General features: G+C 48.1%; 2 protein-coding genes and 1 long non-coding RNA gene across 3 annotated transcripts; 2 read left to right on the forward strand and 1 right to left on the reverse strand.

Annotated features, from left to right (window-relative positions):
• Nucleotides 1-9267: 9267 nt before the first annotated feature.
• On the forward strand, nt 9268-14216 carry LOC132832984 (uncharacterized). The gene is made up of 3 exons (XR_009647004.1): nt 9268-9396; nt 10712-10818; nt 14139-14216. It is a non-coding gene; the product is annotated as an uncharacterized LOC132832984 (long non-coding RNA).
• Nucleotides 14217-26543: 12327 nt separating this feature from the next.
• Nucleotides 26544-35793, forward strand: LOC132832566 (interferon-induced very large GTPase 1-like). Its single transcript, XM_060850657.1, has 2 exons — nt 26544-26816; nt 28446-35793. The coding sequence occupies exons 1-2, from the start codon at nt 26544-26546 to the stop codon at nt 33507-33509; spliced, it is 5337 nt and encodes a 1778-aa protein (XP_060706640.1). The 3' UTR covers nt 33510-35793.
• A 6080-nt stretch (nt 35794-41873) lies between these two features.
• gnl1 (guanine nucleotide binding protein-like 1) lies at nt 41874-100326 on the reverse strand. The gene is made up of 12 exons (XM_060850368.1): nt 99967-100326; nt 75226-75394; nt 73598-73734; nt 64553-64704; nt 63586-63657; nt 60296-60503; nt 58213-58308; nt 51507-51692; nt 50624-50802; nt 46259-46439; nt 45961-46101; nt 41874-42324 (listed from the first exon to the last, which is right to left on the reverse strand). The coding sequence occupies exons 1-12, from the start codon at nt 100040-100042 to the stop codon at nt 42062-42064; spliced, it is 1860 nt and encodes a 619-aa protein (XP_060706351.1). The 5' UTR covers nt 100043-100326; the 3' UTR covers nt 41874-42061.
• Between the last annotated feature and the right edge of the window lie 3368 nt (nt 100327-103694).

A 103694-nucleotide genomic window follows, 5' to 3' on the forward strand; every position in this document is an offset into this window, starting at 1 on the left:
TGCTCTTTAAATTTTATTTTTGATAAAACCTGTTGTGTCCCCCAGTTGAAAAAAAAGTCTCAACAAATTCAACAGCTGTCTGTTGACACGTGCCTGAGGGCTAGAGTTATAGTCTTAACATGACTGTTCCACCTACCTATCATTATCACAGTGGGGGCTCTGCATTCAGTCTGATTGACAGCTCAAAAGTGCCAAGCTGTCTTTGGTATGGTGTTTGAATATAAACGTTTGCTTTTATAAAGAATTAAGCAATTGAAAGAGTTTAAATGTATTAATTGGGCCTTTATCAATGAGCGCTTTTTGTTCCAACATGGTGGCACGGTGGCTCAGTGGGTTAGCACTGCTGCCTGACAGCTCCAGGGACCCGGGTTCGATTCCAGCCTCAGGCAACTCTCTGTGTGGGGTTTGCACGTTCTCCCCGTGTCTGCGTGGGTTTTCTCCGGGTGCTCCAGTTTCCTCCCACAGTCCAAAGATGTGCAGGTCAGGGTGAATTGGCCATATTATAAGCAGCGTTACAGTGATGGTGGGTCTGGGTGGAATGCCCTGCAGAGGGTGGGTATGGACTCAAAGAGTCAAATGGCCTGCTTCCACATTGTAGGGATTCTATGGCATGGCTCCTGACATCTGGGTATGGCAGACATTAGGTTCGCTAGCATGAAGGCCAAAGGATGGTGGATGGGAAGGGGGCATGGATTTGCATAACACTAAGTGTCAAGAGTGTGGTGCTGGAAAAGCACAGCAGATCAGGCAGCACCTGAGGAGCAGGAAAATCGACGTTTTGGGCAAAAGCCCTTCATCGGGAATGAGGCTGGGACCCTTGGGGGGTGGAGAGATAAATGGGAGGGGAGTGAGGGGGTAAGGTAATTGAGAGTGCAATAGGTGGGTGGAGGTGGGGATAAAGGTTATCATGAGGACCGTGTTGAGCTCCAAGGTTGGAACTGGGGTAAGGTGGGGAGAGGGGGAATGAGGAAACTGGTGAAATCTACACTGATGCATTGGGGTTGGAGGCATTCTTCCTCCAGGCATCGGGTGGTGAGGGAGCGGCGATGCAGGAGTCCCAGGACCTGCATGTCCTCGGCCGAGTGGGAGGGAGAGTTGAAGTGTTTGGCCATGGGGGCAGTGGGGTTGGTTGGTGTGAGTGTCATGGAGATGTTCCCTGAAGTGGTCTGTCTTTATTATTAACGTGTATGTGCGTTCATAATGCAGGCCGCTTTCCCGAACATGTACTCCAGGTTAATGTATCCCGTTATCCAAAATGCTCGGGATCAGCTGCTTTGTGGAAATCGGAATTTTGCGGTTTTCAGAACTAATGCAGTGTCTCCTGTAGGGTGCAGTGACCCATAATCCAACATAGATACTGTACTGCAGCAAAAACACACGAATGCTGACAACTAAGGGGGATAAATAAAGACTAGAAATACTACCACACTTTATTTATATAGTGTACTGATAAATGAAACACATCGACCATAAATATTCAACAACGTTTTATTTCCATAAAAAACATTACAAGAAAAACATTCTGGAAAACTTAAACGTACAAAGCTTATTTATCGAGTAAATTCATCGACTATAAATATTATGCAAACAAGAAAGCATGGGTAACCAGAGAAATGTTTTCCGACTGGTTCAGGAAACACTTGGTACCAGCGGCACCAGCTCATTGCTGGACTGGAAGAAAATTGTAAAATTTTATTGTTCCTGGACAACTGCTCTGCACACCCCCCTGCCGAACAGCTTGTGAAAAGCAATGTTTTTGGCATTTACTTGCCCCTGACTGTGACATCGGTATTACAGCCCCGTGACTAAGGAATTTTACACTCCATGAAGAGCAAGTATAAAGACTATTTTTTAAATAGTATGCTTATTGCAGTCAGAGGGATGGGAATTCAAGACTTCCTGAAAGAGTTTAGTCTTAAGGCTGCCATTTACGCAGTTGCGAATGCTTGGAATGATGTTGATAAATCAACATTAACAAATGCTTGGCTCAGGCTCTGGCCTACAATGATGTTTCTTGTAAATGAACCTGCAGGTGAAGACTTTGAGGGATTTCATGTCACTGAAGAGAAAAAGATGAGAGCAAGCCTTGTTACTTGCGCACCAGATTTATCGGACGGAAGTGTAAATAAATTACATGAAGCTGACATCGAAGAAATGCTGAACATTGTCAATGACGTGCCTCATTCCCTGAGCGATGGGAACATTGCTGAACTAGTTTTAAATACGGCACAGGCAAATTGCGTACACCTTCAAGACATCTCAGCTGTTTGTTTTTCCCAATCACTGCCAATTTCACCTTGTGTGTGCCTGCAGCATTGACATACCCAAGAGTAGTTCATCTGTCCTTAGTTTGCTTAAAACCTGTTGGTGCTCTCTCATTAGCTGTTGCTAATGTTTTTTTTTCTCGGGACATAGCGCCAGTAGAGAGCTGCTTCATCAGCATTGTACATTTGTTCAGGACTAAGGCTTTCGTCAGATATCAGCTTGGCAAATTCACCAATTTATCATTTTCAGCTGCTTCATGGTCAGCAGAAGCCTTTTCGCCACAGGTTTTCAATAACTTGTATTTCTGATTCTTCAAATCATAGACAGTGGTAGTTCTGACACCATATTCTTCAGTAAGATGCCACACAGCCACACCACGATCCAGCTTCTGCAATAACTCTCCTCTCTGCAGTATTGATAATGACAGATGCTTCCTTTTCTCTATATTATTGTTAGCCATAGATTAGATTAGATTACTTACAGTGTGGAAACAGGCCCTTCGGCCCAACAAGTCCACACCGACCCGCTGAAGCGCAACCCACCCATACCCCTACATTTACCCCTTACCTAACACTACGGGCAATTTAGCATGGCCAATTCACCTGACCCGCACATCATCGGACTGTGGGAGGAAACCAGAGCACCCGGAGGAAACCCACGCAGACACGGGAGAACGTGCAAACTCCACACAGATGTACCTGCACCTCTTTTTGACATTTTCACTCTTAGCACAGTAAATATAATACAAAACTGATGCCTCTGAGTGTTGGGCCACACCGCCTCACCAAGAAAACCCCGTGATGATACACAATCCATGAAAACCTTTGGTTTTCCGAGCTTTCCGGTTCTTGGATGCTCGGGTAAAGGGATACGTACCTGTAGCCTTGCTTCAACCTGAGGTTTTTCTCCAAGTGTTTGTTCTTCGCAACCACCCACTTTGGAAATTTCATTTGACTGGAACAGTTTGTCTTGACAAGGACCAGCTAACAATCCAGAACAGGAGACACCCCGAACATTCCTCAGTTGAAAAATTGTACTTTATTTCATAGGCCATCTGCAAATGCATTACAAAGCAGTTCGTTTCGATCATCACAGAAAATACTGTAGAAATGTGACCAAACCTATCCGTGGGCAGCTCCACGGCTCTGAACGTGAACGGGCAATTGGCAAAGGGCCAGTTCATGTCTGCAGCATCTGACAAGGGGTGGGGGTGGACATTGCAAGGGCCGTGGGAGCGACGAGCATTTCCGTCATTCGTCCTGCACCGCGGTACGAGAAGGGCTTCTGGGGGAAGCCAGTGGGCGGCACGGTGGCACAGTGGTTAGCACTGCTGCCTCACAGCGCCTGAGACCCCGGGTTCAATTCCCGACTCAGGCGACTGACTGTGTGGAGTTTGCACGTTCTCCCCGTGTCTGTGTGGGTTTCCTCCGGGTGCTCCGGTTTCCTCCCACAGTCCAAAGATGTGCAGGTCAGGTGAATTGGCCATACTAAATTGCCCATAGTGTTAGGTAAGAGGTAAATGTAGGGGTATGGGTGGGTTGCGCTTCGGCGGGTCGGTGTGGACTTGTTGGGCCGAAGGGCCTGTTTCCACACTGTAAGTAATCTAATCTAATCTAATCTAGATTAATCAGCTGCAGTGTGGACAATCACTCGAGAAACACTGACCCTGCTGGGGCAGACGGCACACCATGCATCTTGTCTGAATTCAACAAACATAGTGCCAAAGACTGGGAAAATTCACCCTAATGTTTGCATGCTGTTCATGGAGGAATTATTATTGGCCAGGTCACTGGAGAAAGCACCCCTATACTTTGTCAAATTAGTGCCATGACAACAGCTTGAGTCTCAATATCACATCTCAATATCACTCAATTCATCCGCTCTGGGTCACAGGGACAGGACAGGGATGGGACACCCAGGACTGCTCGACAGAGGGCTGACATGGTCTTCACTCCTTCCGCACCAGCATCACTTTGTGACAAACAAACAATTCAGAAGATAGGTTTCACTTTCATTTCTTTGCAGTGAACTTTATTTCAGGAACCAAAGTTTTGCTTTGAATCTACCCTTTGAATCAGTCTGTCACTGCCTCCCTGTAAAGAATATACTCAACGTGGACCAAGGAAGCTCATTTGGAAAAGGACAGTAGGTGCATTTACTTTCATTCACAGAGACAATTTGCATGTTTTTAGTTTACAAATCTATCATTGTTGATCATACTGGTCCGATTATCTGTACAACTACAGCATTTGTTAAGAGGCTCATAGTGACTGATTGTAATCAGGAGGTACTAACTTGGATTGAAAAATAGGAAACAGGGGGTAGTGATAAACGGCTCCATTTCGGGATGGCAGGCAGTGACCAGTGGGGTACCGCAGGGATCAGTGCTGGGACTGCAGCTTTTTACAATATATGTTAATGATATAGAAGATGGTATTAGTAATAACATTAGCAAATTTGCTGATGATACTAAGCTGGGTAACAGGGTGAAATGTGATGAGGATGTTAGGATATTACAGGGTGACCTGGACAGGTTAGGTGAGTGGGCAGGTGCACGGCAGATGCAGTTTAATGTGGATAAATGTATGGTAATCCACTTTGGTGGGCAGATTACTCAGGAAGACAGATTACTACCTAAATGGAATCAATTTAGGTAAAGGAGCAGTACAGAGAGATCTGGGTGTTCTTGTACACCAGTCAATGAAGGTAAGCATGCAGGTACAGCAGGTAGTGAAGAAGGCTAATAGCATGCTGGCCTTAATAACAAGAGGGATTGAGTATAGAAGCAAAGAGGTTCTTCTGCAGCTGTACAGGGCCCTGGTGAGACCACACCTGGAGTACTGTGTGCAGTTCTGGTCTCCAAATGTGAGGAAAGACATTCTGGCTATTGAGGGAGTACAGCGTAGGTTCACGAGGTCAATTCCTGGAATTGCGGGACTACCTTACGCTGAAAGACTGGAGCGACTGGGCTTGTATACCCTTGAGTTTAGAAGACTGAGAGGGGATCTGATTGAGACAAATAAGATTATGAAAGGATTGGACACTCTGGAGGCAGGAAACATGTTTCCGCTGATGGGTGAGTGCCGAACCAGAGGACGCAGCTTAAAAATACGGGGTAGACCATTTAGGACAGAGATGAGGAGAATCTTCTTCACCCAGAGAGTGGTGGCTGTGTGGAACGCTCTGGATTCATTTAAGAAAAAGTTGGATAGAGCTCTCAAGGATAGTGGAATCAAGGGTTATGGAGATAAGGCAGGAACAGGATACTGATTAAGGATGATCAGCCATGATCATATTGAATGGTGGTGCAGGCTCGAAGGGCAGAATGGCCAACTCCTGCACCTATTGTCTATTGTCTATCTCTACAGAAATGTGTGCCAGGTGGGTCTCAGTGCAGGGAAATGGGAGGCGACTGGCTTTGGACTTGAACAGGGTTAGAGCAGGTCATTTTCTTCCCAGTTCAAAAAGACAGAGTCACAGAACTGTTACAGCCCAGTCGGAAGCCATTCGGTCCATCATGCATGTACTGGTTCCATTCTGTAGTGCCAATCTCCTGCCTTTTCCCACCATTTCAACCCAAACTCTAATCCAATGTCCCTCTTGATTGCATCAATTGAACCTTGAAACGTCTCCACCACATTTCAATGCAGTGTACTCCACACCCTGGACTGGTCACTGTGCTGAAATTTTATTTTGTTATCTCACGTCACCCTTTTGCTCGTGACTTTAAATCCATCCCCTCGCACTCTTTGTTTCTTTGACGAGTGGGGACAGCTTCACCCTATCTGCTCTGCCTGGCCCGCTCAGGAGTTTGAAACCCTCGATCGTGATTTCCCCGCTCAGCATTCTTCTCTCCAAGAGAACACTCCACTTCCTTCAGTCTATCCTCAGAACTGAAGTTTCTAATTCCCGGAACCACTCTCGTGAATTACTTCTGCTCTACTTTCAAGGAGCTATGTGGGCGGCACGGTGGCACAGTGGCTAGCACTGCTGCCTCACAGCGCAGGGTTCATTTCCTGCCTCAGGCGACTGTCTGTGTGGAGTTTGCACGTTCTCCCCGTGTCTGCGTGGGTTTCCTCCGGGTGCTCCGGTTTCCAAAGATGTGCGGGTCAGGTGAATTGGCCATGCTAAATTGCCCGTAGTGTTAGGTAAGGGGTAAATGTAGGGGTATGGGTGGGTTGCGCTTCAGTGGGTCGGTGTGGACTTGTTGGGCCGAAGGGCCTGTTTCCACACTGTAAGTAATCTAATCTAAACCTGCACTCCAAGGTCTCTTTGTTCAGCAACACTCCCCAGGACCTTACCATTAAGTCCTGCTATGACTTGTTTTCCCAAGGACATGCCGTAAGGATTTGGTTGGTTCCAATCAATATGGAGTTAATTGCCATGCACAAATTGTGTGCGAATCTTTGTTGTGACTTAGAAATTGTCGATGATAATTTTTTTTTCATTTGAAAGGTCCAGAGATTGTAATTCGAAAGCTACAAAGCCGGTGGCAATGAACTCAGCTCTAACTAACTTCCCATTTTATCGATCTCAGGGAGAACACAATGGTCTGTGTTACAGCACTAACACAGCCCAGCAGGAGGGCACATGGCTCTTTCTGAACCTGTCAATTCGCTGGTGGAGCTCCCTCATTACAGCCATTGTCGGAATCTTCACCTGTGGAAAGGGTGAACGCCATTGGGCGGGAGCTAACGTTCAGATTCCGGACATCGGGTTAAAGTTTCAGCATTTGGATCTCAGAGCCCTACAGGTGGATGAGCCTTCCCGATCTCAACGGCCAGGAATCCCTTTTCCATTCATCAGTGTCCCTCAAATCCTCATTAACACCCCATCCCTCCCCAGGCACGTTCACAAACCTGACCCTATACATGAGGCAGGAGCATAACAGTGAATGGGGAAGAACGTAAAAGGGGGGGGTGGGGGAGATAACAGTAAACGGGCAGCACGGCGGCTCAGTGGTTAGCACGGCTGCCTCACAGATGCAGGGACCCGGGTTCGATCCCACCCTCGGGCCGCCGTCAGTGTGGGGTTTGCACATTCTCCCCGTGGCAGCGTGGGTTTGCACCGAGTGCTGTGGGCTCCCTCCCACAGTCCCACAAAGATGTGCAGGCTGGGGTGAATTGGCCATGGGAAATGCAGGGGTAGGGCAGTGTGGCGTGGGTAGGTCTTGGGTGGGATGCTCTTCAGGAGGATGGTGTGAGCTCGATGGGCTGAATGGCCTGCAGTCCACACTGTAGGGAGTCCATCACGGGGTACAATAGTGAAGGAGCACCATAGAAAAGTTCCAGATAAAGTTGGAAAGGCGTGGTTGTTAGAGGGTGGGGGAGAACGAGAGAGGTTCCAGGAAGGTGGGGAGCAGAGTGGGGTCAGGAGGTGTGTGCGGTGGAGGAGTAGGTGAATTGGATAAAGGGGGTGTCGAAAGGTCAGCATGGGTGTGGGCACAGGAAATCACAAATGGGGGGGGGAGGGCCACAGTATAATAGGAGATTGAAGCCTAACAGGGGAAAGAAGGACCACTTCTGGTGATGGGAAGAAGGGGTCAGGATTGAGGGTGAAGGAGTGCTCAGTTATAGAGCTTTCCACTCCCCCCACCCCGAACCAAACCTCCAGTAGGAATGGGAGGGTGTGTACGAGTTCTTGCTAAGTTCAAACATCTGTGTGAGAGAGACGCAAACAGAAACCAAAGGCTATAAGTTTGCACTGGACCTTGCACTGGAGTGAGGGGAGAGTGAGGACTGCTGGTGCTGGAGAGTCAGAGGCAAAAAAGGTGTGATGCTGGAAAAGCACAGCAGGTCAGGCAGCATCCGAGGAGCAGGGGGACTCGGCGTTTCGGGTGTAATCTCTTCATCGGGCATGAAGAAGGGCTTGCGCCTGAAACGTCGAGTCCCCTGCTCCTCGGATGCTGCCTGACCTGCTGCGCTTTTCCAGCAACACACCGTTTTTGCCTTTGTAATTGGTTCACTCCAGGGCAAAGTAAAGGTTATGGAGCTCTCCAGCCCCAGTGCCTCCTGACCTTTAGGACACTGTGACCTCATTCCGAGGCTGGAAGGTTGTCCGAATCCTCAGTGAGAGTGAGGGGCAGTGGGGCAGGGGGAGGCGTCTGCTGGGTCAAGCTTCTGTTATCACATGCCCAGCCGACAGAACCCCTTCCAACCCCAAAATCTCAACGGGGTGGGGGTCCCAGCCACCACGTTGAGAAGCTCCGCACAGCCCACTTCCGAGACTCACGCAGACCAGGTAACAGACCCAACGCTGGGCTGGAGGACAGCACACACTCTGTTAAACTGGCACCGGGGGATTAGTTTCTGTGAAACTGTGCAAAGACCCTTTGGGGGGCGGGGGGTATCTGAGTCTTTGGGTCACGAGGACATAGCTGCTCTTGCTTCCAAGATGCGTCGTCGAGGGCAACGAGGGAGCACTGCAATCCTCCTTGCATGGGGCTGATGAGGTAGCGGGCTAGCAGTCGTGACTAAGTTGGATGGGCCCCCCAGGGTAGGCTATGTTCCTCTTGGTAGACCCAAGAGACTGGGGCAAGTTCTCCAAGGGAAACCGAACATCCCTTCCCTGCTGGTTGTTCACAGGTCCTTACTATAAAGTTAGCTCAAAATATAATTAGACTCCCTCGCCATTGGCTGCTTTTAAAACTCATCTCCCACAAGCTGAATGGATACCAGCAAGTGCATTTGCAATAATTTCCTCTTCAGAATCTGTTGTACACCATGGCACCCCCTTAGAAACTAAACTGCTCCAGCCATTGGATTGACTCCATCACTGGGTGCCCGCTGTTGCTTTCGGAAGTGCATTCTGTCCTGGTTTCTTTTACAGTGAGACTGGGGACAGGTGACGGCAGTCTTCACAAAACTGAGGGAGTTGGGACCCTGAATGTTATGCCAAAGGCCTAGAGTGGGTGAAACAGAACTAGTTGGTGTGCCGTGACTTAGCAGCAGGAGATACCTTCTGATGGGGGGGTGGGTGTCAGTCTCGCAAAGTAGTGTTGTCAGTTCATCGCACCGGCAGAACGACAAATCCAATCTCCGATCAAAGACACCTTTTGTGATTGTGCAGTCGTCCCATGCGAGGTTACAATGAAAATCCAGCAAATGTGTCGTGCCCTCGTTGAGATGAAAGGTCAGCGAGCCGATGTTGTCCAAGCTGCCGGGTGCTGTAGCTCCTTTACGTTGTAACGGTGAGCCCTGGCAGGCGTGAAGGAGCCAGTACAGCAATGGTGCAAGTGCTGTGGTATTGGCAGCATCAGCTACCGTACACAGGGTGGCAATGGTTAGCACTGCTACCTCACAACGCCAGGGACCCGGGTTCAATTCCCGCCTCGGGCGACTGACTGTGTGGAGTTTGCACATTCTCCCCGTGCCTACATGGGTTTCCTCCGGGTGCTCCGGTTTCCTCCCACAGTCCAAAGGCCTGCAGGTCAGGTTAACTAGCCCATGCTAAATTACCCGTAGTGTTAGGTGTAGGGGAATGAGTCTGGGTGGGTTGCTCTTTGGACGGTCGGTGTGGACTTGTCGGGCCGAAGGGCCTGTTTCCACACTGTCGGGAATCTAATCTAAAAACTCCGGTGCACGTGAACCATCTCAGGGGAGGTCTGGCTCCCAAACTTGCGCCTGACGGCTCCTCTGCAGCAACCAACATACAATGCTGACTCTCACTCTCAGAGACGGAGTAAACTGTAGAATAGAAAAGCAACTTATGGTCACAAGTACCTTTACCAAAAACGTACAGTGAAAAGCGCCCATAACATGGGCCCCTGTGTCAACGACAGAAATCAGACATAAGAATAAAAAAGGTGAAAATTAAGGCAGATCATCCCAGATCAGTTTCAGTTCGGGAAAAGTCAATTCGGTCGGAAAAACTTAGAAGCTGCTGCTGATGGAGACCTCCGTGTCGCGGGACAAGGCAACCAAACCTGGAGGTGGCTACACACCCAGCCTTGGCCCAGGCTACCTTTGTTATTGGGTCGCCGTTCAGTGTAAACGGTGCTTCCCTTTTCTCTCGGGGGTCGGACGATGTCTCGGGGAAACGGCGCGGAAGTGTGTGCTCACTACCCTCTTGGTCTCCACGGGGAGTTGACAGTGGACGGCAGAAGTCGGTTTGTGCAGAGGATGGGGTTGGTCTCCAGCTCCCTCTGAAATACAGTGGGGAGCTGCAGACTCTGGCTATCCTCAGAATTTGGTGCCCGTTGGATTTGTCGTTCTAATCATTCGATGGACTGAGAACATTACTTGGCGAGACATCCCCGTCCACCTCCAAATATCAGAAAATATCTACTGCTGTTGAGCCCAAAGACCCAAGGTTTCACTCCAATATTCTAACCTGTCCTTATAGTCCCACAAAAGCAAAAGTCCTTGAGGATTGAATTTGAGAACTGATCCTTATCAATAATTGTCAAGCAACTAAAATGCTTAATTACCTTTAAATATTAACACAGAAATCCAGCCGAAGTAAAAGCAACAATGAATGAAGACGGTGAAGGTGAACCAATCAAAAACCGGGGGGCTGCAGGTGAAAATGCCGACGATGCAAAACCAGAGAATGGTAAGAATAAGTTAAGACAGAATGACAATAACAGATGGCATCCTCCTCATTCCTGATGAAGGGCTTTTGCCCGAAATGTTGGTTTTTCCCTGCTCCTCGGATGCTGCCTGACCTGCTGTGCTTTTCCAGCACCGCTCTAATCTTGACTCTGATCTCCAGCGTCTGCGGCCCCCACTTCTGCCATTCCATCCACCTGTCAACTTACACCATTTGACCCCGGGGTATCATGCCCATTTGATGTGTCCATGCCAATGAGCTTTGAATACCGGTTGTTGTCACAAGTTCCACCTTCCCACTGTGCTCTGGTTAAGTGATATCTTCAGAATTCCTTTCTTTTGTGCCTAACACAGGTGGAAAATCTCCTCGCTGCTTCCTCCATCTAATGTCTTGATCACTTTAAGGACTGCCCTTAGATCACCCTTCTCTGTCACTATTAGAATCATGGAGTTGTACTCGGAATCATAGAGATTTCCGAAATTAATCTCGTCCCATTTGCCAGCACCCGGCCCATATCCCTCCAAACCCTTCCTATTTATATACCCAGCCAGACGCCTTTTAAATGCTGTCATTGTACCAGCCACCACCACTTCCTCATACACGCACCACCCTTTGTGTGAAAACGTTGCCCCTTAAGTCCCTTCTAAATCTTTCCCCTCTCACCCTAAACCTATGCCTTCCCGTTTTGTACTCCTTTACCCTTGGAAAAGACCTTGCTTGTTCATCCTATCCACGTCCTGAGAGCAGAACCCAAGCCATTCCATTTTCCATGATTGTTAACGTCTTCAGTTCGAGATTCATCCATTCAAAACTTTCTAGTGTCTTCTCCTGTACATATTCAGTGTATTAGACTATTACACTGTGGCCTGACCCCGGTGCTTATCGGTTCTGTTCCTTGCGAAATTAACTGTGCTTACATTTTTAAGGTCTTGCAATCTGTGTTAAGTAGAAGATAGGAGCGGGAGTTGGGCATTCAACATGATCGTGGCTGCTCACTGAGCTCAATACTCTAATCCTACCCACACCCTCAACATCGCTTGACCCCGTCAGCAACAAAGGCTGTATAGAATCAGAGAATCATCAGTCTCTCCAGTGTGGAAGCAGGCCATTCGGCCCATCACATCCACACTGCCCCTCCAAAGAGCATCCCACCCAGCCCCCAGCCTCACCTTCCTCCCCTATTCCCCTAATCCTGTATTTCCCATTGCTAACCCAATTAGCTGCACACAATGGGCCTACCGACCTCCTGCTGGCAACCACACAATACTTTGGCCTCAACCACTTTCTGTGCCAGTGGTTCACCACTCACTGGGAGAAGAAGTTTCTCTGCATCTCAGTGCTAAAAGGTTAACCCCTTTTCCTTAGACTAGGACTTCTCCCACCATCAGGAATGACACCTGCATCTAACCTATTGGTTGGAGGGTTTGAGCTACAGGGAGAGGCTGGGGCTGTTTTCCCTGGAGCGTCGGAGGCTGAGGGGTGACCTGATAGAGGTTTATAAAATCATGAGGGGCATGGACAGGATAAATAGACAAAGTATTTTCCCAAGGATGGGGGAGCCCAGAACTAGAGGGAATAGGTTTAAGGTGAGAGGGGAAAGTTATAAAAGAGACCAAAGGGGCAACTTTTTCACACAGAGGGTGGTACGTGTATGGAATGAGCTGCCAGAGGATGTGGTGGAGGCTGGTACAATTGCAACATTTAAAAGGCACATGGATGGGTATATGAAAAGGAAGGGTTTGGAGGGATATGGGCCGGGTGCTGGCAGGTGGGACTAGATTGGGGTGGGATATCTAGTCGGCATGGACGGGTTGGACCGAAGGGTCTGTTTCCGTGCTGTCCATCTCTGTGACTCTACGACTTAATCTCTATACGTTTTACATCCCTTCATGTCCTTACTCAGTTTAGACTCTTAATTTCCATTGAATGTTGTTCCAATTGCTCAATTTAAGATGCACCAACTCACACTTTTCTACACTGGCAGCAACCATTTATAATCATGTTCTATAATGTTTTCTTATGTTTCGTCGATGTTCCTCAGTATTAATCACCGTAACCCCAAAACTAGTGTCAGACACAAGCTTTGAAATTTGACTTCAGTTTCCTGAGTCAAAATTGTAGCTCTACAGATGATTGACTTTTGAAATATGTCAGAAAAAGCAGAGTTACCCTATGGGTCAGACAGCACAGAACCAGACCCGTTCGTCCAACCAGTCCACACCCAAAATAAACTAGTCCCACCTGCCTGCGCTTGGCTCATATCCCTCCAAACCTTTCCTGTTCATGTAGACTCATGGAGTCATAAAGACGTACAGCACGGAAACATACTCTTCGGTCCAACTCGACCATGATGAGGGAGTAGAGGGTTAGACCAGATTTCCCAACCCAATTTGCACTCAGCCCAGACTTATCTGGGGCAGCACGGTGGCACAGTGGTTAGCACTGCTGCCTCACAGCGCCAGAGACTCGGGTTCAATTCCCGCTTCAGGCAATTGTCTGTGTGGAGTTTGCATGTTCTCCCAGTGTCTGTGTGGGTTTCCTCTGGGTGCTCCGGTTTCCTCCCACAGTCCAAAGATGTGCAGGTTAGGGTGGGTTGGCCATGCTAAATTGCCCGTAGTGTTAGGTGAAGGGGTAAATGTAGGAAAATAGGTCTGGGTGGGTTGCTCTTCGGAAGGTCGGTGTGGACTTGTTGGGCCGAAGGGCCTGTGTCCACACTGTAAGTAATCTAGTCTAAATGTCTTTTAAATGTACCCACATCCACCACCCCCTCAGGAAGTTCATTCCACATGCGAACCACCCTCTGTGTAGAACAATTGCCCCTCATGTCTCTTCCAAATGCCTCTCCTCTCACCTTACAACTATTCCCCCTCATTTTGAAACCCCCATCCTAGGGGAAGGGTAGCTACCATTAACTGGATCTGCACCCCTCATTATTTTGTGAACTTCTATAAGGTCAATTCTCAATGTCCATGTTCCAGTCAAAAGAAATCCCAGCTGCTCCTTATAAGTCAAGTTCAGTCTCGGTCCATCCTGGTAAATCCTTTCTGCACCTTCTCCAAGTTAATAATATCTCTCTGTACCAGGGCAAACAGAACTGTATGTATACTCCAAAAGTGGGCTCACAATGTCCTGTAGAGCCAGAACATGACAACTGGTGTACTGTGGTTCTGAATATGCAAATTGCAGGTGCTATTGTGCATCAGTCCCGGTTAACTTCCATGTTAGCTGCCTTTGTTCATCACAGGTATCAGGGAGAGTACACAATCACAGATCTTAACTTGCAGGATGTGACACGCTAATAATGCAATGCATCTCTCCTGCAGCAATGTCACCTAGCAGACAAACAGCCTCAGTGACCTCTGACAACGCAGAGGTGGAGGGAAACAATCAAAACATCGTGGGACATGGAGATAATCAGCCAGAAATGGAAGGTAGAGATAAAATCATAAAGCATAAGAAATAGGAGCAGGAATGGAGAGGATCATTCAGCCCATTAGGGCTGGTCCACCTTTTAACAGGATTGTACCTGATCTGATTTTGGTCTTAATTGTACATTCCTACCTGTCCTCTCTAATCCTCTATTCCCTTATCAATCAAAATTCTAACGTTCTGTTCTAACGTAGACTCAAATATAGTCAATGACCTTTCCTTCACTGCTCTCTGTGGAAGAGAATTAGAGACTAATGACCCTCTAGGAGAAGGAATACATCCTCATCTTCACTTCAATGCTGGGGAGGAGGGGGAGGCGAAGAGAGTCACTATTTTAAAACGGTTGGTCCCTTCTTCTAGTTTGTGCTCCTCATGAGGGAAAACCATTTACTCTGTAAAGCCCACTCAGGAGCTCCATCCTTAAGTTAGCATGTTCTCCCCGTGTCTGCATGGGTTTCCTCCGGGTGCTCCGGTTTCCTCCCACAGTCCAAAGATGTGCGGGTCAGGTGAATTGGCCATGCTAAGTTGCCCGTAGTGTTAGGTATGAGGTAAATGTAGGGGTATGGGTGGGTTGCGCTTCAGCGGGTCGGTGTGGATTTGTTGGGCCGAAGGGCCTGTTTCCGCACTGTAAGTAATCTAATCTTAAGGGTCTGGTCTATCTGGGCCCACTTCCAGCAGCCTTGCCTCCCCTCGCTATCTCCAATCCCCAGGACGAACAGCTCCTCATCCATTCTGTCTGATCTGCTTACAGGGGCAGACTTTTCTCTGACGGAATTTTATGAGCATTTTGGAGTCTTTCAGGGAGAGTTTACCCACCTCCTCCGTGTATTTTGAGCAGTGGTTAAAAAACGTGCCCAGATCCAACTGTATCTCAGAGTTCTGCAGTCTCTCTCCATTGAAATGACATTCTGCTGTCGTTTCGTTCCTGCCAAAGGGGATGATTCTACGTTTTGTCAAATCGTCATCCTACATAATCAAATTATTTGCCATTCACTTAACCTGTCCATCTCCCTCCTGAGATTCTTTACCTCCTCCTCACAACCTCCTGCCCATGGATGCATCAGCTTGAAATTTCTCTACAAGACAGATGACCTCTTTGTTCATGTATTTGATCACCTGATTGTTTCATTTATACTTATGAGGTAAAGCAAACGCTTCACAGCTAATGCACTACCCGTGAATTCTCCTCACGGATGCAACGTGGTTCTAGCTATACAATTTGCAGATGTTATTGCACACCACTCCCACAGGTCAACTTTCTTCTCTTGCTATGGATAGTAAGGAGAGTTTGTAAACTCAAACCTTGATTTCCAGGATGTAACATGCTAATAATGCCATACATGCTCCCTGCAGCAATGTCACCTAGCAGACAAACAGCCTCAGTGACCTCTGACAACGCAGAGGTGGAGGGAAACAATCAAAACATCGTGGGACATGGAGATAATCAGCCAGAAATGGAAGGTAGAGATAAAATTATAAAATCAAAGGAAATAGGAGCAGGAGCAGAGAGGATCATTCAGCCCATTAGGGCTGGTCCACCTTTTAATAGGATTGTACCTGATCTGATTTTGGTCTTAACTGTACATTGCTGCCTGTTCCCTACAACTACCAATTCCCTCACCAATATAACTCAGCCTCGAAAGACACTGCCTCCACTTTGGATGAGAATTCCAAAGTCTAACTACACACAGAGAAGGAATTCATTTTCATCCTCACTTAAATGTTGTGGGGGGTCACTATTTTAAACCAATGGTCCCTTGTCCTAATTCTTTCTCGCCATGAGGGAGAACATCCCACCATTTAACCATGCAAAACCCACCCAGGTCTTTCTATGTTTCAATAAGATCACTTATCACTCCCCCTCGGCAGCTCCTCACTCCCCCTCGGCAGCTCCACTCTCCTCTTGATATCCCCAATGCTTGGAAGCCTCACTGTCCAACTGGATCCCCAGCCTGGGACACCCGAGATGACAGCCATAGTCCCCAGGCCCCAGTCTTCCCAGCCTTACTTCTCATCCCGAACCCAGTCTACTGCCCCCTCCGGCCTTACAGGTCTAATTGTCTTCATTGGTGCCTCCCCACAGCCTCCGAAGCCCTGGAGGAACAGCCCCTCATCAATTCTGTCCCATCTGTTTCCTGGGCAACATTTCTCTGGTTGTTCATGTGCCATGATAAAATGTTATGGGTATTTTGAGACCATCCAGAGAGAATTCTACCCAACTGCACCATGTACTTTGAGCATTCGTAAGAGCACACCGAGGGCCATCGTTAGCACAGAGTTCTGCAGTCTGGAATAACAAATATCCTGTTGCTATGTTCTTCCCACCATAGTGGACCACCTGATGCTTTCTCCAACTGCAAAATGTTTGCCGCTCACTTAACCTGTCCATCTCCCTCCTGAGACGTTTTGCACCCTCTTCGCAAATTGTTATCCCGTCCATTATTGGGTCAGCTTGCAATTTTTCTACAATACAGTTGGTCCCTTCCTCAAAGACAGTGTTCACCTGATCATTCGATAACTTTTAAGTAATTCTCATTTATTTTTATCAAGGAAAGGAAGTGGCTCACAGCTAATTGCATTACTCTTGAACTATACTCACTGATGCAATGCAGTTTTAACTGTGCAATTTACAGATGGTATTGCACATCATTCCTACGTGTCAACTTTCTTCACTTGCTATGGATATTAGGAGGAACACACAATCCTAAATCTTAAATTCCAGGATGTGACACGCTAATAGTGCCATATATTTTTCCTGCAGTGATGTCACCGAATAAAATCACAGCCTCAGTGACCTCTGACAACACAGAGATGGAGGGAAACAATGAAAACGTCGAGAAACATGGAGATAATCAGCCAGAAATGGAAGGTATAAATAAAGTAATAAAATCATTAGATATAAGATCAGGAGCAGAGAAAACCATTGGCCCATTAGGACTGGTCCACCTCTTAACAGGATTGTACCTGATCTGATTTTGGTCTTAACTGTACATTTCTGCCTGTTCCCTACAACTACCAATTCCCTCACCAGTCTAACTCAGCCTCGAAAGACACTGCCTCCACTTTGGATGAGAATTCCAAAGTTGAAATACACACAGAGAAGGAATTCATTTTCATCCTCACTTAAATTTGGGAGGGGCAGGGGTCACTATTTTAAACCAATGGTCCATGTCCTAATTCTTTCTCGCCATGAGGGAGAACATCCCACCATCTAACCATGCAAAACCCACCCAAGTCTTTCTTTGTTTCAACAAGATCACTTATCATTCTGATCTCCTGCTCAACCGTTCCTCATAGGACAACCACTTCATTTGAGGAATTAACTTTAGTAAACGTCCTCTGAAAACGATTTCAATGTAAATACACGGGCCTTAGGTTAGCAAAGTCACAACAGTGTACGGCTGCCTGGATCCGGTTTCACCAATGTCCTGTACAAGATTTCACTCCTTTTATTTCCCCTAATGTGGAGATGTCGGAATTGGACTGGGGTGGACAAAGGTCAAAAATCAAACAACACCAGGTTAGAGTCCAACAGGTTGATTTGAAACTGCAAGGTTCCAAATTGCAGGCTTGATGAAGGAGCAGCTCTGGGAATGCTTGCAATTTCAAATAAACCTGTTGGACTATAACCTGACGTCACTCCACTTTTTGACCTTATTTACTCTAAGTTGGAACAAGATTTCACTTCCTCAATATTACTTGCAATGAAGGCAAATATTTTAGATCCTTTCCTCACTGCTTGGCTGTACCTGCTTGCTAAGGCACTGTGATTCATCTCCAAGTATAGGTTTAAATACTTTTCACGGGTTTCACTTGAGACTTGCATGACAGCTGCTTTTTCTGATTTTTGGGGGTCTTTTTTTTTGTTTTCAGGTGAGTTTTTTTCATCAGTCCCAATCTTTATTAGGCAGTGCAACAATGTGGTAACATTATCATCAATATTGATGTTAACGTGCAGGGTATTTACATGCAGACTGACGCAGAATCAGAGTTAGAAGAATTCAGCAACATCGGTAATAATCATCACCGTTCTATTAGCCTAAGCCACAACACACACAAGGAAAGCATCAATTTTGCAGACACTATAGTATTCAAACAGGCAATAGTATTTCATAGGTACAAGAAAGACATTGTTGCCAACAATGTGGTACTAATTAGGAACCCAATGTGTACTTCAGTGCACAAAAAGCAACACCATAAACACACATTTTCCACAGACGAGAGAGGTCACAGATAAACAGTTATATGGGGTTTTTTGTCCCAATCACACCACATTCAAGTAACTTATGGTTTGTGAGACACTTTGACATGTCATAATACAGAATTCAATCTTTATGGAATCAAACCTTTCAATGTTATATTATCCAATTCACACAATGGGCTCAATGCAATCACCTCTCAGGAGACAACAGGCTGCGTTGTTGAAATTGCTCTCTCGTAGACCCGCCCTCCCCTCCAGCTCGTCAATCCACTTTGCTGAGGTTTGTAAACCTTTCCCCTCTTTGCAGCCTCTCGTCACACGTTAGAGCTCCTCACTCCCCCTCTGCAGCTCCTCACTCCCCCTCTGCAGCTCCTCTCTCCTCTTGATATCCCCAATGCTTGGAAGCCTCACTGCCCAACTGGATCCCCAGCCTGGGACACCCGAGATGACAGCCATAGTCCCCAGGCCCCAGTCTTCCCAGCCTTACTTCTCATCCCGAACCCAGTCTACTGCCCCCTCCGGCCTTACAGGTCTAATTGTCTTCATTGGTGCCTCCCCACAGCCTCCGAAGCCCTGAAGGAACAGCCCCTCATCAATTCTGCCCCATCTGTTTCCTGGGCAACTTTTCTCTGCTTGTTCATGTGCCATGATAAAATGTTATGGGTATTTTGAGACCATCCAGAGAGAATTCTACCCGACTGCACCATGTACTTTGAGCATTCGTAAGAGCACACCGAGGGCCATCGTTAGCACAGAGCTCTGCAGTCTGGAATAACAAATATCCTGTTGCTATGTTCTTCCCACCATAGTGGACCACCTGATGCCTTCTCCAACTGCAAAATGTTTGCCGCTCACTTAACCTGTCCATCTCCCTCCTGAGACGTTTTGCACCCTCTTCGCAAATTGTTATCCCACCCATTATTGTGTCAGCTTGCAATTGTTCTACAATACAGTTGGTCCCTTCCTCAAAGACAGTGTTCACCTGATCATTCGATAACTTTTAAGTAATTCTCAATTATTTTTATCAAGGAAAGGAAGTGGCTCACAGCTAATGCATTACTCTTGAACTATACTCACTGATGCAATGCAGTTTTAACTATGCAATTTACAGATGTTATTGCACATCATTCCTACGTGTCAACTTTCTTCACTTGCTATGGATATTAGGAGGAACACACAATCCTAAATCTTAAATTCCAGGATGTGACACGCTAACAGTGCCATATATTTTTCCTGCAGTGATGTCACCGAATAAAATCACAGCCTCAGTGACCTCTGACAACACAGAGACGGAGGGAAACAATGAAAACATCGAGGAACATGGAGATAATCAGCCAGAAATGGAAGGTATAAATAAAGTAATAAAATCATTAGAAATAAGATCAGGAGCAGAGAAAACCATTGGCCCATTAGGGCTGGTCCACCTTTTCATAGGATTGTACCTGATCTGATTTTGGTCTTAACTGTACATTTCTGCCTGTTCCCTACAACTACCAATTCCCTCACCAGTCTAACTCAGCCTCGAAAGACACTGCCTCCACTTTGGATGAGAATTCCAAAGTTGAAATACACACAGAGAAGGAATTCATTTTCATCCTCACTTAAATGTTGGGGGGTGAGCAGGGGTCACTATTTTAAACCAATGGTCCCTTGTCCTAATTCTTTCTCGCCATGAGTGAGAACATCCCACCATCTAACCATGCAAAACCCACCCAAGTCTTTCTACGTTTCAATAAGATCACTTATCATTCTGATCTCCTGCTCAACCGTTCCTCAAAGGACAACCACTTCATTTGAGGAATTAACTTTAGTAAACGTCGTTTGAAAACTATTTCAATGTAAGGACACGGGCCTTAGGTTAGCAATGTCACAACAGTGTACGGCTGCCTGGATACGGTTTCACCAATGTCCTGTACAAGATTTCACTCCTTTTATTTCCCCTAATGTGGAGATGTCGGAATTGGACTGGGGTGGACAAAGGCCAAAAATCAAACAACACCAGGTTAGAGTCCAACAAGTTGATTTGAAACTGCAAGATTCCAAATTGCAGGCTTGATGAAGGAGCAGCTCTGGGAATGCTTGCAATTTCAAATAAACCTGTTGGACTATAACCTGACGTCACTCCACTTTTTGACTTTTTTTGCTCTAAGTTGGAACAAGATTTCACTACCTCAATGCTACTTGCAATGAAGGCAAATATTTTAGATCCTTTCCTCACTGCTTGGCTGTATCTGCTTGCTAAGGCACTGTGATTCATCTCCAAACATACGTTTAAATACTTTTCACGGGTTTCACTTGAGACTGGCTTGACAGCTGCTTTTTCTGATTTTTGGAGGTTTCTTTGTTTTCAGGTGAGTTTTTTTTTATCAGTCCCAATCTTTATTCGGCAGTGCAACAATGTGGTAACATTATCATCAATATTGGCGTTAACGTGCAGGGTATTTACATGCAGACTGACGCAGAATCAGAGTTAGAAGAATTCAGCAACATCGGTAATAATCATCACCGTTCTATTAGCCTAAGCCACAACACACACAAGGAAAGCATCAATTTTGCAGACACTATAGTATTCAAACAGGCAATAGTATTTCATAGGTACAAGAAAGACATCGTTGCCAACAATGTGGTACTAATTAGGAAACCAATGTGTACTTCAGTGCACAAAAAACCAACACCATAAACACACATTTTCCACAGACGAGAGAGGTCACAGATAAACAGTTATATGGGTTTTTTTGTCCCAATCACACCACATTCAAGTAACTTATGGTTTGTGAGACACTTTGACATGTCATAATACAGAATTCAATCTTTATGAAATCAAACCTTTCAATGTTATATTATCCAATTCACACAATGGACTCAATGCAATCAGCTCTCAGGAGACAACAGGCTGCGTTGTTGAAATTGCTCTCTCGCAGACCCGCCCACCCCTCCAGCTCGTCAATCCACTTTGCTGAGGTTTGTAAACCTTTCCCCTCTTTGCAGCGTCTCGTCACACGTTAGAGCTGCTCACTCCCCCTCTGCAGCTCCTCACTCCCCCTCTGCAGCTCCGCGCTCCCCCGCTGCAGCTCCGCGCTCCCCCGCTGCAGCTCCTCGCTCCTCTTGATATCCCCAACGCTTGGAAGCCTCACTGCCCAACTGGAGCCCCACCCTGGGACACCCGAGATGACAGCCATAGTCCCCAGGCCCCAGTCTTCCCAGCCTTACTTCTCATCCCGAACCCAGTCTACTGCCCCCTCCGGCCTTACAGGTCTAATTGACTTCATTGGTGCCTCCCCACAGCCTCCGAAGCCCTGAAGGAACAGCCCCTCATCAATTCTGCCCCATCTGTTTCCTGGGCAACTTTTCTCTGCTTGTTCATGTGCCATGATAACATGTGATGGGTATTTTGAGACCATCCAGAGAGAAATTTACCCGACTGCACCATGTGTACTCGTAAGAGCACACCGAGGGCCATCGTTAGCACAGAGTTCTGCAGTCTGGAATAACAAATATCCTGTTGCTATGTTCTTCCCACCATAGTGGACCACCTGATGCCTTCTCCAACTGCAAAATGTTTGCCGCTCACTTAACCTGTCCATCTCCCTCCTGAGACGTTTTGCACCCTCTTCGCAAATTCTTATCCCACCCATTATTGGGTCAGCTTGCAGTTTTTCTACAATACAGTTGGTCCCTTCCTCAAAGACAGTGTTCCCCTGATCATTCGATAACTTTTAAGTAATTCTCATTTATTTTTATCAAGGAAAGGAAGTGGCTCACAGCTAATTGCATTACTCTTGAACTATACTCACTGATGCAATGCAGTTTCAACTGTGCAATTTACAGATGTTATTGCACATCATTCCTACGTGTCAACTTTCTTCACTTGCTATGGATATTAGGAGGAACACACAATCCTAAATCTTAAATTCCAGGATGTGACACGCTAACAGTGCCATATATTTTTCCTGCAGTGATGTCACCGAATAAAATCACAGCCTCAGTGACCTCTGACAACACAGAGATGGAGGGAAACAATGAAAACGTCGAGGAACATGGAGATAATCAGCCAGAAATGGAAGGTATAAATAAAGTAATAAAATCATTAGAAATAAGATCAGGAGCAGAGAAAACCATTGGCCCATTAGGGCTGGTCCACCTTTTCATAGGATTGTACCTGATCTGATTTTGGCGTTAACTGTACATTTCTGCCTGTTCCCTACAACTACCAATTCCCTCACCAGTCTAACTCAGCCTCGAAAGACACTGCCTCCACTTTGGATGAGAATTCCAAAGTCTAAATACACACAGAGAAGGAATTCATTTTCATCCTCACTTAAATGTTGGGGGGTGAGCAGGGGTCACTATTTTAAACCAATGGTCCCTTGTCCTAATTCTTTCTCGCCATGAGGGAGAACATCCCACCATCTAACCATGCAAAACCCACCCAAGTCTTTCTACGTTTCAATAAGATCACTTATCATTCTGATCTCCTGGTCAACTGTTCCTCATAGGAGAACCACTTCATTTGAGGAATTAACTTTAGTAAACATCCTCTGAAAACGATTTCAATGTAAGTACACGGGCCTTAGGTTAGCAATGTCACAAGTGTACGGCTGCCTGGATCCGGTTTCACCAATGTCCTGTACAAGATTTCACTCCTTTTATTTCCCCTAATGTGGAGATGTCGGAATTGGACTGGGGTGGACAAAGGTCAAAAATCAAACAACACCAGGTTAGAGTCCAACAGGTTGATTTGAAACTGCAAGATTCCAAATTGCAGGCTTGATGAAGGAGCAGCTCTGGGAATGCTTGCAATTTCAAATAGACCTGTTGGACTATAACCTGACGTCACTCCACTTTTTGACTTTTTTTGCTCTAAGTTGGAACAAGATTTCACTTCCTCAATATTGCTTGCAATGAAGGCCAACATTTTAGATCCTTTCCTCACTGCTTGGCTGTATCTGCTTGCTAAGGCACTGTGATTCATCTCCAAGCATAGGTTTAAATAATTTTCACGGGTTTCCCTTGAGACTTGCTTGACAGCTGCTTTTTCTGATTTTTGGGGGTCTTTTTTTTTGTTTTCAGGCGAGTTTTTTTCATCAGTCCCAATCTTTATTAGGCAGTGCAACAACGAGGTCACATTATCATCAATATTGGCGTTAACGTGCAGGGTATTTACATGCAGACTGACGCAGAATCAGAGTTAGAAGAATTCAGCAACATTGGTAATAATCATCACCGTTCTATTAGCCTAAGCCACAACACACACAAGGAAAGCATCAATTTTGCAGACACTATAGTCTTCAAATAGGCAATAGTATTTCATAAGTACAAGAAAGACATTGTAGTTAACAATGTGGTACTAATTAGGAACCCAATGTGTACTTCAGTGCACAAAAAGCCAACACCATAAACACACGTTTTCCACAGACGAGAGAGGTCACAGATAAACAGTTATATGGTTTTGTTTTGTTTTGCCATGTCATAATACAGAATTCAATCTTTATGAAATCAAACCTTTCAATGTTATATTATCCAATTCACACAATGGGCTCAATGCAATCACCTCTCAGGAGACAACAGGCTGCGTTGTTGAAATTGCTCTCTCGCAGACCCGCCCTCCCCTCCAGCTCGTCAATCCACTTTGCTGAGGTTTGCAAACCTTTCCCCTCTTTGCAGCGTCTCGTCACACGTTAAGAGTTCCTCACTCCCCCTCTGCAGCACCGCACGCTCCCGCTGCAGCTCGTCGCTCCACCTCTGCAGCTCCTCACTCCCCCGCTGCAGCTCCTCTCTCCCCCTCGGCAGCTCCTCTCTCCCCCGCTGCAGCTCCTCTCTCCCCCGCTGCAGCTCCTCACTCCCCCGCTGCAGCTCCTCTCCCCCCCTCGGCAGCTCCTCACTCCCCCGCTGCAGCTCCTCTCTCCCCCTCGGCAGCTCCTCTCTCCCCCTCGGCAGCTCCTCTCTCCCCCGCTGCAGCTCCTCACTCCCCCTCGGCAGCTCCTCACTCCCCCTCTGCAGCTCCTCACTCCCCCGCTGCAGCTCCTCACTCCCCCGCTGCAGCTCCTCACTCCCCCGCTGCAGCTCCTCACTCCCCCGCTGCAGCTCCTCTCTCCCCCTCGGCAGCTCCTCACTCCCCCGCTGCAGCTCCTCACTGCCCCTCTGCAGCTCCTCACTCCCCCGCTGCAGCTCCTCTCTCCCCCTCGGCAGCTCCTCACTCCCCCTCGGCAGCTCCTCACTCCCCCGCTGCAGCTCCTCACTCCCCCGCTGCAGCTCCTCACTCCCCCGCTGCAGCTCCTCTCTCCCCCTCTGCAGCTCCTCTCTCCTCTTGATATCCCCAATGTTTGGAAGCCTCACTGCCCAACTGGATCCCCAGCCTGGGACACCCGAGATGACAGTCATAGTCCCCAGGCCCCAGTCTTCCCAGCCTTACTTCTCATCCCGAACCCAGTCTACTGCCCCCTCTGGCCTTACAGGTCTAATTGTCTTCATTGGTGCCTCCCCACAGCCTCCGAAGCCCTGGAGGAACAGCCCCTCATCAATTCTGTCCCATCTGTTTCCTGGGCATCTTTTCTCTGCTTGTTCATGTGCCATGATAAAATGTTATGGGTATTTTGATACCATCCAGAGAGAGTTTTACCCGACTGCACCATGTACTTTGAGCATTCGTAAGAGCACACCGAGGGCCATCGTTAGCACAGAGCTCTGCAGCCTGGAATAACAAATATCCTGTTGCTATGTTCTTCCCACCATAGTGGACCACCTGATGCCTTCTCCAACTGCAAAATGTTTGCCGCTCACTTAACCTGTCCATCTCCCTCCTGAGACGTTTTGCACCCTCTTCGCAAATTGTTATCCTGCCCATTATTGGGTCAGCTTGCAATTGTTCTACAATACAGTTGGTCCCTTCCTCAAAGACAGTGTTCACCTGATCATTCGACAACTTTTAAGTAATTCTCAATTATTTTTATCAAGGAAAGGAAGTGGCTCACAGCTAATGCATTACTCTTGAACTATACTCACTGATGCAATGCAGTTTTAACTATGCAATTTACAGATGTTATTGCACATCATTCCTACGTGTCAACTTTCTTCACTTGCTATGGATATTAGGAGAAACGCACAATCCTAAATCTTAAATTCCAGGATGTGACACGCTAACAGTGCTATACATTTTTCCTGCAGTGATGTCACCGAATAAAATCACAGCCTCAGTGACCTCTGACAACACAGAGATGGAGGGAAACAATGAAAACATCGAGGAACATGGAGATATTCAGCCAGAAATGGAAGGTATAAATAAAGTAATAAAACCATTAGAAATAAGATCAGGAGCAGAGAAAACATTGGCCCATTAGGGCTGGTCCACCTCTTAACAGGATTGTACCTGATCTGATTTTGGTCTTAACTGTACAGTCCTACCTGTCCTCTCTAACCCCTCAACAATCAAACATCTGTCCAACTCAGCCACGAATATATTCAATGACCCTTCCTCCACTGCTCTCTGTGGAGGGGAATTCCCAAGACTAACGACCCTCTGGGAGAAGGAATACATCCTCATCTTCACTTAAACATGGGGTGAGTGGGTGCCGCCATTTTAAAACGATGTTCCCTTGTCCTAGTTTGTGCTTCCCATGAGGGAAGACACCCTACAAAGCCCACTCAGGAACTGCAGCCTCAGGGGTCTGGCTCTATCTGGGTCCATGTCCATCAGCCCTGGCCCCCCGCCCCAGCCTCTGACCTCGCTCCCTCCGATACCCTGGAGCAACAGCTCCTCGTCGATTCTGTCCAATCTGCTTCCAGCTGCCATGACACACTTTTACGGGTATTTTGGAGTCTTTCAGAGAGATTAGTCTCCCTCTCTCTCCATGTATTTTCGGTGTTGGAGAAAACACAGCCCAAATCCATCTCTTCCAGAGATCTGCAGTATCCCTCCACCACAAAAATATCCTGCTGCTGTTCTCTCTTGCCAAAGGGGAAGACCTTATACTTCCTCACATTATCCTCCATCTGCAAAATGTCTGCCACTCACTTGACCTGCCCATGTTCCTTCTGAGATTCTTGATATCCTCCACAGCCTCCTGCTCTTTGACGCATCACCTTGAGATTGGTCACGCACATGACCATCGCCCTTCAGAGACTCTTTGTACCCTCCTCACAACTCGCTTTCCTGCCCGCTTTTTGTTTCACGTTGAAGTTGGGCGGTGATCCCTTCGCCCAAGCCACCAAGGCAGACTGTGAATGTGGTGACCTCCCTAGAATCTGGAGAAAGCTGCGGTCGGTGGGTGCACGAGTCCATCAGTTCCATGCGGACTACTGGTGGGTGGCTGGGAGACCCTGCCTGGCGAACATGTATTTTAACAACGAGAGGCCATGGCTGTTCATCAATACCGTAAGCAAGGTTTGAATTAAAATCAGAGAGAGGCGACCAATTGATCAGTTCTCAGCGCATCCCACTAAGTCAGTCACTCTGCCTTTATTCATATCTTCAGGAGATTATACATTTACTTTATTCTTTATTCATTCATGGATGAGGGCGTCGTTGGCTGTGCCAACATTTATTGAGCATTCTTACTTCGCCCGGCGGGGGGTGTGGGAAAGTGTTAAGAGTCAATCACATTGCTATGGGTCTGAAGTCACATGTAGGCCAGACCAGGTAAGGATGGCAGTCTCCTTTCCTGAAGGGCACGAGTCAACCAGATGGGCTTTTCCCAACAATTGACAATGGATTCATGGTTATCACTAGACTCTTAATTCAGATTTCCTTCTCAGGTGAAATCAAATACAACCATCTGCCGTGGCGGGGTTTGAACCCGGGTCCCTGGAGCATGATCTGGGTCCCTGGACTAACAGTCCAGCGATAAAACCACTCGGCCATTGCCTCCCCATTTTGAACATTGGGCCGTTGCATTGTGGGAGAACTACCAGGTGCAGTGGGTGCCTTCCTGATTACCGTTCGCCTGAGAATTCCGGACCGTTCAGCACCAGAAAACAGGGCCTTTCCTAGAACCTTACCACACTCGCTCCTTTTTTGCCAAACTGAAACCGGTTGTAACTCTGTTTCCTATTAGTTACCCAATCCTCTAAATGTTCTGATAAATCACCCCACCCGAGATTTTTTCAGCCCCGTCACCTCTTCACTGAGGCCCCTAACTGAACGCCTTTGAGAATTCCCCAATATCCGCTCTGCTTGTCAATCACTGTCCTGTTCTTTTCACAAAACCATGCCGAATCTGCCTTGGGGTGTTCAAGTTTCAGCTCGAAACTCACGGTCCAGAAGTAGTCTTTATCCGTTATCACTTACCTCTGGCACCAATATCCTAACACCAGGTTATGTTGCATGTGCCATCCCGTGGAAACACGTTGAACGGAAAGGGGACAGTAATCCTGATTTTCCTGTGAAAGTGCTCGAGGTTACGAGCTAACTGCAGGGAAAATGTGGAAATTAGTTGATCCAATCAGCCCAAGATGTCATTTTAACTTTGAAAGATAATCTTAAAAGAAAACAGCACTGTCAAATTAACTTTATGCCTTGTTTCTGGTGAAAGAAAGTCAGATGTGACACAAATTGGCTCACTCATGAATAGACTCACAGATGTCTACAGCACAGATGAAGGCCATTTGGCCCATCATGCCCACAAACATCTGACTGCACTTCCTAGCTTTTGGCCCACAGCCCTGGAGGCTCCGGCAATGCAATCTAAATGTCTTTGCAATGCCCCATGAGTTTCTGACTGAACAGCCTTCCAGGCAGTGAGTTCCAGACTCCCAAAGACCCTTCTGGGTGAAAACATTCCTTCTCAACTCCCCTCCTAGACTTCTACTGCTTGCTTAATGTTGTCCAAAGATAAAATCCACCCGGTTTTACCAACAAAGAGAATACCTTCTGCACCTTTCCACTGTGGAACGGTGGGGAGAACACTTACCCGCATGACTGGTTTAACTTTGGGACTTAGGGGTTTCTCTCAGTGATCAGCAGAACTTAATAGTGTTAACGCTTCCTATAGGTTCACTTCCAAAGGAGCCCACTGTGAGGGCGCCTGACGTCTTCAGGGCTGAAGGGGAGGTTAATCTGCCAGAGCTCCAAAAACACGAGCAATCGGACATTTCTCTCACAGACTCTGAGCTTGGGTCAGGCTCACATGAAGCTCGGCCAGACGAGCATCCCAAATGCCAGTCCAGTTTTCCAGAGGCGGACACCTCAGCACAATCCGACCCACCTGCAAGTAACGCCCCTCCCGAAGCGGGTGCCAAGCAGTCCCGCGTTGAAGACTTCCTGACGGAGCTGGGGCTGAAAACACTGGGGAGCAAGAAGCTGTCCCTGAGCAACGTGCTCAACCTCAGCACAGAGGTGCTTCAGAATAAGGTGCCGAGATCGCCTTGGGATATCCCAAACTTCTTCCTCTGGAACCTGATGATAGTCAATTCAAAATCGAGAAATTTCAAGTACTCCTTGGCTGAGGAAGGACAAGTGGGGAAACGGAAGAGGGGGGACTTGGAGTTCCTCCAACCGGAGGAGATCCCTGCTAATTCGTACCACCCCTTGGACATCATGATGGCTATTTTCCTGTGTGCTGACACATTTCTCCAGCAGGAACTGATGCTGAAGATGTCCCTGTGTCAGTTCGCTTTGCCGCTATTGCTTCCTGACGGTAAAGAGGGCTGCACCTTCCTGCTGTGGGCCCTGCGCTCCGTTGTGAAGAAGTGGCGCCCGCTCTCTCTCCAAGCGAGCGCAGGCTTCAGAGAAGCCAACATGGTGACCGAGAGGGTGCCGACCTTTTCCTTCCTGCGCCTTGGCACCTGCTCTATCTCCAAGTCCAAGATCCTGAACGATGCCCTCAGCACCGTGGAGCAACACCACAACTTCTTCGTCCACTCCGGCATGGAGTGCGGGAATTTACCGCGGAGGATCTCCGACGGCCTGGCTGAGCTGTGCTGGTACCTGCCCAGCGGGAGCGCGGATCTGGACCTCTTCCCAGAACCGATGGCCATATTCAACCTCCGAGGCGACGGCAGAGCATTCCACGGGCAGGCCCAATTCCTAGCGAAGGCTTCGTCGGCCCTCTTCGTCTTCGTCGACAATGTAGATGGAGGGGTCAGCAGCTACCTCAGCTCCTTGGTGGAGTCTGTGAAGAACCTCTTTCTAATTCTGTCCCACAAGGACGTGACCGACGAAACAAGAAGTCAGGTGAGGGAGTTGATCTCTTCGTCGGTTGTGAGGAAGGAGTGCGTTTTAGTTCTGGGCAAGAAGAACGATGCGGAGTTTGCGCAATTGCTTCGGACCGTGCTGAAGGAATTAGCTCTAAGTGGGAATCACCAGGATGAAGAAATCCCAACTCCTCCATCCCAGACCACCGGCAAGAGTCTCGAGGACATGGCAGCGATCGCCAGGAGAGTTGGGGTCAAAGTGGACGAGGACGAAGAGCAATGTTCGCTCGGCCAGAGAAAGTCGGAAGAGATTCTCCGCTCCATCAAAACCGAGGGAATTGCAAGCTTCAAGAAGGCGAGGATGACTTTCCAAGGGGATACCTGGCAGAAGATCTCCCAACTGGAAAAGGAGGCATGTCGCCTGAAGAAACGAGGGCAAATGCCCACCAATCAGTACATCAACCAGCTCAGAGAGAGGCACAAGGCTTTGTGCAATGCACAAAGGAGGGAAGGCCTGTCGCCTGACGTGAAGGTGTTCATCGAAGCCCTGACCGGCTGGAAGGGAGGTGAGAGGAAGCATTTCCTGCAGTGGATGAAATTCGGGCTGGATTCCAGCTCAAGAGAAACCCTCTCTGTCTTGCGAGAAAGGTACAAAGCCCTGTACGAGAGCTCTCAGGAGGGCCCGACGGAAACCCTGGCAGAAGTGTGGAGGCAGCTGCAAAGGCTGGACCGGCAGATAACCGCCAGCTCCCTGGGCCTGGAGCATTTCATGCGGGAAATTGGACTGATCTACGAACGTTTCACCGAGAACAGCAATGTGGGTAAGGAAGAGAAGAGTGCGGTGTACCGGTTACCCACTGCCGCCGCCAACCTGATGTTGGATGGCTTCCCTCTGGAGCTCATCGACGGAGACGTTTCCAACATCCCTCTGCGGTGGGTGACCGCCGTACTGAAGGCGGTTGAAGACAAGATTGGCAGAGAGACCCGGGTGTTTGTGCTGACGGTGCTGGGCGTGCAAAGCACCGGCAAGTCCACCCTCCTCAACACCATGTTCGGCCTGCAGTTTGCCGTGAGCAGCGGGCGGTGCACCCGAGGCGCCTTCATGCAGCTCATCCGGGTCACCGGGCGGCTGCGGGCGGAGCTGGGCTGCGGATATGTCATGGTGATCGACACAGAGGGGCTGAAGGCCCCGGAGCTCTCTGGCGTCGACGAGAGCCACGAGCACGACAACGAGCTCGCCACCCTCACCATCGGTCTGAGCGACGTCACCCTGGTCAACCTGGCCATGGAGAACTCCGCCGAGATGAAGGACGTGCTGCAGATCGCCGTGCACGCCTTCATCCGCATGAAGGAGGTGGGCAAGAGGCCGGCCTGCTACTTCGTTCACCAGAACGTCAGCGACGTGTCCGCCCACGACCAGAACATGAGGGGCCGCAAGCGCCTGCTGGAGCAGCTCGACACCATGACGCGGGCGGCGGCGAAAATGGAGAAGCAGGAGCGTCGCTTCACCAAGTTCACCGACGTGCTGGAGTACGACGCAAAATCGAACAACTGGTACATCCCGGGCCTGTGGCACGGCAATCCACCCATGGCCGCCGTCAACACCGGCTACAGTCAGAAGGTGTTCGAGCTGAGAAAGATGCTTTTCAAATGCTTCTCGAGCCAGCCGCCAAGGAAACACAAGCTCTCCACCGTCTCAGAGTTTGTCATCTGGACTCAGGCCCTGTGGAAAGCCGTGAAGTACGAGAATTTCATTTTCAGCTTCAGGAACAGCCTGGTGGCCGAGGCCTACAAAGAGCTCTCTGTCAAGTACACCGACCTGGAGTGGCAACTGAGGAAAGACATACACACCTTCGTCGAGATGGTGGAGAACAAAATCGCCAACGCCAAAGACGATCCAGAAGGGGTCGCCAGTCGCTTGAAAGGGGACCAGGAGCAGCTGCTGTTGGAGGGCAAACAGAGGGCCCTCCAGGAGCTGGAAGATTATTTCTCCAATAGCAATAATGCGCACCTTATCGAAAAATACAGGGCCGAATTTGTCTCCAGCATCGACTCGGTCATCATTGAGCGCATGACTTACGCAGATGTCAAAAGCAAGCAGGCCGTCCAGAGGTGGAGAAACTTACAGAAGATGAATGAAATTAAGGCCAGTTATCAAAGCCAGATTGAAGGGCAGGTCAACAAGCTTCTGCAGAAGTGCAGACAGGAGAAAAGGAGCCTGGACGATGCCGAGCTTCGGGAAGAGTTTGAGGTTATGTGGGAGAAAACACTTTCAACGTTAGAACGTGGACCGAGTGTAAGGAGCGACGTTGTGAGTGACATGGAGACTAAACTGATTCAGAACATGCCAGGGCACAGCCATTTAATTAACGAGACGCTTGCTGGCAAAGACTGGTTCCAAACAGAGTTTGGAGCATTCCGAGTTGACAAAGATCACATCGACAGAAAAACGGTGGACGACAGTCCTCGGGCTTTTGTGGTCAGGCTTTTGCACAGGATTTTTCCCAAAAAATGCAACATCTCACACCGAGCGGAGGAGTGGGCGATGTGGTGCTTGGAAGAATGCAGTGTGTTTGTGGGGAATATGGTGCAGAGACGTCAGGACTACGATTCCACCTACTTCCAAGAGCTTTTGAGAACAGTGGATGAGAAGATCCAGGCGCACAATGACGAGGAATTCAGCTTCACCGAGAGGTTCAAAGTGGATTTCAGCATCCACGTGTGCGGTGTGGCCTCTGGGGAATTCGAATCAATGCAGAACAAGTTCAGGAAGAGGAACGACGTCTTAGAGCTGTTGAATAAAGAGAAAATGAATTACTACAACAGCTTCAGGAATATCTACCAGGAAAAGGACCAGACCAAACAGAGGGCAGAGTTATTCTGCAAATCTTGCTTGGAACCAGCTTTGATGAATGCTGTCATCAAGAAACTAGGGCCAGAGATTGTGGACCATATGAGATACTACGGGAAAGGGGGGAAATTCAAATTTCGGAAAAACTTCCAAGTGGCTCTTATGCTGCATTTGAAAGAAGAGGACAATTTTGACAATTACCACTGGTACATCCAACGCACGGTGTCATATGAGAAGACGTGGTTGAGAAAGCAAGTCACAGAGTTCTGTGCAGCTGCAAGTGGGGAACAGCCCCTGCTGTGCTCTCTTGCACTGGACATTCTGAAAACATTCATCAACCTAGTCAAAGCAGCCATCAAGAATGTAACATCCCAGACTAAAGAGGTTGCAGTGTCCTGTGTTATCCAGATGCTTAAGGAAAAACTTGGATCAGAGATTCAGATACCAGACATCCAGTTGGCAGCCATTACCTTCGGAGCTGAAAAGATTAACGTTGAGAATTTCACCCACGAAGTCACCAGCTTCATCTATGAAGTAGAAAACTGTCTGGTATGTCAGATTAACAGTTGGGCAAATGATGCTGATGCAATCATGAAAACATTGCCCGTAGACCCGACCGAGGAGCTGTACGCAATGTTATCCGGCTGCGGCACAAGGTGCCCCTTTTGTGGCGTTCTGTGTGACTGCACAAATGCTATACACGCTCAGCACAGTGCTGAATATCACCGCCCTCAGGGTCTCACTGGATACCACTTTATTAAAAGTAGGAAACTCATAACAGAGAATTGTACCACACTAGTCGCGAGTGATACCGAGTTCAGAAACCAAGACACGAAAGGAGAATTTTGGCCCTACAAAAACTACAGGAATCTCGGCACAAGGTACAGTTGCTGGAACATCATTGCCGATACGACCATCAAAACGTCTGCCTTCTGGAAGTGGGTCTTCCACACCTATAACCAACAACTCGCTCAGAAATACACGGTGCTCCCGGCAGACCCTATCAGTGGCTGGAATATATCCTGGGGTGAGATTAGAGAAGACATCGAAAACAGTTACAATGTCAGGATCGATGAATTTTGTTAGCTCAAGTCGCTGCTGGTCACTGACATGCTATTGTGACACACGGCCAAAATTTGCTGTGAACTGCGGCATTGAATGGGAGGTATTGCATTAATCCCCGATCAGATACCTGGCCTGACATTCGCTCCCGGTGAAATTAGACTAGACTAGACTTACAGTGTGGAAACAGGCCCTTCGGCCCAACAAGTCCACACCGACCCGCCGAAGCGCAACCCACCCATACCCCTACATTTACCCCTTACCTAACACTACGGGCAATTTAGCATGGCCAATTCACCTGACCCGCACATCTTTGTGACTGTGGGAGGAAACCGGAGCACCCGGAGGAAACCCACGCAGACACGGGGAGAACGTGCAAACTCCACACAGTCAGTCGCCTGAGGCGGGAATTGAACCCGGGTCTACAGGCGCTGTGAGGCAGCAGTGCTAACCACTGTGCCACCGTGCCGCCCACTTAGTGGAACTGAGTATCAGCTGGGGGATGTAACTGGCAAGAGTCCTGACACTCCCTCCCCTGTTCAACCCGCACTACTGAGGTTTAATAAGAGGACTACGACTAGAGAACACCAGATGGGATATTTGAACGTGGCAACACATCATTTCAAATTAAAGCAGACAACCAATCAAAAGGATGTATCTTATTTTAATCTATTGAAATATGACAGTAACAGAATTCACAATACCACAGCACCCTGGTCGACAGGAACGCACAATCAAATCCATCATCACTGCTCAAAACCTCTTCCACTATGACCTTGTATCTCTGGCTGATCACCATAACCTCGCAAACACTGGAAACCACCTGCTCCTGTCAACTCCATTCAAGCCTTCGGGCCTCTAATACACTCGAGTCCTAACATGAAGGGTGAAAAGTCAAAATGGGACTGAGACCGAACGACCTACTGTTCCGGTCAGGAATACACCTTTATAATTGCCAATGTTCCTGCTTCTAGTTCCATTCTACTGAGCGCAAGGAAAGGTTACAGTGCGGAAATTCCACATATAGAATGCAAAGTTGACCCTATTGACTTCAAATTGTGAAAACCTTTCAGATCTCAATGACAGCCCCATGTATCAGTATGTTGTTTAAATGTATAGTCGGCTGATCTCATACTTCATTTATTTTCCTACTTGGCCATGGTTGGTAGATTTAGTTCAGCAGGAGATCTCAAACGATGTGCGAGCCGTTAACTGGAAGAGATGCATCTGCATTCTGTTGGTAGCTTCATTGGAATCCATGGGGAGTTGCTGCAAATGTTCCTCAGGGTGGTGACCTAGACCCTGTCCATCAATGCCTGCTTCCCCTTCCTCAGGCACAACGGCGAAAGCGCAAAATTGTTCGCCTACGACTGCTCAGTGTTCAGCGGTGTTTGTGACTCCACAGATACCGAAGAAGTCTAAGTCTAGCTGTAGCAAGCCTTTAGCCTTGGGCTGTTAAACGGCAAGTAGCATTCATGCCCAACAAGTTCCAGGCAAAGGCTGTCTCCCAACAAGAGACCTTTGATATTCAACGGCGTCACCATCACCGAATCAGCCAACGTCAATATTTTTGGGGGCTACATTGATCAGAAGCTGAGCTGGACGAGCCACATAATTACCATGGCTGGGAATTATCAGCAAGTAACTCAACTCCTGATTCTCCAAAGCCGATGAAGTCAGAGAGTGCGGTGGAATACTCAACAATTGCCTGGAAGAGTGCAGCTCCAACAACCTCAAGAAGCGCAACACCATCCAGGGCAAAGCACACCCCTTCCACCTAGTTAAATGTTCACTCTAATCATCAGAGCAATGATTGTCAAATACAGCAGGCATTGTGGAACTATTGCTAATCCTCCTCTGACAGCATTCTTCCAAACTTACAACCTCTAGCACCTGGAAGGACAAGGGCAGCAGATGCTGGAGACCACTGGCTACCGCAGGCTCCTATCCAACTCGCACAGCGTCCTGACTTGGGGCTGCGCTGCCGTTCCTTCACTGATACCAGGTTGAAAGCACTGTTGGGTGGACCTATGACAGACAGGTGACACCAACCCAAGGGCTCAGCACCGCCCTCTCAATTCTGGAGGGACAACCCACGTTACAATACTCACACCCCATGGAAAGAAATGATGGTTTAAAAAAAACCCTTCAGTTTCTACAGAAATTCAGCCCATTCCACATTGAAGTTCTGGCTTGTGATATCATAGCCTTATGGAGTGTCAGAACACTGAGGTCTATATTTGGACAGTATCCCCTAGAGTCGAGCAATACTCCCACTGATTTCACTCAGGTATAGCTTATCACAATATTCTGGAAGCTTAGCTCAGCAATGCTGCTGAATATTATTGAGATTGCATTTCATTTCATGCAATCTGTTTCTGTCCTTTATTAGCTCCGTGATTTTCAACTGTACGCTTCATGCATTTGGCCAAATGTTTATCAATAAAACAAATCGTTGTGTGCAAATCTACCTGTCTGCTTTATATCAAGTATTAAGATCGATATAGCAGCTGGTTGTTGAAGGATGTAGCAAAATCTGCATACAGAAGGTAAGAATAAATTATTCTGGCTAACCCCCAGTGGGAGATATTTATCATGAGAAGCAGTAGAAAACAGGGGACAATAAATTAGTGGTCTTCTGCTCTCAATCTCAGTTTTAATTGAAAACTCAATTCTTTCCACACTGCAACCTTGAGGCGCCTGGAAAATAAATGCTTACCAGAGTTTAATGCAGCTTTCACATCATCCAGAAATTGTCTGACTATGTCGCTGACATCAGCCAAGGGTGGGAGCAGGCTTCTACGACCCTGGCGTCTTTTCTGGTTCTGAATACACAATCGCGAACAAAACCAAGACATGCTAGATAAGGAAAAGATTGACTAGATGCTCCACATCTGACCATCAGTCAGATTATTCACAACTTGCACTGAAATGCTGACCTCAGAACAGTTCAGACGTACTGAATAATAATCGTCAGTCGTCCCAACTTTCCACAATGTATCAGGTAGCTTTAGAAATTGTTTCCATGTGATTTACAAACTTTTGCCATCAACTAAACCAAATCTTCCGCCTTGGTACCCTCCAACCCCACAGCATCAATGTGGATTTCTCCAGTTTCCTCATCTCCCCTTCCCCCACCTTATCCCAGCTCCAACCTTCCAACTCCCTCATGACCTGTCCTACCTGTCCACCTTCCTTCCCACCAATCCGCTCCACCCTCCTCTCCGACCTATCAACATTATCCCCACCTCCATCCACCTATCGCCTTCTCCGCTACCTTCCCCCCAGCCCCAGCCCCAGCCCCATCCCCTCCCATTTATCTCTCTGCCCCCTCGGATCACAGCCCCATTCCTGATGAAGAGCTTATGCCTGAAACGTCAATTCTCCTGCTCCTCGGATGCTGCCTGACCTGCTGCGCTTTTCCAGCACCACAGTCTCAACTCTGATCTCCGGCATCTGCAGTCCTCACTTTCGCCTGCTTAAACCAAACTAAGCCAACCTTCCATTCACTGACTCCATCTACACTTCCCACTATCTCGGAAAGGCAGCCAACATCATCAAAGACCCCTCCCACCCCGGTTATCAGCTCTTACAACCTCTTCTGTCAAGCAGAAAATTCAAAAGCTTAAACACACGTGCCGACAGGTTCAAGGACAGTTTCCTCCCCCCCCCCCTCCATTATTTGACTACTGAATGAACCTCTCAAATTCAAAATCTAACCTTGATCTTGCTTTCTGTACACCTTCTTTGCAGCCATAACTTTGCATTCCTTGCTCTGTTCAACCACCCTACAGTCTTTGTACGTTATGATCCGCCTGTAGTGCACGCGAAACAAAACTTTTCACTGTACTTAGGTACATTTGACAATAATAAATCAACTCCAATCAAGAGAGCAGTCTTTGTTAGTTACTGGTACATTGTACCATTGCTGTACGCCCCACGATCAACATCCTGTGTGGGGGGAGGGTGGAAACTTAACTGGAACAGCCACATAAATACTGTGGCATGGTGGCTCAGTGGTTAGCACTGCTGCCTCTCAGCGCCAGGGACCTGGGTTCGAGTCCCACCTCAGGCGACTGTCTGTGTGGAGTTTGCACGTTCTCCCCGTGTCTGCGTGGGTTTCCTCCCACAGTCCAAAGATGTGTAGGTTAGGGTGGATTGGCCGTGCTCAATTGCCCGTAGTGTTAGGTGCATTAGTCAGAGGTAAATATGGGATGGGTTGCTCTTTGGGGGGGGGGGGGGGGGGGGGGGGTTGGTGTGGGGCTGAAGGGCCTGTTTCCATAGCATGGGGAATCTAATCTAATCTAAGAACACCTATGAATCCTGTGGCAATTAACCCCAAAACTCCTCTGTCTTCCGCGAAGCACAAGGCAGGAGTGCGATGGAATATTTCCAACTCACCAGGCCAAGTGCAGCTCAAACAACACCCAGGAAACTCAAAGCACCCAGGACAAAGCTGCTCACCCTCGACCGCCTAAATTCACCTCCCTTCACTTACTAAACAACATATCTGGTCTGGAATATGAAGATTGTTACAATGGAACATGCTGAATTTTCTTAAAGGTTCTGGAATAGCCAAGTCAAAATGTTTCTGGCTTACACAGCAAATATTTGTGACTCAGAACCTGAGGTGGCTTAATTGAAGTGGAATTAGGACAAGATTTTAGGCAGTTTCACAACCAGGATTTTTTTTAAAACAATCTTTCTCTTGTGGGGTTTCCTGTTTCTCCCACACCAGGGTGAACAGACTTGTGACCCAAAAACAGTAACCCTTGCTTTCTCTCTACGGATGCTGCCAGACTGGCTGAGTTTCTCCAGAAATTTGTTCTTGTTTCAGATTTCCAGCATCCGCAGTTGCAAATTTTAGGTTATTATGAAAGCATTTGTGTTGGATTTCGAAACCAGACGACTTGAACTGTTCAAAGAGTTCTCCAGCCAAACCCGACCTCTTGTTTTGTAGTTTTCAGGCCGACAATTCACTGGAAGGTGGGAGTGGAGAATACATTTGATCTAAGAGGGCTCACTTTCCCCGCCCCTCCCCCCACCTCCATCTCAGGCGACTCTGGGGAGTTTGCACATTCTCCAAGTGTCTTTGATTCTTCCGGGTGCACCGGTTTCCTTCCACAGTCCAGGGATGTGTAGGTTAGGGCGGATTGGCCGTGCTAAATTGTCCCATAGTGTCCAGGGATGTGCAGGTTAGGGTGGATTAGTCATGGGAAATATAGGATTACAGGGATAGGGTGGGAGGGGCTCTGGGAGGGATGCTCAGAGCGTTGGTGGGCTTACTTCTGGACTGTTGGGATTCTAGGATTCTAAAAGACAAAGCAAGAACATGTACAAACATAGATGTCAGAATTCACTCTCAGTTACACAATCACTCAGAAACGTGCAAACACAACAGATCAATGCAGAGGCAACAAAAATGGAGGCTGAGGCACTCAAACCTCGCTCAGAGGTAGGGACACCAGCTCTGCTCCGCAACAGCCCTTATCCAACCCAATCACTATCCTGAGAGGAGTTTGCTGGCTGTACCTTACTTTCCATTCACGTGTTTCTCAATCATCTCCCTAGAAAGCCCGCTCATTTGAAATGTTCTGCCCAGTGACAATTTGAAATCACAGGTCACAACTCAGTCGGTTTTGGTTAATTTCTAACTTCATTTCCCCCCCCCAACTGCGACAATAACAAAGAAAAAAAATCAGGAATATCGCCAGAGTTTGAAAATATTAAACATTAAACCCCTAAACACAAGACAGAGCATCGTCACTGACTTTCCAGCCCATGAATTTGCGTAGTACTGACCACACCCGAATCTTCCTGCGTATCCCTGGCCCTGTAATGCAACGGGAGAAAGTGAGGACTGCAGACGCTGGAGATGAGAATTGAAAAGTGTGGCACTGGAAAAGCACAGCAGGTCAGGCAGCATCCATGGAGCAGGAGAATCGATGTTTCGGACAAATCCCTGATGAAAGATCGATTCTCCTGCTCCTCAGCTGCTGCCTGACCTGCTGTGCTTTTTCAGCGCCACACTTTTCAGTCCATGATATAACGCAAGGGATTCTTCTAAGTCTCTCTGCATGCCCCTGCTTCTAAATCTCTGGTGTCCTGACACTTCGCAACATCCCAAAAGGTTACATTCACTTAATTACCCGCTGAGAATGATAGTAACCCTACGACTTGGAAGCAGGTCATTCAGCCCATCAAGTCCACACCTCCGAACAGCATCCCACCCCTTATCCCATACTGTAACCCTGAATTTCCCATGGCTGATCCACCTGGCCTACATACCCTTGGACATTATGGGGCAATTTATTGTGGCCAATCCATCTAACATGCGCATCTTTGGATCGTGGGAGGAAACCCGTGCAGACACACGACAGAACCTGCACACTGCGCACAGCCAGCTGCCCAAACGTGGAATTGAACCCGGGTCTCTATTCCATCCCCACCAATCACCTCACCTCCTAATTCCAGGGTCTAGCTGCTTGCTAAACCACTGTAAGTTGATGGACGCAGACACTAAAATCACTCTATACTTGCAGTCTCTCTCCACAAACAATATTCTGTCCTTTCTGTTGAAGTAAACAATCTCTCACTTGCAATACCCCTATCCCCAGATACTCCACCCACCAACTTTCTGACTATTCACAGACTTTTTATATCCTCCTCCAAATTAATCTGGTCTTGAATAAAAAATAGAATTTGCTGGGAAGCTCATCAGACTTGGCAGCATCTATGGGGAGAACGTATTTGAAATATTAACTCTTTCTCCCCACAAATGGTGGCAGGTCTGCTGAATTTCGTTAGCAATTTGTGCTTTTAGATTTAGAGTGTGGAAACAGGCCCTTCGGCCCAACAAGTCCACACCGACCCTCTGAAAAGCAACCCACCCAGACCCATTCCCCTACATTTACCTAACACTACGGGCAATTTTTTTAACATGGCCAATTCACCGAAACTGCACATTTTTGGACTGTGGGAGGAAACCCACGCAGACACGGGGAGTGTGCAAACTCCACACAGACAGTTGTCTGAGTCGGGAATTGAACCCAGGTCCCTGGCGCCGTGAGGCAGCAGTGATAACCACGGAGCCACCGTGCCGCCCATTTTGCATGTTCTCCTATAGTGGTGTTGTCAGGAAATCTGGCTACAATGCAACCGTCACATCATCCAGTTTACAGAGTCGGAGTCATACAGCACGGAAACCAACCCCAGTCCATAATCCCAAATTCAACTAGACCCACCTGCCTGCTTATGGCCCGTATCCCTCCAAACCCTTCCTGTTCATGTCTTTATCCAAGTGTCTTTTAAATGTTGTAGCTGTGCCCGCATCCACCACTTCCTCAGGAAGTTCATTCCACACATTCCTCTGTAAAACAAAAATTGTCCCTCAAGACTTTTTAAAAATCTCTCTCCTCTCCCCTCAAAAATATGCCCCCTCATCTTGAGATTCCATCAGCCTCGGGAAAAAGACACCCAACCATTCACCTTATACATACCCCTAACGATTTTGTAAACCTCTACAAGGTCACCACTCAACCTCCTGCACTCCAGTGAAGAAAGCCCCAGCCTGTCCAACTTTTCTTTATAACTCAAACCTTTCATACCCAGCAACATCCTGCAAATCAATTCTGAACCCGCTCCAGCTTAATAACAGACTCCCTATAACTCCGTGACCAGAACAGCACACACTATTCCAGAAGAGACCTCACCAACGTCCTCAACACAATGTCCCAACTCCTACAATCAAAGGTCTGAGCAACGAAGGCTAGCATGCTAAATGCTTTCTTCACCACCCTGCTGATGTTTGATGTCATTAAAATCAATCAAAAATAACTGAGGCTCTTTTGCTGATCCCTGTGGTTCTTCGCCAGTTTCCAACTTTATAATGGACCATCTATCCAGTTTCCAATTAATTAGCCAACTCTCTTTCCACCTCACACCCTGACTCAATGAGCTCCACTCTTCTGCTATAACCTTTCACATGGCACCTTATCAAAACGCCTTTTGGAAATTGAAATACACCTCAACTGCTGCCCCATCTGCAGTTTTCCAATCCGCTGGGGCCTTCCCAGATTCTGGAACATTCTTTAGAAGAGCATCCCTCGATCGCTGCAGTCCTTCTTTGATGGACCTTAGGCAGCAGCCATCAGGAGAACAACGCTAGCTGTGAAGTGCCTCTTCAGAACTGCAAATCCCACACCTCATCCCTGGAAACATGAGTAATTCGTATCTATCTTTTCCAAAAGACTTCTTGAAGCACAATTCTGGTCGAGTCCAGGAACTAACAAAGGATGATGATAAGGTTATTTGCTCACACTCAGCCCCCCCTACCCCATATCTGTGTGAACACAAGATGCTAAACAGCAAACCGCTCGCTCCAACTGCTACGGTAAATAAAGCTTTATTGAAATAGAGCAATACATTAATGGTAAAGGATTGGAATGGGTCTCCGCGATGCACTCCGGAATGAAGTAATACACAGCTGGGTGTTGCTGCTTTTGGAGGATGCACATGCATCGTTTCTCTGTAAAGGTCCCCAGTCCTAGCACCGGGTGATCCGGTGCAACAAGACGTTAACACTCATCGTCTCGGAGAAGGGCGAACTTGTTCTTGCTAAGGAAGGATCCCCTGTGCCTCTGACCAGCGTCCCCACCCTCACCCCTCTCCTCCTCTTCCTCCTCCTCCTCCTCTTCGTCTGCATCATGGTCTTTCTCGTCGTCCTCCTGGTCCGAGCTGGAGATCTCGTCCTCGTCTTCGGAGCTCTGCTTGGTCTGCTGCCTGTGTGCCTCCTGAAGGGCTGCAATCTCGAGTGTCTCGACGTGCTGCTGCCAGTCCACTGAAAACACAGAGGGAGAGACAACTGAAGTTACTCCTGCCCCTTTTACTTGCTTCCTGGCACCTGCTTCTCACTTGCCCCTGGCCAGGCTGTCCACTCGGAATATAAATACAGCCACTGGTGGTCATCGTGACTGCACTTGGTTCCTTCAGCCTCCATAGCTACTCTCAGAATCCTATCACATGGAAAGTCATTTATTGCAAGGGCTGCTACAGTCATAAAGGGCATTTGTCAGACCACGTGGACAAGAGTGTACAGTTCTGCTCCATTTTTACGAAAGGACATAATTGCATTTCAAGCAATTCGGAGATGGTTCAACTGACTGACCCCTGGGCTTCCTGAGCAGAGCGAGGGAGAGAAATCATTTATCCCATTTCTGAGCTCTTTATTTAGGCTTTTTTATTGTTCTCACCAACTCATTTATTATCTCTGTATTGTTACGTAGAATACCTTCTGTATTTCAGTTGATGTGTGGGGTACTTGGACTCGTACAGAAGTAGAAGAATGAAGATATCCATTATCAACCCTCTACTAAACAAACCCACAACACGAGGAAAGCATTAATTTTGGAGACACTGCGGTACTCAAACTGACACAAGACAAAAGGCTTAAGTTAGCGAAAAGATTCTTTCCAAAGCAATTGAAAAATACTAACACACACAAAAAAGCCATCACCTTAAACAGACATCTTCTACAAACTGATGAGCTCTCGGCTACTGCACGCGCGCGTGCACACACACACACACACACACGCACAAGCAACAAAGTTAGAACATTTAGTCAGGCGGTTTACGGCTCTATATGCTGCAGCTCAGATTTAAATTGTAACAACTGACAGTGTTGACATCAACAGCATTCACTACACGTCACACCAGATCGTAGATATCTGTTGTATAAAGCCAGCAATTGTATATTCATTGAAGGAATTCATTGCCTCTGTCATATCAACTGTCCCTGGCTCTCAGATATTTGAGTAATGTTGTGTTGGCAGGTTTAAAATTACTCTCCCTCTCCTTTGCAATCTCCCTTCTTATCCAGCACCCCACAGCTTCCACCTTTCCTCCTGTAAAAGCCCTGGCAACCTCTTCCATTCCCCCAATCCCTCGCAGCCTCTTTTTTTTCATTCCTCACCTGGAGCCCTCCCTCATTCCGATTCCTCTTCACCCCACCTCTGCCCCCCTCCTCCCAAACCCTTTGCACCCCACTCCATTTTTACCGCAGCCTCAGTCATCCCATCACTCTGATCCCTTGCAGCTTCTCGCAATTCCTTCCTCCCAACCAACAACCCCATGAGCAGGCAGTCACCTCCAGACTGTAACTCACTCACTCAGTTGTCGACCTCACAAGATGCTCCACCAATCACAGATGGGCTCTCTCTCTCCAGCGTTTGATGCTGATAGGCCCACGAGTGAACCAATCAGTAACAAATGCAGGAGGGAAAGAGCCTGTGACTGGAGCGGCTCTTCTTGCTCTGAGTGACTGAAGAAGAGGCAGGGCTGGCTGAACCCTCTCAGGCACAGGCCGTGGCAGCCTAACCCCAGCTTTCCGGAACTTTCCTTCAGAGGAGACGATGGACAGTCTGAGCGTGTATTTGTTGGGAGTTACGAAGAATGAGGAATGATCTTATTGCGTCGGAGAGGACTCTGAGGGACCTCGACAAGAGAGGAAGCCAAAAACAGAGGAGGTGGTGGCTTAGTGGCACTACTGCTGTACTGTTAATCCAGAGGCCCAGGTCATGTCCTGGGGACACGGGTTCGAATCCCGCAACGGAAGACAGTGGAATTTGGATTCAATCAAAATCTGGAATTAAGGGTCTAACAATGGCCATGAAACCATTGGCAGATTAATTCTGCAATCTGCACCCTTCAAGGGCCATTCTCTACATATTCTCACTCAGTTCTCTGGGCACAGCTTTCTAACTAAAGTCCATTTTAACCAGCTGAGTGTGAACTCTCACGAGACATCCTTTGTTTTGGATTGCTATGTCCATGACCTTCCTTCAAAAGTGCATTACTGAAATTAAAATATACTGTGGTCTTGGAAGGTACTAATGCCAATTCCTCCACCCGCACCCCCCTGACTTGCCTTCAAAGTCATTCTCTACTGGTTCTGAACCAACCTACTGCCTCCCGTAGAATTAACTGAAGCATTTTAAAAAAGAGAGGCATTCACCCACTTGCAAAGTCATGGTTTTGAGCAACGCGGTTACTGGAATTTAACAGATAAACCTCTCTCCAGGAAGGCCTTCCAAACCTTTGTTCCTCACTTGTTAGGCCACAGCCCATGTCTGGCACCACACTTTAGAGAGGATCCTAAACAAGGCCGTAGATGGGGAGGGGGGGGTTTGGTGGTGTGGAGAGATTTTACTAGAATTGAATCGGGGATGAGGGTTTTCAGTTTTGCAAGAAAAAGGTTTCGGAGAGATTTGACAGGGTCATTTAAGACCACCAAGGGGTGGACAAGACCATTAGCACAAAGGTCTGTATTCAGGGGGTGCAAGGTTAAGACAATTGAAAGAAATAAGCAAAGTGTGGAGTTGGGAGTTGGGGGGGGGGTTGGATTTTACTTTATGTAACAGGCGGAGGGGACTACGCTGTCTGAAAGAGCAGAGAACATAGAACAATACAACTCAGAACAGACCCTTCAGCCCTCAACGTTGCGCTGACCTGTGAACTATTCTCAGCTCCTCCCCGTACACTATCCCATCATCATCCATGTGCTTATCCAAGGATTGTTTAAATCTCCCTAACGTTACTGAGTTAACTACATTGGCAGGTAGGGTATTCCACACCCTTACCACGCTCTGAGTAGAGAACCTGCCTCTGATATCTGTCTTAAATCTATCACCCCTATGTGCCCTTGACATCATCATCCTAAGAAAAAGACTTTCACCGTCTACCCTATCTCATCCTCTGATCATCTTGCATGTAAACAGTGGGAACAGATTCAAGGCTAACGTTAAAAGGGGGATTGGATATAGACATGAGAAGAAAAAAGACTGTGAGGTGACGTGGAAAGAGAGGGAGTTGCGACTAATTAGTGCAAACAGCACACTGTGCCAAGTTACCTCCTTCTGTGCTGTACAATACCTACGACTAAAACAAATCACAGCAACTCTGATGGTGAGAGATGCAAGTGTTCCCTCAATTTGTTTTCTCTCTCTCCCTCTCCACGATTTCAAATAATCAAATCAACCACTGCGCAGAGTTACTTGCCAACAAAGAGACAATGACCATCTTACTGCAGTGACTACAAACTCTCACTGTGCAGGGATCTGGTCGTACCACCTGGAGAACCGCGTCTGGGTCTGGTCACTGAAGCACAAGGAAAGCATTGCAGGCCAGTGTGAGAAAGAGGCAATGAGGCCAATCCCTCAAACAAACAGGTAGCAAGCGAGACAGGAGGTTATCCCCTCCCCGATCAGTATCAAGGTGTGCCTGACACGCTGTTAAGGCCCTGGCAGACATGTGAAAAACAGGGAAGGGACCCCCCCCTCCCCCTCCCACAAATTCACAAGAACCCTCATTCCATGCTCAACTCAACGATCACTGCCACTCGCCCCAAAAGCTGCTCTTGATGATGCTAGGTGTTGAAGCTGACCGAACGCGCACGCGCGCGCGGACGCACACCCCCTACCTTTCTGCACCGTGTATCCTGGAGGTCGCATGCAAAGACACAGGCGCCCGTCCACGGTCAGCCGAAGGATGCTGTTTGCTGCCCGGTACACGTCGTTCCGTGCTGCTTTGGCCGTCTTGTACCCTCTCTTCTCGGCCCAGGCTGCAAAGAGACAAACAGCTCATGGGTGTGAGGCTGACAGTAACTCTGGCTCGGTCATTAACACGAGACGCCAAAAAAAGGAAGCTTTCCGCTTGGCGGATGGCTTTGAGAAGTAACCGGCCGGCAGCCTTCCCTCCCAGCTCACGCCTCCAGTTACCTTCACAGATGTCCCAGGCGGTGAACCTGGCCTGGGCCTGCTCCTGCTCCTCGGGCCTGCCCTCCTCCACCTGCGGGTGCTTGAGTTTCAGCAGCTTTGCGACAGGAATCCTCGCGGCCAGGTAACCGACGGAGGTGTAAGGCTCCTGAATCTGTGCTATCGGATAAATCCCGGACAGAATCTGGAGGCAGTGGGAAGGAGGGAGAGAATCAGGGCATCTTGTGCAGACCGTTGAACAGCATGGAAACAGGCCTTTCAGCCCAACAAGTCCACTTCGGCCCTCCGAAGAACCTCCCATTCCTCTCCCCTTTTATCCCATATTTACCCCTGTCTAATGCACCTAGTCTACACATCCCTAAACACTATGCGACACCTTAGCACGGCCAATTCACCCAACCTGCACATCTTTGGATTGTGGGAGGAAGCCCACGCAGTCGCGGGGAGAATGTGCAAACTCCACACAGACAGTCACCCAAGGCTGGGAATCGAACCCATGTCCCTGGCGCTGTGAGGCAGCAGTGCTAACCACTGGGCCACCACGCCACTCCCAACACAGAGGGATACATAACTGCATTCTTTAGAAAAAGGGACAAGCGACTCAGGTTAGTTTTGCTTCAGACGCTAATCCCCATCCAGCCCAAGGCAGGAGGTTCAAGTCAAACCCAAGAGACTCCAGAACTATATCTAGGCTGACATTACAGGGCAATAGATTAGATTAGATTAGATTAGATTAGACTTACAGTGTGGAAACAGGCCCTTCGGCCCAACAAGTCCACACCGACCCGCCGAAGCGCAACCCACCCATACCCCTACATTTACCCCTTACCTAACACTATGGGCAATTTAGCATGGCCAATTCACCTGACCCGCACATCTTTGTGACTGTGGGAGGAAACCGGAGCACCCGGAGGAAACCCACGCAGACACGGGGAGAACGTGCAAACTCCACACAGTCAGTCGCCTGAGTCGGGAATTGAACCCGGGTCTACAGGCGCTGTGAGGCAGCAGTGCTAACCACTGTGCCACCGTGCCGCCCACAAATACTGAGGGAACAACCCTCTTGAGGCTGAGTGAAATGTCCCTGCCTCTGAGCCAGAGGCACCGCAGTTGGGTGCCACTCCGGATCTTGATGGCAAAGGAAAATGCATTGATAAATGTGGCTTTCCAATGGCGAGCAGTCAAAGTGGGAGATTCTCCTGGTTAACTACAAGACGGTACACAAGCTTCTAAGGGTTTGCTATGTTAGACTGTACCAAAATTAACTCAATGCACTCCTGCCTTAGATTAGTGATAAATCACACAGGAGGGTTAGACGGCCATCGAAATGTGGTTCTGAGAGTTGGAGTATGGGAGAGTGACAGGACCTCAATGTTAGACAGAGCTGCTCTCAACTGTGCTGCTGAGCTCTTCAGCAGGTTCACAAAAACAGAAATGGCCACAGAAACTCAGCAGGTCTGGCATTATCTATAGAGAGGGAGAGCAGAGTTAACGCTTCCGGTCCAGTGACCCTCCTGCAGAACCTGATGCTGCTGGCTTGCTGAGTTTTACCAACAATTTTGTTTTGGTTTGGATTTCCAGCATCCTCAGTTCTTTCGGGTTTTTTTTTGAACAACGTGTGTTTTGCGTAGCAAGGACTCTGGGGAGTGCTATACCAGTTGCAAAGCTTTGTGTCAATGAGGGGCTGGGGTGAAGCACTTGAAAAAAAGTGTGTGCACAATTAATAGTTCAGTACAGCAAGAAGTCTCAGTGAAAGGACGACAAGCAGAGTTTGCTTGATGCATTTTAGCAAGAGTGGAGCCCAGGGAAGAGCTGGGGCGTATGCAGCTTGGTGAAGTGAGCGGTCAGGGAGAAACTGGATGGAGCGGTGCCTGCCAGTAGAGTATTTAGAGTCCTGGGGAATGTGGACTCAGGAATGGAAGGTGATTGACTTGAACATGAGCAGTCATCCACAGTCAAAGACAGATTTGTCTTGAGAAGTTTCATGGTTAGATGTGCAAAAGTGAAGAATTGTAATCCTTTATGAAGTTTGTTCAGTTTTGATGGTCCATTGTATTATTAACATCTCAAAGGAGGGGACAGTTACTGAGAGACTCTTTGGAATTGTCTTAACCCCACTGGCTATTTGCTTTGCACAGCGGAGTGTTCGGTTACAGTCTGTTATAGTTTAGTACAGTCTATTACCCATGTTTACTACATTAATTCTGGGTATATTGCAGATATTACCGTTGTGTCTTGTACAATAAAGTCACAGACTCAGATGTACAGCACAGAAACAGACCCTTCGGTCCAAATTGTCCATCCAGACCATTTGCCAGCATTTGGCACATATCTCTCTAAAACCTTCTTATCCTTATACCCACCCAGATGCCTTTTAAATGTTGTAGTTGTACCAGCCGTGTTCTTCTCCACAATAAACACTGATGCAAAATCCTTGTTTAGTATCGCCTCCATCTCCTGTGGTTCCACACATACCCTGCCTTCTGCCTTGCTGATCTTTGAGGGGCCCTATTCTCTCCCTAGTTACACTTTTGTCCTTAATGTTTTTATAAATTCCCCTTGGATTCTCCTTAACCCTATTTGCTAACAGTATTTCATGTCCCCTTTTTGCCCTCCTGATTTCCCTCTTAAGTATACTCCTACTGCATTTATACTCTTCCAAGGATTCACTCAATCTCTCCTGTTAACACCTGACATATGATTCCTTCTTTTTCTTAGCCAAAACCTCAATTTCTCTAGTCATCCAGTATTCCCTACACCTACCCCTAATATTGCTTGTTCAAAAGAGTGAAATCTCAGGCTTTGCTCTCTTAGAAATTCCTTCTGTCTAATTTGAAAATAAAAGCTACTTGTCCCTAACCAGATCATAACATAATTCATTGGTCTCACTCTAGTCCTACTCATGTTGCAGAGTTCAAAATGGAGGTCTGGTATCACTAGCATGTACATTTCTAAGTATGATTGAATTTTATTTTTTTTAAAATAAAGAGAGAACCACAAATGCTGGAAATCAGAAACAAAAACAGAAATTGCTGGCGAAAGTCAACAAATGTGGCAGCATCTGCGGTGATGAAGCAAGTTAATTTTTTGGATCAAGTGATTTTAATAATTGGTTTGTTCCCTGTCCGTTCACTCTGGTCTGAGATCACGCTCTGTAAGCCAGCGTATAGCCTGAAGTGGTACAACACAGCACTGACCAAGTCTCTGGTTTGTGACGTGCTATTTGACCACAGCACCTGTTGCTCGGGATTGCTCCAGTTACTCAGTACTCCTGGGCCGGACACCGAAAGGAGGGATTTACCACCATCTAGTGACACCCATTAGAAACCACAGGCAGCTGACAAAAGGCTCAGATCAGAGCAATGACCAAACAGCTTACTCACCAGATTCTCTCATGGAGAATAGATCAGAAAACACATCCCCCTTTCCCCAGCAAAATTACAACGGGGCAAGAATCAGGAGAAAAGACCATGCCAGGAAAAATATATATATACTTTTTTAAAAAGAGTCAAAATATCAATTAATAAAATTTGGGAAAGAAAACTTCTCAAAATGTTGCTGAAACATTTAACTAACCCCACAGTTGTGTGTTCAAATCCCTCCATGGCCTCATCCCTCCCCATCTCTGGGAACTGCACCAGCTCAACAATTTTTGAGAGCTCAGTTTGTTCAATCTAGCCCTCCACACCATCCCAAACTACATTACATTGGCGGGGTGTGAGAGTCTGTCTGTGTCTTCAATTGTACTGAATTCCTTCCACCTCTGGACTTTGCTATCTTCCTTTTAAACACCTCCTTTAAAGCCTAGCTGTTTGACAACTGTCCAAACACCCCTTACGTGTGGTTCGGTTTCAAGTCTCTGGTCCACAGCGTTCCTGTGTGAATCACCTCACATAATTTCTTTAAAAGATGCCAAAATACAAGCTGCTGCTACTGCATCATAGAAACCTTACAGCATTGAAACAGGCCCTTCGGCCCAGCAAGTGCACACCGACCCTCCAACGAATATCCCATTCCCCTATTACTCTACATTTACCCCTGACTATTGCACCTCACCCACACATCCCTGAACACTACGGGGCAACTCAGTATGGCCAATTCACCTAATCAGCACATCTTTGGACTGTGGGAGGAAACCGGAGCATCCGGAGGAAACGCAGTCACGGGGAGAATGTGCAAACTCCACACAGACAGTTGCCTGAGGCTGGAATTGAACCCGGGTCCCTAGTGCTGTGAGGCAGCAGTGCTGACCACTGAGCCACTGTACCGCCCCCAGAGAGAGGAAGACTGCATCTTCCTCAAATGCACTAGTTGGGCCCGTGCCCTCTTCTCTCACCCACATCCAAGCACAGAGCAGTGAAAGCTGACCTGCTGTTGACGGTCGACCAGCGAGGGAAAGATAAGGCCGGGGCAGTCACACAGCTTGACGGTGGGAGTCAAGAAGTACGTCTGGAAGTATTTGGTGTGACCTGGAGTGCGAGACACACTCACCACCTTCTTCCCCACCAGGCCGTTAATGAGAGATGACTTGCCCACATTTGGAAAACCTGAGGGAGGTAAGAGGAAAGAACAGGGTGGAATTTAGACCCTGTGTATATACACAACAGGTGAAAGACAACAAACTCTCTGCTTCCGAAAAAAACGCAAAACAATAGCTTGACAAATTTCACTGTTTGAGTCCTTTTTCACATTTCTCTTCAGGTTATGAACATCGTTCCACATCTGATCACTGCAAAGTCTTACCAGATCTTAGGGCTGCTTTTTTTTTAGTTAAATCAATTTTTCAAATCAACCAGTTCAGAGATTAGTTAAACACCTCTGGAGAAAGCGGGACTTGAACCTGGGCCTCCCAGGGATAGGGACTTTACCTGTGCACCACATGTGGACTCTCGGTCCCCAGGTGAGGGACGTATTTGATATTAAACCAATAAGCAATAGGTTTCCAGCGGCACTGCCACCTGCTGGCAGTTCTGGTTTCCGCCAAATTCGTTCAGAAAAACGCAGCACTTGTCCAGACAAATTTGTCATTTTCAGCTGCTGTCACCCACCACATAGAGTCAAAAGAGATGTGCAGCATGGAAACAGACCCTTCAGTCCAACCCGTCCATGCCGACCAGATATCCCAACCTAATCTAGTCCCATCTGCCAGCGCCCGGCTCATATCCCTCCAAACCCTTCCTATTCATATACCCATCCAAATGTCTCTTAAATGTTGCAATTGTACCAGCCTCCACCACTCAAGCCAGCTCACCCACACAGCCCACAGTGAGGATGCCGTCCCTGTACAGCTCATCCACCGGCGCGCACATTTCCATGGCAGTGTCTGTCTGATGCTCCACCAGGACAGCGTCATCTTCGTCCTCCTCGTCAGTCAGGTCTTCGTGTTGGGTGTTCGCTGCATCCCGCTCCATCTTCTCCTTCCAGCTGGCCAGGTCGACTGGCGAGAGACAGGGAAATAATTACAGAACTGTCGAGGGAGATGGGGAGGAGTATGGGACTGGAATATGAAGCGGGGGGAAGGTACAGGTCGAGCTAGGGCTGGACTGCATCTGGTATGGTTACATTCTGGGGTCACTCCAACCCTGTAGGACATAATGGTCTCACAGTGGGTACAGCAGAATGTGGCCAGCACAATATTAGGGCAGTTTAAGTTACAAGAACACGCTGCACAGAGCAGAGAGACCTAATTGAGGTGTTCAAGATGATTAAGGGATTTGCTAGGGCAGACAGAAGGGTGATAAGAATGCCAGAAATAAGAGGCCATTTGGCCCTTCGAGTATACCATTCAACGAGATCGAGTTCCGTAACCCTGCGATGTTATAAGGAGAGGTTTATAAAATCATGAGGGGTATAGGTAAGGTGAATGGCAGCATCTTTCTCTGGGGTGGGGGATTTTAAGACTAGGGGGCAAGTTTTTAAGCTGAGAGGAGAAAGATTTCAAAAAACACACGAGGGGCAATATTTAAAAGACATTTAGCTAAGTACATGAGTAAGAAAGGTTTGGAGGGATATGGGCCAAGTGCAGGCTGGTTGGGACAAACTATCTGACTCTATGACGCTACTTCTAGAACTCTGCTGAGGTTGGGATTCAGTTGAAAGCTTCACAACTGAAATTGCTAGGACAATTGTTGGATCATGAGGCATGGGAACGGAGGAGGTAGATGACTCGAACATGCAGATCGGTTACATTTCAGGTGAATGGTGTGGGGAGCTTTTGATGGAGTAAATAGGGAGAAATGGCTTCCTGCAGGAGTAGTGGTCCGGAGGGGGACACATTTATAGGAACTGACAGAAAGCCAAGAGTGCAAAGAATCTCTCTCTTTTCAATGACACAGTGAGTTGTTATAAAACTCTCTGCCCGAAAGAGAGTGTGAGGCGGAAGTGAGGTCGGAGCGCAGAGCTGGTCGGGAAGGTGAGTGAGTAGTATTTGATTGGGTGTGTTCAAGGTAAGCGACTGTGTTATTGACTCAGTGTTCTTGTTTTGGAGACAAAGTGTAGAGTTATGGCAGCGCAGGCAGTGGAATGTTCTTCATGCAGGATGTTTGAGGTAGGGGTGACCACCGATACTCCTGCCGACTTCGTCTGCAGGAAATGCAGTCAGATCCTGCTCCTCACTGACCGCGTTAGGGAACTGGAACTGGAGTTGGACGAACTGAGGATTATTCGAGAGGCTGAGAGGGTGATTGATAGAAGCTACAGGGACATAGTTACACCAGAGAACAGAGGTAGCTGGGTAACAGTTAGAGGTGGGAAGGGGAAGAAGCAGGCAGTGCAGGGTTCCCCTGTGGTCGTTCCCCTAAAATATAGGTATACAGCTTTGGAAACTGTTGGGGGGGACAGCCTTGCAGGTGTAAGCTGCAGAGAAGGGGTCAGTGGCGTGAGGTCTGGCTCTGAGACTAAGAAGGGAAAGGGGGAGAGCAGGAGAGCGCTAGTTATAGGAGACTCTCTAGTTAGAGGGACGGACAGGCGGTTCTGTGGACATGGGCGAGATTCTCGAATGGTTTGTTGCCTCCCGGGTGCCAGGGACGAGACGTCTCGGACCGTGCCTTCAGAATCCTTAAGGGGGAGGGTGTGCAGCCAGAAGTCGTGGTGCACATTGGCACCAACGACATAGGTAGGAAGAGGGGTGGGGAGGTCATTCAAGAACTCGGAGTTAGGCTGGAAGCTAAAAGCTAGGACAGACAGAGTCGTCATCTCTGGGTTGTTGCCGGTGCCACGTGACAGTGAGGCAAGGAATAGGGAGAGAGTGCAGTTGAACACGTGGCTGCAAGGATGGTGTAGGAGGGAGGACTTCAGGTATTTGGACAAGTGGACTGCATTCTGGGGAAGGTGGGACCTGTATAAACAAGACGGGTTGCACCTGAACCAGAACGGCACCAATATCCTGGGGGGTAGGTTTGCTAGCACTCTTCGAGGGGGTTTAAACTAATTTGGCAGGGGGATGGGATCCGGACTTGTAGTCCAGCAAGTAAGCTAGCCGTGTTTCAGGATGTCCAAGAATGTAGGGAGGCTGTGGAGAACGTAGTACTGCCAGGGAATACTTGCGGACACAGAGATGGGCTAAAGTGCGTATACTTCAACGCAAGAAGTATCAGAAATAAGGTGGGTGAACTTAAGGCCTGGATCGGTACCTGGGACTACGATGTTGTGGCCATCACGGAAACGTGGATAGATGAGGGACAGGAATGGTTGTTGGAGGAACCTGGTTACAGATGTTTCAGTAAGATTAGGGAGGGTGGTAAAAAAGGAGGGGGGGTGGCATTGCTAATTAGAAATGGTATAACGGCTGTAGAAAGGTAGTTTGAGGGGGATCTGCCTTTGGAGGTAGTATGGGCTGAAGTCAGAAATAGGAAAGGTGCAGTCACCTTGTTGGGTGTTTACTATAGGCCCCCCAATAGCAGCAGAGATGTGGAGGAACAGATTGGGAAACAGATTTTGGAAAGGTGCAGAAGCCACAGGGTAGTAGTCACGGGTGACTTCAACTTCCCAAATATTGATTGGAAGCTCTTTAGATCAAGTAGATTGGATGGGGCGGTGTTTGTGCAGTGTGTCCAGGAAGCTTTTCTAACTCAGTATGTAGATTGTCCAACCAGAGGGGAGGCCATATTGGATTTGGTACTCGGTAATGAGCCGGGACAAGTGATGGGCTTGTTAGTGGGTGAACATTTTGGTGATGGTGACCACAATTCTGTGACTTTCACCTTGGTCATGGAGAGAGATAGGTGCGCACAACAGGGTAGATTTTACAATTGGGGGAAGGGAAATTATGATGCTGTAAGACAGGATTTGAGGAGCATAAGTTGGGAGCATAGGCTGTCAGGGAAGGATGTGGTGGAAATGTGGAACTTTTTCAAGGAGCAGATACGACGCGTCCTTGATATGTATGTACCTATCAGGCAGGAAAGAAATGGTCGTGTGAGGGAGCGTTGGTTGACAAGGGAGGTTGAATGTCTAGTAAAGAGGAAGAAGGAGGTTTACATAAGGTTGAGGAAACAGGGTTCAGACAGAGCAGTGGAGGGATACAGGATAGCCAGAAGGGACCTGAAGAAAGGGATTAGGAGAGTTAAGAGAGGGCATGAAAAATCCTTGGCAGATAGGATCAAGGATAACCCCAAGGCATTTTCTGCGTATGTGAGAAACATGAGAATGACGAGAACGAGGGTAGGTCCGATCAAGGGCAGTAGTGGGAGATTGTGTATTGAGTCGGAAGAGATAGGAGAGGTCTTGAACGAGTACTTTTCTTCAGTATTTACGAATGAGAGGGACCGTATTGTTGAAGAGGAGAGTGTGAAACGGACTGGTAAGCTAGAAGAGATACTTGTTAGGAAGGAAGATGTGTTGGACATTTTGAACAACTTGAGGATAGACAAGTCCCCCGGGCCTGACGGGATATATCCTAGGATTATGTGGGAAGCAAGAGAGGAAATTGCAGTACCGTTGGCAATGATCTTTTCGTCTTCACTGTCAACGGGGGTGGTTCCAGGGGACTGGAGAGTAGCGAATGTTTTGCCCCTGTTCAAAAAAGGGAATAGGGATAACCCCGGGAATTACAGGCCAGTTAGCCTTACTTCTGTGGTAGGCAAAGTAATGGAAAGGGTACTGAGGGATAGGATTTATGAGTATCTGGAAAGACACTGCTTGATTAGGGACAGCCAGCACGGATTTGTGAAGGGTAGGTCTTGCCTTACAAGTCTTATTGAATTCTTTGAGGTGACGACCAAGCATGTGGATGAGGGTACAGCAGTGGATGTAGTGTACATGGATTTTAGTAAGGCATTTGATAAGGTTCCTCATGGTAGGCTTATGCGGAAAGTCAGGAGGCATGGGATTCAGGGAAACTTGGCCAATTGGATTGAAAACTGGTTAACCGGTCGAAGTCAGAGAGTGGTGGTAGATGGTAAATATTCAGCCTGGAGCCCAGTTACAAGTGGAGTTCCGCAGGGATCAGTTCTGGGTCCTCTGCTGTTTGTAATTTTTATTAATGACTTGGATGAGGGAGTCGAAGGGTGGGTCAGTAAATTTGCAGATGATACGAAGATTGGTGGAGTTGTGGACAGTGAGGAGGGCTGTTGTCGGCTGCAAAGGGACTTGGATATGATGCAGAGCTGGGCTGAGGAGTGGCAGATGGAGTTCAACCCTGCAAAGTGTGAGGTTGTCCATTTTGGAAGAACAAATAAGAATGCGGAATACAGGGTTAACGGTAGAGTTCTTAGTCAGGTGGAGGAACAGAGGGATCTTGGGGTCTATGTACATAGATCTTTGAAAGTTGCCACTCAGGTGGATAGAGCTTGTAAGAAGGCCTATGGTGTATTAGCGTTCATTAGCAGAGGGATTGAATTCAAGAGTCGTGAAGTGATGTTGCAGCTGTACAGGACTTTGGTTAGGCCACATTTGGAGTACTGTGTGCAGTTCTGGTCGCCTCACTTTAGGAAAGATGTGGAAGCTTTGGAGAGGGTGAAGAGAAGATTTACCAGGATGTTGCCTGGAATGGAGAATAGGTCGTACGAGGACAGGTTGAGAGTTCTCGGCCTTTTCTCGTTGGAACGGCGAAGGATGAGGGGTGACTTGATAGAGGTTTATAAGATGATCAGAGGAATAGATAGAGTAGACAGTCAGAAACTTTTTCCCCGGGTACAACAGAGTATTACAAGGGGACATAAATTTAAGGTGAAGGGTGGAAGGTATAGGGGAGATGTCAGGGGTGGGTTCTTTACCCAGAGAGTGGTGGGGGCATGGAATGCGCTGCCCGTGGCAGTGGTAGAGTCAGAATCATTGACGACCTTTAAGCGGCAATTGGATAGGTACATGGATGGGTGCTTAATCTAGGATAGATGTTCGGCACAACATCGTGGGCCGAAGGGCCTGTTCTGTGCTGTATTGTTCTATGTTCTAGAGTGAAAGCAGATCCATTAGGAACTTTGAGAAGGGAGTAGGATAAACAGTTATGAAGGAAAGGCGGCTGTAGTGCGACAGGAAGTGCAGGGATTGAGAGACAAATTGGAGAGGGGCGGCCATAGAGGGAGAGTACAGCAAGGGAGAAAAACAAGAGTGCTGTCAAACAGCAAGACTTTAAGAGAGGTTTTTGAAGGGCCTGTTTTCAAAACAAGAAGTGCATTTTGAATGCTCCATTACTGTTCTTTCCAAGTTTTCCCAACCTCTCAGAAGTGGCACGTGGCCTAGAGAGAATTGCAACGGTAATGACCAGTTCCAGATAGCTGAATCCCAAAGATCAAATCAAGTCGAGCACGGAAATACTTGATCCTCAGCCAAGGACAGTACTTAGGAACATTCAATCGTCTGAAACAGAAGCAGAAAACGCTGGGGAAACTCAGCGATCCAAGGGCATCTTTGGTCAAAGAGACAGAGCTAACATCGGGTCTCCGGGATGTGGACAAATGATGGGTTTTATGTTGATGGAAAAGATCAGGAGGAGCAACCGGAACAGCAGTGAAGGTGCAGGAAGGCTCGAGGATGAGGAATATGATGGGTGAATGTCACCACAGAACAAAGTATAAAGGGAGTGGTGATGTCTGCAGATAAACAGGAAAAGCTTAAAGCCAGAGTTGTTGCTACTAACAAACAATCAGGTTATTGAAAGCAAGTTATCAAAATACTATGGTGCAAACGGACACAATCAGGAGTGGTTTAATACGCTCCTGCTGTGCAGTACCATGTTTGAACAAGGTGCCCAGCAATAGTGCTCACCTGAGCAAGTCTGCAGCTTCAGTCTCACCTGAACTGCACAGATAGCAGCAAACTCTCAAATTTCATCACATCATCGTGATTTAAAGGCGTCAAGGCCCTGCGGGGGAGGGTGCAGTGAAATTTGACCAAGATGATCCTATGGATGAAAGATTTGAGTTACGTGAACAGGTTGAAAGAAATGTCTCTGATTGGATCAGGGTTGGATATAAAATAATTGAACTGGGGCACTATACAGGACTTTGACAGAGTCAGCAGGCCGGTAACCAGAGGTCACTGATTTTAAATCACTGACAAAGACAGACGAGAAGAGAAACTGGATCAACAATGTCTTCACACGTTGCTGAAATGTGGAGTGTGAGACCTGAAATCGGATTAGAACATAGATAAGTACAGCAAAGAACAGGCCCTTAGGGCCACGATGTTGTACCGAGACTTAATCCTAATGTAAAATATAGTAACAGCTAACCTGCTGGTGTCACCTAGACTTGAAATGTTAGCTTGCTCTCTCGCCCCGTAGGTATTGCCTGACCCACTGTGATTTCCAGCTATTTTTTTGGCTTTCAGCACAGGGTCCCAAGTAGTTTGCTCTGAACATGTAAGGTTATCAGGGAAAAGCATGGGGTTAAATAGTGCGACTCCTTTAAAGAGCTGGCACAGACATGTAGCAGTGGGAGTGGTTTCCCCTGGGCCGCCCCATTCTGCGGCCATTGTTAGTGGCCCAGGGTGCTTCTTTTCCTCGTTTCAAACCTTACCTTTCCCCTGCGTGATGTTCTCGCAGGCTTTAAGGAGCTGTTTGGGCCCCACGGCCATTGTCCTGACCCGCCTCCGTCTTCGGCGTTTCTGAAAAACTGAATTCCACAGCAGACACTTGAATGAAACACACAGTTCCCACTGGCAAAGTTTTAATAAGCAAAGAGCTGCATTCAAAGTTTGTGCGAAGATTTGTAGCTCGGGTGCTCGTTGTTGTTGTTCTGTTCGCCGAGCTGGAAGTTTTTGTTGCAAACGTTTCGTCCCCTGGCTAGGCGACATCATCAGTGCTTTGGAGCCTCCTGCGAAGCGCTTCTTTGATGTTTCTTCTGGTATTTATGGTGGTCTGTCCTTGCCGCTTCCAGTTGTCAGTTTCAGCTGTCCGCTGTAGTGGTTGGTATATTGGCTCCAGGTCGATGTGTTTGTTGATGGAGTTTGTGGATGAATGCCATGCCTCTAGGAATTCCCTGGCTGTTCTCTGTCTGGCCTGTCCTATGATAGTAGTGTTTTCCCAGTCGAATTCATGTTGCTTGTTGTCTGCATGTGTGGCTACTAGGGATAGCTGGTGGTGTCGTTTCGTGGCTAGTTGATGTTCATGTATGCGGATTGTTAGCTGTCTTCCTGTTTGTCCTATATAGTGTTTTGTGCAGTCCTTGCATGGTATTTTGTAAACTACGTTAGTTTTGCTCATGTTGTGTATCGGGTCCTTTGTTCAATAAGTTGTTGTCTGAGCGTGACTGTTGGTTTGTGTGCCGTTATGAGTCCTAAGGGTCGCAGTAGTCTGGCTGTCAGTTCTGAAATGCTCCTGATGTATGGTAGTGTGGCTAGTCCTTTTGGTTGTGGTATGTCCTTGTTCTGTGGTCTGTCTCTTAGGCATCTGTTGATAAAGTTGCACGGGTATCCGCTTTTGGCGAATATCTTGTATAGGTGTTCCTCTTCCTCTTTTTGCAGATCTGGTGTACTGCAGTGTGTTGTGGCCCTTTTGAATAGTGTCCTGATGCAGCTTTGTTTGTGTGTGTTGGGGTGGTTACTTTCATAGTTTAGGACTTGGTCTGTGTGTGTTGCTTTCCTGTGTACCCTTGTGGTGAATTCTCCGTTCGGTGTTCTCTGCGACCCTTAGGACTCATAACGGCACACAAACCAACAGCCACGCTCAGACAACAACTCACTAGAACAAAGGACCCGATACCCAACATGAGCAAAACTAACGTAGTTTACAAAATACCATGCAAGGACTGCACAAAACACTATATAGGACAAACAGGAAGACAGCTAACAATCCGCATACATGAACATCAACTAGCCACGAAATGACATGACCAGCTATCCCTAGTAGCCACACACGCAGACAACAAGCAACATGAATTCGACTGGGAAAACACTACTATCATAGGGCAAGCCAGACAGAGAACAGCCAGGGAATTCCTAGAGGCATGGCATTCATCCACAAACTCCATCAACAAACACATCGACCTGGAGCCAATATACCAACCACTACAGCGGACAGCTGAAACTGACAACTGGAAGCGGCAAGGACAGACCACTATAAATACCGGAAGAAACATCAAAGAAGCGCTTCACAGGAGGCTCCAGAGCACTGATGATGTCCCCTAGCCAGGGGACAAAACGTTTGCAACAAAAACTTCCAGCTCGGCAAACAGAACCACAACAAAGAGCTGCATGTTTTGCAGCAGTGAAAACACCATAAAGGTATTTCAACTATCAGCTACAGCATCTGGTTCTTAGACAAGGAAGTGAGGGATGAGATGATTAACTCCTTCCTCCCCCCCAACCGCCCCACATTCACAGTCAAATACTGGGCAGCCTGTTCCCAGTGGAGGGGATTAACCCACTCACCACCTTTACACACACAGCACCCCACCCCACCCCACTCTAATCACAGTCCAGTTCTCTCCCAGTTCAGGACAGAATGGTTTGACATGGATCAGTTGAGACAGTGTGAACTTTGACTAGATGATACAGGTCCATTCCTCCCACGGATTAGATCAGATCAGTCCGTTTGCAGCTCATTCTGATTTAACACTGCACCCATCACTACACCACAGACCATCCCTCCTCGCCACTTACCAGCGCTCGGATCTGTCTCACCCGGTTTCTCCCGAGGGTACGATGTGAAGCAGAGCACGTGGAGCTGAGGAAACTTCTGCTGGAAGTAATGTTTCCAGGCCGCCACCAGGGAGGGTGGAGCGAGATCGATCTTATTCAACACCAGGATAATATTCCTCTTCATTTCTTGGGTCACATAGTCATAGAGTGCTGGGGAAAAGTGAATCACCTGGGGAGAGACAGAGGGGAAGGAGCTGGCTCAAGACAAAAAAGTGGTAAGATGTGGGTGTGTACCAGGTAAGTCATTACCTCCTAGCTTACTAGGTTGGTTTGTGTGGAGGGGTATGTGCAAACACACACACTGCATGATGGCATGTATCCATGTGTATTTACATGTGGTATGTATTCAGAAATGCCTGTAAATTTACTTATTAGATTCCCTACAGTGTGGAAACAGGCCCTTTGGCCCAACAAATCCACACCGACCCTCCGAAGAGCAACCCACCCAGACCCATTCTCCTACATTTCCCCCTGACTAATGCACCTAACACTATGGTGCAAGTTAGCACGGCCAATTTACCGTAACCTGCACATCTTTGGACTGTGGGAGCACCAGGAGGAAACCCACACAGACCCGGGGAGAATGTGCAAACTCCACAGACAGTCGCCCGAGGCTGGAATTGAACCCGGGTCCCTGGTGCTGTGAGACAGCAGTACTAACCACTGAGCCACCGTGCTGCCTCAAATGTATGCTTCTTTTGTATTTATAGTTAACATTCCCTTATTAATCCCTCTTTTTCCACGAAGAGAGGAAATTAATTTAGTAGGCAGCTAACAAGCAGTCAAGAATAAACACAGGGAGACATATTATACACACACAGACATTTTTTTTTATATATACTGCACCACTGACAAGGTAAAATACTCCAAAACACTTTGCAACATTCACAAGCAATATCGATACTAAGCTACGTCAGGGAGTACTGGGGCAGAAGATCAGGCAAAGAATAGGTTTTAAGGAGTGCCTTGAAGGACGACAGAGTTTGGGAGAAGATTTGTAGTTCGGGTGCTCGTTGTTGTAGCTCTGTTCGCTGAGCTGGGAATTTGTGTTGCAGACGTTTCGTCCCCTGTCTAGGTGACATCCCCAGTGCTTGGGAGCCTCCTGGGAAGCGCTTCTGTGATGCTCCCTCCGGCATTTATAGTGGTTTGTCTCAGCCGCTTCCGGTTGTCAGTTGCTGTCCGCTGCAGTGGTCGGTATATTGGGTCCAGGTCGATGTGTTTGTTGATTGAATCTGTGGATGAGTGCCATGCCTCTAGGAATTCCCTGGCTGTTCTCTGTTTGGCTTGTCCTATAATAGTAGTGTTGTCCCAGTTGAACTTATGTTGCCTGTCATCTGCGTGTGTGGCTACTAAGGAGAGCTGGTCGTGTCATTTCGTGGCTAGTTGGTGTTCATGGATGCGGATTGTTAGCCGTCTTCCTGTTTGTCCTATGTAGTGTTTTATACAGCCCTTGCATGGGATTGTGTACACTACATTGGTTTTGCTCATGCTGGGTATCGGGTCCTTCATCCTGGTGAGTTGTTGTCTGAGAGTGGCTGTTGATTTGTGTGCTGTTATGAGTCCTAGTGGTCGTAGTAGTCTGGCTGTCAGTTCAGAAGTGTCCTTGATGTATGGTAACATGGCTAGTCCTTTGGGTTGTGGCATGTCCTCATTCCCACGAAACAACACGACCAGCTCTCCTTAGTAGCCACACACGCAGATGACAGGCAACATGAGTTCGACTGCGGCAACACTACTATTATAGGACAAGCCAAACAGAGAACAGCCAGGGAATTCCTAGAGGCATGGCACTCATCCACAGATTCAATCAAAAAGCACATCGACCTGGACCCAATATACCGGCCACTGCAGCGGATAGCTGGAACTGACAACCGGAAGCGGCAGAGACAAACCACTATAAACGCCGGAGGAAACATCACAGAAGCGCTTCACAGGAGGCTCCCAAGCACTGAAGATGTCACCTAGACAGGGGATGGAATGTCTGCAACACAAATTCCCAGCTCAGCGAACAGAACCACAACAAGGATGACAGAAGCTGGCACAGACGATCAGGGAGGCAGTTCGAGAGCTGCAGGTAAAGGCAAGTGAACATAGTTTTCAACAGAATACAGGATATTGCCAGGAATGGAGGGTTCGAGTTACAAGGAAAATCTTGTGACCTTTCTCATTGGAGCGTTGGAGGTTGAGGGGTGACCTTTAGAGGTTTATAAAATCACGAGGAGTATAGATAAGGTGAATGGCAGGTGTCTTTTCCCCCTGGGTGGAGAATCTCAAGACTTGGGGGCATATTTTTAAGGAGAGAGGAGAAAGATTCGAAAAAGACACGAGAGGCAACTTCTTTTGTTTTTGAAACAGAGTGGTTCGTATGTGGAATGAACCTCCAGAGGAAGTGGTGGATGCAGGCACAGTGACAACATTTAAAAGACATCGGGATAAGTACAGGAATAAGAAATGCTTGGAGGGAATATGGGCCAAGTGCAGGCAGGTGGGACTATTTTAGTTTGGGATTATGGTTGACATGGACTGGTTGGACCGAAGGGTCTGTTTCCGTGACTTTATGACATGAAGAGGGTGGAGGTGCGCAGGGATCACAGAAGGTCGTCAAGCTGGAGGGCTTTACAGCAAAGAAGAGCAATTGGAAAACATGGACCAGATCAGTCAACAGAGGGGCAATAGGTGAACAATGTACAGGGCAGGTTAGATTAAGGCAGCAGGTTTGTGAAGGAGCTCAGGGTTAGAATGGACGCAACGTGAGAGGAAGGTAAGGAAAGCCCTGGCGGTGTGGAAGTCGGTCATGTTACAGAAGGGGAAGTAGGTAACACAAGAGCAGCCGCTAATGGACTTACTAGGGGAAAAAGACAAGAGGAAGGCCGCAATGAAAAGCCATGGCTTCTCGAAGTGAACGCCAAGCACAAGCAACGGATGTGACAGCCCCACCTCATTGAAGGGAGGTCAACTCAGTGTGAGGAGGACACAAAGAGGACACAATTAAGTTCATCGTGCCAACCAGGGCAGCCATATGCATACTGCAGTGGCAGTGAGCAGAAAGTGGCGACCACTCAATCAGGGGACAACATCATCAGCCAGGACACAGAAAAATGTGATATCACTCAAGCGGTGAGTTTATACACAGCAGCAGCTGCAGCAGCAGCAATTATCCCCGTCTTAAGCAAAGATTCAGAGCACCTGTTCAGGCCAAGCCTATTGTTTAGACTGAAGTTCTGACTTCACAGTCCACTCGCAGTACATACCGGGTGCCTGACGTCTGTGATCAACAGCACTATGTCGGACATTTCCAAGACTCTCCATAGTTGACGCCAGGTCTACAGAACAGACACAGAGGAAGAATTAATACAAAAACCACATAAGGACCCAGAGAATAAATATGTGCCAGTGTTTCCTGTTTTAAGACATCTCAACTACAAAGGTGTACAGAAGAAAAAATCCTCCGCAATTGCTTCACCAGCCATCCAAGAAACAATTCTCTCCATGCCAAACAAAATCAAGTACCACTCACCTTCTGCAGCCTCCTTTTCCCCGTGGAACCAGTTCCCCTCCAACCAGACACCAGCTCACCTCTACCACCCAGTGCCAAGTGAGCAGCACACCTCCCACCAGCAACACCATCCAACCTAGCAGTACCCAGTTAGCACACACCCCAGCCCCCAATAACTCCTCAGTGCATCTCGATGAGCTCACAGACAGCATCCCGCACTCACTATTTCACAACAATCACTTTTCAACCTGCACTCTTGTTCCTGCCAATCCTTCCTTTGGTAAGTGTTTTAAATTAGTGCTCTGTCACCGACTCCCCGGTCAGAGAAGTAGTCTTCCCCTATTCAGTCTCTCATTCACTTCACATTTCAATCCCACATCATTTCACAATCACCCTCACACCAGTGTACATAGCCCCGAGTACATTTCATCTTCCAATCTCATCTCATCAATGTAAAATAATCCCAAGGTGCTATTCAGGCAGTTAGTGAGGGAAGCTATTTGTGATGTCAAGCCCTGCGTTAATCTCAATAAATATGAATGTGAAAAGGTCCTATTTATGATCCACTACTAGGGGACCCCATTGGCCACAAAGCACTTTGGAACTTTGAGGTGACAAAAGACACCGATAAATGCAACTTCTGTACCGCTTCTTCCACACATCAGCAGCTTCCTACCCCAGCACCGTCTTGGTGATTTATCTGCGTCATCCACACTGCTCACCTCCAAGTTGTGCTCAAAGTAACTGAGTTTCATAGGATCAAACGTCCTGTAAATTTTATCCAAGTATTCACGGAATGCCTTCTCTTCCTGCACCAGCAGCTGCTCCTTTGTCATTGTGTAGCTCCAAGGAGAACGCTTTGGAAAGTCCAAGACTGGGAACGAGAGACATAAGTGAAAAAACATCGTCTAAAAAAAGGGAGTGTAATTTAAGAAAAGCACAGGGACAGCTAACAACAGCTGTCCGTAACTTGGCGAAGATCTAACACATTCTGTACCAGAGAGGGGAGACAGGTTAGGTCTCTACCGATAATCGGATACCAAAATGAATCTCTCTGTGAGATAAACCAAGGGCTGCAGGGGATTTTCACTTTTAAAGTTGTCAAGTTGGAAAAACTTTGGTTAGACTACACTAATTAAAAAATTAAAAACTTATTGCCAAATTATTTAAAAAAGATATACAGGAACTGGGGACAAAAAAAAGGGTGCACAGGGATGCTATGAGGATGAAGAAGATATATATAATCAGGGTAAGCTTGGTTCTTGAGTTGGCTTGAGGGGTGACCAAATAAAGGCCATTATTACTCTGAAAGCTCTTGATAGGTTGCAAGACTAGGGCCCATGAATGCAAGAACTACTCACCATGCTATTCGGGAGAAACCTGAACCATACCTAAAGACTATCAAAATGAAGTGACCAGCATAGATCTGTGGTTCTTATGCAGGAGTCAGTGGTTCCCTCGGGTCTGAGACAAGGTTCTGAGCGCTGTGCTGTCTCCCTGTAGATTCTCCCAACACCATCAACTCTCACCCAAATTGGCAGAGATCTTACTGACGGATCAGCATTATTTAACACACGAGCCGGATACCCCATCTCTCCCACCACGAGCCAACAACTCATTTCCAAAGCTCAAGATCAAAAGTAAACCCTGAACAATGTAAACTGTTTCGGTGTTTTGACCCGACATTAAATTTTATATCACAACTACGTTTGGTTATTTGCCATTCCTTCTTCTCCATGCTCCCCAATGGCCCCAGACCTTGGAATAGTGCAAGCAAACCCCTCTGTTTGAAATATGAACACGCATGGAGGTGGAAGTTTCAACACGGTCAGGATCTCGATCAGAAGGGCTTATCAAAGATCGCTGTGAAACCTGAAAGGGCTCAGAAAAGATTTACAAGGATGTTGCCAGGGTTGGAGGGTTTGAGCTACAGGGAGAGGCTGAACAGGCTGGGGCTGTTTTCCCTGGAGCGTCGGAGGCTGAGGGGTAACCTTATACAGGTTTATAAAATCATGAGGGGCATGGATAGGGCAAATAGACAAAGTCTTTTCCCTGGGGTGGGGGGGTCCAGAACAAGAGGATGAAGGTTTAGGGTGAGAGGGGAATGAAATAAAAGGGACGTAAGGCACGTTTTCACACAGAGGGTGGTACGTGTATGGAATGAGCTGCCAGAGGCGGCTGGGACAATTACAGCATTTAATAGGCATCTGGATGGATATATAAATAGGAAGGGTTGAGGGAGATATGGGCCAAGTGCTGGCAGATAGGACTAGATTAGGTTAGAATATCTGGTCGGCATGGATGAGTTGGACCGAAGGGTCTGTTACCATGCTGTACATCTCTATGCTCGACCGTACCCTTCATGAATGCGAAATTCTCTATCAAATCTGCCTTCAACCTCTCTTCTTCAAAGAAAACAATCCCAAACTCTCCAATGAAAAAACAAAATGCAGGAGAATCGGCGAGAGAAACACACTTAGTGCTTGGAGTCTAATATGACTCTTGTTTGCCACTGGGACTTCACTGATCTATTTTTGTAATGAAAGCCCCTCACCCCAGGACAATTGCCCTGAATCTTTTCCGTACTCTCTCTAGCGTCCTCACATTTTTTTTCCTCCAGTGCGGTGTACAGTTGTGGATGCACTGCTCGGTTGACCCTACTTCACCACGCTGCGCACACTACTCCAGCTGATGTTAAACCCAAGCTTTACACAAGCTCAACATATTTGCCTGGCTTTTGGAATTTACGTCCCCCTTGATAAAGCCTTTGATATTGCACACATTATCAACACTACTCTTAAATTTCCATGCCATCTGAACACCCAGATTCCTAATCGCCAGGCTAAAGACCAGCAAGGCACGAATCAAGGGTTGGAGGGACCGTCGAGCATCGTCAGATCATAAATGAATCACTTCTCAGCATTTAATTTCATCTGCCACATCCTTCCACCGATTCCACTAACCTATACAAATTTTTGAAGTTTCTTTGGGCGGCCTGGTGGCTCAGTGGTTAGCACTGCTGCCTCACAGCACCAGAGACCCGGGTTCAATTTCCACCTCGGGCAACTGCCTGTGTGAAGTTTGCACATCTTCCCCGTGTCTGCGTGGGTTTCCTCCGGGTGCTCCGGTTTCCTCCCACAGTCCAAAGCTGTGCAGGTCAGGGTGAATTGGCCATGCTAAACTGCCCATAGCGTTAGGGGCATTAGTTAGAAGGAAATGGGGTTAGGTGAAGGGGCAAATGTAGGGGAATGAGTCTAGCTGGGTTGATCTGCGGAGGGTCGGTGTGAACTTGTTGGGCCGAAGGGCCTGTTTCCACACTGTAAGTAATCTAACTCATCTAATCCTATCTACATGACCACAATGCAAATGTTTCATTGGTAATTTTTGAACTTATACCTTGAACATCAAAATCTTTAACACTAAATAGCTGACAACAGACAGCTGTACTTAAAGGGGAAGTCAGATAAGTGTAGGGGAGGAAAGAATAAAGGAAATGTTAACACAAACAGAGATTGATGCATAAAACAGCATTAACCAGCTGGGCAGAGTGTCCTGTTTTTACACTATTTAAAGAACACGCTTTTATAGAGTCCGTCACAATCTCAGGATACCCCAAAGTGCCTTAAAACTATTCAAGTACTTTCCCAAGTGCTTATGGAGGTTTACAAATAACTGACAAAAGATCAAGAAGTGACCTTTTTTTGTCAAGTCAATCGAAAGATAAATCTTGGTCAGGACAAAGACCGTTCTTTTGCTCTTCCACGGATAGACACGGATCTTAATACGTCCACTTGAGATTGTGGACGGAATCTTGGTTTAACGCCACACCCAAACAAAACGCCAACAATGCAGCCGTCCCTCCACAGTTCCAAGCTGAGGAAACAATCCAAGTTTCTGAAGTAGAACCTCTGAACGATCCTCTGAGCTAAGAGGCAGCAGTGCTCCACTTGAGCTATGGCTAACTCGTAAGAAAGGGTAGGCGACAGGAGAGAGAAGGTAGACGGCAGAAATGCTCGCAAAAGAAAATCGCTGGAGAAACTCAGGAGGTCTGGCAACATCTATGGAGAGAAAACAGAGTTAATGTTCAGGGTCCAGTGACCCCTCTTCAGTCATGGGTTGCTTGGTTGTACCGAGTGACAGAACTGACGTAAAGTGAGAACTCAGTATCAGCCGGTTGCCTGGTCAGTTCCAGCAATGTTGATCGAACTCTGTTGGGACTGCTTCGGACAGCAGGAGGTAGGGATGACATTAAATTAGTAGAGCCCTAAAGTAGATTTAACTGAGGCCAAACAGGCAAGTCGCTTGGAAGAGGCTATTTCAAGTAAGCCTAAACTTTCTGAAGCCTACTTCACTAGACACCATCCCCTGCCCCTTCCCACCACGTTTCCCCAAAACTTTGTTGCCAGCACTTACGCTGTCATTGTGGTCAATTTTACTGCAACAATGCCAGGTGACAAGTAGTAAAGCAGTACCAATTACATAGGAACCTCGAAGATAGGAGAAGGAGTATGCTATTTGGCCCCTCGAGACATTCACAGCGATCATGGGCGATCACTAAGCTCAATACCCTGGGGTCTCCCACTTCCCTCATAGCCCTTTAGCTACAACAGCTGTCGCGACCTCTCTTTTGAAAACACAGCACCTTGGCCTCAACCATTTCTCAGCATCTCTGGGCGAAGGAATTTCTCCTCATCTCAGTTCTGAAAGGTTCTAACCCTTATCCTGAAATTATGACCCCTGGTTCTGAAATCCCCCCACCATCGGGAACATCCTTGCTGCATCTAACCTGTCTAGTCTTGTTATGATTTTATCGGTCTCTATGAGATCCTCCTGTCATTCACCTAGATTCCAATGAAAACAATCCTGAACAGACACACACTTTCTTATGTGGGTCCTGCCATCTCAGGAATCAACTTGACAAACCTTTGCCACGCTCCCTTGAAAGGAAGAACGCCCTTTCTCAGATAAGGGGGCCTCACCAATGTCCTGTATGACTGCAATAAGACATCCTTGCTCCTGCACTGAATCTTCTCACTGTGAAGGATGCATTTGAGAAACAGTGTAGCACCCTACACTGTGATAGTGCACTGAATTTTCATCCTCAGGCCCTGGGTTTAAAACTGTTCAGAGTGAGAAGGGTGCAGGTTTCTCCTGTTCTTTGAACAAAAAAACGTTGATTGCTTCGCTCCACACCCTTTTGTGCACAGCCCACAGCAGACTTCATGCACATCATTAGCATTCACTGAGACTCAGGTGGTTTATTTTAATCAGTGCAGAACAACCTCCTGGAGTGTTTGATGGGGATAGCATAGAGGGAGCTTTATCCAACCGCAAGCCATCCCTGTCCTGGGAGTGTGTGATGGGGGACAGTATAGAAGGACCTTTACTCTGTATCTAGCCCCGTGCTGTCTCTATCCTGGGAGTGTTTGATGGGGACAGTGTAGAGGGAACTTTACTCTGTATCAAGCCCCGTGCTGTCTCTATCCTGGGAGTGTTTGATGGGGGACAGTGTAGAGGGAGCTTTACTCTGTATCTAGCCCCGTGCTGTCTCTATCCTGGGAGTGTTTGATGGGGACAGTATAGAAGGACCTTTACTCTGTATCAAGCCCCGTGCTGTCTCTATCCTGGGAGTGTTTGATGGGGGACAGTGTAGAGGGAGCTTTACTCTGTATCTAGCCCCGTGCTGTCTCTATCCTGGGAGTGTTTGATGGGGACAGTGTAGAGGGAGCTTTACTCTGTATCTAGCCCCGTGCTGTCTCTATCCTGGGAGTGTTTGATGGGGGACAGTGTAGAGAGAGCTTTACTCTGTATCTAACCCCGTGCTGTCCGTGTCCTGGGAGTGTTTGATGGTGAACAGTGTAAAGGGAACTTTACTCTGTATCTAACCCTGTGCTGTCCCTGTCCTGGGAGTGTTTGATGGGGGACAGTGTAGAAGGAGCTTTACTCTGTATCTAACCCCGTGCTGTCCCTGTCCTGGGAGCGTTTGATGGGGACAGTGTAGAGGGAGCTTTACTCTGTATCTAACCCCGTGCTGTCCCTGTCCTGGGAGTGTTTGATGGGGACAGTGTAGAGGGAGATTTACTCTGTATCTAACCCCATGCTGTCCCTGTCCAGGGAGTGTTTGACGGGCTCTGTGTAGAGGGAGATTTACTCCGTATCTAACACCATGCTGTCCCTGTCCTGGGAGTGTTTGACGGGGACAGTGTAGAGAGAGCTTTACTCTGTATCTAACGCCGTACTATCTCTGTCCTGGGAGTGTTTGATGGGGACAGTATAGAAGGACCTTTACTCTGTATCTAGCCCCGTGCTGTCTCTATCCTGGGAGTGTTTGATGGGGACAGTGTAGAGGGAGCTTTACTCTGTATCTAGCCCCGTGCAGTCTCTATCCTGGGAGTGTTTGATGGGGGACAGTGTAGAGAGAGCTTTACTCTGTATCTAACCCCGTGCTGTCTCTATCCTGGGAGTGTTTGATGGTGAACAGTGTAAAGGGAACTTTACTCTGTATCTAACCCCGTGCTGTCCCTGTCCTGGGAGTGTTTGATGGGGGACAGTGTAGAGAGAGCTTTACTCTGTATCTAACCCTGTGCTGTCCCTGTCCTGGGAGTGTTTGATCGGGGACAGTGTAGAAGGAGCTTTACTCTGTATCTAACCCTGTGCTGTCCCTGTCCTGGGAGCGTTTGATGAAGACAGTGTAGAGGGAGATTTACTCTGTATCTAGCCTCGTGCTGTCTCTATCCTGGGAGTGTTTGATGGTGAACAGTGTAAAGGGAACTTTACTCTGTATCTAACCCCGTGCTGTCCCTGTCCTGGGAGTGTTTGATGGGGGACAGTGTAGAGAGAGCTTTACTCTGTATCTAACCCTGTGCTGTCCCTGTCCTGGGAGTGTTTGATCGGGGACAGTGTAGAAGGAGCTTTACTCTGTATCTAACCCTGTGCTGTCCCTGTCCTGGGAGTGTTTGATGAGGACAGTGTAGAGGGAGATTTACTCTGTATCTAACCCCGTGCTGTCCCTGTCCTGGGAGTGTTTGACGGGGGACAGTGTAGAGAGAGCTTTACTCTGTATCTGACTGTGCTTTGTCAGTATTCAATGTAAACAAGGTGTAACAGTTACAGGAAGGGCTCCTCATGCAGTGCCAATGCCCTGCAGCTGATGAAGGGCAAAGTTAAGCAATCATAGTGTAAATTAACTCTCCTCGCCATGTTGGGTGACATTGTTCACACGAGTGGAAAGGGTTAAGAGACTCCAGCATTACCAGCTATTGTTGACAGGACAATTTTCACAGCGTTAGCATCAGCAAGGTTAGTCACGGCATCGCTGACTGTGCTGATATTTTCTGTAGCTCTGAAGCCTAGTTGGACAGTGTCTGCTGACACTTCCAACTAGCTGCTGCCAATGAACCCCGGGAGGCCAGCAGCCATTGTACTGCTTGGTTATTTTTCTCCAATCGCACCCAGCAAGGGAGGTTTTCCAGGACAGGTTTCCATGGCTACCACCAAGTACTTTGCTCACTTTCAACACAAAGGGCCAGCCGAAGGGATATTTGACTGGAGGTGGTATCGCACCTAATCCTATTTACGTTCTTGCCCCAACCCAAACAGCTATTTCCAGCATAACAAAGAGCAGGAATTTCAATTTGATTTCTATAGCCACCTTTTGGACCAGGGTGCACTCAGGCAATTACAATGACTGTACCATCATTTCAGCAGGGACTAGCTAATCACAGGGATCTCCCTGGTCTGTGTTACTCAGGTCCAGGCTGCTGAGTCAGCCAGCTAGCCTCACATTCCCATCCCCTGGTATTTGCTACGATTTTTGTTTTTGTTTATAAAGTTTGCTGTGTGCAGCCACTTCATTCCCTTCCATTCCAGTGTTGTGTTCCTGGTTTAAGAGATTACTCAGACTGTAACTGTGCCAGTTAAGAGCAGGACAGACTTAACACAGGTGTTCAAAATTATGCCGTGGCCGATACAGGAAGTGCTATATATAGCACGTACAACAGTACAGGCTCTTTGGCCCTTGATGTTGTGCCAACTTTTATCGTACTCTAAGATCAAAATAACCTACACACCCTTTGTTTTACTATCATCCATGTGGTTATCCAATTCTCTTAAATGTCCCTAATGTCTCTGACTCTACCACCTCCGCTGGCAGTGCATCCTACACACCCACCACTCTCTGTGTAAAGAACCTACCTCTGACATTTCCCCAGAACCTTCCTCCAATGCAGTGGAAGGTGGTTTGGTAACCAGAGGAGACAAACTTAAGATTCTTTGAGTAAAGGAAGCATCAGAGGGCAAGATAAGAATCAATTTAACCAAAAGTCATGATGAGCTGGAGTCCGAAGTTAAAATGGAACATGCTGAAGACATCCAGCAGGTTATAGCAGAGTGATGAGAGAGTGACACAGCGAGAGAGAGAGAGAGAGAGAGAGAGAGACGGACAGACACAGCGAGAGCGAGAAGAGGGGAGAGAGAGACAGAGACAGAGAGCAGGAGAGGAATAAAGTTTCTACTCTTTGAAACTGAAAGTCAAACTCCCTCAACACAGGGTTAGGTACAGAATAAAGCTTCCTCCACACTGGATCCATCAAATACTCACAGGACACAGCACAGGGTTAGATTCACAGTAAAGCTCACTCTACTCTTTTAAACTAAAAGTAAAGCATCTGCATCCTTCCATCAGGGTTTTGAAAAAGTTGGAGGTAATAGGTCTGCAGCAAGGTGTGGGTACAGGGTCAAAGACAACAAGGAAAATCTGCAACAGGATGAATGACTGAAGAATTAGTCCTCCAGCGCCAAAGAGAAGGGAATGGGGCAAGAAAAGCCTGACTGGAATAGGTGCGCTTTTGACAAAGTGAAAATGCTTTAAGAGACAGATAACTTTCTTCCCAGGGTCGAAGGAGATTACAGAGATAGGGAGAGGATGAGGCTGCAAAAGTATTTTAAAACAATAAGGAAAGGAATTTAAAAATTTGAGGCTTTGTAAAACTAGAAGCCAGCAATGCAGTTTGGTCAGTGAACAACACTTGAAGGATCTCCAATTTACAGAGTAGGAAAGGGTAGGACCTGCAATGCAAATGAACCAACAACAACTTTCATTTATGTGGCACCATTTATGCATAAAGCAAACAAAGAACTGCAGAGGAGCACAATGAGGCAAAACGGAAAGACTTTAAGAGGGAGTTCCAGAGATTACTACCAAAAGATCAGACTTGGCTTGGTACATAGCGCACTTACATTTGATGCAGAAGGTCCAGAGTTCAAATCCCACTCCAGAGAGTACAAAAGTTAGACCAACACTTCAGTGCAGTACCGAGTGAGTGTCGGATCCCCAGAGCAGTCAACTTTTCAATGAGACATTACACGAACTGTCCTTACGAGTGAGTGTAAGGCAAACATCCCGCTCCAGCTACTTCAGAGAGCAGGGGAGCTCACCCAGCTGATCAAGTCAATACTGAACACTCAATCAAGATTGATTTCACTAGTGAATTCTTAGGATTGGAGTACGTGTATATTGGCCGCCGCTCCTACGTTACAACAGTAACTACAATGAAGCACTTCATTGGTTTGGGAACTTGCGGGGGTGCCTCAGGGCACAACGAACAAACAAGTTCTTTCTTTTGGATGGCTGAAGGCAGAACCCTCAAAGTGGCACGGCAAGGACATTAAACTTAAGGCTGCCTGACGAAAGCCAGCAGAGAATGTTCCAGAAATTGCCTGCAATGCCAACCCAGAAACACACCACAACCGAGCACTTCACCACTCACCAGAGCCTGGCTTGTAAATGTCGACGATGTCCACTTCCAGTTCAGTTTCTGGAATGAGCTCCACGATTTTCTCCTGCACGACCTTCTTCCTCCGCTCTATCTCCTCTCGGCTTTCCTTTTCCAAGTGCAGCCGGAACCTGAGAGACGCAAAACGTGAAAAAGGAGAAAGCAAAAAAACAAGGACCTCAGCCGCGAGCAGCCTTCCCTTCTCTTTACTGAGATTCTGCTGAAGGTAAGGTAGGCAGGCTGCACTTGGTGCAGAGTAACGGGGTGGGAGGGTGATGTTGAGGAGTACGTGGGTGGCTCTGGGAGGGAGGGAGGGAGAGGAAGCAGGTTCCTGATTCATCGCAGGGTTCTGTGGCATTCCCATTCAAACCGGTTTATTAAAAAAATACAGAATGTCACAACAAGGAATGCACCGGGACAGAGGCAATGGAAAGAGAAGAGCAGAAGTTGCAGCAACATTTCCCTTGCTTACATTCTTCCCTCAACACCAAACACCGAGCCAACTCTTACACCACAATTGGCACAGGCTGGTCTGCACAAGAACAACCTGTGTACAATCATACAACACAGCTGGGGGCTTTTAAGACCACCGTGCCTGGTCTTTGAAAAATTAGTTCCACTGCGTCTCCTTCAAATATTTACGTAATTTCTCTCTGCGAAGTATCGTCCCAATCTGCTTCTGTCACCTTTTCAGACAGTATATTTCAGACCATCAAAACTCTCAACATCAACATTTCCTATTGCCAACCCCTGCACCAACTCTTTGGTTAAGCTGCATCCTATGGTTACTGAAACAACTTCTCCTAGTTCAGTCTATCAAAGCCCTTCGAAGCGGACGTTAGGTTAATAATGAATTAATGATGAAGGGCTTATGCCCAAAACGTGGACTCTCCTGCTCCTCGGCTGCTGCCTGATTGGCTGTGCTTTTCCAGCGCCACACTCTGATGATTAATAACGAGTTGCGTAATTCCTCCCTGATCAAACATTTTTTGACTGAATGCTATACTCCAGCACAGGTTCCAAGTTCACTCCTGGGAGCTTCCATGCAAGGTCACAGCCTCTTATCAGTGACTGCACAGGAGGGTGGAGTTGGGGTTACACCTTCCCTTCAGCAGATGTGAACAGTTATGATCCAGTCAGGATCAATAGGGTTGTGGAAAGAATGGTGAGCACCAAGTTTAATACTATACTGGTGCAAAAAGTGCCGAGCATTAAATCACACAGAATCCATGAGAAACACTCAGCAAATCAGTGAAGAGAGAGATAATATTTTGGGACAATGGGCATTGCCTGCAATCAGTGAATCTGAAACGGTAACTGTTCCTTTCTTGCCACAGATGCTGCCTATTCTGTACAGTGCCTACTTTCTATATTTTATTAAGGAAACAGAATGACATGTCGGTAGAGAGAGCGAGAAAGTGGGAGGCGTTAAATCTCAGCGTGGGTCAAATGTTGTGAATGGATTGCCAAATTAATGATATTTCCAGGCTCAACTGACTGCATTTCTGTAGCTCTGACATACTAAGCATTAGGGTTTCTGGGAAAACATTTCACTGAAGTCCAAATACCACCCCGAACAAGAGTGAGTCAAGTGCCCATCGCTCCGACCCCCGCACCCTCACCTGTTTGGATCATATCCCTGCTCTCCCGATTTCCACACAGCCGGCTGCTGGTTGATCTTGCGCACTTGTAAGGTGAAGGATTCACTGTCCGAGGTATCCGTCTGCTCCTCATGACGGTCATGGCTCCCGCTCCGGCTGTGAGAGCTCGACCTCACGCCGTCCGTGAAACCTGAAACAGATGGCCCTGGGTGTCATCGCTTTGTCACCATACATGCTCACAGTGTCATCAGAATACCCCGATTCAATGGGGGAAACCAAGCTACGCTTTCAACTCTCCACTAAACAGTGCATTTACAGAATTTCAAGATTACGTCAACACAGGAGACCACTTGACCCATCAGGTCTGCGCTGACTTTCTCAAGTGAGTGATCCATTTACTGCCGTTATTCAACCTTCACCCCGTTCGTTCTCCCCTTTTGAGATAACAATCTAACCCATTTGACTGCATTAACTTAACACGCCTTTACCACACTCTCAGCAGCGCTGTCCACAAAACTAATTACTCACTTGGTTAAAACGGTTTTTTCTCTCATATCACTTTTGCTTGATTTGGCAATCATTTCAAACCTGAGCTCTCAAATTCTCAACAGCTGACACCATTTACCCTGTCTCGACCTTAAAAGCCTCTGAATGGGAGTACTGTCAGACAAGAAAGAGGCCAAGCCACATGTGCACGAGACCAGAAGGATTTTGTTCTTTAATTTGTGGCTAGGCCACACTGGTATGGGTCTGCAGGCATATGTACGTCAGACCAGGTAAAGGTAGACTTCCTTCTCTAAAGGGTACCAAATGGTGTTCACATAGTCACTAGTAGCTTTTTAATATGAGATTTTTATTAAATTCATATTTTGACATCTGTCACAGTGGGATTTGAACTCTGGATCGTTAACCTGGGATTCTTGATTAATTGCCCAGTGACATTACCACAGTGCTACCGCATCCCCTTTGTAAGAGAGTAACGTGAGGCAATAGATTATATATTTAATATTATGGTCTGTACCCTGGATAGTCACTCGCCCATGCTGGTGTGTAATAGTTTATATTAGGCAATGAGTTTTTCACACTGTACATTATGATCAGTATTCCCCAACACTGGATTACTCACTCTCTCACTGCATATTAATGCGATATCCCTGAAGAAGGGTAGATGGGTACAGGATTGGAGTACTGTAGAATATATAATGCCATGGAGTGTAGTGTATGGGAGACAGTTAGCAGCTCAGGCACACAGTTTGCTAAGATATGTCCTCACAAGGAAACAGTGCCGTTCAGGTAGTTGAACTGCATGACCGTAACAGGGAACAATGAGCAGTTAACCGAAGGAGCAGCTGTTACATGTTTTGAGTAATCAAAACCTGCACCCCATTCAAAGTGACTAACAGCAACCCAACTTTGTTCAATACCATCACATCAGTTGAATGACACTGATTTTTTTACTATAAACTCAGTGTTCTGTGATCCTGACGAACGAGCAGCCCTCTGGACGCTAGTGCTTCCAAGTAAACCTGTTGGACTATAACCTGGCGCTGTGTGATTTTTTTTAAACTTTGTCCACCCCAGTCCAACACTGTCACCTCCACAGCTTGGGCAAGGAGGACAGTGCTGTATGACCCCCTTGATCACAGGTTACTAGCATTTACATACAGCCAGCAGTTACTTAGTGCTCAGAGACTATCTGCATGGCTTGAGATGGTCACGCAAGCATTAATCAAAAGGGAAGGCTTGGGTGCTAGCAGCGGATGGTGGGACAGATAAACCCTGAAGATAGCACAGAAATGGTATTTCCTGTTGAAACTACAGGACTCAGCACCTTGCCATAAAATAAGCTGCACCCTGTTTTTGCAGTAAATGACTGACATATAATTTAGTTCACACCGATGTTGCATGTAAATATTGTATTACAAATATGTTGTCTTCAGTTTATAAACAGCAGGGTGTCTTGAAGCTGGACTCTCAGGCCTGAGGTGTTGGTGCAAGTTTGAATAAAGACTGTCTTGTTATGACCCACTCAGACTGAAGACTCAATTTGTCCAAACCCCGCCAACAATTCCCAAGCAGATCACTCACTCTCACTGTACATTATGACCAAAATTCCCCATCAGGGGTCACTCGCTCTCATTTACATGAGGGTTCAATATTCCCCATTAGTGAGTGGATCACTCACTCCTGACATCCATAATCATGAAGTACTCTGAGAGGCCAGTCATGGCCCACATCAACTCTGGTCTCCCAGCCTGCCTCGATTCCCGGTAATTCCCCTACTGACATAACAGGTCCACAGCAGATGTCATTTCACTCGGCCTACACTCATCCCTAGAACATCTGAACAACAACGACAGCGACGTAAGACTCCTGCTCACTGACTACAGCTCTGCCTTCACCATCATTACCCTCTCCAGACTGACATCAAAACTTGGTCCTCTGCACCTGGATCCTCCGCTTCCTGACCCACAAACCGTAATCAACGAAGACAGACAACTGCACCACCCTGTACACACCCGCTCTCAACACCTACACACTCTGTACAACTGTGGGGCCAAATTCCAAACAGACATCATCTACAAGTTTGCTGACGACATCACTGTGGTAGGACAGGTATCAAACAATAATGACTCGGAATACAGAAAGGAGGTAGAGGACATGGTGATGTGGTGCAATGATAGCTACCTCTCTCTGAGCATCAGCAAAACTAACGAACTAAGCACTGACTTCAGAAAGAGAGGAGAAGGATACACCTCAATCTACATCAACAGATGGGAGGGTGAGGGGGTTGAGAGCATCAAGTTCCTAGGAGTGATGATTACTGACAATCTGTCCTGGATTTACCACGTAGATGCAACGGTCAAGGAGGCACAACAACGCCTCAATTTTCCCTCACGCTGCTCAGGAAATTCGGCATGTCCTGAAGAACCCTCACCAACTTTAACAGATGCACCAGAGATGAGTGGATCACTCACTTGCACTCTCTTATGGTCAGTATTGTCCCATCAGTGAGTGGATCACTCACTCTCACTGTGTTATGGTCAGTATTGCCCCGTCAGTGAGTGGATCACTCACTCTCACTCTCTTATGGTCAGTATTGTCCCATCAGTGAGTGGATCACTCACTCTCACTGTGTTATGGTCAGTATTGCCCCGTCAGTGAGTGGATCACTCACTCTCACTCTTATGGTCAGTATCGTCCCATCAGTGAGTGGATCACTCACTCTCACTGTGTTGTGGTCAGTATTGCCCCGTCAGTGAGTGGATCACTCACCCTCACTGTGTTATGGTCAGTATTGTCCCGTCAGTGAGTGGATCACTCACTCTCACTGTGTTATGGTCAGTATCGCCCCGTCAGTGAGTGGATCACTCACTCTCACTCTGTTATGGTCAGTATCCCCGTCAGTGAGTGGATCACTCACTCTCACTCTGTTATGGTCGGTACTGCCCTGTCAGTGAGTGGATCACTCACTCTCACTCTTTTATGGTCAGTATTGACTCGTCAGTGAGTGGATCGCTCACTCTCAATGTGTTATGGTCAGTATTGCCCTGTCAGTGAGTGGATCACTCACTCTCACTGTATTATGGCCAGTATTGTCCCGTCAGTAAGTGGATCACTCACTCTCACTGTGTTATGGTCAGTATCGTCCCGTCAGTGAGTGGATCACTCACTCTCACTATGTTATGGTCAGTATTGTCCCGTCAGTGAGTGAATCACTCACTCTCACTGTGTTATGGTCAGTATCGCCCTGTCAGTGAGTGGATCAATCACTCTCACTCTGTTATGGTCAGTATCGCCCTGTCAGTGAGTGGATCAATCACTCTCACTCTGTTATGGTCAGTATCGCCCTGTCATTGAGTGGATCACTCACTCTCACTCTGTTATGGTCAGTATTGTCCCGTCAGTGAGTGGATCACTCACTCTCACTGTGTTATGGTCAGTACTGTCCTGTCAGTGAGTGGATCACTCACTCTCACTGTGTTATGGTCAGTATTGACTCGTCAGTGAGTGGATCACTCACTCTGTTATGGTCGGTTATGCCCCGTCAGTGAGTGGATCACTCACTCTGTTATGGTCGGTATGCCCTGTCAGTGAGTGGATCACTCACTCTCACTGTGTTATGGTCAGTATTGCCCTGTCAGTGAGTGGATCACTCACTCTCACTCTGTTATGGTCAGTTTTGCCCCGCCAGTGAGTGGATCACTCACTCTCACTCTGTTATGGTCAGTTTTGCCAAGTCAGTGAGTGGATCACTCACTCTCACTGTGTTATGGGCAGTATTGACTCGTCAGTGAGTGGATCACTCACTCTGTTATGGTCGGTTATGCCCCGTCAGTGAGTGGATCGCTCACTCTCACTGTGTTATGGTCAGTATTGCCCGGTCAGTATTGCCCAGTCAGTGAGTGGATCACTCACTCTCACTGTGTTATGGTCAGTATGGCCCCGTCAGTTAGTAGATCGCTCACTCTCACTCTGTTACGGTCAGTAGCGTCCCGTCAGTGAGTGGATCACTCACTCTCATTGTGTTATGGTCAGTATTGCCCTGTCAGTGAGTGGATCACTCACTCACACTCTGTTGTGGTCAGTATTGCCCTGTCAGTGAGTGGATCACTCACTCTCACTCTGTTGTGGTCAGTATTGCCCCGTCAGTGAGTGGATCACTCACTCTCACTCTGTTGTGGTCAGTATTGCCCCGTCAGTGAGTGGATCACTCACTCTCACTCTTATGGTCAGTATTGTCCCATCAGTGAGTGGATCACTCACTCTCACTGTGTTGTGGTCAGTATTGCCCCGTCAGTGAGTGGATCACTCACCCTCACTGTGTTATGGTCAGTATTGCACCGTCAGTGAGTGGATCACTCACTCTCACTGTGTTATGGTCAGTATTGCCCCACCAGTGAGTGGATCACTCACTCTCACTCTGTTATGGTCAGTATTGCCCAGTCAGTAAGTGGATCACTCACTCTCACTGTGTTATGGTCAGTATCGTCCCCATCAGTGAGTGGATCACTCACTCTCACTATGTTATGGTCAGTATTGTCCCGTCAGTGAGTGAATCACTCACTCTCACTGTGTTATGGTCAGTATTGCCCTGTCAGTGAGTGGATCAATCACTCTCACTCTGTTATGGTCAGTATTGCCCTGTCAGTGAGTGGATCACTCACTCTCACTCTGTTATGGTCAGTATTGTCCCGTCAGTGAGTGGATCACTCACTCTCACTCTGTTATGGTCAGTACTGTCCTGTCAGTGAGTGGATCACTCACTCTCACTCTGTTATGGTCAGTTTTGCCCCGCCAGTTAGTGGATCACTCACTCTCGCTCTGTTATGGTCAGTATTGCCAAGTCAGTGAGTGGATCACTCACTCTCACTGTGTTATGATCAGTATTGACTCGTCAGTGAGTGGATCACTCACTCTGTTATGGTCGGTTATGCCCCGTCAGTGAGTGGATCACTCACTCTCACTCTGTTATAGTCGGTATGCCCTGTCAGTGAGTGGATCACTCACTCTCACTGTGTTATAGTCAGTATTGCCCTGTCAGTGAGTGGATCACTCACTCTCACTCTGTTATGGTCAGTTTTGCCCCGCCAGTGAGTGGATCACTCACTCTCACTCTGTTATGGTCGGTTATGCGCTGTCAGTGAGTGGATCGCTCACTCTCAGTGTTATGGTCAGTATCGCCCCGTCAGTGAGTGGATCACTCACTCTCACTCTGTTATGGTCAGTATCGCCCCGTCAGTGAGTGGATCACTCACTCTCACTCTGTTGTGGTCAGTATCGCCCCGTCAGTGAGTGGATCACTCACTCTCACTGTGTTATGGTCAGTATCTCCCCGTCAGTGAGTGGATCACTCACTCTCACTGTGTTATGGTCAGTATTGCCCCGTCAGTGAGTGGATCAGTCACTCTCACTCTGTTATGGTCCGTATTGCCCCGTCAGTGAGTGGATCACTCACTCTCACTCTGTTATGGTCAGTATTGACTTGTCAGCGAATGGATCACTCACTCTGTTATGGTCGGTTATGCCCCGTCAGTGAGTGGATCACTCACTCTCACTGTGTTATGGTCAGTATTGCACCGTCAGTGAGTGGATCACTCACTCTCACTCTGTTATGGTCCGTATTGCCCCGTCAGTGAGTGGATCACTCACTCTCACTCTTATGGTCAGTATTGACTCGTCAGTGAATGGATCACTCACTCTCACTCTGTTATGGCCGGTTATGCCCTGTCAGTGAGTGGATCACTCACTCTCACTGTGTTATGGTCAGTATTGCACCGTCAGTGAGTGGATCAGTCACTCTCACTCTGTTATGGTCGGTTATGCCCCGTCAGTGAGTGGATCACTCACCCTCACTCTGTTATGGTCAGTATCGTCCAGTCAGTGATTGGATTACTCACTCTCATTCTGTTATGGTCAGTAGCGTCCCGTCAGTGAGTGGATCACCCACTCTCACTGTGTTATGGTCAGTATCGCCCCGTCAGTGAGTGGATCACTCACTCTCACCTGTTATGGTCAGTATCGCCCTGTCAGTGAGTGGATCACTCACTCTCACTCTGTTGTGGTCAGTATCGCCCTGTCAGTGAGTGGATCACTCACTCTCACTCTGTTGTGGTCAGTATCGCCCCGTCAGTGAGTGGATCACTCACTCTGTTATGGTCGGTTATGCCCCGTCAGTGAGTGGATCACTCACTCTCACTCTATTATGGTTTCGCCCTGTCAGGGAGTGGATCACTCACTCTCACTATGTTGTGGTCAGTATTGCTCCGTCAGGGAGTGGATCACTCACTCTCACTGTGTTATGTTCAGTATTGTCCTGTCAGTGAGTGGATCACTCACTCTCACTGTGTTATGGTCGGTATTGCCCTGCCAGTCAGTGGATCACTCACTCTGTAATGGTCGGTTATGCCCCTTCAGTGAGTGGATCACTCACTCTCATTCTGTTATGGTCGGTTATGCCCTGTCAGTGAGTGGATCACTCACTCTCACTCTGTTATGGTCAGTATTGCCCTGTAAGTGAGTGGATCATTCACCCTCACTCTGTTATGGTCAGTATTGCCCTGTCAGTGAGTGGATCACTCACTCACACTCTGTTGTGGTCAGTATTGCCCTGTCAGTGAGTGGATCACTCACTCTCACTCTGTTGTGGTCAGTATTGCCCCGTCAGTGAGTGGATCACTCACTCTCACTCTGTTGTGGTCAGTATTGCCCCGTCAGTGAGTGGATCACTCACTCTCACTCTTATGGTCAGTATTGTCCCATCAGTGAGTGGATCACTCACTCTCACTGTGTTGTGGTCAGTATTGCCCCGTCAGTGAGTGGATCACTCACCCTCACTGTGTTATGGTCAGTATTGCACCGTCAGTGAGTGGATCACTCACTCTCACTGTGTTATGGTCAGTATTGCCCCACCAGTGAGTGGATCACTCACTCTCACTCTGTTATGGTCAGTATTGCCCAGTCAGTAAGTGGATCACTCACTCTCACTGTGTTATGGTCAGTATCATCCCCATCAGTGAGTGGATCACTCACTCTCACTATGTTATGGTCAGTATTGTCCCGTCAGTGAGTGAATCACTCACTCTCACTGTGTTATGGTCAGTATTGCCCTGTCAGTGAGTGGATCAATCACTCTCACTCTGTTATGGTCAGTATTGCCCTGTCAGTGAGTGGATCACTCACTCTCACTCTGTTATGGTCAGTATTGTCCCGTCAGTGAGTGGATCACTCACTCTCACTCTGTTATGGTCAGTACTGTCCTGTCAGTGAGTGGATCACTCACTCTCACTCTGTTATGGTCAGTTTTGCCCCGCCAGTTAGTGGATCACTCACTCTCGCTCTGTTATGGTCAGTATTGCCAAGTCAGTGAGTGGATCACTCACTCTCACTGTGTTATGATCAGTATTGACTCGCCAGTGAGTGGATCACTCACTCTGTTATGGTCGGTTATGCCCCGTCAGTGAGTGGATCACTCACTCTCACTCTGTTATAGTCAGTATGCCCTGTCAGTGAGTGGATCACTCACTCTCACTCTGTTATGGTCAGTTTTGCCCCGCCAGTGAGTGGATCACTCACTCTCACTCTGTTATGGTCGGTTATGCGCTGTCAGTGAGTGGATCGCTCACTCTCAGTGTTATGGTCAGTATCGCCCCGTCAGTGAGTGGATCACTCACTCTCACTGTGTTATGGTCAGTATTGCCCCGTCAGTGAGTGGATCAGTCACTCTCACTCTGTTATGGTCCGTATTGCCCCGTCAGTGAGTGGATCACTCACTCTCACTCTGTTATGGTCAGTATTGACTTGTCAGCGAATGGATCACTCACTCTGTTATGGTCGGTTATGCCCCGTCAGTGAGTGGATCACTCACTCTCACTGTGTTATGGTCAGTATTGCACCGTCAGTGAGTGGATCACTCACTCTCACTCTGTTATGGTCCGTATTGCCCCGTCAGTGAGTGGATCACTCACTCTCACTCTTATGGTCAGTATTGACTCGTCAGTGAATGGATCACTCACTCTCACTCTGTTATGGCCGGTTATGCCCTGTCAGTGAGTGGATCACTCACTCTCACTGTGTTATGGTCAGTATTGCACCGTCAGTGAGTGGATCAGTCACTCTCACTCTGTTATGGTCGGTTATGCCCCGTCAGTGAGTGGATCACTCACCCTCACTCTGTTATGGTCAGTATCGTCCAGTCAGTGATTGGATTACTCACTCTCATTCTGTTATGGTCAGTAGCGTCCCGTCAGTGAGTGGATCACCCACTCTCACTGTGTTATGGTCAGTATCGCCCCGTCAGTGAGTGGATCACTCACTCTCACCTGTTATGGTCAGTATCGCCCTGTCAGTGAGTGGATCACTCACTCTCACTCTGTTGTGGTCAGTATCGCCCTGTCAGTGAGTGGATCACTCACTCTCACTCTGTTGTGGTCAGTATCGCCCCGTCAGTGAGTGGATCACTCACTCTGTTATGGTCGGTTATGCCCCGTCAGTGAGTGGATCACTCACTCTCACTCTATTATGGTTTCGCCCTGTCAGGGAGTGGATCACTCACTCTCACTATGTTGTGGTCAGTATTGCTCCGTCAGGGAGTGGATCACTCACTCTCACTGTGTTATGTTCAGTATTGTCCTGTCAGTGAGTGGATCACTCACTCTCACTGTGTTATGGTCGGTATTGCCCTGCCAGTCAGTGGATCACTCACTCTGTAATGGTCGGTTATGCCCCTTCAGTGAGTGGATCACTCACTCTCATTCTGTTATGGTCGGTTATGCCCTGTCAGTGAGTGGATCACTCACTCTCACTCTGTTATGGTCAGTATTGCCCTGTAAGTGAGTGGATCATTCACCCTCACTCTGTTATGGTCAGTATTGCCCTGTAAGTGAGTGGATCATTCACCCTCACTCTGTTATGGTCGGTTATGCACTGTCAGTGAGTGGATCGCTCACTCTCACTGTGTTATGGTCAGTATTGCCCAGTCAGTGAGTGGATCATTCACCCTCACTCTGTTATGGTCGGTTATGCCCCGTCAGTGAGTGGATCACTCACTCTCACTCTGTTATGGTCAGTATCGCTCCGTCAGTAAGTGGATCACTCACTCTCACTGTGTTATGGTCAGTATTGTCCCGTCAGTGAGTGGATCACTCACTCTGTTATGGTCGGTTATGCCCTGTCAGTGAGTGGATCGCTCACTCTCACTGCGTTATGGTCGGGTATGCCCTGTCAGTGAGTGGATCGCTCACTCTCACTGTGTTATGGTCAGTATTGACTCGTCAGTGAGTGGATCGCTCACTCTCACTCTGTTGTGGTCAGTATCGCCACGTCAGTGAGGGAATCACTCATTCTCACTGTGTTATGGTCAGTACCGCCCTGTCAGTGAGTGGATCAATCACTCTCACTCTGTTATGGTCAGTATTGTCCTGTCAGTGAGTGGATCACTCACTCTCACTCTGTTATGGTCAGTATTGTCCTGTCAGTGAGTGGATCACTCATTCTCACTCTGTTATGGTCAGTATTGTCCTGTCAGTGAGTGGATCCCTCACTCTGTTATGGTCGGTTATGCCCCTTCAGTGAGTGGATCACTCACTCTCACTCTGTTATGGTCGGTTTTGCCCCGCCAGTGAGTGGATCACTCACTCTCACTGTGTTATGGCCGCCATTGCCCTGTCAGTGAGTGGATCACACACTCTCACTCTGTTATGGTCAGTATCACCCCGTCAGTGAGTGGATCACACACTCTCACTCTGTTATGGTCAGTATTGACTCGTCAGTGAATGGATCACTCACTCTCACTCTGTTATGGTCGGTTATGCCCCGTCAGTGAGTGGATCACTCACTCTCACTCTGTTATGGTCGGTTATGCGCTGTCAGTGAGTGGATCGCTCACTCTCACTGTGTTATGGTCATGATTGCACCGTCAGTGAGTGGATCACTCACTCTCACTGTGTTATGATCAGTATTGCCCCGTCAGTGAGTGGATCATTCACTCTCACTGTGTAATGGTCAGTATTGCCCCGTCAGTGAGTGGATCACTCACCCTCACTCTGTTATGGTCAGTAGCGTCCCGTCAGTGACTGGATCACCCACTCCCACTGTGTTATGGTCAGTATAGCCCCGTCAGTGAGTGGATCACTCACTCTCACTCTGTTGTGGTCAGTATTGCCCTGTCAGTGAGTGGATCACTCACTCTCACTCTGTTGTGGTGAGTATTGCCCCGTCAGTGAGTGGATCACTCACTCTCACTGTGTTATGGTCAGTATCATCCCGTCAGTGAGTGGATCACTCACTCTCACTCTGTTATGGTCAGTATTGCCCTGTCAAAGAGTGGATCACTCACTCCCACTCTGTTATGGTCGGTATTGCCCTGTCAGTGAGTGGATCACTCACTCTCACTCTGTTATGGTCCGTATTGCCCATCAGTGAGGGGATCACTCACTCTCACTCTGTTATGGTCAGTATTGACTCGTCAGTGAATGGATCACTCACTCTGTTATGGTCGGTTATGCGCTGTCAGTGAGTGGATCGCTCACTCTCACTGTGTTATGGTCAGTATTGCCCCGTCAGTGAGTGGATCACTCACTCTCACTCTGTTATGGTCAGTTGTGCCCCGCCAGTGAGTGGATCACTCACTCTCACTGTGTTATGGTCAGTATTGCCCCGTCAGTAAGTGGATCACTCACTCTCACTGTGTTATGGTCAGTATCTCCCCGTCAGTGAGTGGATCACTCACTCTCACTCTGTTATGGTCAGTATCGCCCCGTCAGTAAGTGGATCACTCACTCTCACTGTGTTATGGTCAGTATCGTCCCGTCAGTGAGTGAATCACTCACTCTCACTGTGTTATGGTCAGTATTGCCCCGTCAGTGAGTGGATCACTCACTCTCACTGTGTTATGGTCAGTATTGACTCGTCAGTGAGTGGATCACTCACTCTGTTATGGTCGGTTATGCCCCGTCAGTGAGTGGATCACTCACTCTCACTCTGTTATGGTCAGTATCGCCCGGTCAGGGAGTGGATCACTCACTCTCACTATGTTGTGGTCAGTATTGTCCCGTCAGTGAGTGGATCACTCACACTCACTATGTTGTGGTCAGTATTGCTCCGTCAGAGAGTGGATCACTCACACTCACTCTGTTATGGTCGGTATTGCCCTGTCAGTCAGTGGATCACTCACTCTCACTCTGTTATGGTCAGTATCACCCCGTCAGTGATTGGATCACTCACTCTCACTCTGTTATGGTCAGTATTGACTCGTCAGTGAATGGATCACTCACTCTGTTATGGTCGGTTATGCCCCGTCAGTGAGTGGATCGCTCACTCTCACTGTGTTATGGTCATGATTGCACCGTCAGTGAGTGGATCACTCACTCTCACTGTGTTACGGTCGACATTGTCCTGTCAGAGAGTGGATCACCCACTCTCACTCTGTTATGGTCCGTATTGCCCCGTCAGTGAGTGGAACACACACTCTCACTCTGTTATGGTCAGTAGCGCCCAGTCAGTGAGTGGATCACTCACTCTCACTGTGTTATGGTCAGTATTGCACCGTGAGTGAATGGAGCACTCACTCTCACTCTGTTATGGTCGGTATCGCCCCGTCAGTGAGTGGATCGCTCACTCTCACTGTGTTGTGGTCAGTATTGCCCTGTCAGTGAGTGGATCACTCACTCTCACTCTGTTATGGTCGGTATTGCCCTGTCAGTGAGTGGATCACTCACTCTCACTCTGTTATGGTCAGTATTGCCCTGACAGTGAGTGGATCACTCACTCTCACTCTGTTATGGTCGGTATTGCCCTGGCAGTGAGTGGATCACTCACTCTCACTCTGTTATGGTCAGTATTGTCCTGTCAGTGAGTGGATCACTCACTCTCACTGTGTTATTGTCAGCATTGCCCTGTCAGTGAGTGGATCACGCACTCACACTGTGTTATGGTCAGTATTGTCCTGTCAGTGAGTGGATCACTCACTCTCACTGTGTTATGGTCAGTATTGTCCTGTCAATGAGTGGATCACTCACTCTCACTGTGTTATGGTCAGTATTGTCCCGTCAGTGAGTGGATCACTCAGTCTGTTATGGTCAGTATCGCCCCGTCAGTGAGTGGATCACTCACTCTCACTGTGTTATGGTCAGTATTGTCCCGTCAGTGAGTGGATCACTCAGTCTGTTATGGTCAGTATCGCCCCGTCAGTGAGTGGATCACACACTCTCACTGTGTTACGGCCAGTATCGCCTCGTCAGTGAGTGGATCACTCACTCACACTCTGTTATGGTCAGTATTGCCCCGTCAGTGAATGGATCACTCACTCTCACTGTGTTATGGTCAGTATCGCCCCGTCAGTGCGTGGATCACTCACTCTCACTCTGTTATGGTCAGTATTGCCCCGTCAGTGAGTGGATCACTCACTCTCACTCTGTTATGGTCAGTATCGCCCCGTCAGTGAGTGGATCACTCACTCTCACTCTGTTGTGGTCAGTATCGCCCCGTCAGTAAGTGGATCACTCACTCTCACTGTGTTATGGTCAGTATTGTCCCGTCAGTGAGTGGATCACTCACTCTCACTGTGTTATGGTCAGTATTGCCCTGTCAGTGAGTGGATCACTCACTCTCACTGTGTTATGGTCAGTATTTCCCCGTCAGTGAGTGGATCACTCACTCTCACTCTGTTATGGTCAGTATTGTCCCGTCAGTGAGTGGATCACTCACTCTCACTGTGCTATGGTCAGTATTGTCCCGTCAGTGAGTGAATCACTCACACTCACTGTGTTATGGTCAGTATTGCCCCGTCAGTGAGTGGATCACTCACTCTCACTCTGTTATGGTCAGTATCGCCCCGTCAGTGAGTGGATCACTCACTCTCACTGTGTTATGGTCAGTATTGTCCCGTCAGTGAGTGAATCACTCACACTCACTGTGTTATGGTCAGTATTGCCCCGTCAGTGAGTGGATCACTCACTCTCACTCTGTTATGGTCAGTATCGCCCCGTCAGTGAGTGGATCACTCACTCTCACTGTGTTATGGTCAGTATTGTCCCGTCAGTGAGTGGATCACTCACTCTCACTGTGTTATGGTCAGTATCGTCCCGTCAGTGAGTGGATCACTCACTCTCACTCTGTTATGGTCAGTTTTGCCCCGCCAGTGAGTGGATCGCTCACTCTCACTGTGTTATGGTCAGTATTGCCCGGTCAGTGTGTGGATCACTCACCCTCACTCTGTTATGGTCAGTATCGTCCCGTCAGTGAGTGGATCCCTCACTCTCACTCTGTTATGGTCGGTATTGCCCTGTCAGTGAGTGGATCGCTGACTCTCACTGTGTTATGGTCAGTATTGCACCGTCAGTGAGTGGATCACTCACTCTCACTGTGTTATGATCAGTAGCGTCCCGTCAGTGAGTGGATCACTCACTCTCACTGTGTTATGGTCAGTATCGCCCTGTCAGTGAGTGGATCAATCACGCTCACTCTGTTATGGTCAGTATCGTCCCGTCAGTGAGTGAATCACTCACTCTCACTGTGTTATGGTCAGTATTGCCCCATCAGTGAGTGGATCACTCACTCTCACTGTGTGATGGTCGGCATTGCCCTGTCAGTGAGTGGATCACTCACTCTCACTCTGTTATGGTCCGTATTGCCCCGTCAGTGAGTGGAACACTCACTCTCACTCTGTTATGGTCAGTATCGTCCCATCAGTGAGTGGATCACTCACTCTCACTCTGTTATGGTCAGTATTTCCCCGTCAGTGAGTGGATCACTCACTCTCACTCTGTTGTGGTCAGTATCGCCCCGTCAGTGAGTGGATCACTCACTCTCACTCTGTTGTGGTCAGTATCGCCCCGTCAGTGAGTGGATCACTCACTCTCACTCTGTTGTGGTCAGTATTGCCCCGTCAGTGAGTGGATCACTCACTCTCACTCTGTTATGGTCGGTATTGCCCTGTCAGTGAGTGAATCACTCACTCTCACTGTGTTATGGTCAGTATTGTCCTGTCAGTGAGTGAATCACTCACTCTCACTGTGTTATGGTCGGCATTGCCCTGTCAGTGAGTGGATCACCCACTCTCACTCTGTTATGGTCAGTATCGCCCCGTCAGTGAGTGGATCACTCACTCTCACTCTGTTATGGTCGGCATTGCCCTGTCAGTGAGTGGATCACCCACTCTCACTCTGTTATTGTCAGTAGCGTCCCGTCAGTGAGTGGATCACTCACTCTGTTATGGTCAGTATTGCACCGTCAGTGAGTGGATCACTCACTCTCACTCTGTTATGGTCGGTTATGCCCTGTCAGTGAGTGGATCGCTCACTCTCACTGTGTTATGGTCAGTATTGTCCCGTCAGTGAGTGGATCACTCACTCTCACTGTGTCATGGTCAGTATCGCCCCGTCAGTGAGTGGATCACTCACTCTCACTGTGTTATGGTCGGTATTCCCCTGTCAGTGAGTGGATCACTCACTCTCACTCTGTTATGGTCGGTTATGCCCTGTCAGTGAGTGGATCGCTCACTCTCACTGTGTTATGGTCAGTATTGCACCGTCAGTGAGTGGATCACTCACTCTCACTGTGTTATGATCAGTATTGTCCCGTCAGCGAGTGGATCACTCACTCTCACTAATGTTATGGTCGGTATTGCCCTGTCAGTGAGTGGATCACACACTCTCACTGTGTTATGGTCAGTAGAGTCCCGTCAGTGAGTGGATCACTCACTCTCACTGTGTTATGGTCAGTATTGCCCTGTAAGTGAGTGGATCACTCACTCTCACTCTGTTATGGTCGGTATCGTCCCGTCAGTGAGTGGATCACTCACTCTCACTGTATTATGGTCAGTATCGTCCCGTCAGTGAGTGAATCACTCACTCTCACTGTGTTATGGTCAGTATTGCCCCGTCAGTGAGTGGAACACTCACTCTCACTCTGTTATGGTCCGTATTGCCCCGTCAGTGAGTGGAACACTCACTCTCACTCTGTTATGGTCAGTATTGACTCGTCAGTGAGTGGATCACTCACTCTGTCATGGTCGGTTATGCCCCGTCAGTGAGTGGATCACTCACTCTCACTCTGTTATGGTCGGTTATGCCCTGTCAGTGAGTGGATCGCTCACTCTCACTGTGTTATGGTCAGTATTGCACCGTCAGTGAGTGGATCACTCACTCTCACTGTGTTATGATCAGTATTGTCCCATCAGTGAGTGGATCACCCACTCTCACTGTGTTATGGTCAGTATTGCGCCGACAGTGAGTGGATCACTCACTCTCACTCTGTTATGGTCAGTATCGCCCCGTCAGTGAGTGGATCACTCACTCTCACTCTGTTGTGGTCAGTATCGCCCCTTCAGTAAGTGGATCACTCTCTCTCACTCTGTTGTGGTCAGTATTGCCCTGTCAGTGAGTGGATCACTCACTCTCACTCTGTTATGGTCAGTATTGCCCTGTCAGTGAGTGGATCACCCACTCTCACTCTGTTATTGTCAGTAGCGTCCCGTCAGTGAGTGGATCACTCACTCTGTTATGGTCAGTATTGCACCGTCAGTGAGTGGATCACTCACTCTCACTGTGTCATGGTCAGTATCGCCTCGTCAGTGAGTGGATCACTCACTCTCACTGTGTTATTGTCGGTATTCCCCTGTCAGTGAGTGGATCACTCACTCTCACACTGTTATGGGCGGTATTGCCCTGTCAGTGAGTGGATCACTCACTCTCACTCTGTTATGGTCAGTATTGCCCTCTCAGCGAGTGGATCACTCACTCTCACTCTGTTATGGTCAGTATTGACTCGTCAGTGAGTGGATCGCTCACTCTCACTGTGTTATGGTCAGTATTGCACCGTCAGTGAGTGGATCACTCACTCTCACTGTGTTATGATCAGTATTGTCCCATCAGTGAGTGGATCACCCACTCTCACTGTGTTATGGTCAGTATTGCGCCGACAGTGAGTGGATCACTCACTCTCACTCTGTTGTGGTCAGTATCGCCCCTTCAGTAAGTGGATCACTCACTCTCACTCTGTTGTGGTCAGTATTGCCCTGTCAGTGAGTGGATCACTCACTCTCACTCTGTTATGGTCAGTATTGCCCTGTCAGTGAGTGGATCACCCACTCTCACTCTGTTATTGTCAGTAGCGTCCCGTCAGTGAGTGGATCACTCACTCTGTTATGGTCAGTATTGCACCGTCAGTGAGTGAATCACTCACTCTCACTGTGTTATGGTCAGTATTGCCCCGTCAGTGAGTGGATCACTCACTCTCACTGTGTGATGGTCGGCATTGCCCTGTCAGTGAGTGGATCACTCACTCTCACTGTGTTATGGTCAGTATTGTCCTGTCAGTGAGTGAATCACTCACTCTCACTGTGTTATGGTCGGCATTGCCCTGTCAGTGAGTGGATCACCCACTCTCACTCTGTTATGGTCAGTATCGCCCCGTCAGTGAGTGGATCACTCACTCTCACTCTGTTATGGTCGGCATTGCCCTGTCAGTGAGTGGATCACCCACTCTCACTCTGTTATTGTCAGTAGCGTCCCGTCAGTGAGTGGATCACTCACTCTGTTATGGTCAGTATTGCACCGTCAGTGAGTGGATCACTCACTCTCACTCTGTTATGTTCGGTTATGCCCTGTCAGTGAGTGGATCACTCACTCTCACTGTGTCATGGTCAGTATCGCCCCGTCAGTGAGTGGATCACTCACTCTCACTGTGTTATGGTCGGTATTCCCCTGTCAGTGAGTGGATCACTCACTCTCACACTGTTATGGTCGGTATTGCCCTGTCAGTGAGTGGATCACTCACTCTCACTCTGTTATGGTCAGTATTGCCCTCTCAGCGAGTGGATCACTCACTCTCACTCTGTTATGCTCAGTATTATCCAGTCAGTGAGTGGATCACTCACTCTGTTATGGTCGGTTATGCCCTGTCAGTGAGTGGATCGCTCTCTCTCACTGTGTTATGGTCAGTATTGCACCGTCAGTGAGTGGATCACTCACTCTCACTGTGTTATGATCAGTATTGTCCCGTCAGCGCGTGGATCACTCACTCTCACTCATGTTATGGTCGGTATTGCCCTGTCAGTGAGTGGATCACACACTCTCACTGTGTTATGGTCAGTAGAGTCCCGTCAGTGAGTGGATCACTCACTCTCACTGTGTTATGGTCAGAATCGCCCTGTCAGTGAGTGGATCACTCACTCTCACTGTGTTATGGTCAGTATTGCCCTGTAAGTGAGTGGATCACTCACTCTCACTCTGTTATGGTCGGTATCGTCCCGTCAGTGAGTGGATCACTCACTCTCACTGTGTTATGGTCAGAATCGCCCCTTCAGTAAGTGGATCACTCTCTCTCACTCTGTTGTGGTCAGTATTGCCCTGTCAGTGAGTGGATCACTCACTCTCACTCTGTTATGGTCAGTATTGCCCTGTCAGTGAGTGGATCACCCACTCTCACTCTGTTATTGTCAGTAGCGTCCCGTCAGTGAGTGGATCACTCACTCTGTTATGGTCAGTATTGCACCGTCAGTGAGTGGATCACTCACTCTCACTGTGTCATGGTCAGTATCGCCTCGTCAGTGAGTGGATCACTCACTCTCACTGTGTTATTGTCGGTATTCCCCTGTCAGTGAGTGGATCACTCACTCTCACACTGTTATGGGCGGTATTGCCCTGTCAGTGAGTGGATCACTCACTCTCACTCTGTTATGGTCAGTATTGCCCTCTCAGCGAGTGGATCACTCACTCTCACTCTGTTATGGTCAGTATTGACTCATCAGTGAGTGGATCGCTCACTCTCACTGTGTTATGGTCAGTATTGCACCGTCAGTGAGTGGATCACTCACTCTAACTGTGTTATGATCAGTATTGTCCCATCAGTGAGTGGATCACCCACTCTCACTGTGTTATGGTCAGTATTGCGCCGACAGTGAGTGGATCACTCACTCTCACTCTGTTGTGGTCAGTATCGCCCCTTCAGTAAGTGGATCACTCACTCTCACTCTGTTGTGGTCAGTATTGCCCTGTCAGTGAGTGGATCACTCACTCTCACTCTGTTATGGTCAGTATTGCCCTGTCAGTGAGTGGATCACCCACTCTCACTCTGTTATTGTCAGTAGCGTCCCGTCAGTGAGTGGATCACTCACTCTGTTATGGTCAGTATTGCACCATCAGTGAGTGGATCACTCACTCTCACTGTGTCATGGTCAGTATCGCCTCGTCAGTGAGTGGATCACTCACTCTCACTGTGTTATTGTCGGTATTCCCCTGTCAGTGAGTGGATCACTCACTCTCACACTGTTATGGTCAGTATTGCCCTCTCAGCGAGTGGATCACTCACTCTCACTCTGTTATGGTCAGTATTGACTCGTCAGTGAGTGGATCACTAACTCTGTTATCGTCGGTTATGCCCTGTCAGTGAGTGGATCGCTCACTCTCACTGTGTTATGGCCAGTATTGCACCGTCAGTGAGTGGATCACTCACTCTCACTGTGTTATGATCAGTATTGTCCCGTCAGCGAGTGGATCACTCACTCTCACTCATGTTATGCTCAGTATTATCCAGTCAGTGAGTGGATCACTCACTCTCACTCTGTTATGGTCAGTATTGCCCTGTCAGTGAGTGGATCACTCACTCTCACTGTGTTATGGTCAGAATCGCCCTGTCAGTGAGTGAATCACTCACTCTCACTGTGTTATGGTCGGTATTGCCCTGGCAGTGAGTGGATCACTCACTCTCACTCTGTTATGGTCAGTATTGACTCGTCAGTGAGTGGATCACTCACTCTGTTATGGTCGATTATGCCCCGTCAGTGAGTGGATCACTCACTCTCACTCTGTTATGCCCTGTCAGTGAGTGGATCGCTCACTCTCACTGTGTTATGGTCAGTATTGCACCGTCAGTGAGTGGATCACTCACTCTCACTGTGTTATGATCAGTATTGTCCCATCAGTGAGTGGATCACCCACTCTCACTGTGTTATGGTCAGTATTGCGCCGACAGTGAGTGGATCACTCACTCTCACTCTGTTGTGGTCAGTATCGCCCTGTCAGTGAGTGGATCACTCACTCACACTGTGTTATGGTCAGTATTGTCCTGTCAGTGAGTGGATCAGTCACTCTCACTGTGTTATGGTCAGAATCGCCCTGTCAGTGAGTGGATCACTCACTCTCACTGTGTTATGGTCGGTATTGCCCTGGCAGTGAGTGGATCACTCACTCTCACTCTGTTATGGCCCGTATTGCCCATCAGTGAGGGGATCACTCACTCTCACTCTGTTATGGTCAGTATTGACTCGTCAGTGAGTGGATCACTCACTCTCACTCTGTTATGGTCGGTTATGCCCTGTCAGTGATTGGATCACTCACTCTCACTCTGTTATGGTCAGTGTTGCCCTGTCAGTGATTGGATCACTCACTCTCACTCTGTTATGGTCAGTATTGTCCCGTCAGTGAGTGGATCACTCACTCTCACTCTGTTATGGTCAGTGTTGCCCTGTCAGTGATTGGATCACTCACTCTCACTCTGTTATGGTCAGTATTGCCCCGTCAGTGAGTGGGTCACCCACTCTCACTGTGTTATGGTCAGTGTTGTCCTGTCAGTGAGTGGGTCACCCACTCTCACTGTGTTATGGTCAGTATTGCCCCGTCAGTGAGTGGATCACTCACTCTCACTCTGTTATGGTCAGTATTGCCCCGTCAGTGAGTGGGTCACCCACTCTCACTGTGTTATGGTCAGCATTGCCCCGTCAGTGAGTGGATCACTCACTCTCACTGTGTTATGGTCAGTATTGCCCCGTCAGTGAGTGGATCACTCACTCTCACTGTGTTATGGTCAGTATTGTCCCGTCAGTGAGTGGATCATTCACTCTCACTGTGTTATGGTCAGTATCGCCCCGTCAGTGAGTGGATCACTCACTCTCACTGTGTTATGGTCAGTATCGCCCCGTCAGTGAGTGGATCACTCACTCTCACTGTGTTATGGTCAGTATCGCCCCGTCAGTGAGTGGATCACTCACTCTCACTGTGTTATGGTCAGTATTTCCCCGTCAGTGAGTGGATCACTCACTCTCACTGTGTTATGGTCAGTAATGCCCCGTCAGTGAGTGGATCACTCACTCACACTGTGTTATGGTCAGCATTGACCTGTCAGTGAGTGGATCACGCACTCACACTGTGTTATGGTCAGTATTGTCCTGTCAGTGAGTGGATCAGTCACTCTCACTGTGTTATGGTCAGTATTGTCCTGTCAGTGAGTGGATCACTCACTCTCACTGTGTTATGGTCAGTATCGCCCCGTCAGTGAGTGGATCACACACTCTCACTGTGTTACGGCCAGTATCGCCCCGTCAGTGAGTGGATCACTCACTCACACTCTGTTATGGTCAGTATTGTCCCGTCAGTGAGTGGATCACTCACTCTCACGCTGTTATGGTCAGTATCGCCCCATCAGTGAGTGGATCACTCACTCTCACTGTGTTCTGGTCAGTATCGCCCCGTCAGTGAGTGGATCACTCACGCTCACTCTGTTATGGTCGGTTATGCCCCCTCAGTGAGTGGATCTCTCACTCTCACTGTGTTATGATCAGTATTGTCCCATCAGTGAGTGGATCACCCACTCTCACTGTGTTATGGTCAGTAATGCCCCGTCAGTGAGTGGATCACTCACTCACACTGTGTTATGGTCAGTATCGCCCCGTCAGTGAGTGGATCACTCACTCTCACTCTGTTATGGTCAGTATTGCCCCGTCAGTGAATGGATCACTCACTCTCACTGTGTTATGGTCAGTATTGTCCCGTCAGTGAGTGGATCACTCACTCTCACTCTGTTATGGTCAGTGTTGCCCTGTCAGTGATTGGATCACTCACTCTCACTCTGTTATGGTCAGTATTGCCCCGTCAGTGAGTGGGTCACCCACTCTCACTGTGTTATGGTCAGTGTTGTCCTGTCAGTGAGTGGGTCACCCACTCTCACTGTGTTATGGTCAGTATTGCCCCGTCAGTGAGTGGATCACTCACTCTCACTCTGTTATGGTCAGTATTGCCCCGTCAGTGAGTGGATCACTCACTCTCACTGTGTTATGGTCAGTATAGCCCCGTCAGTGAGTGGATCACTCACTCTCACTCTGTTATGGTCAGTATTGCCCCGTCAGTGAGTGGATCACTCACTCTCACTGTGTTATGGTCAGTATCGCCCCGTCAGTGAGTGGATCACTCACTCTCACTCTGTTATGGTCAGTATTGCCCCGTCAGTGAGTGGATCACTCACTCTCACTGTGTTATGGTCAGTATTGTCCCGTCAGTGAGTGGATCACTCACTCTCACTGTGTTATGGTCAGTATCGCCCCGTCAGTGAGTGGATCACTCACTCTCACTGTGTTATGGTCAGTATCGCCCCGTCAGTGAGTGGATGACTCACTCTCACTGTGTTATGGTCAGTATCGCCCCGTCAGTGAGTGGATCACTCACTCTCACTGTGTTATGGTCAGTATCGCCCCGTCAGTGAGTGGATCACTCACTCTCACTGTGTTATGGTCAGTATTTCCCCGTCAGTGAGTGGATCACTCACTCTCACTGTGTTATGGTCAGTATCGCCCTGTCAGTGAGTGGATCACTCACTCTCACTGTGTTATGGTCAGTATTTCCCCGTCAGTGAGTGGATCACTCACTCTCACTGTGTTATGGTCAGTATCGCCCCGTCAGTGAGTGGATCACTCACTCTCACTGTGTTATGGTCAGTATTTCCCCGTCAGTGAGTGGATCACTCACTCTCACTGTGTTATGGTCAGTATCGCCCCGTCAGTGAGTGGATCACTCACTCTCACTGTGTTATGGTCAGTATTGCCCCGTCAGTGAGTGGATCACTCACTCTCACTGTGTTATGGTCAGTATCGCCCCGTCAGTGAGTGGGTCACTCACTCTCACTGTGTTATGGTCAGTATTGCCCCGTCAGTGAGTGGGTCACTCACTCTCACTGTGTTATGGTCAGTATTGCCCCGTCAGTGAGTGGGTCACTCACTCTCACTGTGTTATGGTCAGTATTGCCCCGTCAGTGAGTGGGTCACTCACTCTCACTCTGTTATGGTCAGTATTGCCCCGTCAGTGAGTGGGTCACTCACTCTCACTCTGTTATGGTCGGTACTGCCCCGTCAGTGAGTGGGTCACTCACTCTCACTGTGTTATGGTCAGTATTGCCCCGTCAGTGAGTGGGTCACTCACTCTCACTGTGTTATGGTCACTATTGCCCCGTCAGTGAGTGGGTCACTCACTCTCACTCTGTTATGGTCAGTATTGCCCCGTCAGTGAGTGGGTCACTCACTCTCACTCTGTTATGGTCGGTACTGCCCTGTCAGTGAGTGGATCACTCACTCTCACTGTGTTATGGTCAGTATTGCCCCGTCAGTGAGTGGGTCACTCACTCTCACTCTGTTATGGTCAGTATTGCCCCGTCAGTGAGTGGGTCACTCACTGTCACTCTGTTATGGTCAGTATTGCCCCGTCAGTGAGTGGGTCACTCACTGTCACTCTGTTATGGTCAGTATTGCCCCGTCAGTGAGTGGGTCACTCACTCTCACTGTGTTATGGTCAGTATTGCCCCGTCAGTGAGTGGGTCACTCACTCTCACTGTGTTATGGTCAGTATTGCCCCGTCAGTGAGTGGGTCACTCACTCTCACTGTGTTATGGTCAGTATTGCCCCGTCAGTGAGTGGGTCACTCACTCTCACTGTGTTATGGTCAGTATTGCCCCGTCAGTGAGTGGGTCACTCACTCTCACTCTGTTATGGTCAGTATTGTCCCGTCAGTGAGTGGGTCACTCACTCTCACTGTGTTATGGTCAGTATTGCCCTGTCACTGAGTGTATCACTCACCCTCACTGTGTTATGGTCAGTATTGCCCCCTCAGTGAGTGGGTCACTCACTCTCACTGTGTTATGGTCAGTATTGTCCCGTCAGTGAGTGGGTCACTCACTCTCACTGTGTTATGGTCAGTATTGCCCCGTCAGTGAGTGGGTCACTCACTCTCACTCTGTTATGGTCAGTATTGTCCCGTCAGTGAGTGGGTCACTCACTCTCACTGTGTTATGGTCAGTATTGCCCTGTCACTGAGTGTATCACTCACCCTCACTGTGTTATGGTCAGTATTGCCCCCTCAGTGAGTGGGTCACTCACTCTCACTGTGTTATGGTCAGTATTGTCCCGTCAGTGAGTGGGTCACTCACTCTCACTGTGTTATGGTCAGTATTGTCCCGTCAGTGAGTGGATCACTCACTCTCACTCTGTTATGGTCAGTATTGTCCCGTCAGTGAGTGGGTCAGTCACTCTCACTGTGTTATGGTCAGTATTGCCCCCTCAGTGAGTGGGTCACTCACTCTCACTGTGTTATGGTCAGTATTGTCCCGTCAGTGAGTGGGTCACTCACTCTCACTGTGTTATGGTCAGTATTGCCCCGTCAGTGAGTGGATCACTCACTCTCACTCTGTTATGATCAGTATTGTCCCGTCAGTGAGTGGGTCACTCACTCTCACTGTGTTATGGTCAGTATTGCCCCGTCAGTGAGTGGATCACTCACTCTCACTGTGTTATGGTCAGTATTGTCCCGTCAGTGAGTGGATCACTCACTCTCACTCTGTTATGGTCAGTATTGTCCCGTCAGTGAGTGGGTCAGTCACTCTCACTGTGTTATGGTCAGTATTGCCCCCTCAGTGAGTGGGTCACTCACTCTCACTGTGTTATGGTCAGTATTGTCCCGTCAGTGAGTGGGTCACTCACTCTCACTGTGTTATGGTCAGTATTGCCCCGTCAGTGAGTGGATCACTCACTCTCACTCTGTTATGATCAGTATTGTCCCGTCAGTGAGTGGGTCACTCACTCTCACTGTGTTATGGTCAGTATTGCCCCGTCAGTGAGTGGATCACTCACTCTCACTCTGTTATGGTCAGTATTGTCCCGTCAGTGAGTGGGTCAGTCACTCTCACTGTGTTACGGTCAGTATTGCCCCGTCAGTGAGTGGGTCACTCACTCTCACTCTGTTATGGTCAGTATTGCCCCGTCAGTGAGTGGGTCACTCACTCTCACTGTGTTATGGTCAGTATTGCCCCGTCAGTGAGTGGGTCACTCACTCTCACTGTGTTATGGTCAGTATTGCCCTGTCACTGAGTGTATCGCTCACTCTCACTGTGTTATGGTCAGTATCGCCCCGTCAGTGAGTGGGTCACTCACTCTCACTGTGTTACGGTCAGTATCTCCCCGTCAGTGAGTGGGTCACTCACTCTCACTCAGAGTTACTCACTCACCTTGCCGTTTTCTCTCCCTCCGCTCCTGCAGCTGTTTCTTCTTCTGCTTCGCGCTGAAAGGTTTTTTCCGCGGCATGGTGCCAGGCGGGGTCGACCCCCTGACCCCGACCCTGACCCTCCTGGAGCCGGGCCTTAGACCCGCGACACCCCACTACCTCCTCTCAGCCCCCCGCCCTCAGCCTACGGCCGGCCTCTTGCAATGAAGTGGAAGGGAAGCTCTAATCGGGCAGAATGCGGCGGTCGGTCGGTCGCCCGCTCCCGCCGAGAGGAGACTCCGCTGCGGCCTCGGCGGCAACGCCTCCTCCTCCGCCTCCGACAGCGACTGCTCCGCCCGCAGGACGCATGCCCGACTGCGCGTGGGCCCCTCCCCACTGCGCAACTGCGTGACGTCCAGCACGAGACCAGCACCACTGCGCAGCCGCTCGACCTGAGCCCCGCCCACTTTTGCCCGTCTCGCCCCCGTCCCGGAGCATCCCGCTCTACCGCGCAGCTGCGAGCCCCGCCCCCTTCCCCGCCCCACACGGCCCGCACGTTCCGTCTCGGTCAATGCGCAGACGCCCGTCGTGAGCCCCGCCCCCTTCGCCCCTCACCGCGAGGCCCGACCCTCTCGCTTCACTGCTCCGCCGCACGTCGTCAGCCCCGCCCACTTTTCCCGTCTCCCCGCCGGCCCAGACCGACCCACTCACTGCGCAGCCGCACGCCATGAACGCTGCCCCACCTCCCGGAATGGAGGCGGCCCCGCCCATCCTGCCGACCGCGCAGCCGCAGGACCGGTATCCCTCCCTCCCCAAAGACATGCCGCGCAGGCGCATCGCGCCTCCTTTCCCCGGGCGGCAGCGTCGAGGTGACGGCCCCGCCCCCCAGACGTCACTCCGCCTCACGGTGACGGCTCCACTCAACCTCGCTCTGGACCGACTGCGCGTGCGCGGGGTATGATTTACTCAATGGTGCCCTGTGCTTGGACCAGGAGCACTTTCATCCAATGCCGGTCCCTCTGCTGCTCGTAGGGCTCCCATTCCCCTCTGTGCATTCTTCTCCTTCAATCAAAAGTCTCTTGTCGGAATGCTTCCCCCTTGTCCTGAACGTAGATGCCTCCCTGTGAGTGGCCCAATGCCCTCCTCTGATTGGCAGGCCTTAACCCCGCCCCTTCCTGATGGACAGCACCTTACTTTTGTGTCAATGTCTTGCACATGCATTCATCTGTACTCTCCATGTTTGTTCATAGATTATTATCACTTTATAGAGTCGTAGAGATGTACAGCATGGAAACAGACCCTTCGGTCCAACCTGTCCATGCCGACCAGATATCCCAACCCAATCTTGTCCCACCTGCCAGCACCCGGCCCATATCCCTCCAAACCCTTCCTATTCATATACCCATCCAAATGCCTCTTAAATGTTGCAATTGTACCAGCCTCCACCACTTCCCCTGGCAGCTCATTCCATACACATACCATCCTCTGTGTGAAAACGTTGTCCCTTAGGTCTCTTTTGTGTCTTTCCCCTCTCACCCTAAACCTATGCCCTCTAGTTCTGGACTCCCCGACCCCAGGGAAAAGACTTTGCCTATTTACCCTATCCATGCCCCTCATAATTTTGTAAACCTCTATAAAGTCAGCCTCCGACTCTCCAGGGAAAACAGCCCCAGCCTGTCCAGCCTCTCCCTGTAGCTCAGATTCTCCAACCCTGGCAACATCCTTGTAAATCTTTTCTGAACCCTTTCAAGTTTCACAACGTCTTTCCGATAGCAAGGAGATATGGAACACTTCCACCATAATGCATTCAATTTGGGTCTCATTGCTCTAGGAAGGATGTTGAGAAGCTTGAAAGGATTCAGAAAGGGATGTGGTCAAGGTTGGAGGGATTGAGCCACAGGGAGGGGCTGAATAGACTGGGGCTGTTTTCCAATGTTGGAAGCTGAGGGGTGGCTTTATAGAAGTCTATAAAATCGTGAAGCTCATGGATAGGGTGAATTGCCAAGGGTCTTTTCCCCAGGAGAAAGTGAGGATTGCAGATACTGTAGATCAGAGTCCAGAGCTGGAAAAGCACAGCAGATCAGGTAGCATGCGAAGAGCAGGCAAATCGACATCTCGGGCATGCGCCCTTCATCAGGTCTTTTCTCCAAGGTAGGGGAGTCCAAAACTACAGGGCATAGGTTTAAGGTGAGAGGGGAAGAACTTAAAGGGGGCAACTTTTTCAGACAGAGGGTGGTGCATGTATGGAGTGAGCTGCCAGAAGTGATAGAGGCTGGGACAATTGCAACATTTAAAAGGTATTTGGATGGGTTTATGAACAAGAAGGGTTTAGAGGGATTTGGGACAAATACTGGCAAATGGGACTAGATTAATTTGGGATGTCTGATCTGGAATGTCTCATGAACTTGATTGAATTTTTTGAAGAAGTAACAAAGAGGATTGATGAGGGCAAAATGGTAGATGTGGGCTATATGGGCTTCCGTAAGGTGTTCGACAAGGTTCCCTATGGGAGGCTGGTTAGCAACGTTTCATGGAAGAGAGGGAGAACTACCCAATTGTATATGGAACTGGCTCGAAGGTATAAGACAGGGTGGTGGTGGAGGATTGCTTTTCAGACTGGAGGCCTGTGATCAGTGGAGTACCACAAAGATTGGTGCTGAGTCCACTGCTTTATTTAAATGATTTGGATGTGAACATCGGAGGTATAGTTGATACCAAAATTGGAACTTTCGTGGACAGCGAAGAAGGTTGCCTCAGAGTACAACGGGATTTTGATCAGATGGGCCAATAGGCTGAGGAGTGGCAGATGGAGTGTAATTTATGTAAATGTGAGGTGTTGCATTTTGGAAAAGCAAATCTTAGCAGGACTTATAAACTTAGTAGTAAGGTCCTTAGGAGTGTTGCTGAACAAAGCGATCTTGGAGTGCAGGTTCATAGCTCCTTGCAAGTGGAGTCGCAGATAGATAGGATAGTGAAGAAGGCATTTGGAATGCTTTCCTCTTTTCGTCAGAGTATTGTTTATTGGAGTTTGGAGGTCATGTTGCGGCTGAACAGGATGTCAGGCCACTTTTGGAATTTTGTGGGCAATTCTGGTGTCCTTCCTAGCAGAACGATGTTATGAAATTTGAAAGAGTTCAGAAAAGATTTACAAATATGTTGCTAGGGTTGGGGGATTTGAGCTATAGGCAGAGGTTGAATAGGCTAGGGCTGTTTTCCCTGGAGCGTCAGAGGCTGAGGAATGATCTTATAGAGGTTTATAAAATCATGGATAGGATAAATAGACAAAATGTTTTCCCTGTGGTGGGAGAGTCCAGACCTAGAGGGCAAGGTTGAGGGTGAGAAGAGAAAGATTAGATTAGATTCCCTACAGTGTAGAAACAGGCCCTTTGGCCCAACCAGTCCACACCGACCCTCCAAAGAGTAACTCATGCAGACCCATTTCCCTCTGATTAATGCACCTAGCACTATGGGGCAGTTTAGCATGGCCAATTCACCTGACCTGCACATCTTTGGACTGTGGGAGGAAACCCACACAGACACGGGGAGAACGTGCAAACTCCACACAGACAGTCGCCCGAGGCTGGAATCGAACCTGGGTCCTTGGTGCTGTGAGGGAACAGTGCTAGCCACTGTGCCACCCTAGATATAAAAGAGACCTTAGGTACAACGTTTTACGTAGAGGGTGCTGCATGTATGGAATGAGCTGTCAGAGGAAGTGGTTGCACTGGTAAATTGCAACATTTAAAAGGCGTC

This window comes from Hemiscyllium ocellatum, chromosome 35, assembly GCF_020745735.1.
Source record: "Hemiscyllium ocellatum isolate sHemOce1 chromosome 35, sHemOce1.pat.X.cur, whole genome shotgun sequence".
Classification (NCBI taxonomy): Eukaryota; Metazoa; Chordata; class Chondrichthyes; order Orectolobiformes; family Hemiscylliidae; genus Hemiscyllium; species Hemiscyllium ocellatum.

Coding starts and splice junctions, on each gene's coding strand:
- LOC132832566 (XM_060850657.1), top strand. CDS start 26,544: ATGACCATCGCCCTTCAGAGACTCTTTGTACCCTCCTCACAACTCGCT. Junction 26,817..28,445: donor CATGGCTGTTCATCAATACC/GTAAGCAAGGTT, acceptor TCACTTCCAAAG/GAGCCCACTGTGAGGGCGCC.
- gnl1 (XM_060850368.1), bottom strand. CDS start 100,042: ATGCCGCGGAAAAAACCTTTCAGCGCGAAGCAGAAGAAGAAACAGCTG. Junction 75,395..99,966: donor GAGGGAGAGAAAACGGCAAG/GTGAGTGAGTAA, acceptor CATCTGTTTCAG/GTTTCACGGACGGCGTGAGG. Junction 63,658..64,552: donor ACTTTGAGCACAACTTGGAG/GTGAGCAGTGTG, acceptor TCTGTTCTGTAG/ACCTGGCGTCAACTATGGAG.